The 144179-nt window shown below is 40.9% G+C and overlaps 7 protein-coding genes across 12 annotated transcripts in view; 4 read left to right on the forward strand and 3 right to left on the reverse strand.

Annotated features, from left to right (window-relative positions):
• The window catches only part of LOC124327471 (cytochrome P450 302a1, mitochondrial-like), a 2359-nt gene extending 527 nt beyond the window's left edge, over positions 1–1832 (reverse strand). The window contains exons 1-7 of one of the 4 annotated variants that reach the window (XM_046786405.1): positions 1741–1832; positions 1444–1657; positions 1000–1237; positions 739–929; positions 473–674; positions 253–418; positions 1–186 (exon numbers count right to left, since the gene is read on the reverse strand). The exon at positions 1–186 is cut by the window's left edge and continues 63 nt beyond it. In XM_046786405.1, the coding sequence (XP_046642361.1) occupies positions 1–186; positions 253–418; positions 473–674; positions 739–929; positions 1000–1237; positions 1444–1516 (1056 nt within the window). In that variant the 5' untranslated portion in view covers positions 1517–1657; positions 1741–1832. Of the gene's footprint in view, positions 187–252; positions 419–472; positions 675–738; positions 930–999; positions 1238–1443 lie in introns of all 4 variants that reach the window. The other 3 variants (XM_046786406.1, XM_046786404.1, XM_046786407.1) reach the window with 3 other exon arrangements.
• Positions 1833–2347: 515 nt separating this feature from the next.
• Positions 2348–10357, forward strand: LOC124327469. Of its 2 annotated transcripts, XM_046786401.1 has the most exons (18): positions 2454–2605; positions 2670–2711; positions 2777–2940; positions 3005–3201; positions 3264–3378; positions 3442–3633; positions 3704–4104; positions 4174–4450; positions 4650–5202; positions 5280–5489; positions 5621–5746; positions 5914–6240; positions 6313–6446; positions 6524–6623; positions 6689–6829; positions 6891–8166; positions 8756–8861; positions 8946–10357. In XM_046786401.1, exons 1-18 carry the CDS (start codon positions 2584–2586, stop codon positions 10125–10127), a joined length of 5565 nt encoding a protein of 1854 aa, XP_046642357.1. In that variant the 5' UTR covers positions 2454–2583; the 3' UTR covers positions 10128–10357. The 2 variants fall into 2 exon arrangements, with proteins under 2 accessions (XP_046642358.1, XP_046642357.1); XM_046786402.1 differs by lacking the exon at positions 5621–5746 and having other exon boundaries at positions 2348–2605.
• A 44861-nt stretch (positions 10358–55218) lies between these two features.
• Positions 55219–60521, forward strand: LOC124327872 (toll-like receptor Tollo). Its single transcript, XM_046786897.1, has 2 exons — positions 55219–57933; positions 58030–60521. The coding sequence occupies exons 1-2, from the start codon at positions 55703–55705 to the stop codon at positions 59873–59875; spliced, it is 4077 nt and encodes a 1358-aa protein (XP_046642853.1). The 5' UTR covers positions 55219–55702; the 3' UTR covers positions 59876–60521.
• A 17162-nt stretch (positions 60522–77683) lies between these two features.
• LOC124325959 (serine/threonine-protein kinase 32C-like) lies at positions 77684–81493 on the forward strand. 2 transcript variants are annotated; one of them, XM_046784538.1, is made up of 10 exons: positions 77684–78140; positions 78246–78507; positions 78570–78944; positions 79028–79138; positions 79216–79433; positions 79501–80305; positions 80442–80552; positions 80616–80834; positions 80919–80981; positions 81047–81493. In XM_046784538.1, exons 3-10 carry the CDS (start codon positions 78831–78833, stop codon positions 81269–81271), a joined length of 1866 nt encoding a protein of 621 aa, XP_046640494.1. In that variant the 5' UTR covers positions 77684–78140; positions 78246–78507; positions 78570–78830; the 3' UTR covers positions 81272–81493. The 2 variants fall into 2 exon arrangements, with proteins under 2 accessions (XP_046640494.1, XP_046640495.1); XM_046784539.1 differs by having other exon boundaries at positions 77686–78140; positions 80919–81191.
• A 34-nt stretch (positions 81494–81527) lies between these two features.
• LOC124325960 (protein IQ-DOMAIN 14-like) lies at positions 81528–82662 on the reverse strand. Its single transcript, XM_046784540.1, has 3 exons — positions 82010–82662; positions 81764–81919; positions 81528–81655 (listed from the first exon to the last, which is right to left on the reverse strand). The coding sequence occupies exons 1-3, from the start codon at positions 82629–82631 to the stop codon at positions 81648–81650; spliced, it is 786 nt and encodes a 261-aa protein (XP_046640496.1). The 5' UTR covers positions 82632–82662; the 3' UTR covers positions 81528–81647.
• A 6078-nt stretch (positions 82663–88740) lies between these two features.
• On the reverse strand, positions 88741–89626 carry LOC124327877 (cobalamin trafficking protein CblD-like). Its single transcript, XM_046786903.1, has 3 exons — positions 89501–89626; positions 89199–89352; positions 88741–89138 (listed from the first exon to the last, which is right to left on the reverse strand). The coding sequence occupies exons 1-3, from the start codon at positions 89510–89512 to the stop codon at positions 88756–88758; spliced, it is 549 nt and encodes a 182-aa protein (XP_046642859.1). The 5' UTR covers positions 89513–89626; the 3' UTR covers positions 88741–88755.
• A 2608-nt stretch (positions 89627–92234) lies between these two features.
• On the forward strand, positions 92235–108551 carry LOC124327692 (ankyrin-1-like). Its single transcript, XM_046786691.1, has 2 exons — positions 92235–92837; positions 108411–108551. Exons 1-2 carry the CDS (start codon positions 92235–92237, stop codon positions 108549–108551), a joined length of 744 nt encoding a protein of 247 aa, XP_046642647.1.
• The last annotated feature ends 35628 nt before the right edge of the window (positions 108552–144179 follow it).

Consider the following 144179-nt stretch of genomic DNA (forward strand, 5'->3'; position numbering starts at 1 on the left):
CGATATTGGATTCAATCTAAAGGATTCTTTTACAGCAGCTTTGAGATATTTTAATTCCGCAAGAATATCTTGTGTTACAGGACTAGTGGAATTGGGAACGAAGCGATTCACTTCCTGATACACTTTTTCTTGTTTTAGTGGGTTTCTGGCTAAGTGATACAATATAAAGCTCATTGTATAAGAACTCTAAGAAAGGGAAAGCAATCAAAAACATTTCTGAATTTTAGACCAATTTATATGTTTAGTTGCTACCGTATCAATTCCCGCAAGAAGCATGTCGGAAACCATAGTGACCACATCTTTGACATCCAGGTCCTTGGATGTTAAATAAACTTCAAGCAATGTTTTCTGAGATTGATCCTGATCATTCCTGCTACGTAATTCAGCATTTTTTGCATTGACAAATTCTGATGCAACCCTATTATTATTTTTTTTAATTAGCAAGAAAATGTTTAATTATTTTCCAGAATACCTTTCAAAGTATTCTTGGGAACGCGTAATTCTTTTATAAGCCGGTGTGTTCCATTTCCGCCAGAACTGAAGACCGTTGTCCGTGCGGAGTATTTCACTATTGGTGTCGCTTGCAGCCTGAATAAGCTTATTCGGACAGGAATCGCCCGGTAAATCTGTACGCAACGATCCTAATCGCGTATCAAACGTCACCAAACCAATAACTTTTGACAAAGAGTATGTGAATTAAATAGAGAATTTCACAGTAAAAAATATTACAAATCATACATTCCAAAAAGACTTTGGAAAGATCTTCCAAAAAATCTGGCGACGTTTTGTTCTTCTTAATTGAGATGGCAATTTGTTCTGCAAATTCGGATGAAATGTTATCAATACCGGGAATATATTGACGGATATTCTCCATCATATTTATTGGACGTTGAAGGGCTTGTCGTAAGCGATACCACTCGGGTCCATTCCTGTTAATAAAAAAAAGAAACTAAAAATGAACTGCAATATTGTTTTGAATGACAAGGAAATTCATTTTACGTTGGAAGCAGACCCCCACTATTGTAGATGTGGGGTCTTTGGAGTCTATAGAATTCGAGAGCCGTATGACTTCGTCGTGATGGATAACGACCCTCCACCTGGTACATCCGCTCAATGTCCTCCGGCCGATAAAGCAATAAAAGATTTACGCCAGGTAAAATTTCCTCTCGTACGATAGGGCCGAATTGCAGATACTTTTTCAATCCAGTAACATGCAGTTGGTCAAATGAATACTGTCCTGACCGTCAGAACCGCATATTAATTCAATCATTATTTCCAAGTGTGTACGCATTAGTATACGTAATTAAATTGTGTGAACTATAATAGCAAAGTAATGACATCCACCCAAATTCGCACAATAATATTTTCATTTTCTTTATTAATTCAAAAAATTTCATGTATTTTGTATTCATACTACAACTCCATACAATTTTCTCGTCTCACCTATGGCGTAACGCCAGATGTTTCCAACAACTGGAAGCGGTTTAGGACCCGGTATTGAACCAAAAGGTTTCATTTCCTTAGTCGAATCGGAAGTTGGGAATTGATGCGGACAGTTGTGGATGCATGTTGTTTGGTTAAAATAGTAAACTTGTTTGTCAACACATTTTTGCCCACCGCAAAGTCGACTTGGAAGACATTGAGTCCAGGGTATTTGCTTAGAAAACATTTTAAATTTATCAATAACAGTTGAAATAGTTGTGACACTCTGAGAAAACTGACAAGTCTAGTCTGGAATACTTTCTATTCTGTGACAGGAAAACAGATCCATTGCCTTCTGTCAAATTTCCAAGGTCGTTCAATGGGGAGGGTCATCTGCGGACTAATACGCCTTCAAGCAATTGGCAACACAGCTGAACGGCAAAAGTTCATTCAAAATGATTAAATACTCTGTTGAATGTTGATAAGTAAACAATTCATTTTGATACCTCGAGACTTAATCGAATTATTCCATATGGCGACAATGAAACACGGGGAATGTAACAACACAATATAAATCGTAAAGCACTGATGGACAGTTGTGATGACGACTGTGCTTGCACAAATTGATTTGATTTATTTCGTTTATCTACTAAGCTAGTGTGAATTTGTGAATTGTAAATCCTTATCTTAAATTTCTAATCATTCCAAGTTAACCCTATCTTTTCCATAACAAGTTAACAACAACGGCTTCCAGCTTCCTCTGACCAGTCACTAGGACTAGGGAAAGCTGCTTCGCCAGCCAATCTATATGCTTGTCCCGGCTGTCTATAAGAGTGTCGCAGTGTTTACTGGTTTCTAGTACACAGCGCCATTTTTATGCGGTGAGCAACAGCAAAAATGGTCACTGACTCATCGCTGCTGTAGTCTGCAAACGAAAAGAAGAAGCCAAAGCCCTAGGAGATGATTTGTGTGTGTTGATATGATTTCTTCATTTTAATTGATGCATTTGAAATTATTCAGTTTTACTCAGTACAATGTCTTAGATGTAGGGCTAAACAATTCACCAAGGAACTAGATTAAACTTTGTCCTTCATGCAGTTGTTGTCATAGTGATACTTGATGATTAATTACTCCTTCATCAAAACACAACTTAAGTGAAAAATGACAGCCTATTATGTCAATGGTAATTATAAGTGAATGTTTTTTTATGTGAGGCCTACTGCCATAATTCTCTTTAATTAAAACAGTTGCCGAATGGAGTCCTGAACAGGTTGCTGACTGGATGCGAGGTATGATACAGTCTTATTACCATGTACATGGCCATTCTAGATCGCAGCATCTTAAATTTTTACAGGCTTGGATGATACACTTGTTCCGTACATACACTTCATGCTCAAACAGGAAATCAATGGCCATAGACTCCTCTCCACGACAGTTGAAGATTTGCCTGTATTTCATATAGACAAACTTGGCCACCAAGAAATCTTCATGGGAGCAGTTGATCTTTTGAGAGATTTTGTAAGATGGACTTTAATCAAATAGTAGTTGATAAACATTTTCTATATTCATGTATTTGCATTAGCACTACAACTTAGATCGAGAAAATCTTCAGTATTTGGCCATGCAATTGGGCTGCAAAGCTAGAAGCCTTTACAATGAGCTAAGAATTATTTATCAGTCATTTGATAATGGGAAAACTGAGCAAGTGACAACTGCAACTCTTGCTGCAGTAGCTGATATCATAGATCAAGTTAAAGATCTTTTATCCTGGCTTGATCGGTGAGCATTTATATTTTTACTTTTAGTTTGCTTTCACCATTTAAATTTTTTCTGACATTTAGGACACCTTTTGACGGCCATGAACCATATTTAGAAGTTAAGGGCAATTTGCTTAAAATATGCCTTGAACTTGCCACAAATGCACAAAGGGATTTGTTTGCTGAACACCCAGTTCAGGTAGAAAACATTCAATAAAATTTCCTTATTGATGTTTAATGGAGCACTATGTCTGATAACTAGGTTATTCGAGAAGGCTGCATCTCTTTAGTCGGAATTACCGATAGAATTATCTGCGAATTTCTGGATCCTTTGGTATTACAACCAGCCTCTCTAGATGTGGCCACTATAAAGAAGAAACCGGAGGAAGATGTCGTGGTTATTAGTTCTCATTCAATTTCTAATAGTTTCGATGGAATTGATCTGTGGTTACAGGTGATTTCTTGAAAAGAAAGATTTATTTGAACAATTTGTGTTCTAATGTTTATAATTTTTATTCTTGCAGGGCATGCTTATTCAGACATCGTATAAAGGCGTTCATGTTATTGGGGCTGTTAAATTCCAAAGTCCAGCCCATCAATGCGGGAAAATAGAAGTAGGTGATGAAGTGGTACAAGTCAACTACCAAACAGTTGTTGGTTGGCAGCAGAAAAAGCTAAAAGCTGCTATGTTGGAGAATCCGGCTAAAGTGATCCTGACCCTTAAAAAGCGGCCTCGTCATTCGAACAATTTTGGACAAATCTACGTGAAGCCTTACAGGCTGCCAAGTAAGAAACGAGAGTCCTACCACTTTCGATGGCATCTAGGTGGTGACGGTCAAACCAAACCGGAGCTTACTTCTTCTTCCAAGGCCATCGACTCGATGTCTATTAGTTCTGTTCCAGTTGTGCATATTGCCCCTCCAGTGTAAGCATTATTATTCTTTTATCTAGTTCTGCTTAGTTGACTTAACTGAATCATGTATTTCGTGAACAGAATGGCTGAGGTGACGGCTGCTGAACTCCCCTCAGAAGTGGAGAGCGACGATACTGACGACGACAGTTTCTTGCCAGATAATCACGATCCCGTCGCGGCCGCCGCTGCAGCTGCAGCAGTTGCTGCTGCCACGGGTTCGGATGCAGTGGGAGGCGCAACCGCTTCACCCGCTAGTGTCCGTCTCATTTTGCCGAAGAATAGATTGAGTATTCAGCGAAGGGCGACAGTAACGGGCGCAAGTCCTACTTCATCCCGCCCTGCTCTCAATATCGAGCAGGTAAATTTAAAACATGACACATCTAGTCTTTTTATCTTATCATAAGTCACCTTTATCATTAAACCTTCTACATTTTTTAATGCTTCCTTTACAACAGCAGGAATAAGGACGGTAAAGATGTAGATTTTTTGTGAAAGTTTTGATTTTTGTAGTTTTTGAAAATTGCTTGCTGAATTTTTTTATTTTTTTTTTTCCCCAGTTTTGGAAAGAGTTGAAAGAAGGTCAGCAAAGTAAATCACCAGAGCTGCTCGACCTTCTTCGTCAACAGCAACAGCAGCCCGAGCAACGACCACACAGCAGTGTCGGCCACTACGACGGCCAAATTCGTCGACCACACATGAAAGAATCAAATATCAGTCGACAGTCAGAAACTTCTGCGTCCGATAAATCAGAGCTGCTGTTATTGCGAGAAAAGGAGAAGGTCAATGTTATTTCTTCAATGTTGATAGCCGACAAGATCAGTGAGGAACCGAGTGACCTATGTGTAGGGATCGACCAGTTTCAAAAAGACAACAAACAATGTGATGAAAATGAAGTAGAAATTCGGTCGCCGTCGAGAAAAGTATCCCAGGATCGACCGAGATTGGATAAGAGTCAAAGTACACCGACTTACGAATCAGTGTCAGGTGATATGACTTCTTTCGAAGAAAAGCTGCGCGATATCCGTCTTCGCAAACAAATCCGAGAAGAAGAAGCGCCTAATCCCATTTCAGAAAGTTTAAATCATAGCTCTTCTCCCCCTCCCATTTCCAGTAAGTTCAAGTGGTTTCATTAGGAAATGCCGTGAAGTGTCGTATCCTAATGATTTTCTTTTTTTTTCTTACTGAAGTTGCCCCACCTCTGTCACCAAAACCGGCATTGCCTCCACGAAACAAAGTTCGACCCCAAGCAGATGAGGATGCTGAACTAGCCTCAGTTAATTCGTTAACTTCCGCTTCCTTCACGACATCTCCAGATTCCACGTCGAATGCACTCATCAGCCCCACCTATTCGCCCATCCCGGCGGTGGATAATATGTCGACTCAAGAAATGAGCGCAGGTAAATAAGATTTTTATTCTCCGTTTGTGTGGATGCATTTGCTTGATGTTTTGTAGCTTTTGAACCTTATCGTCAAATGTGGCTTATTGTTTCTGTTGTTGTCGTCGAATGTTGTCCGTTGCAACTGATAGGTTTGAGTTCTGTCTTGTCAAATCCAACATCGCATGAACTGTCGCATTTGGGTTTACGTCCGCACGAAATCCGCGACCTGATCCGTCGCGGACTTTGGCCTCGTCATCCCACCGATGAAGATCGAGGTACATTTTCACTACACAAATATCTAATACTTTGTCCCCATTGACTTATTAGTATCTTGAAACTAACTCTTTTATGATTTTTTTCCTGTCGTGTTGTTGTTTATTCACTTGTTCGTGTTGCGTGCGGATGCGACACGTTGTATTCTATGTGTTACTTGGAAAAGTAGCGCTGCCTGCTTTGACTCGAGTAACCCGTCTGGACTCCAATTTCGATCCCGTTCCGGGTAGCACCGTCCCACGGATCGCCCCTTCCCTCTTGGTAACATACGCACATCACGACGAGGAAGTTCACGTGGCTCTTCCTCCAGTAAAAACCAATAACAGCCACAGCAATAGCAGCCATTACGGTGTCATTAATCCAGCTGGTCGAACCCAATATCAACATATCAGTCAGCGCCCAGCACATTACCAACAACAGCAGCCACAGCAACAACAATCTGATAACGAGAGATCGTCATCTGATGGATTACGACGTCGTGGTGTTCCGTGCCGAGGTATAAATCATAAATTTGCAGAATTTGCATTTCTTTCGTTCGATTATAAATGTATTATTTACAAAACGACAGAACTTGGAGAAGGGGATTGCCAAGGTTGGCTCTTTCGGCGTCGCCAGACGCGAGGATTCTTTGCCGGACCACGATGGACGCGACGCTTTTTTGTTCTAAAGCGTCATACTTTGTATGGTTATCGTGATCCTGAGGTAAATGAGAAACTTGACGATGAATTTTCCATAATTTATTTAATTAAACCAAAATATTTTGTTTTGGTACTTGATAGGATCAAAAGGCAGAAAGCTTAATATGTTTGCCTGGATTTAGTTCATCCGTGGCCGCTGAAGTAAAATCGAAAAAGTTTGCATTTAGGATTTTCAATCCTGGTAATTATTAGTGTCAAAACTGTTGCAACTTTCTAAACTTCACTAATTTACTATCACATTGTTAGGCACAATGTTTTACTTCGCTTGCGAGAGTAAAGAAGAATTAAACAAATGGCTCAACACGGTAAAGCAATCGGCCACGGCACCTTATGGGAATTCTAGTGAGGGTTCTAGTATTCACAAGGACCCATCGTTTATCACTAAAGGTTTGCCATTTTAGAATATTACAACCCTGAAACTTGTGCTTACGTGACATTTATGATTTAGGAGCTTATTACAGTGAAACAGAAGATGAATCACTCGACGAAGCAGAAAACCATAAAATTGGTTTGGCCTCCACTCTAGGTCGTAGAAAAGGGAAGATCCCGCCTGCATTGCCCCAGCCGAATTCGCACAAAAATGTTCCGTTTGGAGGGACAGCGACTTTAGGTCGAATTAAAAAGAGTCCTGAAAATCCCTATGTCTATACAGAGGAGAAGAGTCCTCAGTCTCCTTCGAAGGCCAATAACCGGAGTCCGATGGCAGCCAGTTTAGATCGAAAGTACTTGCGTTTCTTGCGCGTTGCCCCCGAGAAACAGCCAGTACCAACACCCCAATTTCGCAGCTACCGTAAACCTTGCCCTTCGCCGTCACCAACTGCCACTTCTGCGCCGACCGCATTACCTCCTTCCCCTTACTGGATGGACGGATCCAAACCTCCACCACGGCCTCCTAATGAGTCGAAACCGGCTTCGCCATTCAAACCGCAACCGTCGCCAACAGTGATGAAAGACAATGTGGAATCAAACGGATCTTCATTTGATTTCTCATCACCGATCCAACCAAAGCATGCCCAAGCTAGTCGCCATTCGGCCGAACGTGCTGCCCCGCGGACGAACCATTCTGATGCCATCAACGCCTTCCGAAAAAGCATCAGCACGTCAAAGTTGCCCAATACGCCTCATTTGCAGCAGACCAACCTGAATACCACAGCAGAAATATCGTTGACGGAAATGAAAGAACGTCCTGGCTCTGCAACGGTCTTTCCACGCCGTCCCAGCCGACGACACAGTATTGAAATTATCGATACGAAATCTCCCAAATCTCCCGTTAAGCCTCAGTTGGCTCCGAAACCTAGCAGCGCCCGAATCATGGGTCGAAACGCTGGATTAGATTCTTCTACTGACGTTACGCCTAGCGACGGAGTCCAACGTCGAGCCATGTATGGCTCATTGAATCGTTCCAGCTGTGGTGACACAGACATCTATGGCAGTTTGGAATCCGGTTACGCCAAAATCAAGCCGCGTAATTCTAGCAGTGCCAGCGACTATTACCGAAGTGGCAGCACTGGAAGTTCTGCCACTCTAAGTCCCCACAAGTTGGAATCTGTGGGTCGCCGTTCCAGTGTGAGCTCTTCGAGGCGGTCAAGCACCGATTGTGGTTCCACCGTCAAGTCTGGAGGAGTCAGCAGCAGCCTTTCTAAACTGCCCTCACCTGGTGCTTCCCTCTCACCCGCTTCACCTAGCCGAGGAGTGTTTGATTTCAACAATGTGGATCCTTTTGGGTATGAATTGAACTTGTCTGAAACTAGCTCTTATGTCAGGAGGCATCGCTCTAAGACTCTTGAACTTTAGAATCTACCTCAAGTTCCTTTCTGGTTATAGTTGTGCATCACTATGTGATGTGTGGACCACCTCCGTCTGCAATTTCGCGCACTATATGGCCCGTAAATTGTTCGTTAGGGCTTTTTCTTTTTTCGGAAGTGGGACTATTGTACAGACACTATTCAGTAAAGGCAGTCAATAAAGTACATTGTGCTGACTTTGCCCCCCTTTGCTCTGACTAACGAGCCCCGTCGTTATAGTTGGCTCACTAAGCGGGGATTTCTTTTGAAGCCCCCCTTCTCATTAGGCTGAATAGAGTGTGGGGTGGAGATTCCAGAATACAGTGTGACGACACTCCTGATACACCATTGTTAGTGCGTGTAGTGAAGAAAAGTAAACTATATTTTCACTAATGAGCATCTAGTCCGTTTTGATTCCATTATATTTAATGGAAAATCTCTTTGGAAGCAGCATATAGATAGGGAAAAATAACCTTTTGCATCAAATGTATATGGATACTAAGTTTGGTTTTTATGTTTCTCCAAATAGGAAAAGTTATCGTCAAGGTCCGCCAGATCAATTATGGATCAATTCTTTACGCAATGGAATGACCACTAGTCCAGGAAAGCATGGCTGTAGCCCCGATCGTCCAAAGGTAATCAAACGCACTTAATTGTTTCCTTGTGTATCATTTTCACGAGAGATTGTTACTCATTATTCTGAATTTCACCCAAACCAGAACTCGAGCGCCAGGCTCAAAAGTACATCCTGTTATCAGCCAATGAATTTCCCGCTCAGTCCCAAAGACGACGCCAAAATGAGAGCTGCTTTTGAAATGAATTTGGACGTCACGTCTCCTGCGACGCCAGATCCTGACATTCACAAAAGCACCGGAGCTGCCGCTGATGCGAAGCAGTTCTTTAAAATGTTGGTTTCGCCTAAATTCGGACGCAAAACGACGTCGTCCTCGCCAACCATTCCAGCCAAAAACAAAGTTATTGAAGCGTCTTCACCCCCGTTCACGACTGCCACGACACCGTCACCCCGTCTGCAGAAGACACTTTTGGGGTCACCGCGGCTCCATCGGGCTATTTTCGGCAACTCTAGAGATAAACGTAAGAAGCTGTTGGAAAGTGGCGAGCCCCACTTGCGTCCGTTTGTTGCGGAAGAGTCGGCCACGAATTTCGATGAGCGTACGGAAGCAGACGAATCTCAATCGAGTTTTAATTCGTCCGTCTCGAGCGAGTTTTCTCCTCGTTACTCACCGGCGTCGACCATCCATCATCGTTCACTCCATCGACCGCCCCCGTTGATCAGCCCGTTACAAAGTCCGTCGGTTTCCAGCAACAGCGGAGTGCTCGTCATGTCGCCTTTCGAAGATAGCAGCGGCAGTTGCCCGGGAACGCCGAAAACTCCGCTGCTCAAGCCGGCCATGGGCGTGTCGATGATCGGCAAGCAACGACGAACTCCTTTGGGTCCCGATTCGCCGTTCGGTCCGCCGTTGAGTCCAGCCTTTTCAACTGGGGGTGGAGGTTCTTTGCGCCACCATTCCTCGACGACTCAATTTCCGTACACGCTAACCCCCAAAGAATCGTCTCCCGCTCCAGCACCGCCATTGATTCCGTCTAGTGGAGAACTCGAGTACCCGCCCGTCTTCGAGCCGGGCACCTACAGTCTGTCTGAGAAGAATGTGGAAATGCATCTGACGTCGACTCGATCTTCTTTGACTTCCTCTTCAATGCCGCCCGTCCCAGCACCTCGCACTAAATTTCTATCGTCGACCACTAGCCGCCTGTCACATTCGCCGTCGATGGAATCCACTTCGAGTTCCAGGGAATCCACTTCCAACGTTTGCCAGCAACACCGCGTTCACGTGCGTCTGGAAACGGGTCGCTCCATCGACGAGTCATCCAATGCTTGAATTTAGATTGAATTGCGTGTTCTTCTTTTTTTTCTTTTTTACTTGTTGTCTTTATTTGAAGTGTACGTGGTGTTTTCGTCGGATCTGTGATGTAATGACGTTCTTTTGTTTCGAACCCGCTGCCAGTTTGCAGTTTTCGTCTTCCAAATTCACCGACCGTTTGCAATTTCATTTCGGTTTCTACACAATTTTTCTTGAGCCAAAAATATAACCGCTTTTTTCTCGTTTCAGCGCTGTTCTTGTGTGCTGCTGCCCTCACATCTAGATTGGCATTGGATGTAGTTGGTTGACTTGCCGACGTTGCGTATAATTTCATTTGGTAAACCACGAAAGAGCACCGCCAAAGAACGTCCGTGGAATATCTGCATCTCATTGTGAGGCCGCTTCCCTGTTTAGGTATTCCGTCTCGGTCGTCAAACAAGTCACTGAGAGAGAGAGGGAGAGAGGGCATATATCCTCAAACATCAAAAGAAAGAAAGAAAAAATCACTACCCAATAATCAAGTTTGCTGTTCGGACTTGACTGAATCTGCGCTCTCTGACCAAAAGTTTGGAGATAGCAAACAGCAGGAGATGTTGAATCACCATATATCCAGATCGCGATTCATGTCTAGTAGTTCATGCGCCAAGAAGAAGATGAAGTCTGGGTATTTTTTTTTCTTTTTCCCCCCTCTCTTTTCAATTAAAAATGCAATTGCGGGAACTTCCAAGTTTCGCAACTCAAGTTGTTTATCACGCTTGGCCGTCGGTGAAAGACCCCAAGGTTATTTTCCAGTTGTGTTTGCCTTGTCAAAAGCTGTACATATCCCGACGAAACTTGTCTCTCGCAGAGTAGAACACTGCGAGAATGGGGAAAGAAAAGCTCAATTTCATGTCAGGTTTGTTTTGGGGGTTGTTTTATCTTTCTTTTCAGAAATTAAATAATTGTCTACCGTGAACAACCCAACATGTACCGTGAGTTTTATTTTTTCAAGTCCACTGTGTATGATGAGTAAGTATTTTCTTTTTTCTTAGAGCTTCAGACTTTACCCCTCGACTTTGCTGTGCTGGTTTGTGCAACGTGAGATGCGTGAAATGAAATGATTGTTATCTATACAAACTGTGATGGGAGATAAAAGGGTGGAGAGAATAATAACGAGGCACGAACTGAAACAGAGAAAATGAGATCGAAAGAAAAGGGGGAAAAACAAAAACAACCCAAAACTTTTGACAAAAGGTGATGAATATAATAACAATAATATAATAATACAAGGTGTCAGTGTGACATTACATAGCGACTTAACAGTTGTGAGCATGGCCGGGCTGTTGGATGAAAGAGACCATCAACGGTCAGGAACTCTTTTTTTTTTAAGAAAAAGACTCAAATCCATTTTCTATCGAAATCCGTGACGCGCGTGAGAACTTGCGTCGCGGTCCGTCGCCTTTTTCCAAGTGTCTCTCAGACCCGTTTTTTTTTTCTTCTTCCTCTTCCTCGAGTGGCTGTTGTGTTGTGATTCCCCGAGTTTATTATACAACAGCAATTTCGAAAAAGAAGAGGGAAAAAGAAAAATGAGCGTGAAAATAGTTTGCGCGCGCGGACACCTGCTGGCTGTGACAAAAGCTCTCGGCCGCTCACGTTTGTACGCCTCGTTCGTGTATTGCATAAACGGTCGTTTAGAGGAGAAAAGGAAAGAAGAAGAAAAAGGAAAAAAAAACTCGATGGGTTTCTTCCTGCTTATCACGTCGTCTTGTGTATGCCACAGGGACGCCAGCCAAAGGTGTGGGCCGGCACAGGATATCAGCAATTCAACAGTCGAATTGCTGTGGCAATACAGTCACGCCGCGTCGTCGACGTTTTCTTTCTCTACCTTTTCCGTTCACGTAATAACAATCGAGACAACAACCAAAAAATAACAGACGGGGAGAAATCCATCGACCACAGCTGTTTTGTGTATCTACAGTTCTAGACGTCGAAGGCGTCAGAAGACTTTGTTCACCCTCATCTGCTCATAAAGAGCGATGAATATTCAAATGCCAGTCCCGAGAGATGGCCCATATAGTCGAGAAACCCACGTGGGGCTTTTCCCAGCAGCAGCAGCATCGGCAGGAGCAGCCACTTTTTTTATTTTTTGTCTTTTTTTCTCGGCGTTCGGCGTGAGCCACGATTTGACCCACCCCGTTATAACAAGGCGGTCGTTGTTTTTGATTCACGGCCCGAAAGGAGGTGGTGATGGCCGCATCGCATCAATGCATCGCTTGTAACAATCATCAAAACGAGCTTCATTTTTTTTCTTCTTTCTTTCTTTCTTTCATCCCCGCCGTTGAAGTGTACAGCTAAGAGGGAGGTTACATCGGGAGTGCAACAGCTGCCAAATTGACCGTAAATCAATCAACTCTTTGGCGTTCAGCTCTTTTTCTTTTTTTTTCTTTTCTTGTGGGTAGAGAGAAAGAAAAAACTTTGACGCGCTCGGCTGCCGTTATTTGATGTGTTGCTTGTGGATGTTCGGTTGCTGCCGCGTGTCTGCTACTTCCCCTTTGATGATGGTGATCATTATTCTTTTAAGGAGAGAGAGAGAGAGAGAGAGAGAGAAGAGGGGAGAAAAAAAAAGATGCCAGTTGTGCTGTAATATTTAAATGAGTTTCCATGCGATGATGAATATTCCCCGGCTTGAAAAAAATAAGTCCCGTATAGCGTCAGCAGAGAGCGACCCCGCGAGCGGTGGTTGGTTCGCAGAAATGGCAGAAGAAAAAGCCGCCCAACTTTTGATGGCCTGAAAGTGGAGCGTTATTTGCATAAAGGTGGTTATATAGTATACACCTTGTCTACTCAAAGAAATAGAAAATGGAGGGCTCGTCGGTTAGAGCTGTGCACGTTCGCTCAGCCAATCTGCAAGTGCTTATAGCACCCATAGGAGAGCGAGCGGCCCGAAAGGAAATCACCACGGGCGCACGCAAATGTGTGTAGACGCTAAAGTTGAAAGGAAATGTATAACCAGACGGCGGCGGGGGGCAACCCGAAAAGTTCCTATTCATTTTGACACGATTTTTTTATTTTATTTTAAATTTTATTATTTTTTGAAAAGCAGCTGGAAAAATCAAGAAAAAAAAAAGGTGTGGGCGTGGGCATGGAGTGCGCGTACACCGCACTGCCGTTTCCTGTTTTCCGTCTGCCGCGTCAACTGTCGGTGATTAGCTCACTTGGCAAAGTGGAAAATGAGGGGGCCCCAGAACCCGCCGCAAACGTTGACGTCGTTGGCGTTCTTCCCCCTGAAACGACCTGTAAAGGGCCGCGCCGAAAACGACTCGCTGGAACATTGATGGCCACATTAGTCTCCAACTCTCATGCATTTAGATATATTATATTTTATATATATCCGTACATGCGCAACTGCATTCTTCTTCTTTTTATTTTATTTATTTATTTTAAGGCTAAAAACCGTGAAAGGATAATTCATTTCCAACTGAAAAGTAATAGACCATCATAAAAAAGAAAAAAAAGAGTTTCGAAATGTTTGGATGATCCTGAAAAAATAACAAAAATTCCGACAGTACGAAAGAATAAAAAAAGGTAACCGTTATAGTATACCTTTTGGAGAGCAGATGCATAAGTCGAACTCATAGCTGTCAATGAGGCTATATTTTCTTCACTTGCTGGGCTCAGGGTATAGTATAGTATCTAACGGGTCACGATTCACGAAAGGAATCTTTATTAGACCGCGAGGCTGCCATAGAGCCGAGACTGGCTAATACGCAACACGGAAACGAATCGTGGAGCCCATCAAAAGAAAAGAAGAGAAAAGAACCAGCTTTTGTTTTGTTTTGTTTTTCAAAAAGAATCATCCGACACGGTAGTCGCTGAACGAAAAGTTTTCCCGACGTCTGAAAAGAGGCTTATACAGCCGGTAGAATTCCATCCGAAAATACAATCAAATTAAACGGATAATCACGGTAGTAAAAATAGAAGCCAAAAGAAGGGACTAGATGGTGTGTGTGTAATAACTTGGAAAGAAAAAAAGGATCTATCCTTTGCAATATTCCTGCTGCTAGCGTGATTCTTTCATCGGCGCATCCATATAGTGCGGATATTCATTTCGATGCCTATAATACGATTGGAGCTTATATTATTTAAAAAAGAAAAAACCCGCCATATCTCTCTACGTCGTATAATTCATTGGAGGTGAAATTATTGAATGGATCAACAACAGTGTAAACTATAGCCGCGCGCGCGGTGCTGAGTCGGCTGTATTATATTCGACGTCAATTGAGCGCCGCCGCCGCCGCCGATCCGCCGTGCCTGGCGTTTCTCCGGGGCCATGAATACATAACGAAGCCCCTCGTAACGGACGGACGGAGCCGCGGCGCGTCTCTATCGTAAAACATGTTACCCGTATCGTTCTCGTCGTGTTACTCGGGGTGTGTGTAAGTTATACTACTATATATATAATATGTGCAGCTATAGCTAGCTATACGCTTTAACCGGTTTTGGGAGATATTATATAATATATCTGGTTATAGATGTGTATCGCCTATAAGTTTGAACGCGCGCTCTTTTCTCTTCAGCCATAGAGGAACCCAAAAGAAAGAAAGAAAAAGAAAGAAATACATCTATATAGATGCCCGCTTCTGATAGCTGTAATAAAATAGGAAAACACAAGCTGGCTCGTTAATGATCCAGCAGCGCTCGCGTTACCACATATTGTTAACAGAGAGCCTACACACAGCGCTCGCGCGTTCGACTCGTGTCTCGAACCAACACCCTTCATAAAAACAGATAGTCAGCGCAGCAGCCGCCTATACGTAGAAGAAGAAGAAGAGTTGCTGGAATCGCATGACACAATAGACAACACACACACACACAGATTTTTGATTAGATCCCAACACACACACAGATGCGCTTCTATACCTTTTAACATAAATATAATGAGGGGAAAGTTCCGGGAGCCAATTTAGAAAAAAAAAAGAATTCTGTTTTGCATTTATTTCCCCTTCATTATTTCATTTGTAAACGAGATGTTTTGATTAAGTATATAGTGGGCTAAGGCCAGACGTCTAATGTATTCTTACAAAACGGAAAACTTTTTCCTTTCAGCTCGTGTGGTGTAGTTTGTTTTTTTTTAGTCCCCACGTCGAACTTTTGTGTGTTGAATATATCGCACACACCGGATTATTATACGATGGATATATACCTAGAATCTGTATAATTGCTCTTTTCCTGCGGGGCCGACACGTCTACGTTGCAGCTGGCCAGTGTTTACTTATTAGACATAAAAGAGCTACTGGGAGAGCAGCGGCTATGCTTTTCAATAAGACGATAATAGCCGGCCCTCTATACTTAACGAATCAGCTGGTCTCTCGTTTAGCCTTACAACTTTTGGGCGAATATTTTACCCCAAAAAAAGAAAAAGAGAAAAAAGGGGAAAATAGGAAAGCGTCCAAAAAAAGGGAAAGTCTGAATAGTATGAAGCGCAGAAAAAGGTATATAGCAGCCGAGTGGATGTCCGGTCTTCCAAGTTGACTCGTCTGGTATAATTGAGAAAGCGACTGCGGACATGTCTAAATTGTACGATGAAGCGAAACGAAAAGCCTAGAGAGAGGAAATGAGTAACAAGGGCCCCAGCCCACGTATATACGTGTGTCCTTTATCCTTCCGGTTCTCTGGCTTGTCTGAACTGTCGTTCTCAGCTGCCGTTTGAACCCCTGGCCGTGGCGCTCTGCTTGCCCACTTTCTAGGAAATTCTGCTGCAGCCGGACATGAATGCGGAGGAATCGGCCAAATAGAACTTGAGCTAGCTAGTCGAGATTACCCCTTAGAGGCACAAACAGACTATAAGTGTACATATATACTGTAGACTCTCTTATTCAAAAAAAGTCCCTTTTTTTCTTTTCTTTTCTTTCTCATCCATTATATATCCAGCTATAGCGCCGCTGTGTGTGTTGTTTGACTTGGGCAGGCCGCCGCCACCGCAGCCGAGAGAAGCGCTCTGCAGCTGATTACGAGCTGCGTGTTGTCTGCTGTGTTTGTTTGTGTATAGCAGAGAGAGCGAGTCGACCCTTCATTAGCTCCGGCTTGTTTGTCCCGATTCAATATTTGACTACCTCCCGCTTTTGCCTGTCCTAAAGCTATTACTATAGATCCCGTTTCGTGCGCCCGGCCGTCGCTATTTATCAGACGAAAATAGACGGCAAGCGCCAAATTCTTGTAAATATAAATCAGAAAAAAAGAAAAGAAGTCGAGAGATAATAAGAAATCAGGCCAATAGAGCGATCGTTATAGACTCACAATGTTCGCGTGTGCGGAAAGCGTATAGACACACTCAAGAATGGGCAGCATTCCGAGCTGGATCTGTGTGCTGGGCTTTCATCGCGCTCTGCTTATTATATGGCGATATACAATGTAAACAATATTGATGCCAAATGTCAGAATCGGAATGAATGACTTGTGTGTACATATACATGTCTGTGTATACCTGCTGCGCGATGGGGTCTGGAGAGAAAATGCCCCGCAGTTGATCAAGTTTGGAAATGAGTCTGTCCGTCTCTTATATTCCCACTCCTCCCCTCATCTTATGAAAAACCATTTTTTTCTTTTTCTTTTTTCTTTTTCTTTTTCCTTTGGCTAAATTGACTGACTTGACTGACTGCTGTTCCACTATGCACACAGACACACACCAACTTCCAATTCATTCGAGTGTAATGGACCTTCCTCCCATCTGAACCTCCCCAAACTACATTGTGAACGTCAAACAACAACCCAAAAATAAATAGTTCAGAGAAACTCTTGGATATTATTATATCTACATACCTAGCAGCCAAAACCAACAAACAAATAAAGAAACAAATAAATAGAAAAAATAGAAGAAAAAAACAGGAATTCGTTTTTGAGAGAGGGGGAATGGGGGGGATGGCTGGAACTTTTCCACAGCGGAATGCAATTGATATTGAGGCCGGGCGCATTTCGATTCTTTAATGGAAAAATGCCGAGTTGAAACTATCGTTTTTGATGCTGTTGTTCGGCATTTTGCGTGATCATTGTGCGGAAAGAGACGTGTAATAATCCAACCACGGAAATCACATTCGTTAATTGCTCATCCGGATGGATATATTATTATAGCTACAATAGAGAGAATCGATGACTTTGTTATAATAAGAGAGCGTCAATCTCTTGCACGTCATGTTCTTTTCCGTTTCTGATTTTTCACGCAATAAATAGAAGAGAGCCGCCGCCGCCGCTGCTGCTGTTACTGCTGTCTGATGTATCGTGATCGTGCAGCGCAGCAGTCGACCACTCTCGGTGCTGGTGTGGGAATCCGGCTCGTTATACGTGTGTGCACGCGGCACGTCTCTCTCTCTCTTAGCTGCACACACAGCCCAGCAACATCTCTCGCCGTTATAGACGATAGATCTGCGCGGCGTGCAGACATGAAAAGGATATACTGGAACACAGAACAACAACAACAACAACAACCGAAATTTTCAGGGGGGAAAAATGATGGCGTGCCTGGTTGATTATTCAATTAAGTCGGCCGACTGATTGACGATGGGAACTTTGTTATTTCCCCCCTAAGGTGAAACAAAATCTAAAGCAAAAAAAATAAAATTTAACGAAGAAGAAGAAACGGTGAGGTTCTGTTTTTTTTGTTTGTAATTTTTTTTTATGTTCTGAAAAAGAGTCCGGGATCTTTTGTTTGGTCCGGGAAATAATTCGGCTAAATGCCTATAGCCGCGCTCCGTTTGCTACCTACTTGGGCGCGTCTATATAGGCCCCCACGTCTTCTCTCTCTCTACAAACGCCCGGTGTGTGTGTGTGTGTATGTTGTATACACAAGAAAGAAGAGAGAAGAAAAAACAACAAAAGAGGACGAGGCCTCCTTCAAGTGGCGAACCCCAGGAGTTGGTGGTAGAGAAGAATATGTGCCACTATAAATACTTGGCAGTACAGGAAAGTCACTGGGAAGAAAAAGAAGAAGGGGATCCTTTTGTTTTCCATATCCGCCCTTTTTTTTACCCACCCAAAAATACAAAAACCCCGAAAGAAAAAGAAACGAAACAAAAGGAGAAGGCAGAAGATGAAAGGAAACTTGAAATAATAATAACAGAAATAGTCCACTTTTTTTCTGTGGCTTTTGTTTGTTAATATCTTTGTGTGGAAATGAGTCTCTGCTGCTGCATGCACCAGGTATTATCTATCTGGTGGTAAGGGTCGTGGTGGTGCCCGTCAGATGAAGGCCAGCCGAGGAGGAGGAGGCCGGCCGTCTAGCGGCCGTTGACACTTGACACTCTCCGCAAGGTGATTCTTACGATTCTCTTGCTGCCCAGCAGCATCCGTTTGGGGTCTAAAAACATCCAACATTCCGTTTGTGAATGATCAGCGACGACGGCTGGGAATTTACACATTAATGCGGAAATTACGCCGGGCTTCCTTATTTATTCTCTCTTTGTTTTCTGACTTTTCTCTCTATCCGTCGTTTTATTTGCCTTTCTGGAAGAAAATAAAACAAAAACGGGAGAATAAAGAGAGAGAGAAAAAAAAAAGTCGATGATTCATCGCACGATATGTCGGGACGGACGTGACCAATCAATATTGATGGGTGGTTCATCGGTTCGTCATGTTCTATTACCGTGCAGATTTATGGTGGCCCGGAATTATATTTTTTCTTATTTAGTTTTGACGTACAAGTTGCGGCTGAGAGACTGTGCTCGGTCATGAGGCGCAGCCAGCCAGCAGCCGGCCCGCTTGAAATGATGGGCGGATCCGCCCTCAGTATTTTTCGCGTGACTCCCCTGTCTGGAATGATTATTGTTTTTCACATTTTTTATTATTATTTTCTTCTACCTCTTTTGGGCGCTGCTGTCGATCCATTTTCGCCCTAGATATCCATATTCGGCCGCCGCGGTATTCAATATATATATTCGATGCCGAGATATCGTCGCCCAGCACAAACTCACGAATCATTTCTGCTCCTAATTGGGCTCGCACGTCTCCTAGAAGTTTTTTAAAGTTTGGTTTGGTTTTTCCTGGCGGTGGCAACCGACTTTTCCAGGTCAATCGTTTCTATATGCCTCCCTCCAAAAGAGTTGGATGAAAAAGTCTAAGGACGAGATCACGAGATGTCTCTTTTTGATTTCCAGCAGGCCTATGTGTCTCTTCCCATATGTCCATGCGAGTCAACTCATCTGCCGTGTAAGGTCAAAAAACAAAAATAAATATTTTTTTTCTTTATTTCATTTTTTTGTTGTTTTTTTGTTTTTGTTGTTTTCCTGGATATATTTTCGTCATTCTCCAGGGTTGCTCTTTCAGTGGCGTGCTCAAACTTTGAATTATTCAAGAGGTTTGGTGGTGGTGGCCGCTGGTGATGGTGGTGGTGGTGGCGGCGGTCCCTTTTCCGGCATTGAAATTTTTTCTTTTTCTTTTTCTTTTTTTAAAAAAAACTTTTCCCTTTTTTTGGTATTCCTCCACCAGAGTCACATACCAAAAAAGCTGAGTGGAAGAAGAAGAAGAAGAAGAAGAAGAAGGAGAAGACGGATAGGAAGGAGGGGAGAGAAAAAAAAGAGAAATGGATTCAATGCTCGTAAAATGTTTCTCTTCTTCTTCTTCTTCTTCTAAAAAAAAATAGAAATAAATAAAAATGGACGACGTGAGAGGCCTCATGCTGAGGTCAGTGCACACACGCTGCGTTTCCAATATCGTGATCGTGCGCCTTTTTTCTCTCCCATAGCCTTACCCCCCTCTATCGACTGTTTTCTGACCTGGTTCGTTTTTTCTTCTTCTTCTTCCTCTTGTTATTGACCAGAGAGAGGAGAGAGACTATCTTGGAATATTATTTTTTCTTTTTCTTCTTCTTTTTTTAAAAGGAAAAACGAATATAATATAAAGAATGAGAGGGAATCTAAACAGCCGAACCCGCGCCGCGCTCATTTGTCACACTGTTTTTATTGACTTTGTGTGTAAAGTGGATGCGCGCATGCTGCTGCTGGCCCTGTTTTCTCGACTCTTTTTTTCTTCTTCTTTTTTCTTTTTTTGGCGTAATGGAATTTCTCCTTTTCTTCTTCTTCACGGCGACTGGCCAAGAGAAAAAAATTCCGCATAGTATTATTATAGCGCAGTATCTTGTGCACACAGCGTTAGATATATACGCGGGTCCAGTGACCCTTCATCAGCCAACGCTTGTGTTGTTGTGTTAGGGTTCTCTAGACGAGCGCATTAGCAACGTGTAAAATAATGAACAATTTTTTTATCCCAAATGGTTGGGAATCTATTTGGGGAGAAATAAGAAAAGGGCGCGCACAGCAGTCCGATAAGGACGTTGATTTCATTCTCACGTCACGTGAGAGAGGGTTGTTGGTAACCCAGCGTGCTTGGCTTGGTGTGTCTGTTATAAAAAAAGAAGAAGAAATAAGGAGAAGAGAGGGTTAATTCATTTCACAGCGTGTGGCCTGGCTGCTTTGTTTCTTTTTTCAAACTTTTTATGACGTTAGACCAAAGGGCTGAGTTGGACACCACCAGGAAGAAAAAAAATAAAATGTTTGACGAAAAAATAGATAAAAGTCATGACTTGTGTTAAACTGTGAAGAGTGTTGAACCCGCGTGCACATGGAGATTCCTGGTTGGTCTTTGGCTGGTCCGTCTTTTGTTTCGTATATGTAGCCGGAATAATAAAGATTGCGCACCTGTCGGGAAAAATCAGTAGGTGTACCGTTGGCTGACCCTGTTTCGCCAACGCCGTGTGTAATGACCACCGAAATGGCCAAGGCAAGAAAAAGAAAAAGAAAAAAAATAGAAACTCGGAAGAATAATATAAAAAGATGAGTCCTAATATATCCTGTAGCATTTGCATTGAGCGGCACAGAAACGGCCAAAAAATATATTCCGCGCGGCCCGTTCGACTTTTGCCAGACGATTGGTGTTTTTTTCTTGTATATTATTATGATTATTATTCGGCTATTGAGGCTCGCCAAAGTGATCGTCATTTGGTTGCGCTGATGGATCAAAATGGCACACAAACTCGTCTGCGTTTACGACGCTGTTACCGGCGGTGTGGTCGATTGATTTATCGCCAGCTTAACCTCTCAGCTGAATCCCTAATAAATTGAATGAATAGATATGCAGAAGAGTCTGGAGGAGGCGGTTTACGAGCGTCGTTTGCCGTCTGTCTGTGTATAGGAAACACTCGGAGAAAAAGAAAGAAAAGAAAAGAAGAAAAACGAAAATAAATATAAAAATGCAAAATAAACAAAAAAAGTGGGTCGTCACAGAGATATGCGCACCTCGTCGGATATTCGTCAAGTTGTCGCAAAGGAAATTTAAGGCTCCTGCTGACGCTGGACCCGGGTTACAATATACCTGCCTATTTATTTAACTACGACCAAATGATTTTAAGTCGAGGCTTTTTTTCTTATACGCACCAGAGCGTGACGTTTTCCAGTAACCCAATACCCAGGCGGGAGACAACGGCAGACAGGCCACCGTTTTGACGAATGGAAACCTGGTGCTGGTGGTACAACACGACGGTTGGAAAGTTCACGAACTTTAGTTAAATTTTTACTGCGTATATGTAGAGCTCGTTTAATGTCTTTTTTTAACGTTCTTTTCAAACTGAAAAAATCTGGAGAAAAATGTCGGTTTTTATTCGTTTTCAAACAAGCCCCGAAAAGTCTACAATATTAGTTGCTTGGAGGACAACAACATGAACCCACCTAGATGTATAATTTTTCTTTAGAAATATACTCTGACGGTCGGCAAAGGCGAACATGACCATCTACTTTAAGGACCCACCATGTTTGTCGATGATCGATTGATTGCATGGGGCTATAGGAACCGACGGCCGAGACTACCACCAAACGATGATGACGCCGAAGAATTTTTTTCCCCCCAGTGCTCGACCTTTCTGGAATGCCCAAATCATCGATACAATCAGATAAATATACCTAGTAGTATAGTAAATTATATAAAATGGGTAGATATTAGACGCTGCACATCTCCTATAGAGCGTCTAACGTGTATTGATGGATTTTGTTTGATCCCGATGTACATATTCCTTTCCGAATAGACAGCGCGCGGTATAGAGGAGAGAGCCCTGGACGGGTGGCGATTTGTCCACGTCCAAAGAGACCGTCCGCCCGCCCGCCCGCCTCTCCCTTTCTGCTCTGCGCTGCCAAACTCGTTTGTGACCTATTCCGACCACTTGTTCGATTCGATTTCGTCATTAGTCTTCTTTTTTTTTTCCTTTTTCTTTCTTTGTTCGTCGTATAGGTTTTCCGTTTTCTCTTTCTGAAGAGACTCGTCGCTGCTCCTTCGCGTCTCCGTTTTCCAAATTCAAGAAAAGAAAAAAAAAAGAAAATATTTGTGACAGCCGTCTCGGGTCAAAAAAGAAAAAGTTTCAGGTTACTGTTTCTTGACTCAACAACTGTGTGTTGTTCCTTTTTTTCTATATTCTCCGGACCCCGAGCGCGCATTTGCTTGTCAGCCCAGCAACCCGTGGAACCGTCGGTCCCATTTATCCGTGTCCACTGTGTAACAATCACTTAGTATCTGTCCAAAACCATCAGACCCTGTATACATACTGTTGGGCTGGGATTTCATTACATCGCACAGGCAGCAGCAGCAGCAGCAGTTCAGGTATAATATTAACGTTGGGGTTGGCCACGTCTCCCCCTGTTTGTTGACCCGGTGGTTGAGTGTGCATATCCAAACGAAATAAATAAATAAATAAATAAATAAATAAAAAATCTGTCGATATTCCAGGGAATAAAATACAAAAAGAAACGAAAAAAAAAAGTTGATCTCACGAATAAGACGGACGACTATTTGGGAAAACAAGAAGATGCACAGTTGACCAATCATGGCCTTTTTTTTGGGGAGCTGTGATGACAGCATATCCCTGATCGTGAATAAATTATTCCAATTTGTGAGAGCAAGTTCAAGCCCCCGACTTGGGATTTGAATTTCCACAAGGGGAATGACATCTTTTCTCCATTTACTCATCATGCGGCGGCTTCGGCTGATGCCAGACGGTCACAACAAAATCCATTGGACGCGACGTCGAACGTCATTCAGAAATTCAATACATGTTTCCCGGCTCAATGTTTATTGGATTTTATACCCAGGCTCCTAATAATTTATGGTCATGGAACTCGTTTTTTTTGTTTTTTTGTTGGGGCTCGACAAGAAAGGAACTCTCAGGTAAATGTCAACTGGGAAAAGAAATGTGAAATTAAAACGGTCCGGTTTTGGGGCTCATTAAACAACAAATTAAACAATGGCATTTGGGGGGAAACAAAATTATTTCTCCTTTTTTAAATGACCAATAGATTGCTGAACATTATTTATAGCCGTGCCAATAAAAGGTTTCTCACGCATTCCGTTCAAATCAAGATTTTGAGAACTGAATAAAAATTCGTTGAAGAATATATAACCATGAAAATGTCGTTTTTCTTTTCTCCTTCCGCGTTTTTTTTTATTATTCGGCCATCATCAAGAAATATATATAAAAATTGAGAGCACAGCACAGCTGGGCCCTATAATGTGGTGATACGGGCCGGTCGTTAGACAGCAGCAGCGAGCAGCAGCCAATGACTTTGATGATGATTTATAACCTGATTATATTACCCGCCGCCATGGGTTCGCCATTTCTTTCTGCGCGCTATTTGGGCCATAGGGTTGGTGGTAGAGGAGATTCTGCACATGCCAAATAAGTAACATGTCATTTCCCCCCTACATAGTAAAACAATTTTAAAAGTTTTTCCCCCCATCAATATAGCCTTCCCTTTTTCTTTTTATTATTATTAGCATTGTGAAAAAAAGAGAGAACAGTCGTTTTGAAAAAGAGGAGACAGCATGTGTGTCTACTCGGCACTTTGGCAGTCGCGGAGAGGCCGTGACATATTGGCACGATCCGCTTTTTCTTCTTCTTTTTCTCTTTTTTTACGACGGTCATGTGAGTCCTTTTCTTGTCTTCTCCAGGTGAAACGACACTGCCTTTTTCCCCTCTTTACGACGGAACAGTAATAGAGAGGATATGATTCTGTAGGGAAATTCAGGCCCGACGAAACACTGTGCAGCAGCAAAAATGCGCAGACGTTGTCGATGGCCTCTGCCGATAAATGCTGCGCGCTCCTTTATATTTCTCTCTCTCTTCCTCGTATGGTAGCTTATCGGCTTTTTGCAGCAGCAGAGGCGAACCCGTGTATATATACGAGGAAAGCATCAAACACACACACGCACACACACACAAAAAAAAACAATGTTTCGGCGGCTTAGATTCTTTTTTCTTCTTCGCCCCTTTTGCTTTATTGCTGCCGAGATGACTATCTAGAAGACGACATATCCTCTCTCCCTCCGACTTTCTTGTGTTCCATTTTTTTCTTTCTTTCTGTTGGGTGCGTGTCGAGATGTTTATTCCAGCTTTCAAAATGGCCATTTTATGCAGTTGAAACTATGGAGGCGCAGCTAGCAGTCGAGCTGAAAAGGGAAAGAGAAGAAGAAAAAACTGAGCGGCTGCGGTTCATCTCCCGCACAAGTCATTCGCACTCTTACGACTTGATGTCGGAAACTGGCTGATGGCGTCTAGAGATTATTATTCAAGCAGCGACGAATTGGGATGGAGACTATAGATGGAGGTGTCAGCTGAACTTGAGAGCCCCGGCCGTTGTCGGCTGGTTGAGGGTTACGGATATATTCCACCTATTATCTCTCTCTCTTTCTCTCCCACGACTGTGTAGAAGTATATAGATGCCCCAGCGCAATAACATATCGGCCCCCAACTGCAGACTGGCAATCCCGTATTATATTAGACATAACAATCTAGCACGTACGACTTAACACAGAGAACGAATTGCGCTGGGCTGACGCGCGCACCATTTCACTCCGGGCCGCCAGATGCTACTCATCCGTCCGCTCGAGACACATTCAAATGCCGCCGTTTCTTTCTTTCTTTTTTTTTTCCGGCTTGAAGAAAATGTATTCAATCCGCATGTGAGAAAGCCCCGCATCTTCGTGCCTACGTCTAATAAAATAGACAAGAAAGTCGGTTATTTCCACATGCGACATGAAGGTTAACATCTTTTTTCGGTTTAACCCGGCGACGCTTTTTTTTAAAAAACGGATGAGGTAGACGACGACTCTGGTTGGTTGACGGCCAAAATGGAAGCCGACAGGCTCGACGATATACATACCTAACGTCTATGTGCATTTCAGATAATTAGATGCACAGCACGGCAGAAAAAAGTGTAGAGGATATATTTCTTTGACCCACGCGACATAGTCGTCTGCCCAGAGTTTTTTCCGTCCCCAGAGTGTTGTTGCGCGACCATCTCTTGATTCCTTAATGAAAACTTTTTTCTTCTTTTTTATATATATATTTCGCAGCCTGGACATATTTATTTTTGTGTCCGGCGCACTTGGAAAAGGATATGACCCTCCGGAGAGTAGATATGGTCATTCATCCGCCAATGCCAACAGACACAACGACAGCAGCGACCCTTTTTCATTTGGAGTTTTATTGGGGGCCTCTTGTGAGCACTTATCATATGCATATCGGCACAAGATATGTACATCTATAACTGCTGGGCCGGACACTGTGTCTCCACCGCTCTCACATTTGATATAAGAAAAACGGCCTCCCTGGGAATAGCTACATCAGACGAGAGAAGAAAAAAGGGAACCGCTAATTCAATATGGAAAAGGATTTTTATATTTTTTGGGTTTCAATTAAAAATTTCCAAGCCGAGTGACTCGTCGTCCTCTTCATGTCTTTCTTCGTCTGACAACGGGGGGAGACATCAGCTGCTGCTGCTGCTGTGTAACTTGCACGGCCGACATGTTATTTCAAGTCTGCAGCACACACGTGTCTTATTTGGCCCGTCTTCTTCTTTTTGACACGCCTTATCTCGTGTGTTTCTTGAGGCCCTGTCACAATACAAACGAGTGCCAATGACAAACGAGACGTTCGTCTCTGACCCAACATCAACTGTCTCAATGGGTTTCTCTCGGCCAGCGACTTGAAACTCTCATCGATACACTTAATCTCTCGCATTGTTACTTTATTATATAGTATGCCGTACGTCTATAACATCGTGAAGCATGTGTCGAGTCTTATCATATATCGTCCAGTACAGCCGATGGAATCAAAAAGGAAAAATAAAACCGGTTCCCCGGAGAAGGGCCATATCCCCTTGGATGTGAGTGACTGTCGATCACTCTATGATTGTTATTTCGTCTATCAAAATATCTTGTATTTCTGTTTTTTTTTAGCCCCACTCAAGATAGACGCCACTCTACAGCGATTGGATGATGGACGATGGTTTTTTTTTAACATTGAAAAATTGTATGTACGAAGGCAGTGCGCATTCAATTGCTTTCAATTTGGAGATTTAATGACGACATGGGGGAAGATGTTTATGATTATTTGCCCAAATGTCTTTTAAATGTGGGTTTTTTAAGAGAGGAGAGAGACCGGGTGGCATGTACGACCTCGGGCTCCTTGTAACAGACTCGCCAATTAAGACAACTCGTAAAGCTGAACAGTGCTGTGTGTGGGACGGAAAAAGAAACTGCTGGAGCTTCTGCCGGAAGTCGAGAATGTGTAATATCCCCCTTTGGAAAAAAGAAGAAGACACGTGCTGGCAACATTTTGGGAAATGTGCTGGTTGAGTTGCAATCTTAACGTGCCATGTGTAGTCGTAGTATAACAGCGTTCTTATTCCCAATCATTTTCAAATAGCCCCCCTCTCAGAAAATGGTGTGGGGCCGCCTATTATAGGCCGCTGGATGCATTCTGTGTATAGAGGCATTCCTGGTTTATTTATAGAAAATGAATGGCTTGAACTGAACTTCCTCCAACATGAATCTCCTGGTCGACACGCTGGTCACAAGGACAAAAAAAAGTCCAGCCTGGAAAATAAAACATGTATATATGAATAAAGCACACACACACAATTCAAACAACAATGGGGTGCAATAGAATGGGAATTTGCTTTTGGGAGTTCCATTTCGGTGTACATACGCACATATGGAATCATCCGGCTCTATAGGCCTATATATATATAGTATAGACTAGTGTTAAACTCTCGTCGTCTCTATTCTTCTCCTATCTATTGAAATGGGGTCTTCTTCTTTGACCATATAGTAAACCTATACCTTTATTCTTCTCAGAGTTGTTTTTATTGGACCCCCCTAAACCTCCCCCCAAACACACACACACACACACCCCCATCTCTTCTTCTTCTTTTGAGACTTCATTGGGAAAAGAAGAAGAAGAAGAAAACATTTTGTGTTGGGTGAGAAAAGAAGCTGTGGGTTGCGAGCATAGGGCCCATATAGGCCTAACACATTCTTCACCCGTGTAGAGGCTCTCACCGATTCTCTGCTGCTGGGCTGTTGGCCCAACTTTCACGGCAGGGGTTCTCAACCGAAATGCCCTAGGAAGAGAAAAAAGGGCCAGCCTTTTTTTCGATGGTGTTTCTGTGTGAGTTTAGAGTAGAAAGGGAAGAAAAAAGGTGCCTGGCACGAGGGGGTTTCTTTCGGGAAAACACAAAGATTATATGGATATATAGCCGGGTTTTTCGGTCGTTCTACATGGGCGTTTTGGGACTAGCTTGTCTCTATATCCCTTTATGTACGCTCGAGTGTAAAGTTTTCGGGGGTCCAACAGGAAACGGAGAGGCCGTCCCAATATTTATGTACATACATCGGTGGGAGGGATATAATAATGAATAGAATCGACTATATGAGCCCCTTTTGATCATTCAGAGTCAGCAGTGGCTAGCTTAAGAAGAAGAAAAACATGTGGGCCTCGTTTCCAATAACCGGCAAACCCGAAATGTCCTGAACTTTTTTTGTTATCAAGACCCGTTGTGTAGTGTGCGCGAGGAGGATCGAATCGATCTCTGGCAATTTGTTGTCAAACATGTCGGCCACAATTGCTCTGCTGGGGCTCCTTCAAAGGGACTCGACTCGACGGTCTGGTTTTCAAATGCCCATTAAAGTTGCGGTGTATATAAGAGCCACCGCGTGACACGTCGTCACGAAAGTGAATTCATATGCCAAATCTGCTGACACGTATGGATGTGATGCATCTCGTTTGATCGTTGGGCGGGTGCTGATGCTGGACCTGCCCATGCGGAAGGAGATAACAATCTCAATTCTCTCGAACTGGAACGTGAGCAACTGAGCATCGTCGGTTGGAACAATATCACTAAAAACCCGAGTAAAAACCGGAATATTCCCGACGAGCCACAGTTGGTGGCGAATGCTTTCAAGTTGAACCTTTCCAAATGCTTGAATGCCTTTTCCGAAACAGTGCAGAACAAATCGATCAACTCGCGGCTCTCCTCCGTTTTCCTCTTATATACAACGCGAGCTACAAGTCTGTGCTGGAACAAACGGATAGGCAGTTGCAACGCATCAAGGAATCACCGTGGAATTGATGTTCATTGTTCCAAGTTAATGGCTCCCATTTCGGGTTCATTCCCTTGGATTATTCAATGCAACCGGATTCGAGATTTTTTTTTGTTTTATTTTTGTACAGAAGGTGAGAGAGATTTATTGAGAACGAAGATGAAAAGCGCTGGGCGCAAAAAAATAAAATAAAATACAACACAGCGGGATGTACTGTATCCATTTCTTGTTTCCCATCAACTTTCTCTCTTTTATCTCTCTCCCCGTTTTCATTGTCGACTGCGAGGTGAGAATCAAATTACAGAATGAAAAGCCCAGTCAAGGATAGAGTCCGATATCTATAGAAAGTCGTTGTTGGAGTTGATTCAATCTTTTCCACAGCAGCAGGGCTCAGTTCGGCATTCAACTATAGAGTCATTTGTGCCAATCCGGTTGCGTAACTATTCCAGTAATTTGGAGGTGATAGGTTGATAGATTGGCCACTTATCAAATTCAACATTTATTTTACTGAACGAGAGGCGGATTCAGTCTTGTAATATTTCCATTTGGAAAGTTTTTTGATTCTTTTGTCTCTAACGAGTAGAAATAGAAGCAATGCATTTTGAGCGAGGCCATCAACCATTTTTTCCCCCACTTACCCTACATGGTTGTAACTAATTTGCGTGGAATGAAACACCAGGGAAAGTTGCTGGTGATCGAGTACAGCAAAAAAATAAAAGGACCCCGTAGTAATTTAGGACGAATATTTGGCACTCGTCCTTATACCACCTTATTAACCATTTTTGTGAAGTCTTTTAGAGATGAAAATAAAATTTAACAGAGACCCAGGAGAATGTGTCTAGCAAGCTACCTGATATACGGTCCCATTTATTAATGACTTGAGCTGAATCACCGATTTTATTTCGAATTTTTCTCTTGACTGCTGGTGAAGTTTTATAGCTTTAATGGAGCGTCAATACAGTGTAGCATCAGGATGGAAGGTTATTTTATCGGTGCCAGTAGCCTAACACGAGTTTCCTCTCAAGTCTAGTTAGGTGCTGGGACTATTGGAGAGAGAGAGAGAGGGGGGGGGGGATAACCGGTAAGCAGCGAGAAGGCGGACAAGTTGGTTCTCTGATCATCTGATTTGAATCGACGTATTTCTATCCCGTGGGCATGACGCATTATCGCCGTCATCCTGGTCTCTCCTATCGTCTCCTATACAACGTAGTCTGCTGATAGCAGCAGCAGCCAGAGTGCATAGCTAAAGGTTAATCAACCGTCAACTGACTGACGCTGCATGGTGAGCAGAGGAGAGACGAGGCTTTCAAAGTCTCCTGTTTCATCCACACACACGCAGCGCCTTATATTGTGATGCTCTTGGCAATGAAGCTCGGAAGAAAGAAAGAAAGAAAGAAAGAAGAAAAAGGTATAAGAAACTATCCAGCCATTCCGCTTGCCCGCACGGACAGAGCTGGGAATTATCGTCAACATCGCCAAGCAGAAAATATAAATAACAAAAAAGTAACAAAAATAACTGAAAGCAACAAACCAAAAAATGATCGGTAATCTTGGAATGCCAAAAAAGAAAATACCAACAAAAATTGTGAGTTCAACGGGAACGCAATTTTGGTTAAAAAATGAGAAATATTTGTCTTGATATGGCCATTTTTATCCGGGTTTTTGCAACTATTTTTGCTGGAAAAAAATAGCGCCGGTTGAAATATCTCGCCGTGTTCGAGTGTGACAGTTGATTCTTTATAAAAGACGAGACCGCTTGGACAAGAAAAAGAAAAAAAAAGGAAAATGAATTTGATATGGAGACACACACACACACAAAAAAGAGACGATCTTTGGTCAGATGAGTCACCCAAAGTTGATCCGGCAACTTTTCATCCAGCAAGCGTGTTTATTTCTATTTCATCCTTTTTGAACGGTACATGTAGAGAGAGAATTGATGCTGCGAGCAACAAACTTGGTTATCCGAGACGGGTGTATTTTATATTATATAAGTTTGCGATAGGGGCAGCAGCAGCAGCAGTACCAACTGTACAAGCGTCTATACATAATAATATAACCGAATTTGTGATGTGGAGAGAGAGATAGCGGATATATCTAAGGTTGCGCTGAATGCGATTCAAAAGTTCCAGCCGCTGGCCAAGAGTTTGCAGCTATGGCGCAAACATTACAAAAGGGGCTTGCACACAGCAGAACAGTATCGTACACGGCGAATGTCTAAAAGGGACCTCTAAAAATGAAATAGATAGTCAATAGCGAGCGACCAGAGCGCAGCAGCAGCAGCAGCAGCTCACAAAAAAAGAAGAAAGATTCTGAATGTCATTGTGTCGACCAGCAGATAAGAAGATTTCTATAAGGAACAGCTGTTTCGTTGTTCCGTCTTCGTTCATTCTTTATATATCTTGAAAAAAGTATTTCACTTTTCTCTCTCTTTCTTGTCGCATGATAATAACACGGAACATAAAGCAATTTGTGCGCTGTTGGCTCTTTTTACTTGTGGGCAAAACGGGACCGTGTATGACGGAAAATCAGGACGTCGATCGGAGAGAAAAAAAAATAAAAAGAACAGGATGTATAATCGATAGAGATTCATGCACGTGATATTTAACTGATGCAGCTTTAAAAAAAAATGAACAACTAACAGAAAAAAAATAAGCCCGAGGCCAGCACTTTTCAATGGAACATATATAGTACTATAGATGGTATGTATGGGAGGTCTCTCACACAAAAAGCTACAACCTAATCTCGCCCGACATTTCACATAGCATTATATCCGAGAGAGATCGAGAGAATTTTGTCTGCAAAATCTATTCAAAAGATCTGGACAAACAACATTCAAACGTTTCCGATTAAATCACCAACAACAAAATGCGCATATAACGGACCCCTTTTTCTCTTATTTAAATTATTTTTTTTTGGCTGAGTAAAAAACCAAAAATTGCAACGCAACAAAAATGTTGGAAAAGTTCGTAGTCATTAAAAAACGAACAAATAAGTATCTCAGGTCATTGAGTATAGTACATATTTTCCAACGCTTTTTGTTCGAGTTTTTTCCAAAAATTAAATAAATAAAAAAATCACCGTGAACTTGAGTTCGTGCGACTTTGTTTTATTTTTCCTCGTCTTGTTTGAAAATAAAATCAGAAAAATACTTACAAGGGTCGTTGAATTTTTTGGGCGCCAGGGCCCCTCGCCTCGGTCGGCCGCCGCCACCGCCCGTGAGTTTTGTGTGTGGAGAAATCGAGAAATCCCGCTGTGTCATCTAATTGTAATCTTCTCTATTCTCCCCTCCTTCCCCTTCTAGTCCCCCCCCCCCCCCTTGTGTATATTCCCTCTGCCTGTTGGTCTCAATGTGGTGGTGGAGGATGTGAAAATGATGAATCAAATATTGGTTTAGGGCGCCGTACCTTTAGCCCATAGTCGACTCGATTAGTTTTTTTTCGTATTTGCTTCGTCAGGCTCACTTCTCTCGGCTCCTGACGCTCCTGATGGCTGCTGCTTGCACACACACACATATATAGGTGAGCTCCTCGAGTGTGCAATCATCATCTGTGAAAAACGCCGCACGCATATTCAATTTCCATTATAGACGGGAGCTGGGGGAAAAAGAAAAATTCATTGGAAAAATCATCGTCCCATAATATATTGAAAGCGATGAACGATTCGATGGGCTCCCAATGATTTTCCAAGATCTCAAACTTTTGCTGGCTGATGGGGCTGCTGACTTCTGGGTGTATTCGATTTTGTTTTCCAAATGAAACAATCAGTCAAATGAATTACAGATTCCCAAAAAGAGATACGGCTCTCGGATGGCAGGTCTCTGCTGCTGCTCCTGCCTACTACCTCCTACGTACACAAGTTGCTTTATCAGGAATAAGAATTGAAATGAAAAAAAGAAAGGGAGAACTTCTGTATTATATGTGGAATAAGTTTTGGAGGGAAAGCCTGGGCTGGAAATGTATATAAAATAGTTAACGCCTCTCTTCTTTCTGCTCCATCAATCAATTAACTGGGAGTATAACGTCATTAGCGAGCAGTTGCCAAGACCAAGGCAACTGATACATATTAGAAATCCATCGATTTCTCATTTCACTCTCCTGGCACTAGATGTAAGTCTGCCTCTAACTAGGGCATTGGCACCAGCATCACTGCAACATAAGAATTATAAATCAGCGATTAACCCACTTTGAAAGTATAACGTTAGATATAGAGTTAAGTTAATTGTGAATACGCATTTTTCAAATGTTGGCTGTCTACTATATACGTACATTTCTGAAAGTGAATAACAAAAAAAGGCCCGACCGTGCATGTATATAGATTTGCAACTGAAAAGAATGTCTATTTCGCCTGACAAGCTGACTATGGGGTCTCTTGTTATTGTATCTTGATGGATGCAAAATATGCCGACTGCTGTGTACTACAACATCAGTTGTGGCGCGGGGTCTCGGGGTCTCTCTCTAAGCTTCAATCACAACAAAGAGCAGCGACGTTGTAGGCCACTATATACTCGCATGCCTGCCGTCCAGCCAACTTTGACTCCGGATGAACCTCAAACGCTCGCGCTATACGAGATGAAAAAGAGTTGAGCCTTATAACAGTGTGCAGCAGTTCATGTATGTATACTGAAACATAAACAGAGAAGGGTTCTGATAGTCTAGGCCCCCAGCAAAAGGATTATATCAGTTGGAAAAAGGGGAAAAAGTGGGGGGGTCGCTTTTGTGGTGGTGGCCAGTTTTGACCTTTATTTTTCAGCTGGATATATATTATTTGACCTGACTATAGGCTGGGCAACCCCGCTGTCTTCGACACGTTTTCCTTTTCTTTCTTTTTTTGATTTTCCACAAGAGTGTGTGAAATATTTCCCTTGCAGATCTATCTGCGTGTGTGTAGCTAGCTATACACAAAAGAAGAATTCGTGGAATGAAAAGATTCCGTCAAGCCGATTGTCGCAGCGTGTGAAAGACGGTTAAGTGGTGCTGGACCGGAGGTATTTTAGTATTTTGTTTTTTCTTCATCCCTTTGACGGGCACGATTTCGCGGGCGGAGCTGCTGCTCTAGCTGCTGCTGGGCTGTCATAAAAACAAAAAGAAAAGGGATGAGCTCAAATAGTGAACAAGTGATTCTCTCTCTGTCGATCCGCTTTGCGAATCACTTCCCAAGTAGGTCGCCCCCAGCAGCTCAGCTTTTGATCGCCCAGTTCTATAATCTCCCGAATGTTTTCCAGCATAGCCGGACAAGAAAACCTCTCAATCTCCCATACAGTCGAGCGCATGCAACAGTAATGCCAAGTACGACAAAAAGCCCCTGCCCGGCCCTGCCTGCTCTCGAAAATCAGAAAAGAAATATACAAGAAGAAGAAGTTTTTAGAAAGCTACTATTACGGGAGTCGGCAGACTTATTGCTGCTGCTGGGATAAAAGCCAAGATGGCCAACACGGCGGTTACATCAAATGGACCGCGAGCGACAAGCGACAGACGTGAAAAAAAGCAAAGTGCGCGCTTAAGACTTGTAACTATTAAAAGGTACCGCACACGTCATCATCAATAATTTTTAAAAAAAGAAGCCGAAATATACTTTTAATAGATTTTCTTAATGGCTATTATTTTTCGGTAGGGGGGTCAATAACTGCCCAGCATCGCGCAAGGAGCGAAAACGGGAGATTATAGGGCACTATAGGGAGGACTCAAATGAAGAGAAAGAGAGGGGAATATAAAGAACAATTAAACCATCTGGGCTCTACATAGTATCAATCTGATGGTAGCAAGGGGAATTGTCGATCTGGCGCTCTGTTGGATGAAAGCAGCTCCGAGACTTTTGCCTTTGCTACACCGCCAGGGAAATGACCATCAGCCACCACCCTCTTCTTCTTCTTCTTGTCAATTTCCCTCCGTTGCGCATCTCCCCCCATTAGATGGATATAAAGAGGGGCAAAGTTAAAAGAAAGCTTATAGTCTAATGCGTTGACGCTGCGTAACGAAACTGACGCCAATGCAGAAAAAAAGAGAAAAAAAGTTATTCTCCCAAATCCTCAATGGGAGAGCGCGGCCAGACATAACGAATAGTCTCGAAAACAACAGGAAAATGATGAAAAACAAGGAGCGCCAACGTTCTCTTTTCTTTTCCCGACAGGTTGGTGAGCAAGGCGGTGGACGGGCTAGACATTCTGCCCAGCTTTGTGCTGTGGCACAAGTAGAACAATCGTACGAAATACGGACAGATTTTGTTTTTTCGAAGCTTGTGGCCCTTTTTTCTTTAATATCCATTAGAGGTCGAATGTCAAGTTTTTTTTCTGTTTTCTCCTTTTGACGTTCGAATTCATTTGATGCCATCATCTTGGGTTGTAAAGTAAGTAGCCCAACGCCGGCCAGACCGCATCCACCAAACTATTTATTGGCCCACCTCGATGACGCTCCTCTTTTCTTTTCTTCTTTTGGCTTCGAAATAGGAAAGAAAAAAACAAAAAAAAACATTTCGGGTTGTCGTCAAGAGAGTCGTCACAATCGTAAATACCGTCGTCGTCCGTCTTATCATCATCCGACGAAAGAAAAAGAAACAACAACCTCGCCCGGCCCGCTTGCTATAGCTGCTGCTGCTGGACCCCGGCGTGGGATTGTCACAGTTTTATTTTTTACTGCAGCAGCGCAGCGCACATCGCAATGAAATGTAATAATTTTATACAACAGAAAGCGTGACCAACAGATGATTGCCCGGCCATACTTGACCGGTCCTCCTCCCCTCAACAAAAAACTACTACGTACAACAACCTTTAAAAAATCTAAATTCTTAACTTCTTTGAAAAGAGAAAAATGTTGCCGTATTAGATTGATCAATCCAACTATTACACAGCGGCGCATTTCTATTCGCCCAGCTCGGCCAGCAGCAGCAGCAGCAGCAGTCATCATCACTCAACGCGGAGTGCGCGCGGTTCCACTTTTTTTTCCAGCTCACGATTTAATTTGATTCCAAGTGAAATACGCGGAAAAAAAGAGCGGAAAGATGCCGGTTCAATGACTAGACGTACACACACACATATTTAGGTACTAGTGTAGTAGTAGTATAGTACTCCCGTGTATAGTGTACCGTTAGCCTTAAAAGAGTTATCAATAGAACATTTGATTCGGTCTATAACTCAACCCGTTTGCGGCGGCAGCGGTTAAACGTCTACCAGCACCGGCTTCTACAATCAGAGAAAAATATATCACTGGCAGAGAAGAACAAAAGGGGAAGAAAAACAAATCTGATTTGAACGGCCGTTCCTGATAACCAAAAAAGCCCATGAGAGAACGAGAGGTATACTATATATAATCATTTTCCACAGCAGCAGCAGCAGCAGCAGCAGCGGCACAGCTTTTTGGGACGTGGAAACAATAAAAAAAAAAAAGCTTTTTGCATCAGTCGTAATCACCAGTTGTCGGTGGCTGATTCTTTTCCCGTAAAATAGAAAAAACGCCACGTGTTTTTTTTCTTTCCAACCCGCGATCCTGGCCGGTTAATTCCCTTTTCAAAAAAGATAATCACGCAAAAGCAAATGGCTCAGCACACACACACAGCAAACCCCCCGTCATCATGTAATACCTTTAAAAAGTCTCTTGTCTTATCGGCAAATTCGTCTAGGGGGTATAGAGATAGAGATAGACTCGACTGCTGTCGTTTTATTATAAAAGAAAAACCAACCGCGCACACACACACAAAAAAGAGAGAAGTAAAATGGGAAAAAATTGGCCGTAAAACTCACAAGCTCGGCAAGCTGTTGTGTGTATCTATTCCTCCAGTTAGTCTATACGGCTAATCAAAACTTTGTGTGTGTACCTTGTAATATGTAGACACTACACACAAGTTTTGGGAGAATAGGGAGGGGGGCCGTCTAAATGAACCAGGAAACATTTTGTATTCGTTAACAACATTTAAACAGAATGTGGCATAGTAAATATAAGGGCCCAATTTGTTGGTAATTGCAACAACTAGAAGTCTCCTATAGATAAGATATAGACCAGCTAGTCGACATGTTTTTTTTCTTCTTCTTCTTCTGCCTTGCCTCGGCATGGCGCTCTCGAGGGCCGATAACACAAATCGATAACAGCCTCTCAGTTTTTATATGAAAGATAACCCCTCTGACCACCACCACAAGTATTTTTTTTTTCTCTTTACCCGACTGTTGATCGGAGAACCTCTTCTTCTTACCCACCACCAGCAGCTTCATTCTTCACGGACTTTTTTTTCTTCTTTTTCTTCTTGGGGGGAAAATTGACTTTTTGAAAACTGCGGTAGTTATGGTCGAGAGAGAGAGACTCAGAGAGGGGCTGTCAGACAGGCCTAACGGGGGGCGTGGTTCAACTGGATAATGGATGTTTTCGTAGTGGAGGGGCAGCAGCACACAGAGAAGAAAAAAGGGGCAAGATATTCCCCCTCCCCTGACCCAGCAAAAAGCTGACCGCCCGTCTGTTTACTATTTTTTCGGTTTCTGCTCAACTAACGTAGTAGGAAATCTAATGGTTGCAAGTTATTATATCAAGAGGGGAAAAAGCGGAAGAATAATTTTCTGATGAACAAAAAACCATCTGCCTCTCATCCGTGAGTTTTCTGTGTTTTGGGTTTTTTCTGGCTGGTCATGTGTGTGTGGTTGGTTTCCACCTGGGTAGAGACCGTTTAAAGAGAGGGTAGTATATATATGCGTATATATCTGCTTCAATGGGAGAAGACGAGGGGGGCGTGTGAGCGTGTGTGATATCTTAGCTGCCCGCTCATTTGGTAAGCAAAGAAAGGCGGGTGCGGAGGTGTGCCCCTTTCCAGCAGAGAGTCTCACAACCGGCCAGAGGTATATCTACTAGACAAGCTGGATGATGACGGCCGCTTACGGGGCTATACACAGCAACCGCAAGAATATTATCTGCACCCAGCTGAAGAATGATATCACCTTTATTTTCAATATTTGGAATAAGAGAAAAAGAAAAACATCTAAAAAGCTTGTTGATCATTATCTTGATAAGGAAACTAAAACATCTGCTGCGGTGGGAAATGAAAAAAACGAATTTGTTTCAGGATCAGCTTCTCGCCTGCACTGGTAACATTTAAACCCAAAAAATCGGATGTAATATTATTACATAACGGATGAAGAGTAATGATGGCCACTAAGTTCGACAGATCGCATCGCATCGGTTGATTGGTTTTTTCCTTTTGCGGTTCGTTTTCTCTCCATTTTCTTATTTGGGTCAATTTTTTAGTTTTTTTTTTTTTTGCTTTTAGTCGACTGCCATAAACTATCGACTCCCAAATGGCTTCTCCTTTTTTTTAAATTGAAGTATGCGAACCCCAGAAGCTTTCAAGGTGCACATCGATCGACTGGTTCTTTCTCCTGTTTTTTTTTTTTTATTTTAATTGCTTTTTCTCTTGTCTTCCGATCGTGCCGAAACATTGTTAGATTCTCTCTTTCTCATCGAAGACACTTTGTGTTAGCTGTTACATGTATCCCACGCTCCTTTTTCTCGGGGTTTGGCTATTGCGTGATCATCATTCACCCTAGCTTGCTTCTCGTTTCATTGAGAAGATGCAACTTTTTCCTTTTAGTTTTTACCTTAAATGAACATAATAACCAAATATAATACAAGAGTCTATCTCACGCTGCACAGAGAGAGATGCAGGATCAACTTATTTTTTTCCCCCAAATGCATTTTTTCTATAGTGAAAGAAAGGTGGCCACAAGTCACGGAAATATCTATCTATCTCTATGGTCATGCCTTTGGAGACATGATGCTCGAATATGGTCACTTGTCAGACGCTCCAGGAAAAGAAGGAGAAGAAGAAGACAAACCCTATAGACGCTGTGCACAAGAACGGATCGTTTCTCCGCTGTCGTCTGCCCTGCTGGAAGATTCTCTACAACCGGTTCTAGAAATATTAGGTAGAAATACTATTCACGGAAATATGGTATATATATGTACGCCAGCCATTATTTCAGGCGGCCCTAGACATCTGTTATATGTATGTGTGTATACCACCATCACTTGTGTGTGTAACTCTTGATGCATATCGGGTTCGTACGGTGGTGGTGGTCGGTGGGCACACAGCTAGTGGAATGTTTCGCCGCCCGCCCGCCCGTCCCTCCGTCCAGCTCTGGCAGAACGTATTTCATTTTGCGCTGGATGTGATCAATCGAGAAATAGTTCGGTGTTTGTGTCCAACATCCGTGTTTCACCATACTACACACACACCCATGTAATACAAAATAATCTATTGGTCATGTTGTTGCTGTTGCTGTTGTTGTTGTCTTGTTGTTTCTTTTTCAGTTATCACGCCCATTTTCGCCCGGCTGCAGTCTTCTGCTTTGGCCCCGCGCAATAGATCCTATATAGACGAGGCGCTCGTTTGATGGCCAGCATCGATCACACAGTGATGGGGCCAGCCAGCCAGCCAGCCAGCCGCTCTGTTGTTGTTGCTGGCCGGGGCCCTGCCCGCGCTCGCCGCTTTTGAGTCTCTCTCTCCTTTGATACCAGCAGCACAAGTATATCCATCATCATTCTGCGAAAGAGGGAGGCACACACACACACACAGGGCCAGCCTAGAAGACGAGAAGAGAAAAAGAAAAAAGGAAAAAGAAGAAAATTCTCTAATCAAGTCCCGACGATCTCAAAGTAGAGACGGGCTGCTGGACCTGATCCAAGCCGGTCATCTCGGCTGATGGAACACCATTCACACTCCCTCTTCCGTGATGTCGCATCTCTCTCCATGTACATGTTGTGTCTTGTATTATAAACTGCCAGAGAGTCTAGTAGTTGCTGCTGCTGTACTGGCCGGCGTTGTGTATAGTCTGGGCGCTCTCTCCATTGAGAGTTGGGCGACGTGAGCGGCCCACTTTCCTGACGAGAGTTTTCGGCACGAGAGCAGACGAGAGAAGGTTTTATTCCGCTACGATTCCTAAACGGATTGGCGGCCCCCTCCGCTTTAGTCGCATCACACGAAGCAGCCCAGCAGCAGCAATTTCTCGAGTTCGACTATTCTCTTGAAACTTATAGAGTAAAGTCCCAGTCAGTCGGCGGGCCGGCTCGTTACAAGACTGATTGTTCCACATATACTGTGTAGGACTAGAGTAGAGTACTATGGACTAAATTCTGTTTTTCTGTTAGTTAGGCGAGTAGATGGATCATCGGGGTCGAGTGGAGATAAGACAAAACACCGGGCACGTCATTCTATTCTGTTCTATTCGCTGTGGACACACAGTGGTGATGGTGCTGGTGCGCTAGCTGGCCAAAGGGCTGCGCTATGCTGCTGCACTATGCTGGAGATCCATCCATCTTATGTTGGCCGGCAGATGACCAGCAGCTATCTAAATATACGCTAGAGAGCGTTTTGTATTATTTGATAGCCTCCAGTCTTCTCTATATGCGTTGTGTGGCCGTTGGCGCTACACTTTCTTCGTTAACATCTCTCATATCTTCCATAGCCATCGCGCGTTTAATAGCTTTCTCTTGTCTCAGTCTGTGCATGTACAGTATATACTACACACTGTGTGTGTAATGAACATGGACGGACCTCTGGCGAAATACGTACATTCTGGCCAGCAAATACATATAATCCTGTGTGTGTGTTTGGTGGTGGTCCGCCGCTATCTCTCTTTGATGATTTGGATTTGTTGGTTTTTATTTGTCGGCATGCGGGCGATTGTCGCACGATGTGTACCAGCGATGCTGGCCATCCACAAAAGAATGCGCCGATCGATGCTGCTGTACTGTACACAAATCGATGGCTGGATAGAGCGGAGCAGCAAGCGGTGCCGGGTCTGGCCGGCTTAATGAGGCGGACACCGTCTGATCTGGTCGCGTTGTATTATTCATGTCGTGTATACATGTACACCTTTTTTTTTTTTGCCCAGCTCTTATTTTATACATGCAACTCTTTTTTTTGTTTTGTTATCTTTAAGCCAACAACAACAACCTGGAAGGGAAGTGTACGACGGGTCAAAAGAAAATTGAACATTCAGCGGTGGCTGTTGTTGCTGCCACTTGGCTCCTTCCAACGGATGTCGGCAGTTGTGCTGGCCGTCGACGCGGATGTGAACAGAAGCCCGTTCTTTTCTTTTCTTTTCTTTTCTTTCTTTCTCTATCGCTGCTGCCCATTTCCCAATTTGGGGATGGCCATGTTCAATAGAAAAGTCGGCGAGCTTCAAACAATGCCCACACAGTCCTTCATTTTCTCTAGCTTTTAATGATAACACTCGGAGCCTCGCAAGAGTCGAGGAACAACATTTTGGGCGGTCGCCCAGTCGGTCAACCTTTTTTTTCTCCCCTATGTACACGGGCGCTGTGCTGGGTATATAATAATCTAATGGGAAAAATTTCATTCAGCAGAAAGAAGAAGAAGGAAAAAGTTAAATATACCCCGGTGCTGTTTAACCAATTAAAAGGTAACATGGTCAGCGAGTTAAACTAATTAACGAAAGAGCAGAGCCCGATATATATCTAAATAGATAAATTGACCCAAGTGGCACTTTTGGTGTTATCTTATTAAATTGCTCTATATTATTTTTTTCTTTGGAAAGAAAACGACTTCCTATGAAATACAAAAGATTACAGGAAACTGCCGATGAGTAAATTTACGAGCTGATCAGGCCAAATTGCAACCCCACTCCGTCCGGAATAAGGGGCTAAAAATAAAACAACAAAAAAGTGAACTTTTCCGGAGAGAGAGAGGAACTTGGGTTGTATAGATCCCTGTGATTATTTCACTCTTTTGTTTCTTTGTCGGCTGCTGGATAGAGTCCGCGGCACCTACGCTCCTGTCAGTCTCTTCTTCTTCTTCCCCCTTCATTTCATTCTTCTTCTTTTGATATTTCTCCGACTGTCAAGAGCTTCGTGCGCTGTGTGAATGGCACAAAACAAAAGAGAAAGAGTTTGGGATCCAAATTTCAACGCGGTAAATTGAGCAGACGGCTCCGCCGAAATTCGTAATTGTCTGCTCGTAGATATAGATAAATTTCGGGGGGTCTGCTGCTCCCCTAATTATTCTTTTGTCTGCGAGCTATATATTCCCTTTGATATCCAATTTGAATTCACACACACACACACACAAGTAAAGAAGTTGGGGGCCTCCTTTACACACATAGAGGAAAGATGGTGGCGGATAATAAGAGTCGAGAAAATGAACGTCAGTGATGTCGGCGCGTTCAATTCAAGAGTTGAATTGCGCCAGTTATAGACGTGTGCTAGCTGGTAGTCTAGTGTGTAAATGCGTCGGCGTCGGGAGAGTCGATATCTAAAGTGTTTCTCTTCTTTTCTTTTCATCTTTTGAAGTCGAACAAAAGAAAGAAGAAAAGAAGAAAAAGAAGAAGAAGAAGAGCACTGCTGTGTGCCATTCTTTTGATAAGGCTTTTAGATCGCGGGGCCCAAGTGTCACGCACGTTTCTCGCCCTTGTCGTCGTCGCCGTTGTGTGTAATTCTCTGTAGACGTCAACATCACGAACGAACGAGTGTAACGCGACAAAAGGAACATACATAGGGAATTTTGAGGCGACGGAGCGCGTGCTGTCGTGTACTGTCGCCCACCGGTTTTCTTCCGCTCCATTGGCATCGATTAGCTCACCGATTGCATTTTATTATGACGTTGCGTAATTATTATATAACGTCGTCAGGTGTGTCATCCTTTGGTCATCTACGAATGAAGACATCGCCCAGAGTGTCTTTATTATTTGGTTTAAGGATGAAATAACAGTGGACATGTGTATATGGAATTGTAGGGGGCTGAAACAGGTCAAAGCAAGAAATCATTATTATTATTATGTTGACGTCTTAGGGAGAAGAAGAAGAGAAAAATAGAAAATGATGAGAGAGAGAGAGACGAGGACATTTTCCCCACATTTCGCCTTTTCTCTCTAACCAGCCGAGGATGAGGGAGAGGGACCCTAATACGCTCTAACTAAATAGTAGATACCTATGCATCCTCCTTTCTCTCCAGCTCTTCTATATACATATGTTACTGCTGAGCAAGCTTTATTTTTTCTTTTTCTTTTTTTCTCTTTTTATATTTGACTGTGAGCTCATTGTTATTTCCTTTCTGCTGGCTATGACATTAGCGTTTGGAGCTCTCTCTTATTCCCGGGCATCCACGCCCACTTGGTTGATTGGATGTTGTTTCTATTTTCTATTTTTCTTTTTCTTTTTTTTCTTTTTTTCTTTTTTCCACCCCTTGTTTGAGGAAATAAGGGTCTTGAAATTGTCAGAAGAAGAAGAAGGAAAAAAGAAAAAACGGTTCATCCGCTTCCGCTGGAGCCGTTTTGTTTGGATCGTTCACCATATATATCCCGCGGGGGATGATATACACACACGTGTAAATAATAGACAGTCGAGCTAGAGAAGTGACTTGTGAGCGCGCACTTACTCTACTACGGTACGACGTATCAATTCATCTTCACAAGTCTAAACTAATATAAACCCCCTTGAAAATACAACTGGAGAAAGATTCTCGTTATGAACGAAAAGATGTAACGCACAGCAGAATAAGAAATAAATCTAACAAAAGCACGAAAGAGTCTAATCGCTGGCGGGGCGGTTTTGATGTCGACAAATGAAGGGGGGCCGGGGGTATAAGGTATATATTCCTTGATTATTATTTCATTTGATTCTCTTTCACCCCCCTTTTTCTTCTTTTTCTTTTATTCTTCTTCTATACCCCCTAAAGTATAGATATAAAAAGGGGGATATACAAGGACACACACGCGTCTCTCTATATATTTATTCGAAAAGTCTTCATCATTTGATTCTATTTTCTGTGAAACTTGTGTGCACTGCACTGTTGGCATTCCCTTTCGGGGTCCCGCCCTCGTCCTTTTCCTTCGTCTCTCTCTCTCTATGTTGTGTGTGCAACTGCTCCTGGGGATGATCCTGTTTCCTGCCTGTTGTGTCCGTTGTACCGTGCACACACTCTCGGCTCCCAGCAGCTCACATAGTTGATAGTTGCTGCTCCAACTTATTAGAGAGGGAGAGACTTGGCGCAATGAATATAAAGGGCGCGCACACACACACACAACAACAGCAGAGCGAAAGTAGGAGAGTAGATATATAACCCCTCCATCCAAGTTGAGATTTTCTCTATAGAAATAGACAGGGGGAGAAAAAGGGAGGATAAAAGGGGGTAGGTATATTATATTATTATAGAGAAGAGGGAAACGAAACCCCTTAACGGATATAACGAGCGCGGGACCCGGGCAGGAGCTCCACCGCCGCAGCCAGTTCGCCCAGTTCTCTATCATTAGCCCGGCACAGTGCGGGCCGGCGCGTTGTTATATAGCTGGGCCAGCAGCGCAGCCACACCCATCTAACCCCCTTGATGTTCAGTAACATCTTGTGTATATTTCCATCCGCATTGAATAGGGATGATGCGCCGAATGAGGAGGAGGAATAGAGCCGTGTGGAATGCGTGTATAGTATACTATAGTATAGTGTCCGTCCGTATATCATTGACCGCCCAAAACTTCCCAATTAGCCAAGGAAAGAGAAAAGAAGCCAAGACAAAAGTTTCTTCTTCTTCTTCTTCCTTTTCTTTTTTCCCTTTTGTTTTCGTCCAGTCGTAAATAATCGTCAAGATATAGCTATTATAACTGTGTGTGTGTCTGTCTGTGTGTGTGTGGGGTTCGTGGAAGTTTCAAACAATCTGACGGCCATACATTTTCGAACGAAGGGGGAGAAACCGAAACCAAAAAAACGTGTTCTTCTACTCTCGACGTTCGTGATGACATCCGCAATCAATTCCGACAATCCCCTACCCCCCTTTTTCACATTATTTTTTCTAAAATAGTTGACTGGCGAAAAAAGGAAAAAAAGGAGAGAAAGAGAAATTCTTTGGGGATTTCCACTTGTGTTCACACCAGTGGAAACACGAAACGGAGGAGGAGATGAAAGGAGGAACTTGTCGACTTTTTGGTGTGGTGAATATTTCTGCTGTTGGGAATCAGCAAAGGTGAAAAAAGAAAAAAAAAATAGAAAGAAAATCTAATCTTGGCGGATGAACTTTGGGTATTTTTCGTGTGTCCATTTGCGCGTTTTCTTATTTTCTCATTTTTGGGATGGGATGAATATGAAGTCGGGAGGACGAGCTTTTGTTCAACAGCAGAAACAAATGAAAATGACAACACACCGAGATGATGTCCAGGTAGATTCTCTCTCAGGAGTCTCAGGTATAAGAGAAGAAAAGAGTGAAACAAAACAGTCAAAAAAAAGGCCAGTGAGTGCTTCTCCAGTTCCAACAGTTTAGGCGAAATCGCCCCCCAGCCCAGCCCTGTCATCCCACCTGTCAACTGTCAACTGTCAAATCATTCAGAACAACAAAAAGAAAAGAAAGAAAGAAGACGAAACGCCACAAAATAAATATAATCACACGAAATAAAAGAGCCTCTTTTGGGTTGTTCTTTTATCTTCACTACAAACAAAAACCAAGTCACAAAGTGCAACTCCTCCCACTCAACTGCAGAAAGTCGCACAGTTCCGTCCGGCTGATTTTTTTCATTTTTATCCAGCGATTTCCGGAGAACCCCTCCCCCCCCCCCTCCTTTTTAAGGGGGGGGGGGAAGCTCTTGTGATCCGCTGTGCATAGCAAATCCCCTTCCAATTCAACGATTTTGTGAATAGCATTTTTGCTTTCAAAGCGGGGGATTTCCTACGATTTGATTGACATTTTTCTCATCTAGTCTATTACTACTATAGTAGCCTCTAGTATAGGCTACACTACTACTATACAAACTCTCCCGGAGGGAATCAATGGGCGGCTGGATAATAAGAAAAGAACGAACTTTTAAAAAAAGTGTCAAAAGCCGGATTGTAATCCATTCGAGACTCTGTTGGGTTGTCCGGATTAAAAATCAGCCAACGCTCTTTTGAAATAACTGTTGGAATTCTAACAAAAAAGTTTCCATTTAGTAGAAAAATCAAATGAAATCAAATGACAAAAGCCTGCTTGCCTCCTGGCTCGCTTGATCGATAGTCCATAGTACCGGACGGACCCGAAAAAGTGTCAGGCCGTCCTCACGATCCAATAAAAAACAAAAAAAGCGGAGCTGGCCGGCCGTGTCATCCGACGACGACGACGGACGAATAAGAGGCGTACGATCCGACAGGGCCGATAAAATTCTCCTGTGTGTGTGTGACTGTTGCGGCCAACGGGCGCGTCACACCCGTCAACTCGCTCATTATTACGTGACTGGGCAGCAGCAGCAGCCAGCAGCAGCCAGCAGCAGCCAGCAGCTCGTCGCGCAGAGATGACGAATGCCCACACGGCGAAAAAGACTCGAAAAGAAAATTCCCAGTTTATATGAACCCCCGACTATATATAGAAGAAGAAAAGTTTCAACCGAGTACATATTATACACTTGAGCTGATTATATTCCGGACTGCATGCGTTCATGGTGGTGGGTCTTGTCCCAGTCGGTCCGGATGCCACTCGGTGCCGAGATTCCAGCAGCAACAAGACACAGTATACGCCACGGAGAGATGGACAGAGAGATAGATACACAAACACCAGAGCGATGTGTCTAGTAGTGCTGCTGGCCGAATAAAAGAAAAGAAAAAGAAAAAAGACACTTGACACTAGAACAATGAATCATGCTGGTCTACGACGTTCATCAACTGGCCATTATTTTTGAGAGAAATATTAGATATAAAATATATAAAAAGGGAGTTCTGTTCAGTCTTGGCTGCTGGCCGGCCGTATGGTCCACATCTACACTACTACACCGCCCTTGTATCCATTTTTCTCCCCCCTCTTCTTCTTCTTCCACATTTTTCTGACTGGGAAAAAGGAGAAAAATTCGGATATTTATTGCTGCTGCCTCGGCCAACAGCCGGAATATATACTATACACTATGCAATGGCCGCTTCCAGCCATGTCCGACACACACTAGACCGAGATTGTTGTACAATATCTATCTCCCTCCCTACAAACACACACACTCGAGACACACACTGCTGGCCATGCTGGGCATGTGTATGAATTCGATTCTAACCTTTTCTTCTTCTTCTTTTACTGGGGGGGAAGCTGGGAAGAATGTTATCGGGCCGGTTTATCAGAATGTTGTACACCGAAGATGAACAAGAAGAAAAAAAGGCAGTTGTTGTTGTTGTTGTTGCTGGAAGAGATCTCTTATTCCTTCTCTGCTGGCGTGCCACATCAGAACGATTGTTGCTGGGCTATTCGCATTTTCCCATCATCCATCGTCTGGCCGTTTTTTGCTCTTGCTGGCGGGATTGTGACGGCTGAATCACGAGGAAGTTGTCGACATCATCTGTTGCTACCACGACAGAACCCAAAAAATAAATCACGCAATTGTTGGGGAGGGAAATATCAATCGACATTTTTATGTGATGATCAGTTTGGGGAAAGAAAAAATGTCATTGTTGTGGCCGGCGTGTAAAAGGTCAACACGCGAAGCGAAATTCCTAGCCGGAATAAAATAAAAAGGTGGAGAATTTGAAGAGAAAGACAACCCCAAATTTGTCTGTGATGGGAAATAAAAGAAAAGAAAAGAGAAAAGACACTGGGTGCATTCTCTATCGTCTTCTCTCCCAGTAAATCATTTGCCCAGCAGAAAAAAAAGTCAAAGAATTTCCCCCCTCTGATTTCCCTTTTTATTTTTAAAATGAAATGAAAAAAAAACGACATTGTTTGGTGGCAATCCTCCTCCTGACTTGCCCATCCACGCCAAGTGCCCACCACCACACACACTCGAGAGAGAGAGAGAGACCCTGGAACGTTATCGGTATAAGATAGAAGAAGAAGAAGAAGTAGGCAAACCACTTTTTTCTTCTTTAAAAAACTAAAATAAAATAATATTTTTTTGGGTTCTCTTGTCTTTCTTCTTCATCTTCTTCTGGGAATCCGAGGAAGAGGCAAAGTCATGGAGGAAATGCTCAGATAAAGGTCGACCAGGAGGGGGGGGGGACTGGACCCTCTGCCCAGCACGGGAGAGAGAGAAAAAAGGTATGTAGAAGATGGCCGCGCCTTTTTGGATGTTGTGGCCCCCCCAAACCCAAAAAACAAGAAAATTACAAGAAATGGGCAAAGGGGTTTTTCTTTGCTGGCTTGGTCCGGCTCTACACACACACACACACACACACATTTACTATATACATGTACACATACCGGACTTGTTCTTATCCGAGATGATGGAACCTCACGGAATACGAAATGAACACCGGGGAGCGGGCGGCTGGCCGGCTCTCGCGCGCGCGCCCATCTATCTATCTATCTATATATTTATATACAAGACACCTTTTTTTCTCTCTTTTCCCTTGTTGCCCAGCTATATACTCTCGTAAATATTTATCTCGCCCGTCACAAAGGAAAAACTCGCTGGAATGTTGACTCTTTTTTTTCTTATTCTTACCCATAACCAACGTATTTATATATTTTTATATATATTGGGAATCGAAATGATGTCTATTAGATAATACATAACTGGTCGTTGGCCAGCATGTTCGGCCATGCGCAATCTTGAAGGACCTGCCGTGATTCTATTTGACACAAGGAAAAGAAAAGAAAATACCCAAAAAATGTTGTTGTGTTGTTGTTGTTCGGGACGGACAAAGGAAAAAAAAAAAAAGACGATAGGCATCACGCCGGTTGGCGACATCTCGTCATCGTCAATGGGAGGCGGACGGTTAAGTAAATATTAAAAAAAGTGGAGCTAATAGGAGGATAAATATTTTTTTTCGCAATAGCGGATTTTCTCTCGTCTCATCCATCGCTGGAGTTTGTCTTTCCTTGGACGACAAAAAAGTGCCAAAACGTAGCGTCACTCTGGCCGTCAGCCGGGCAGTCAGGTGGAACAACACGCCAACATTTCCTCTTCTTCTTTCTTTCTTTAAAGAAAAAGAAGGACGAAACCCAAAAGTCAAAAGAAGAAGAAGAATAAGAGGAAGAAGAAGAGAGATGGAGGGGGTTGATACTTGTTGGTTTTTGTGTGTGTTGGGGGCTGGATATAATCAGCGGTGCGCGCCAGCACGTTGATGCCGGCCGGGGCTGTGCATGTGCGGCCCAGGAGCTCGCTATACGTTGATATGGCCCCGTTGGGTTGTTGGGAATCACAGCCAGCAGGGTTGTTGTTGTTGTTGTTGTTGCTGTTGTCGTTGTTTCTTTAGAAATATTTTCCCTTTTTTTCCTTTCTCACCATTTCTCCGTTTCTTTTCTTTTCTTTCATTTTTCTTTTATTTTATTCCGGCCTCTTGACTTTTGTCGTGGTACAACAACAACAAGAAAAACAATAGTCTTTTTTTTTTTTTTTGGATGATTATTTTCTTTCTTTCCTTCCTTCCTTTCGTTGTTGTTTGCCGCGATCCACACACACACGGCCCATCCATCACGCAGCAAATTTCACGCACATCATCCCATCGCAACAGATCGTCGGCGTTGTTGTTGTAGTTGTTGTTGCTTGGGTTGTTGTTTTCTTTTTCCCATCCAGCCCAGTATATAGCGACCGGGGCTAGCTAGCTAGCTGCTGCTCACACATACACATATATACATGATCGCCCAGTCCACACCCTCTTTTGTTGTTTTCCCTGGCGCATGGGTTGGCCCTTTTTTGATTTGCCCGTCTCTCTTTGCTTTGCCGATTGTTTTTCATAAACCACCTCCCTCCTCCTATATATACATACCACCCCCACCGGCCCTCCCGCCGCAATTAGACACACACACACACACACGTAAGGGAGAAGGCAAGGCTCTCCATCCATAGTTAATAATATATGGACGGGCAACCAAGAGGTTGCAGCATTGAACAAATAAAAACGCGATAATAGCCCAAATGGTTTTTTTTCTTTTTTCCACTTTCTTTTCTTTTTCCTACATTTTCTGGTGTTGTTGTTTTTTGAGGGGTTGTTTGTTTGTTTGGTTGGACGGGAGGAAGTTGGTTGGGGGGGGGGGGGGCAAACAGGTTTCACGGGGCGATGACATAGGCGAGAATTTCAAGCAGCAAAGAAGAAGGTGGAGGAGGATGACTGTCGAGAGACGACAATTGTAATACAACAACAGCAAACAGCGTCTAACCAAATAACTGAATAGTTTACATAACCATTTTTTTTATTTCTATCGCCAGCCCCTTCGAGGTCTATAATAAGCAGCGAAATGACGAGCAACATTTCTATAGACACACAATACAAACCCCCTCCAAAAAATAGATGGGAGAAGAAATATTATAACCGTCATCGAAAGGAAGAAGAAGAAAATATACAAAAAATAGATGCGGATGATCTTCTTCTCCGTTTTCCCCCCTCGTTATACAACAAACACAATAGATTGACACCCCCTCCAGCACATGCTAATCATGCCGGTCTATCTCTCGACATTATATTATAGTATAAAAGGACATATGAGCTTATCCCGATAGTCTACCAGAGAAAAATATATAATTGGACAAGAAAAAGAAATAATAAACGGTGAGATATATTCTATTTGAATGTTGATGGGTATTATATACACTGGCAGGGGCTCAACTTATATTCCCTTTTGTTACATGTGTGCAAGAATAAGGGAAGTTATAATCAACTTCCTCCCACCACCAACTCGCGCCGGTTTGACAGAGAGACTCTCTGCTGCTGCTGTTGCAGTTGCGTCGTTCCTTTTTGGTGGTGTCGGCCCGTCTCTCAACAATTACAGACTGATTGTTTGGCAGTCTGGTCTCCGGTGATGCATGAATTCTCTGGCTGCTGGAAAAGAAAAAAAAAACAAGAAATAGACGAATGAGAAGAGAGAGAAACTGGCAGCCCCCAGCTGTCACCACCACCGCTGCCTTGTTAGATATTGCGACGACAGGGACTTTGTGCGTGTGTCGTTTGACTCGTTAGACCGACGTGTATATATACGGCGCTGCTGGTCGTGGCCAGCCAACAGCTTCACATATATGTGCAGAGAAAAAGAAAAAGAGTCTGCAATACACGTCACTCAACGCCATCATCTTATACAAGTGACTCTCTTTGGTATTATCAAAGAAAGAGAGAAAGAGAGAAAAGAAAGTCTGGTACGTAATAAGGACTGGAGATTCAGTGCCTTGATGAGACTTTTGGGTGTCATTTAAATATATTGAGACAAACGGATTATTATTATTACGAGAGACTCTGGCGCGCTGGATATTATATTACTGTATATCTCTGCATTCCAGCACTCTATGGACGTCGCTGGGTGGGTGGAAGAAGGACAAAAAGTTGAGCGCTTCTTTTGTCATACCTTACAAAATATAATGCAATAAATTTACGTAACAGACTGGGGAAAAAAAGTTGTGCAGTATTATTGCTGGGCCGATGCCGACGCAGCGTAGTTGTATGGCTGTCTTGGGATTATATACCTCGACATTAGTTTGTATTAGACGGGCTGAGCCGCTGCTGGAAAACAACAAAAAAAAAGTTTGGGATTTTCTCTGTGATTTTGTTTTTTGTTTGCCCGGCGAGACTTTGGATCAACTTCTTGTGATGGTGGTGGTATACAGCGCACACACACGGGTCTGGGCGCCATCTCATCCAGCCCGAGTCGTCATAAAATACGGAAATATGATTATTATATAATAATCATAATGCAATATAAGCAACTTCCCGCGAGGAGAGATACGCGCGCAGAGAGCCAACCGCGCTAGACGTGCCATCTGCATCTGGTGATGACTTTTTGAAATGTGCCCAGCTGCTCTTGCGACTCTCTGTTGTTCGTATGTATATATTTCTCTATACCGCTGGGCTCTAGCTCTAGCTCTAGCTCTAGCTAGCCGATCGCGCAGTTTCATCTCTGATGTACAACTGCGAGTCGTATTTATTTATTTCTTTTTTTCCTGATAAAAAGTCTAGTTGTATATTATTTTCTACATGAAAAAAGCAGAAGAAAAAGAAGAATGACGTGTATACGAGAGGATGATGAAGCCGGAATAATACCACCATTTCGAGTGGATCGGGGTCAGTGACTACGAGTTTTATTATTTGGTCGTTGTTGCTTGTTGTATGTTTTTTTCGTCTTCTTCTTCTTCCACCGCCCCGGCCACCACCACCACCACTACCACGTTATATCCAGAGCTATAGTTCAACGAAAATGGCCAGTCGTGAGTCTGACATTATCCATGCCAACATCTTAAATAATAAAGAAGAGAAAGCCAAGAGGAGAAGAAGGAAAAAAACATCCCCAGCTGTGCGCTACAGCTCCTCCCCGACCCAACTTTTGGCGTTCTGGTCTATTTTTCTTTGGATATTAGATATTTATATTCACAGACGGCTATATAGTATGTATGCGTTAAATGAAGTAGATGAGGAAAGAAAAAATAAATTTATTTCTATATGTATATAGATTTTGGTTTCTTCTTTTCTTTTCTAATGCAACTGGGAGGAGAACGAATTGGCGAAGAATGATCGTCTTCTTTTTTCTTTTGGTTAGACCAAAAGGGAAAAGCAAACCAAAGGAAAATATATAATATAATACCCTGTGGAATGTGTATCTATTGTTCGAAGCTTGCAACAATTTCGCCACGCATTTACCTACTTAATAATATTTTCCCTACTACCTGCTGATGGATTGGCAGCTGTGGGGGGAAAAACAAATGCTGTTCACTTTTGAATGACTAACAAGTTTCCGAGCGCAACATATTGAGATGTCGAATAGCTCTGAAACATTTTGACCCCGACCAATAAGAGATGAGGCCCAACTTTTCTTTTAACCTCCACGCCAAAATAAAGTCAAATTTTTCTCATCTGACGACTTTTAGGCCGCGCAACTCTCCGGCCACAAAAATATCTAATCCATCAGGAGGTGCCTATGCAGTGCCCAGCCAACAACTTTTTTTTTCTTTTATTTATATTTTTTCTTTATTCCAGAGGAGGAGCCGATTTAGCCCCAGAGCTCGGGGCGACAGGTTCATGGCAGGAGCCTTGTTACGAGAGAGGGCTCTTTGCGAGCTACCCCACGGCTATATCCGCCGTGCAATGAGATTCAACCTTGACTTATCCATTAAAGAATAAAAACTGCTGCTGCTGCTGCTGCTCTTCTCTCTCTGTGTGTGTATATATTCTGGCCATTGTGTGTGTATTATAAATGCCAGACAGTCGGCAGTCTGTGTCACAACAACCCAGCAGCATTTTGGCCTTCCTTAGATTATTTTTTCGACGATTTTTCCGTCTTCTTCTTCTTCTTCTTATTGTATAGGCGCATTATCCCGTACACATACAACACACTGTTTATTTCAATTGTGTATTATATATCGCTGCTGGCCGGTTGCTGCTGCTCCTGCGCTTCAGCCGAGCGAGCAGGACGGACACAATAGCCAGGCTGGACGGAATATAGGCTCTTTTCTTATATATTTCGTCCAGCAGCTATAGCCTAACTCCTTGGATAGCCTTGCCTTGTGCATAGGAAAGATGAAATGGCTACCTCATTCTTGCCTTTTTCTCTCTCCTGTTATATTCAATTCAAAATGTCTCACGACTTGAGCCGAGTTGTTTCCAGTTGGGAAACTTTTGTGAGGGGGAGAGATGGGCGCACACGCAAATGTCGGTCGTTCTCCAAAACTTCTTGACTGTGGATTGCTATGGAATAGACAAGAAAAAAACCCGTCAAATGCCCTTCTTTTTTGTTTGTTTATATTTGCATAATGTCCGATCGTATATGGCCAAGATATTTCGTGACGAAATCGAGTCTATCTCCTTTCGCTTTTTCTCATATCTTCCTACGCGACGCGATGATGTTGATGGCGTCAATATAAAAATATCCAATCGTTATTGGGCGATGTAGTCGCACGAGAAAATATATACCAGTCCGCCAGCACCTGGTCGTGCTGGCCAATAATAAACAGCCAGTGCTGGAATGTCCATTTTTTTTTTCATTCAAGCTGCGCTGCACCAAAACCCTCCCAAAAAACGGTTTTTGATTCAATCTCTCTTTTTATATAAAGTCACAGCGGGATGAAGATGTAAGGATTCTGACCTATCCGCTTGATTCGTTACAAAGATAAGTCGACCGGAAAAACTCGCAGAAGCTTTTCAAGGCAAAAATTGAAATTCCAGTGAAATTTCAATATTTCACGGGGTCCCATTTTTTTGTGTATCCGATCAAAAACATTTCACGGATCTGTACGATATGCAAATGACCGTTTCCTCGAGTCATGCCAACTGACGGACAGCTGGCCAAAGACAAATCCCAAAGAGTTTTCCTAGATAAAGGAAATCTATAAATCAAAAAATTGAATCAATGAAACCGAACAACACCAAAAAATAACAAAAGTCGCGATTCATTCTCAAAAAACTTTTCGACAAGGATCTCGAACGAAAAAAAAACGCTCCCATCGGGCAGCACCTCCTTAATCCATTTCCAGGAAAAAAATAAAATAAAAAAAAAATGTTTAAAACATTCGTCTCTTTTTTTGTTTCTTTTATTTGTATTTTTTTATTGGCTCATCAAGAATTGAGGTCGACGCAATCGTTTCAGCGCTGTGGCCACAGTCTAAATAGACTGTTACGACTTGTTGAGAAGACGAAATTAGACACACAATTGATATACACCAACAAGAAAAAAGAAAAGGTGAAATTCCTTTGGGCTGGTGGATGGAAAAGAAAAGAAAAGAAAAGAAAGAGAAAAAAGTCAAATGAATTGTCCGAGAAAAGATGACGGACTTGTGTATATTATTGCGTGCCCGTCAAGGAAAAATAAGAATAAGAATAAAGAAGGCCATCATCCTTGGTCGACACTCTATATCTATATGGAGAGAGCTGCTCTGTCATCATCTTCATCCAACCGTGAACCCGTCAAACATTTCCAAGTTCTAATATTATTATCATTTTTTGGGGGTTGGTTAGTTGGTTGGTGGTTAGTAGTGGCAGTGGCCCGGTTGTCTCTTCATTTTCCCGCGTGATTATTTGATCAAAAAAGAGACGAATAAAAAAACAAAAAAATAAAAATTGATCCAATTGTCCGACTGAGAACTGTGTGTTAGGTATCGAGGGGCGGTGTCTCCGGTTTAAAAAGATAATCATATTGTGTGAATCAGCAGGGTCGTCTCTTTCTCTCTCTCCCAGCTGATTGCCAACTCGGAGCCTCAACAAGTGAACGGCCACAAAAAAAGAGAAAAAAAGAAAAAAGGAGCAGCACCTTCACTTTATTAGACCAGCAACAACAACAACAACAACAACAACAACAACCGGTTTCCCGTCTCTGTCTTTCTCGTTTCTCTCCTTTTTGGTTCCTCCTTCTTCTACCTCATCCCCCCCCCTCCACCCACCTCCTCACCCAAACGTCTACCTGGTATTTATGCGCATTAAAATAAACATGTAGATACGCTGGCGAGCGAGGGGCCCGGAGCTACTCCCCTCAGGGTTCACACAGGTATGACAAATCATGGCAGGTAAAGGGGGGTGGAGACTTGCCTCAGAAGAAATCAGAAGAAGAAGAAGAAGAAGAAGAAGAAGAGAAAAGAGAAGACGGATGAAACCACAGAAGAAAGAAGAATCCGCTGGACCCCTCTTTCTTCTTCTCTCTTTCTGGATAGAAAAAGAAGCCGGCGACCGACCCAATGGGAAGAGAAGAATAAAAAGAGCTGCGCCAAGCAATTCTAGCTCTCCTCTCGAGTCTCGACTAGTTCGCCCTCCCAAGCTCCACGGCAAAAGCCCCGTCGGCCAAATAGCCAAGTTCCTTATTTCTCCGCTAGAGGCGCACCCATCCGACACTGGCCCAAGTGCCCAAGTGCCGAGCGAATGGGAATGCTGGCGAGTCGGCCATCGTCCTTCAGTCGTCGCCCAACTGTCGTTCCACACAGTCGTGTTTCTATTTACGCTCGTGGTGTTTTTTTTGAAATTTCAACATTTTTCGAGTGCCATTCGGATTAATCGTTTTTCGGTTTGATTATTGTGCGCACCTTATCTGACGATATTATTTGATCATTTCAAAGAAAGGCCTAACAGTGTGGGAGCCAGTGACAAGTTCAACAAGTTCAACGTTTCATTTGTTTCACGTGATATTTTTGGGTTCGAATGAACTGCGTGCGAAAAGGGCAAATGAATTGATGGCCCGGAAATCGCCGTTAACTCGACATGATTTTCGTTGTGTTCGTTTGACATCTGCCCATTGATTCTTCACTCCTCTCTCTCTCTCTCTGCGTGTGTGGTGTGTGTGGGTGTGTGTGTGGCATTTTTTGAACAAAACACCTCGTGTCGGGTCTCTTTTTATATTTCATTTGGGTTGACCTGCATTGAAAAGGGGCAAAAGAAAAGTCAATGTCGCTGGTGTCGTCCAGCCGGCCGATGAATTTGGTACATTCGACGGAAAAGGAATCCGTCACGGTCGCCCGTCACAAAACCCCTCCAACGTCCAGCTGGATGCCTTTTGCCAGTTGTTGGTCAGTGCATAGAGACCGGCGGAAAATGCCTAGCCCCAGCTCCCCTACTCCTCTCCACCACCATCGCGGAATTGTCCGTCTCCTGATTGTCTTGACCGTGACCGTCTGCTGTTTGTTCCGCCCGACCACCGGCCTCGTCGTCTCGCCAGCCGCCGACGGATGTCAAATCAGTGAAACCAATGCGGAGGGCACATCCAGCAGCCTTCACTGTCGCTTCCGGGCCTTCAATCCCGACTGGACCAGTGGCTCCCTGGGCCGCGGCCTGGAACAGCAGTCGACCAAAGGATTGTGGGTCGAGTGCGCCGACTCGACGGCCTATCCAGTCATCTTGCCCACCTCGGCCTTTGCCGCCTTCCCTCACCTGGAATGGCTCCACTTGGACTCGTGTCGGCTCTCCGATCTGCCGGCCAAGTCGCTCCAGGGACTGGCCAAACTCCGCCAGCTCCGCATCCAGACCAGGAACGCCGACTGGCCCGGAACGTCGCTCACCATTTCCGATCAATTGCTCAACGACGTCCGATCGTTGGAGTCGCTCGATCTGGCCCTCAACGACATCCGCTCACTGCCCCGCCCGTCTCTCTGCGCCCTGGACAAGCTCGTCCAACTCAATCTGACGGGCAATCGATTGAGCGATCTACTCTGGACAAGGCCGGAAGCCAACCGCGGCGGATGTCTCCAGTCCCTCAAAGTGCTGGACATGTCCTACAATCGCTTAGTCACTCTGCCCGTCCGATCGCTGGCCAACTGGACACAACTGGAGGAGCTCCACCTCCAGGGCAACGGCCTGGTCAGTGTTGACGACAACAGTCTCATCGGCCTGACTTCACTCCGGCTCATCAATCTGGCCGGCAATCAGTTGACCTCACTGCCGCCGGGCCTCCTCTCGTCCAGCGCCGAGCACTTGGCCGAGCTCTACGTCAGCGCCAACGGCCTCACCGTTTTGGCGCCCGGATTGTTGAGCGGATTGAGCAAATTGCTGGTGCTGGACCTGTCGGAAAATCAACTGACGGCCTCCTCGTTCGATCCGACGACCCTGAGCGGCCTCTTCCGCCTGGCCGTCCTTAGTCTTCACAACAACCGCATCTCCCGACTGGACTCGACTCTTTTCTCCGATTTGACCAACTTGCAAATCCTCCGCCTGGACGGCAACATGCTGGAAAGTCTGCCGGAAGGCATTTTCGGCTCCCTGCCTCATCTGCACACGCTCATCTTGTCGCGTAACCGTTTGACGAGGCTGGACGGCCAGCTGATGGCCAATCTCAACTCGCTGTCCATCCTGGCGCTGGACAACAATTTAATCGAGCGGATCGATCCGGAAGCCCTGGCTAATACGACCCAGCTGCAGGATTTGAACCTGAGCGGCAACAACCTGCCTTCGGTGCCCGTCGCCCTGGCCAGTCTCACTCGACTCCAGTCACTGGACCTTGGCGAGAATCGACTGGTCGGCTTCGACTACGCCGTTCTCAACGGTATGAAGGAGCTGTCCAGCTTGAGGCTGCTGGACAATCAGATCGGCAACGTCAGCCGGGCGACGTTCGCCAGTCTGCCCAGCTTGCGGATCCTCAACTTGTCCAAGAATCAAATCGCCGCCGTGGAGGAGGGAGCCTTCAGTCAGAATCCGCTGCTGCAGGCCGTCCGGCTGGACGCCAACGAGCTGACCGACCTGACTGGGCTGTTCCACTCTCTGCCCAACTTGGTGTGGCTCAACGTCAGCGACAACCGGTTGGCCCATTTCGACTACGCCCTCATCCCCAAGTCGCTGCAGTGGCTGGACATGCACTTGAACCACATCCCCGAGCTGGGCAACTATTTCCAGCTGGACGACCAGCTCTCGCTGCAGACGCTGGACGCCAGTTTCAACCGACTGACGGAGCTGACGGCCAGCATGCTGCCCGACAGTCTGCAGGTGCTCTCGCTCAACGACAACCTGATTTCCTCCGTCCAGCCGTACACCTTCTTCCGCAAGGATAACCTGACCCGCGTCGATCTCTACGCCAACCACATCGCCGATCTCGACCAGAACGCCCTCCGCATCTCGCCCACCTCTGACGGCCGTCCTTTACCCGAATTCTACATCGGCGGCAACCCGTTCCAGTGCGATTGCAACATGTAAGTCCAGCAAACCAAAAAATGAAATCTTTATTTTGTCCGTCCAGGTTATTTATTTTTTCTTGGAATTTTTCTTTTCTTTTTTGGGATGTCCAGGGAGTGGCTGCAGCGAATCAACACGCCCGACCACCTGCGCCAGCATCCGCGCGTCATGGACCTGGAAGGCATCTACTGCCGTCTGCTGCACAGCAGCCGGCCTCAGCGCTCCTATGTGCCGCTGGTGGAGGCGACCCCGTCCAACTTCCTGTGCACCTACGAGACGCACTGCTTCGCCCTGTGCCACTGCTGCGACTTTGACGCCTGTGACTGCGAGATGACCTGCCCGACCAACTGCACCTGCTACCACGACCAGTCCTGGTCGGCCAACATCGTCGACTGCTCCGGCGGATCTCACCCCAACCTGCCCGAGAGGATCCCCATGGACGTGACGGAATTGTACCTGGACGGGGCCCAGCTCCGCGCTCTCTCCTCCCACAAGTTCATCGGGCGCAAGAACCTGCGTCTGCTCTTCCTCAACTCCAGTGGAGTCGAGATCATCCACAACCGGACCTTCAACGGACTGCGCGGCCTCTACGTCCTCCACCTGGAAGACAATCGCATCCGCACGCTGGAAGGGTTCGAGTTTAGCGACCTGGAGTCGCTGCGGGAGCTCTACCTGCACAACAACGCCATCACTTCCATCCAGAACCGGACGTTTTCGGCCCTGAAACACCTGCAGGTGCTCAGGCTGGACGGTAATCGGCTGGTCGATTTCCCCGTCTGGAATCTCCTCTCCAACGCACCGGAGCTCAACGCCCTGACGCTCAACGACAATCCGTGGAGCTGCGACTGCCTTTTCCTGGCCGAATTGCGGACGGCCCTGCACACGGCCGGCCCCAAAGTCTCCGACGCCAGCCAGTTGATTTGCGTGACCAACGAGCGCGATTCCGTCGTCTCCAGTCTGCCCGTCCTGATGCCGGAAGTGCTGGAGGGAGGCTCCAACCGCAGCTCCAACCGCAGCCTGGGCCTCTGCGTCAGTCCGACTCCGTCGGCCACGACCATCGTCCAGCAGCGCGTCATCCAGGACTATCTGCCGCTGTTGGTGACGACTCTGGTGGCCTTCATCGCCGTCACGCTCATCATCCTGTTCGTCTTCATCTACCGGCAGCCAGTGCGCGTCTGGTGTCACGCCCGCTACGGCCTGCGCCTCTGGGCGTCCGGCAGTGGCAGCGGCGGCTCGGCGGCCACGCCCGACAGCAAACTCTTCGACGCTTTCCTCTCGTACAGCGCCAAAGACGACGCTTTCGTCCAGCAGATGCTGGCCACCAATTTGGAGTACGGCTCGCCGACCTACAAGCTCTGCCTGCAGCACCGCGACTGCCCGTCTGGCGGCGGGGCTTACGGACTGTCGGAGACCATCAGCCAGGCCGTCGACTCGTCGCGCCGCACCGTCATGATCATCTCGCCCAACTTCATCAAGGCCGAGTGGTGCCGCTTCGAGTACAAGTCGGCCCTGCACCAGCTCTTTGGCACGTCGCGCCACTGCCAGCAGCAGCAGACGAAAAGCGCCAAGCAGACCAAACGGCTCATCGTCATCCTCATTGGCGACGTGACCCACAAGGACCTGGACGCCGACTTGAAACTTTATCTCAAGACCAACACCTACCTGCAGTGGGGCGAGGACGGATTCTGGGATAAACTCCGGTTCGCTCTGCCCGATCCCGTCCAGCAGCCCAGCCGGGCCCAGCAGCAGCAGCAGGCGCAACACCAGCAGACGACGCACAAATCTGTGCGTCCTTGCGGTGGCGGTCCCATGATCAACACGATGACTGCGGCCCCGATGGCCGCCACTTCGGCGGCCATGGCGGCCCACCAGATGCACCTGCACCAGCAGCGCAGCGCTTCCCGGCCTTGCAACGTCACCATTCCGCCGAGAACCGTCACGCTCAACATGAGCGGCTGAACAGACTGGTCCGGCTGGTATTAATATATTTTCTTGCACGTCATTGTGATATTGAATTCCCCCATCCCCCCTCCCTTTCTCCTATATACACGATTCGTATCGCCATTAAATAAAAAAGAAAGAAGAAGAAGGAAAATGAAATTTCATTTTTCGTATCAACATTCAAATTCGTTAAAATCCGATTAACGATCTTGTGATATTTCCCCCACCCCCACCCCTTGTGCATATAATCCCCTTCCTTCTCGTGTATCATTTTCTCTCCAAGTCTTGTCCATAATTTTTTGTTTTTTTTTAGATTGTGTGTCGATGGATTTTTTTCTACAGTAAAAAACAAACAAACAAATTCTATTATTATTTTACAAAGTTTGAGTCAAATGTTTTCGATGAAACGTTATTTTAAAAACATAACTTTTCGCGCCCCATCACGTCTTATCGAGTGTTTTGTCAGTACAGTCTGTTGAGTTGGAGTTATATGTATTTGTTCGTGTTGTCCAGTATATAATTCCGTTTCGTGCATTCGATTCAACTTTTGATGTGTAAATTGAATATATCGCTCTATTTAAAGCAACTACAAAATTACCATCCGCTAGAAACGATCCTTATCAGATAGTTTCCTATCCCGAAATAAAAAAAAGAAAATCATGAATTACAATTTCATTTTTTATTTTATTTTTCAAAAATATTTAGAGATTTGGTTTCTTTGTTTCTATATGCCTTTGTCGACGGACTGCTTGACTTATACTTGGAAACACAACAAGGAGGGACCCAGAGATTTACTCAAATTGTCTTTTAACCTATTAGAAGCTCGAGAGAGAGAGAGAAAAAAGAAGAAAAGAAGAGGGGAGATATAAGAAACCCAGAACTTGAAATCGTTACGGCAATTTGATTTAATTTAATTTTTTTTTTCTCTTTCCAAGGGAAGTGAGAAGCCGTTAAGGTCTTTTGAACCGGAGGACCAGCATTGCAATAGCCTGGAGAGTATAGACCGAGAAGTAGAAGAAGAAGAAAAAAGAGAGGGGTCTGTGTATACACACATAGTATATAGTAGGATAGGCCTTATGAGTTACAATAGACAGAGTCTCTCTCTCTCTCTCTTGATTTCTCTGTGTGTAGTATAGTATCTCGAGGGCTTGAAGTGATCATCTCGCCCATTTCTAAAAACGAAAATAGGGTGAGAACGAGAGCCTACGGCTAACTCTCAAACCTCGCGTCTATGCGAGGGAAAGAAATAATAAAACCTTAGACCTTTTTTTCTCTTCCCGTAGAGGCTTTTTTAGATTCTTTATTTTTTATATGGCCGAGGAAATCAGAAGGAAAAACTATCGAATTCCTGATTCCAAATGTATCAAATTGTATTTGAATTTTCCATCGAAATACCAGCAGTCTAACTCTCAATCTGCTGGGCGGAGAATGAAGCGAGTGTGTCGTGCTGCTGCTGGCCAGCGTCCGTCGCTTCAGCTGTAACAATCTCTTATATAACATCGAAAACGATTTACATGGGGGGGTAGGATGATTATTGCCGCCCAACTCGTGATCGGCCCGCTTGACGGACGACACTAAGTGTGTTGTTGCAGTTTCGTCTTGAACGGCGGACGGAAGTCCCGCTCTTCGTCACGCCATCGCTTCGTGACTGGGCGACATTGAACCAATGTTTTCCTTTTCCATTTAAACTACTACTACTACTTTTTTTCAATTTCTCCTTAGACTGTCTATTCTCTCACTATATACTGCGTAACGCCATTTTCTTATTTTTGTTATTTTTTTTTCACGCCGTCATCTTATTCTCCGGAATATTTCCAACCGTTAGCCGCTGGAATGAATGCAGACACAGAGAGAGAAGCTAAAGAGGGAAGCAAATGTTTTGACTGAGTCCTGGCGTCTGTGTGATGCTCTTTTCAATGTGTTTCTACAGCGATAAGAAATATCCGTTTTTCCCAGTAAAGAGAGAGGAATAACGTCAGCAGCAGCAGCAGCAGAGCCCCGTTCGCCAATTCCATACAAGGATTTCAATAGAGAGAGCATCAGAGGGCGCATTAAAGCCAAGATATAAAACGACAGACGAGATATACCGTCGTACTTTGTGATGCTGGCTCTGTGTGTATAACGACGGAGCGCCGTGAGACTCTAAATAAATCTCATTCCAACGCAGTCTAAACCATTCAAAAAAGAATTTACTTTTTTTATTAAAAAAAGAGAACGTTTATAGATTACATTAATTATTCAAATTTGTTTTTTTTTTCTCTTTTTCTTCCTGTTGGGGAATAGACGTCAAGGAGGACGAGATGAGAGACACTCGTCGTGCGAAAAAGACCCGCCGACGGCCAAATCATCAGACTATATACTAGCTGAACTGGGCAGCCAATCAAAAAAGTTCGTGTATACCCCCAACTCTTTCGGCTGCTGTCCTTCAACAAATATTGGGCGCTAGACAGATCATCAATTTGAGAAAAAAGCTCTTTTCGTTACACATTTTGGCCGCAGTCGTGAATCGTGATTCAAAGTTCAGATTTCTTGTTTATTTGACTGTTTCCCCGGGTCGTATATAGTGTTTCTATTGATAAAAAAGAAGATGCCCAGCACTATCGGTGCATATATCGTAGAATTTTGCCTTTTTTGTTTTTAAATGTAACGTCTTATAACATATTATAGACGAGAAAAAAAGAATAAGACAAGGAATATCGCTGAAAAAGTCCTTACACTTTCCAGGAAAAGACGAAATAGTTGCGAGTGAGAAACGATGCGACGAGATATATACCCGGGCCGGAATATTTCAAACATTCTCCAGTCAAATTGTCTGTATAAATCTAATACATATCTCAAAGTATATATGCCCAAAAAACTTTTATTTCTTGTTATGTTTTTTCTTCTCCACAAACCAGAGAGGCCAGCTCTTTTATCCTATGATATCTGCCGGGCCAAATCTATAGACAATTTGTTGGTTGCATGGGAAAAAGCTTTTCCCATAGCGTGTGTGTGATATTGCTGCAGCAGTGTACGGGAGAGAGAGAGATCTTAACGGTGTAGCTACATGTACGTGTGTGTGTGACACGCTAAAAGCCATTATCATCCTATCACGCGGTCGCCATCACGACCCCGGCATCTCTCTAATATATTCCACCTGATAATTGACGGTATATATACGTATACGTATATAAAGAATCTTCCTCGACACACAAAGTTTATACAATCATGTGTAATAGCAGACACAATATAACAATGCAGCTGAATATGGTATATAGACATCTCTCTCTCTATCATACGCGCCGTTAAATGGTAATCTGCCAAATTGCGGAAGGAGCTCCTGGTAATTCCTGCTGTGTATGTGTGTCTACTCTTTCAATATTTGGAAACCCGATATTATATCGATAAAATGCCACCACTTTTCCATTTATCCTCTATAGAAGCCCCTTTCAATGGATCTAATACGCAGCAGCAGCAGGAGCCATCCTTCGTTGGAGAGGTTCCAAAGGTCTCCTTAGCGCAAAGCAAAACAGTGCGCGTTTGGAAATCTAATACAATTTTAAATGCGCCTTAAGAGGATTGGAGATCATTTTCAAATTATACCTACTACTTTTTTTTCTTTTTTCTTTTCTTTTCTCTCATGATGGCGCGGGATGGCCATTTTGTCGAGAAGGGGCAAAACGTAACTAGCTCTTCGTGGAAACTTGATATCTAGCGAGCTAGAGTTGTTTGTGTGCCGTGTGCAAGCAGCAGCAGCAGCTTCAAAACTCGTCGGCTCGTTAATAATGAAAAACCTTGGATTGTATAAATATGTTTTTTTTTGTTGTTGTTTGTGTGTGTGTGTGTGGGGTTCTTCTTCTTATTTTCTGCTTTTTAAAACCACATTTTCAATGAGGGGGTATTCTGGTCTCATTATCCAGACTCGGTTGGCTGGCGGGAGCGGGACTGGTGGGCAGATAACCACCTCGAGCTCGTCTTCTTCTTCTTCTCAATTGGAATTGTTGTTCTATAAAGAAGAGAAACAAGAAACAAGAAAGTGTGTATGGGTGACGAGAGTCTCCTTTGCTTCATTATTTATCAGCTGCTGCCCCGTTAAAAACCAAATGGCTCACGGCGTAGACAGCCGAAATAACGCAATTGCTTGGCTTTAATATTTCGTATCATAGATTTCTCCCAGTCGTGAAATGGCGGCGGAAGGCGGATCTTTTAGTCTCAAGCCAGCACGAAGCCCACCGTGCCAATTATATATGTTCTACCGAGTACCGACGAGCGTGTGGTTATTTCAAACAAGAGCGTTATATATATTTCCTCGACTTATTATTACTATAAGCAGTTGGACTTCTTCTTCTTCTTCGTGTTTTGGCTTTGGCATTTAAAAATTTGGCCAACCGAAACCAAATTTGTTTCCAGTTTCACTGCGGTTACACACAACATACTACCCCACAGTTTCGTATATAGACGAATTTGTTATTGAAGCACACACACACACACAAATGTGTGTGTAAAAGCCCATCGGGCCGTTATATAGTATCTAGTTCCATAAAACAGATGGCTTGTTGCGGTTTTCTCTTAAATTTTTCTTATTTTTTTTCTCGCAAAGCAATTAATGATTTACGCCGGTCGTTTTTTCCGACATTCTTTTTTATTTGGATGTCTCTATCGACCGGTAAACATATATTACGTATCATTCCTTTTCTTGTGTGTGTGTAACTTTTCTTGTTTTTTTTTTTTGTTTTTTTTTTTCAACCAATGATGAATTGGATGTAACAGTTTTGGCTGGAATAAATTACTTCATCCGCATGTCACTCGGTTCCAAGTGTCGGATACGAATTATGGCGTTGACTTCATCCGCCCGTGAAATGTAATACAAGTAACTTCTATACACAAGAGTGCTGCTCTGCTCTTCCAATTATCTAATGCTCGATTCCGGCAGTTCCATAATTAGGTGTATAGTTGTTTATTTTCAGACTTAATGAAGAGTTGGCATTGTGTATAGCTAGAGCTAGATAGATAGTCTTATTCTCTAGTCTCTATTAGCTGCTGCTGCTGCTTTTTTTTCTTTCCATTTCCGACTAATCAACATTTCTAATTCAAAATGCCATTCGATGATGAATGGCTCCCTCATACAATACCCTAATAAATCCGTCCGCACGTTCACGGCTAAGTTCTTAATTGCCCCCAAGACCGACCCCGCGCGCTAGATGATAGGTTGTGACGTCATGATTCATACGACAGGAGCTATCAGAGCGCTGTGTATAGTTGCTGCTGCACTGCTGCCTGTTGTCATCCAACACTCATTCTTTTTCCATTTTGTTTTCTTGTTTTTTGTTTTGTTTTCCGATGCGTGGAAAATATGTAAAAGAAATATGCCTCAAAGGGATCTTTGGATTTTTACATTTTTGAAAGGCTCAGGACTTAACAAACGACCTACAATCGTAATAGTAATAATATTCTATACAGAGTTTTTTCTTCTTGTTATTTTATTTTATTTTTTTTTTACGATGGCACTATCATGGGCAATGATCTTCTAAATGTATGTTTAGATATGCTGCTGCCAATGCTTTGAGCTAAATAAAGGCCCAAGGAGAAAATATCTGGACACACTTTAACGCATCTCATCCGGCTGTCATGCCGCGGCGTTCCGAGTTTTTTTTTCTTTTTTCAGACACCAAATTGGTCGCGGAACTAAAACGCTGGTGGTAAGTGCCCCCAGGAGGCTGGGATATTGTGTATAGCAACGTCTACTACGTGGGAGGACACAAAAGTGAAAATATAAGGAAATATCAAATTGTTTATTCACCATCGAATTGACCTTGTAGTCGATTTATTTTTTTGAAATAGAATCTAAAGAGAAAGAATAGACAATGCTCGGTTCATTCACGCCAACATTTCTTTTTCTTTTCAGGACGTCAAATTGAAACTGAAACCAAATGGCTCCAGCAACCTTCATCCAGGAGAGTGTCACACGGCCGAGTCAAGTGTGGGAGTTCATACTACAGGCTACACGGTGTACTTGGAAAAATCATCAGAAGCACTTTCCTTTATTTTATGGCAAGTTAAATTCGGAATTACCCGTCAAGTTTTTAGAACGTAAATTTAATAATTTGCCACGTTAGGTCTAAAAATGTTATCACTTCCTTTATCTTCTCACACTTGAATCTCGGAAATGTGAAAAATAAAAAATAGTTTGGAAGTCGTAAAATGAGAATTACGAACTCCTAGGTAGAGTTACACCTTTGTTTTAATGCGTACAGAACTTTCTCTAGGCCTATAGGTCGACGTAATTTTTTGAACTTCTTCTTCTTCTCAGTATTTAAACAGAATCAAGTAAAGACTGATGAAGGCTCTCCTGTTGCTTTGTGCTGAGGAGGATATTGTTCTGGATGACTCTTTCCAAAGTTTTCATAAGGGCTTGAATAGCTGTAATGTGATTGGGCGATCCGTGGGCAACTTTCATTTATACCGATAGTTATTATCTCGTTAAAGATGAATATTTTGGCCTGTTTTTTTTTTCAAAAATGAAAGGAATCTAAGCCTTATTAGGCCTTTTCTTTCCTTTGTAAAAGGGAAAGAATTTACACAAATAACGGGGTTCTTTCATAATTTACTGCGCAGTTAAAAATAATTATTCATACCAATAATTCTATTCATTGACGTTTTCATGAACGCGCATTCATGAGGTACGCACGAGGTGGTGCAGCACTGTTGGCCAGCTGTTTGGAGCGTTTTCTCATTCTGTGACCACACCAGTATATTTCCATGTTGACGGTTTGTTCACAAACAAGTCAACTAATTTCTAATTCTAATATGCGAGCTGCATAATACGGCGATGGGAAAATTAGCGCCACACTCCCAGGAAATTATGAAACACGCGCCATCTAGTTACTGCACTAGATCGTTGGTTCGCACTAAAGAATCGATGATTTCATTTCAATAAAAGATATATTATTATACTTGTTTAGAATTTTTAAAATATCAGGCACTCACCGATTTAAATCAAAATGAATTTGCTAGTTCTGATTTTGTGTGTACACTAATATAATAAACTAGTAATAAACTCTTGAATAAACTCCGACCGAAAAAAAAAGATGTTTGTTTGCACAAGCAACGCGATAACATTATTTCCCTTTTAAAACATATTCACAATTATAAAACTAATAGAGATAGTAATTAATAATTGACCGGCCTCCCGTGGTGTAGGGTGTGTTTTCTTTAGATGAGAGGAGAAGAGGCGTTTTGATGATGGCAAAACCCCAGCATCTCGAAACTCATCAACTGATCAAATATGATTTATTCTCCCAGGGAAATAACAAAAAAGATTGAAGCTGAAGCCAACGAGAGAGAGAGAGAGAGAAAAAGGTCGACGAAGAAGGCAAAACGATGAATGGTTTTGTGATGAAAGAAAAAAGGCAAAAAAAGAAAAAGAAGAGAGCCAGAACATGATAGGGGAGGAGTTGCTGCGGCGCAGCACCACTATATACGTACGTCCGGCCTGGAATCGACAAGAAGAAGAATTTTCCCTCCGGTTAATCTGGCTTTCTTCTTCTTCCTTTTTTTCTTTTCTTTCATTTTTGTTTTGTTTTTTACGGTTAAACGAGACGAACATTTTCCCTCGGAAAAGATTTTCAGGTTTCCCCATCAACTTGCGCATTTTTTAATTGTTGATTGAACTTCACTTTCTGTTAGAAATTTAATTTGGACATTCGACTTTATGCATGGGAAACATTTGCATAATGAAGTATTTTAACCATATAAAAGTCGTCGCTAGATTTCCATTTCGTCTCCGCTTATATTCACAATGAAATTTGAGAAATAGTGAGAAGTGCAAGTGAATTAATTTCTCTTGTAGCCAAGCCATGGCCAAGCTTTCATCAGAGTCGGACGTGAATTCACCTTTTTTATTCGTCAAAACGTATTGTAGATGTATATGCATTCTTCTCGCTTTCTTTGGAATTTCTCTCTTCACTTTTGGTTGTGACTTGTTCATACTTCCTCGTGAGCACCGGCCGAGTTGTTGTGTTCATTAAAAGCCATTCAATGTTGGTGCGTATATCGCAGACGATGTGTACGACTGTGTAACATATAATACCCTGAGAAAAAAACCTCGACAATTTACAATGGAGTATATCTGTTCGAGTAATAAAGATAGATAAATGTATTGTGTGCACAATGGCTGGAAAGTCTCGTCGTCTCATCTCCGATGTCAGAGACGCCTCCCTTTTCATTCTTGTCATGCGTCTTTTTTTCTTTCTTTCTTTCCTTTTCTTTCTAGCCCGAAAACAAGATGGATGACTCCATAACCGATATTCCAGCCGCCAACTCTCTCAGAGGCTCGTTCATCCAGCAAAACTATCTTCGTTTTTCCATAATAATAATCAACACACAATGTATTGTACATAGCATGTTCTCTAACGGAGCCTACCTATATAATCAACGCGTCCAATCGTTTGAGCATAGTACATATTTCTGCCAGTCACCGTCACATCACAGCCCCAACGCATAATATATCCTTTGGGAGAAAAGAATTTTGACGAACGTTTTATTTCGTGGCGACTCAACACGGATCTTGTGTGTGTCTATTCGAGACTAATTGGTAGGATAATGGCAAATGAAGAGGAATTTGTCTGTGATGACCACGTCATCTTTTTAATCGAGCACCAGCAAAAAAAACATAACACTTTAACGCGATCAAGATGAAGACTTTGATTTCAAATAAGATGCGAGGGTTCTCCATTTGCCAATTATAGTCGAAAAAGAAAGTCTTTTGGAATGAACTAAAAGAAATGGGAATTTTGTTCATGCCAAGTTTCAAATCGAATGTAAATTTATTCTCTTTGATGAAAAAAGGGAGAAGAAATGCGATCGCATTATTCCGAGAAAATTATTCGGCAATTGAAATGTGTAAAGCATGTTTATATTAATACCTGTATTAATATATTTCTCTATACGAAAACTGGTTTAATATTCCCAGAGCTCAACTAATGTTGTAATAAGATACAGCGTCGGCATCCTCTCAAGTGTGCTGGCATCTCTTGAAATCGGATTGATAATGGAATAACAAGACATTTTAATTAGATTTGGTTAGTGATTATTTTATTGATCTGATCGATATATTCCATTTCCTACATATCTACAAATGAGTAGCGTAAATATTAGAAAGGGAGATCGATGTCAGGCTGATTGGATCAAACGAACGAAAGGTATAGAGATACCTATACGAAGGTTTTGCCTATACTTAGACTTCTTCATGCATAGTAAATGAGACTGAATCTATTACGCGCGTGTGCAGCGCTGTGCACACAAAATTTCCCCTCATTCTGGAATATCAATTCAACTATTTCACTATTTACACAAAATTGGCGCGGTAATCACAGAACCCGTAGAAATTCAAACCCAAGAGCAGAATTAATTTAATATTTTTTTTTTAAAGTTTATTATCAATATTTTATTGGCTCGTTTCGTCTAAAAACCAAACAAATTCAGCAATGAAATCCAATAATGTTGATGGATAATCATTTTAAATCTGGTTAAAAATTTTATAACTCAGGTCATTTTTCCAAGATTTATAACATTTTTTCTCCAACAGGAGATTGTCGTTTCACTTTCTATTTAAAATAAACATACAAAAGAATACGTTGAAAAATATGACAGGTGAAACTCGTCGACTTCTTCCTCAACTGATAGCGTTGACGAAGGGTTTATAGTGCGCGGTGTCGCTTGTGGGAAAGCATTTTTCAATGGGGCGGGTGAATAAATAAAAGTACAGCACCCAGACGACCAAGTAGATATAAGTTATACGTATAGTGCACGATGAGGAGGAGAGCGCCGTCTAAAGGTTGGGGTCGATTCGAAAAAAAAACAACAAAAAATCTGGCCAGGATTTTTGTTTGCCAAAGGTACACACATATATATAAGATAGTCTTCATCCATAAGGCCCATCCATCACGGTCGCTACACGGCAAATACACAGTTCCATTCCCGGTGCATAATTTGGTCTCAAGACCTGTACTACACACTCTGGAGCGGCCGGGGTCAAGTTGATCAACGAGCCGCCACGGGCACAACACGTAAGGAGAAATGTGCATGCCACTCAAAAAGAAGAAGAAGAAAAAAAAAAAGAAAAACTCTGCTGCTTAGTTTTCCCAGGCATCCAGCAACAACCCTGCGCTGCAATAGAACTTCTATTGTCAATATTACACAACACACACACACGGGGTGGAGGGAGAAGAAATAGATTAGACCGCAACAGTTATATATGAACGTGCATGCTTTATCCAAAGAAAAAGAAAAAGAAGAAGAAAAAAAGAAGAAGGGACTCATCCATCAAACGATAGGTGACGGCGACAGCGCCGAGTAGTTGCCCCGAGCGGGAGGAAGTTGTTGCGCCATGAGGTCAACACGCTATATATCGTATACGTGTACCCTACTGCACTCGGCAGTCAGGCTCGACGTCAAAAGATCTCTATTATGGGGGTCGCAGCAGAGGACATATTCCACATGCATACGACTTTATATAATATAGGTAGACACACATTAGCTTATTTCCAACGGTATAATATAAGAAATTATCGCTAGACGAGCTGTTTAAAAAAATGGCGCTACTTTTAAACTGATTTCCGATAATTAAACGAATAATGTTGGTTTTTTCTATATTCTTATATAACAATTTTTGGCTGGATTGCTTGCCAAATCTGGCGCCATCGAATTCTATGTTATACGGTGGGGGGAAAAAATACGACAACAAAGGAATAACAGGAAGAAGGAATGAAAATCATCGATCTATACGTCTAGTTCGCGTAGAACGATCTGATCTTTTTCGATATGATATGCATCGCAAGGCAGTTTCTTTTGTGTTGGCTACAACTCGGATCAATCACGGAAGAAGCATCGATGTATATATATAGCTTGTCGGGAATATGTATAAATCTCAGACTCTCGGCATACTTGGAATATTGTTACGTTATTTTACTTCTCTAGACCTTGCGTGGACAACTTTTTCCAACTTTTTCGATGGGGCAAACTCGTTGGAAAACTTTATTTGAATAACTGTGCTGGCCCAGAAGTAAGTCACACACAAACACGGCATGTAAAATATATGCACGCTGAATATAAAAGCCAACAAAGATCTGAGGCAATCAACTGGATATATCATATATGTATAAACTACCGGTATATATACATAAGCAGCTATACACACACAGTTAGAGACCTGTCTTCCGTGTTAGATCGAGTTTTTTCTCAGATTGATTCGAGCCATCTGTGTGGAGAGAAGAGATGCTGCGGGAGTTGTTCGTGCTTTGCCTTTGATTTTCCCTGCACTGCATCAGTCACTTGGCATTCTGAATAAATACCCAAATAAGTTTTCAACCATCACCACCCTTATTATTTTTTTTTACCAAGTATAATTGGTATTTTTTTTTATAATAAAAAAAATTTGAAAAAATAACGAAAGAATTTGGCCCGAGATTTTTCCGAGCGATGGGAAATTGCAGATGAATATGCACGCGAGAAATTCCAAGTTGGGACTTTATATATATATTTTTTTGTTATTGACGTATATAACCAATGTGAACTTATATGCACATTTTTTTGTTGGTTTTCCAAGGAGACGCCATACGTTACATCCGAGTGGTTTAGGTATATCAACTATGTCTTCTGAGAAATAAATTTGCCTAGTTGAACTCTCGTGTCTTCCCCCTAGACATTTTTGAGGAATTTGATGTTCATACAGCTTGTGAGTTGTGTATAAGGATTATGTAGTAAGTTTGGTGGGTACGAAATATACGTATATATGACATATTCACTCGCAAGGCAACGTATTGGAATAAGGCAAGTCTGAAAGAGATAAAACCACGTTAACGTGGCTTATATAAAAAGTTGTTTGTGTATAGAAACCAGCCACCAGAATAAGATGAGAAGAATAAAACACCGAGTAGCGCCTCCCATTTTTGCGCATTCAACACGTTTAATGGCGCTATATTATGTTGTGCTATAAAATGGTGTTTTTCACTTAATGACCGAATCTGTTTTTCTCCAACGGATCGGGATTCTTAATCAGGCTCACATTTTTGTTGTCCTGTGCAAATAGAAATGTTGGGGGTTCATATCCTACGACTCCCATTTTTTTCAATTAAGAATTTCTGGTTTAGGGTAAAGACCGAAGATTAATTGCAATGCAAGGTAACCTTTTTAAGCCATTGGTTGATTTGCAGGAATATAAGAAATCAGAACGCCCTTCTCCTTCTAAGAAATGAAAAAAAGTATATCGGTGCACTCAATAAATTCGCTTATTCATATTTTTTGGGGGGTTAGATGCGATGAGCTGTTGCTTCGTAGTTCAGCATCAGCGATAATGGGAGTATCTAACAGAACACAGTCATTCAACATATAATAATAATAGTTTATTTCCATTTCATGCATATCATATAGACGCGGATGTTGTATCTGGCTTGTTTCCAGAAAAACGACAAGTACCGTTCACAACACAAAGGGGCTGGACTCGATATATAAATCACAGACAGTCGTGTGTGTACTTGTCCTTTGACATGGAAAATAAACGTCAATGACCACCAAAGCAGCGGGACAGCTTGCCTCTCCAAATCTTGAATGCATCTTCTTTTCTTGAAATTATTTAAGTACCGCGGTACCTGGTTTTTCGTTGAACTTTTGCCGTTTTTTTTAAAGTGATTTACATTTTTTTTTCGTTCACGTACATCTGGATTTATTATTTATGTGAAATATTAATGATGTGTGGGCTTGACATGGCATATACGCGATCATGCGGATGACAATTTATGGCAGCATATTGTTGGCGCAGAGCTGTCGTGGTGGCCGCAAGTGCGGCACGTGAAATCCTCCTAAACATAAAGGTCATTCAAAAGGCAAAATAAAAGCATTTTCTGGAAAATTGGTAAAGGCTGTGGAGATTATTTTGGCTTTCTTTACTTATAGGCCTGTCTTAAAAAAATCAAAGTTAATTTTAATAATGTGTATTGTGTCCTGCAATATGTATGGAAGTAAATATTTAAAAAATGAGTCGGAGTATTCAACTGGAATTGGAGGAAAATCTTTTCACATGTGAATAAGGATGTGCAGGAGAAGGACTACAAGAACCATTAGAGCCGAACATGATACGACTCGGAATTATTATATATATAAACTGCGAAGGATCTGGTCTACTTGGATTCTCGTTCTCATCACGTCGGTGTTTGTTTTATACAGTAGTTTTCGTTATACAGTGTCTCCCCCCAACCTCGAACCCTCCGAGATTGAATAGAGAAAAGCGCAGTCGTTGAAATCTGAGATGATGCGGATTTCCTTCAAAATGGTTGTAAATGTTAGGGAAACTCAACAAGTTATAAGTCACACGGGATACGTCAAGTTACCTCCAGTGTTAAATAGCGCCCCGCTTTTGTGTATATGTGAGACGCGATGATCTCTCCCTCCCCCCTCCACCTCCCCCATTACCTTTCCAACTTCACAAGTTCCTCTTCATCACAGGTAAATCTTTTTGGTTTAGCCCCGTCGTATATATAGTCGCCCCTCTTCCGTGTTGGTATAAACCGGTCTCAAAAGAAAAGGAAAAATACTATAACTAACATTAAATGTTGTGTGTGTGTGTGCCCCTGCTGGCTAAAAAAATACCAAAATACCAAAATCCTTCGTTTTGAAATGACATCACAGAGCAGAAGAAGAGAAAAAAATGACGAAAAACTCAGCGGGATACGTCCACAAGCCATCCACCGTCACATCTAAATAAATGGCGCTGCCATTGCAGTACGCAGCGCATCAGCATGATGGTTATCTTTTTAGAAGAGCGGGTAGCACAACAGTGCGCACACGAACACCCTTATACAGCGCGTTGTGCATTGGTGGTGGTATATACCTGCTTTTTTTTATTTTAGCAAAGTTGGCTTTTTTTCTTCTCTTTACTGAGATGCACAATCTCTGGGCGATGCTGAAAGATAAACTCACGCGATGTCTCTTCCAGAACCGTCATAAAGAGAAAAGGAAAAAAAAAAAAGACTTTTTTCTACTTTGAAAATTTCCTAGTCAGCGAATAAATGATTTGTTACTTGATCTGCACAGATTCCACTGGCATTTTCTTATTTAAAAGTTAACTTAGATTCTTTTTCGCATAGTTCGGACGCAGAAGTGCAGGATTATAGACTTTGGACCTTGTACAGAAATAAGTCCAAGTATAATAGGATAAGTATACCTTTTGTTTGCGCAAAGTATAAACTTTGTGAGAATTTATGAAATTTTAACTTGACAAGACAACCAAGTAAAATTTTTATTAAACAGCAGCGGCAAATTCCTGAATTCTGTATGATATCATCGTTGATTACCGATTGAAATAATAATTAAAAAAAAAGCTGCTTAAATCATGGGAAATGTTGTTCGTACAAGTGTTGAATCTCATCACACAGTACGCCACACTTGTACTGTTTCACTGTACCGGAGCTCCTGTATTATATACTTTGGAATTAGATGTCGCTGTTTCTTTCCTTTAACATTGCTGCACGCCATGAGAAACCATTGCAGTGCGATCTGAGGAATTTTAGACTGGTGTGATTTTCCAGGATTGAAACGTTTACATTACCTAACTGCCCTAACGACGAACTTCCTCATCCTGATGACTCCGGCTCAAGTTACTTGGTTTACTAAACGATCTAACCGAGCGCGGTTTTTTCTCCCAGGACTGAACATTAACCAGAACAAACAGTAACAAGCGTAACCTGAGACTCTCTGGTTCGTCTAGATTAGGACACAATCACTTGACGTGGTGTAATCGCCTCTCCCCCCTCCCCGCTTTTGTCTTTTCTCACGGACGGATGGTATGAAATTTCCATTCACAATTTCCTTCGAAAGAGAAAATAATGAAGGGATAAACAAACGATATAGTTTGGCTCATTGGTCCTCTTTTATTTATTAATTCATTGGACCTACTCTATTCCGACAACTTTAAATCTGGCATTATCCTTTGAATATAAATGTCGTGAGTTATTTGTTATGCAAAAGCAATGTCTCGTGGTCATTTGAAAAGCTGCCATATCGCGCATCTCTGCGTGAATTTAATCACTTCATTTTTTGTGTTTTAATGGGTAAAAATAATCGAAATGCTAATGTAAACAAATACTAAATAATATGTAACAAAATAAAAAACCCCAGTTAATAATCATTTTTAAAACAAATTATTTAAAATACATCTTAGCGCATAAATCGGCATATCAATCATTATCTTTATCAATCATTATCTAGTGTAGGGTATTCGAGTAAAAATTGTGTTCACGTTCACGTTAACGTTGGTTTAGGTTAAGGTTATCTACGAGCTCGTCCGTTAAACCACGATATTAGGAAAGGTACACTCTCGCGCTATCCCAGTCTCTTGGAAGAAACGGCGGGTGTTCAGTGAGGGGTCCCAAGATTCCCCGCTAGGTTCGCTAGGTTATAGGCCCCTCGCCTCTCGGGGGTGTAGACCTTATTAGTATCCAAAGGTATTAGTACATTTGAGTCATTTGAGTCATTTTAGCATTTTCACAAAAAAAAATTGTTAAAAGCGATTTTTTAATGAGCTTTATTTATACCAATGTTTTCTTACTCTGTGTAAAAACCCGCCCAAGAAAAAATAAAGGGATCATATTAAAAAATGTGTTTAAAAATTAACTTTTTGCTAAATGGTGTCTTTTTATTAAAAACTTTTTTTTTTAAATACAGGGTTAAAGAGAATTGCAAGATTAACATAAGTTCCAATTTTTGTTTAATTTCAATGTAATTTAGTATTTAAAAAAATTTAAATCTATTGAAAAATCGGTGAGCCGTCGAAAAATTTCTTTGCGCGTTTTAACATGGCGCTTATGGGGAAAAGAAAAGTTTTAAAATCTCTCCCATTTGTAACCTAAACGACCTAAAAATACAATCTTAGTCTCGTTTAATTCATTGTTTCTTCTTCTTCAAGTTTAAATTATTTTTTTGAAGGCGGGACCGATTTTTCTGTTAGTTATTCATGGTTTTATAAACCCCCCCCATTCACTTCGACCAATCGAAATCATTTTTGTCATGCACTCCTGTAGAGCAACCACCTCGAGCGAGCCAAATAAAAAGCGGCTGTTCACGGCACCCCTTCACACTGCAACGCGCCGCTATGGGTCGGCTTGACCCATACCTTTGGATACTAATAAGGTCTATAGCAAAAATAGGGGTTTTTTCTGTTCGTGATATACAAAACTATTTATCAATGTGTCCAGAAATGGATTTTCAAATTCATTTTTTATATTTTAAAATTCGCATTTAATATTTTAAAATAGAATAAACAAAAATAAGTGATAAAAAATACATTTGATTTGATTTTTTTGGCGCAAATTTCAAAAATTTGTGAATTTCAAGCACAAAATAAACATATAAAAAATTGCCAAATCTAGATGAATTAGGTATTTAAAGATAGAGAATTAAATAAAGCTTAAATGAAATCAATTTCTGGACCCATTGATTCGTAATTTTATATATTACGAACGAAAAACCCCTTTTTTTTACTATACCTCCGAGAGGCGAGGGGCTACTAACCTAGCGAACCTGGCGGGGTATCTTGGGACCCTTTACTAAACACTGCCGGTCTTGGGGATAGCCGAGAGTGTACTATCTTTCCTATTATATCGTGGTTAAACCGTCAACGGTTTAGTAAAAAATACCTCAAATGTCCCATCCTAGATGGTGAAGTTGTCGAGCTTTGACTGAAAAAAAAACAGGCATTGCAAAACTATTTACGATTGAATAATAATAAGCCATTCGCATATTGCACAAAGTTTATTCCCTCCACAAAATTTTACTTCAACAAGTGATTATTTTTGTACTTTGAAATAATTTTGAAATTGAAATTTTCCTTATTACAATTCCACAAAAAAAAACATGTACCCCCAACCTACCGCGTAGTCAATTTACAAAATTTTGAGAATTCAGTTCCATTTTTAGTACGTAGGTCTAAGAAGATCTCCAGGATTGCGTGACCCAACTGTCCTGCGTATATTGGTACCCGATGATCAACCAACTAACAAACGAAAGTCAAGAAAAACCGGAAATCTCCATACCTCACTAGTTTTTTCCATCAATCATCGTCCCATACGTCAGCCTGGAACGACTTTCTCTCTGTATCACATCTGACCTAGCTATAAAAGACACGGACAAAAGAAGCGTTAGAATTGCTCTTGATTTTTTCTCAAAGGAAGACGAAATAAAAAAAGGTCTAAATCGAACCCAAGATTGGTCGTGCGTGTTGGCAAACACTCTTCAACCATCAAAAGTGTCTCTTCTCTTAAGCTGGTGCGTACAACCATAGTAGATTGGGGTCACCCACGATTAATAAGCCAATTTCGAAGAAACAGTAAAAGTAAAAATTTAAAATTTAAACAGGGCTCAGCTAAGTGTTAAATATGAAGAACTAACTACCCCATAGAATAAAGAAAAATAATCGCTTGATAATATGTCTTTCTTATAGGCCTACAACTGATCAATTTTTATGCGGTTTTTGTTATAACCTTCTTTTTGATTAATTAAACCTCGGATTAAACTTAGTGAGCCAATCTTACCCCGTAATTATTGATATGAATCTAATCATAATCATAGAGCCGTATAGAGCACACCGTTTTGAAAATGTATTTATTTAGGCCTAGGAAGAAAAGAGGACACAAGTTTTATACGCCCGACATATATATAGTGCGGTTATTCTAAGGTTCTAAAAAATAAAATAAAGATGAAATCACAAAATAATACGGCACTGAATTTCCAAAAATTCACAAGAATGTTTTGAATTTATTTGAATTATCTTTTTTTAACGATAGAACTTTAACGCTTGGATATGCCAACGCTAACGTGTATTACATATAGATTATGATGAAGATAAGGTTTTGAAATGCCAACTGATATTGCGTTATCCATCGTTATCTGTTCAAATGGGGCAGTTTATTTTTTTCAATATCTTGACCAGTGATCAAAACGCATAGACTTTCTAATAACTAAATTGTGAACGTTCATCTTCATTTTTTGGCTTATAAAAAATGTCAAAACTCTGTTTTGGAGAGTTTCCATTCAATTCTTGTACAGTCAGCCTTCTCAGAAGTGACAGAAATGGCAGAATATTGAAATGGAACTTTAAGGGTAAATTTGTTGCTGTAAAGAAACTGCTTTTCAATTCGGATAGCTACAAAGATCAGCCATCTTTGAAGTCCCACTGGGAAAAGTTGGTGCAATTGCGTGACGAACATCTTATTCAATACCTACTATTATCTAACGTAAAAGAGGACGATGTGAGGTAATACTAGTTTTAGTATTAATGTAATGACTAAGAATGTAACTTTCAAGTACATTTTTTTATTTAAAAAAATTACTTTAAAGAATAATTATCATATTCACACAGATACCTCGTCCCGGTAATGGATTGGTGTGGGGGTTCAATGCTGGACTATTGCCGCGGAATCCTTGACAAAAGTTTTGCATCGCTTGTCAAATCAGCTGATGTCATGTGGCAAATAACCTGCGGTCTTGATTTTCTCCATAGCCATAAAATTGATCCTGGAAATTTAAAATCTAAAAATGTACTGTTTTGGAAAAAAAATTCGAAATCAAGACAGGTTGTTGTCAAACTAACAGAATATGGATACAGCTATCATCGGTGCGAGGTACACTACAGTTACCGTGTTAGTTTAATCAATTGGATAATCCCACAAAGAATCTATAAAAGGATAAGATTATTAACCTCGCTCCTCTGCTCGGTCGCTTGTTCTACTCTGCTGCCACCAAAGAAGAAACCGGACCCAATGGCTCCTTTACTCTTGACAGCTTGACTGAAATTGATGTTAACCACAGAGTCTTTGCGTTGGATTTAATCAGCCTTCTTATTAATAGAAGTCTTTCAAACAGTTTTGACGCGGGAACACTTCTTTGACATCCCTTTTTTACTCGTTGCACAGACGAAGGACGAATTAGGTTGACCCAGGATTTAATGGAAGATAAAGTGGATCTTATATGGAACGACACAGAAAAGCTCCAAAATTGGTTAGAGTCTTTAGATGAGAAGAAGTTTTTAGATGAAGATTTCAACGACTTTAAAGACATTGTAAGTCTGGTGATAGAATAAATAATGTGCAATTAATTATGAAGTTGAATGTGTTAAATACAAATTTTATTTTTTCTTATTAGTTTCTTGAATGGGAAACTCAAGACTCGGCCATTAGAAAAGCGTTGAAAACACCTCAGCTACTCTCCGAATACATTTGGCATACAGCAACCGAATCCGAGGGAAATTATAAAGTAAGAATTTCTTGCATTTTTTTCTTTAGTGTGCTATAGACTTAAACCAGTCTATGCTAAAATTTTCTTATTTTTAGCCAAAATCCATTAAATTAAAAAAAAAATTAGGAGAAGGAAAGTGTTGGACAGTTTTCGAATGCGAATATATTACGGATGGAAGCGTATATCTGACTGCTTGCAAGAAATGCAAGCCAGGATCCGATGAGGACTTTAACGTAGAAATTAAGACTCTTCGTAAACTGAGCCATTTGTTTGTCGTCAAATATCTAGATGTGGTCACTATGAATTCCGAGAAGTATTCCTATCATCCAGAAAATTATCTTATAACATTAGTTAGTAAGCTACATTATTTATTGAAACAGGTTTATTGTGATGGAGTTATGCGAAGGATCCTTAAAAGATTACGCCGAAGGAAACTTGAAAGAAATTCCTAAAGATTCACTGGATGAAAAAATTCTTTTAAGTCAAGTAGCTCTTGGTCTTGCCTTCATCCATGACAAAGGAATAATTCACAAAGATTTGAAATTAGACAACATTCTCCTCAAGCGTCAATCTAATCGTCTGGTTTTAGCCAAAATAGCTGATTTTGGATTCGCCAAGGAACTGAAACTTGGTAAATCCGAGTTCAGTCAAACTAAGCACGCTGGCACAGAAAATTACATGTCACCTGAACTTCTCAAAGCTAAAAACGGTGTCTATCCGGCCTCCTTTGCTAGTGATGTGTACGCTCTGGGAATAATAATTGCGCAAATAGCATTGAAGGGGGAACATCCTTTTAGTGCCCATGATTCCTGGCGAATTATATCCATGATTGAGGGTTTGACTCCACAAAATCTCCATGGACTACGCTCGGAACTGATTGACCTGATTCGAAAGTTAACCGACAAAGATCCTAAAAAACGCCCTGCGATGGTCCTAGTATTGCATCATCCTTATTTTGTCTTGACGAACGACAGAACCATAAAACGTTTCGTCAATCAGTTCTGGGATGGTTTGAAGTTAATACTTCCCAGAGGCGATCACACAAAAAGAGTTATGCCTATATTATACGAAAAAATACTCAGCAACCAAAATTTCCAAGAGTGGTATGATAGTGTTTATGATGAAATGCCAATTACTGAGAAGGAGAAAGAAGAAATGGGAAATACCCTTCGCATGTTCAAAAATGTAAGTGTCTGCCAATATAGTAATTTTTTAAAAACTTGTACAGTTTAAACTATAACCACGCCAAATGATCAGTAAAAATAACTGCATGCTGCGTTTATTACTTTACCTTATGCATAACACTATTACGAAATATTAGTTGAAGCCTGACATTACATGCGACGATCTATACCCAGACAAAGAATACGTAAACATAATTAAGGAAGGCATCTCATCTGAATACGATGGGATCAAAAATTATGTTAAAGAGGTTTGTGTAGCTTTGTATTTTTTTAAAGATTTTATGCCATTATCGTGTGTTTGGATGATGCAGATCACCTCGCTTTATCCTTCTGGCCTTTCTCGATATCGCCTGTACAAGCTGGTTAAACGAGCACCAACATTTCTTGTGCCTTACTTCTCGTCTCAATTACTCGACTTGTTCCCTATCATCAATACGCAGGCGCATAATAACCCGCTGTTAAAGACTTCAAGTCAGAGGAATAAGGATCCTGAATCGAGTAAATCAAGTGTAAAGCAACATAGACTTGAGGTATTTTATTCATTATAAGCAGATAATAGCAGCTTTGCATGTTTAATCCTCATTATTTCTTAATGATGTGTATATTTGATGAAGATTGTTTCCGAGTTAGAATGGAGCAGCACGTATTACGACGACGACGAGGAACTTATTGATGATGTTTCCAAGGGAGGGAAAACGTTACCAAGTTTATGACGGGATGCGCTTTCGCCGATCCAGATGAGCTGTGGAACATCAAATACGCAGGACACAACGAATATTCAAAAGAAACCATAAAAGAAATGATAAGAACGCTAGAAAAATGCACGGTTTCCGAGAAGATTTGGTCTGCATTGCTGAATTGGAACGAAATAGATTTCACTGAGCTGATTCTCGCAGCAGTTAATTCGCATTCTTCAAACGCCCCAAAAGTAACCGTAAATTGTAAATTAGTTCACACCAAAATGTGAGATATTACAAAAAGTGAATAAGAAAATTAGCTTGTGAAAAGAAAAATAAGCGACTAGTTTAAGTCTAAACGAAAAACATGAAACTCAAATTCCGGGTTGAATCGATATGAGTCTGCAGAGCAGTTGAAGACACACCTTGACGATTTCTTTCTGTTTAAAAAAAAAGGTTGTACAGAATTCTTACTTGTCATAGTACTGGCGTCCACGGAAAGCAACAAGATAATAGCATAGATAACAAGAATAATAGCATGGGGCTGGTTAAGACACAGAGCGAGTACATCGGGTAAATAGATAGCACATGTAATATGTCAGCATCTGAATGTCGTTAGCCTGAAACTTGCTATCATCCCAGAGAACGTGATAATGCGTCGGCCGACTAGTGCCCTGCAATAAAAAGAAAACAAAAAAACTTTATGAGAAAACTGAAACACAACCAAAACGGATAAGAGGATAAGAGGGGGGATAAGGGTTGACGTGTTTGCTGGGGCGCACCTGGTCTTTGGGCCATTCCTTGCGGAAATTGAGTCGTAGGAGCATTTGGACGCTGCTGTTGCATAGCTTGCTGACCAGGTCCGGGTTGGCGTTGCTGCTGTACATTTGGAGGACCAGCAGGACGTTGTTGCATGGCTTGGGGTCCAGCAGGACGTTGTTGCATGGCTTGGGGTCCAGCAGGACGTTGTTAAATGGCTATAGGTCCAGCAGGACGTTGTTGCATGGCTTGGGGGCCAGCAGGACGATGTTGCATGGCTTGGGGTCCAGCAGGACGATGTTGCATGGCTTGGGGTCCAGCAGGACGTTGTTGAATGGCTTGGGGTCCAGCAGGACGCTGTTGAATGGCGTGGGGTGCAGCAGGACGATGTTGAATGGCGTGGGGTCCAGCAGGACGATGTTGCATGGCTTGGGGTTCAGCAGGACGATGTTGCATGGCTTGGGGTCCAGCAGGACGATGTAACAATTCGTTAATTGTCGACCTAATTGACAAAACTTCCTTGATAGTCCAGATGAGATCTTGATGTTCATGGATATCGTCGCCACTTGCTTCCCGAAGTAGAGCTTGCAGATCTTCGGCCGGTAAGTGACGGACAAGGCTGTCCATGCACCTACCGGCTTCCAAACGCGTACTGCGTTCTTGTTTTGAAAACAGTGATTTTACAGTTGTCAATATGTCCTTGCAGATTGAGTCCCGAAGTTTGTCGCCGGCCACATTGATGATCTCTTGAAGACTATTCAGCGATGTCTCGATCATTGTTGTTTCTTCAGTCGTCTTGATCAATTTGATCAAGACGACACATTCTTTTTCCGCTGATAACAGTGGGCGGTAGGGTGCAAGTACTCCAGCTTTAAATAGCTTGACGGCCATTTTTGTGTATGCCTCCACTTTGGCTTCCTGTTTTTGTGGGGCTTCTGCAATCTCTACGTAACGATCAACTAAAAATAAAAATACATTAATTAGTTAAGTCTTTTAATTAATTAAATTTTAATATATAACTTACATGTGTTAGGTGGGAAGATTTCCAACTTGCATCTGTAACGTGGGACTGATCCTAGCGGGAATCCTACATTAGGCGTCTCCTCGCATCTCATCGCCGGTGATCGAAAAACTTTATCCAATTGCAGGACGGCAATATGTGGATGATAATTGCCAATTTCGGTCAATCCAATTTCCATTCTTTTCTTAAATTCTTCAAATCTGGTTCCTGGTTTGAATGACCTATAAATTATTCAAATATAAAAGATTAATATTTGAATAATAAACAAAAAAGAAATTTAACTTACCATGTCATGTAACGATGCGTGCAAAGATCATTTACATAACGTAATAGCACGACCTGTTCAGCATTTCCTTTTAGGACATTATGACTGTGAAATGAAGTTTCTTCACCAGAAACGGTCAAAACCGCATGATAAAGTTGATTCTCTTTGTGACATGTCGTTGTAAACGATGTGCCAACAAATCTTGTCAGAAATCCATAAAGATTTTGATGTAAGAATTTGGAAGAATACTTTCTTACAAATTCGACCTAACGAAAAAAATATAAAACAGTGACATAAAAACTTATTTAAATTATTGAAGAAATTGTTTACTTACATTTGGAGAATCGAGAAGAAACGCCCGTTTATTCTTGAGGGCTTCTATTAATGCTGCAGTAGCTTCCGGTTCGGTTTTTGACAATGTAATGATTACTTGTAGAGCCAAGTGACGCCATGAATCCTTTAACTCATTATTGGTCACCGCTTCCTTGCAAAGCAGCAGCAACGGCTGGATCTGTCGTCTAAGGATTTGTGGTGAGTTTTCAGCCAGATCCACGACGCACTTCAGCAATGTATCGTCGTCTTGTTTCTGAATACTTTCAGCAACGATTGGGATCATTCTCGCAGTTAAACCCTAGGAAGATGAGAAAATTGAATGGCAGAACTTAAACAAAATTGTAAAAAAAAATTTATCACAAAATCAGCTTTGACGTTTTCATCATTTTTGTTGAAAATGGTGAAAGCTGTAAATGATTTAACAGCTTCATATCGAATAGCCTGGTTCTCGAAGTCATCCAGCGACTTTTCCAATATATGTTTAATAACGTTGATGTAATTTGACTGTTGATTTTCCAATATCCCAGGAAAACTTCCAAAAATTTTCAACGCATTCTCTTTTAATTTAAGATGAGATTATTTTGCAACGGAAAAAATTAACCAAGGAAATGATGATGCCGTTTGTAGTTTTCGCAGCAAAGAATGAAGGAAACTGGGCTGCTGAAATAATGCAAGTATTTCTGAAACATGGAGTAATGCATGGAGTTGATCCGATTAGCGCGGTCAACAAAATAGACAGCACTCCAATTCACTACGCAGCCCAAAATGAATCAAGTTCAGGGCCCAAATTAATGAAGCTTCTTCTTGAACAAGGATGGGATCCAAATACTCCTTCAGTATGCCTCAAACTATTTACACCCGTTCACTTGGTTGCATTAAATCAAGGGAATTACGCAGCTAAAATGTTGAACTTACTACTCGACAATGGAGGTGCATGCGATGCGCTAGTTGAAGAACCAATTCATTTAACGATGATAAACAATAATGGCGAATGTGCATTGGAATTGTTGGATATACTCATAAAAAAACGAGGCGACGTAAACGTCCTCCATGAACGCACAGGAATATCGTTGATCCACTTGGCAGTGATGCTCGACAACGGAGAACGCGGACTTAATATAATAAAAAAACTTTTAGAAAAGGGGGCAGATCCCAACAGGCCTAGCGTCAAAGCATATACACCCGTTCACTTAGCTGCTATTGGCACCGGAGAAACAGCACCTGAACGCATGAAGATCCTCTAAGAAAACGACGGTAATACAAACGTAATCAGCAAAGCTGGAGCAACTCCACTTTGTTTGGCTGCTGTCAATTCAAGCGAATCAAAAATTCAAGGAACGAAAATAATTAAAATCCTGCTTGAACACGGAGCTAATCCCAACTTTACGGGTGATCGTGGATGCTTAGTGATCCAGATGGCTATTCTCAAGAACGAATCTTCTGTTGCATTAAACAATTTGCAGCTGCTACTTCAAAATGGAGGAAATCCCAATATTATCGACGAAACAGGTCGTTGTCTTGTTCACTATGCAGCTGAAAACGTCAGTGAAACAGCACCTGAAAAGATGAAGATCATCCTGGAAAATGGTGGAGACGTAAACATATGTAATAAAATTGGAGAAACGCCAATGCATTATGTCGCAATGAATTCAGGAATTCACGCAGACAAATTATTGAGAATTTTGTTTGAACACGGAGGGGACCCTAAAGCTTCGGATTATATTTTAAAACAAACACCTCTTCATCGGACCGCAATGGCCGCAATAAGAAATGAAAACCATCAAGTAAGATTTGACATCACCAGCCAATTACTTGAAAAAGGTGGAAATCCAAACGCTGCGGACTTTATTGGCTGGACACCTGTCCACTACGGCATTTCTACGGCCAAAACTATTGAAGAGTTGAAAATGTTAAAACTGTTACTAGAACATGGTGGAAACATCTTACAGGAGGACAAGTGCGGATTTACACCGTATCACATATCTATTCGTATAGGAAGCGAACATTGCCATCCTGAAGTAAAAAAGCATATTGAAAAAACGCTCCGTGAATTAATATTCCGTGCGTGCTGTGCCCATATAAATGCGACAAGTAGACACAAAAATGTCAATCAGTAAGTCCAATTCAATCTTGGTCTAATTTACTCTTTTAGAATTTAATGCTCTATTACTTCATGTAAACATTTTACTTACTGTAACTGTTTCCGCTTGAATTTGCAGTAGACTTATTGTTTGTATTTTTTTAGCAACCAACAAAACGTTTATTAGTTAATTTTTGATATGTTAGTATAGCAACGGGAAGACCGTTAATAAACTGTGAAGCATGCTGTTGATTTACCTGAAGAGAGTCGAGACCGTTAAACAAGATTATGTAATTCGTATCATGGAAAACACTGTCGCTAAGCCTGAAAGGACATAAACTTGGAAAGCAAAGAAATAAAATTTGGGGAAAACACTTTACAACAAAACAGACAAAACAATTTTTTCTTTATCATATTACAGTTAATTGTATTTCTTACAATTAATGTTTTCTGGAATGTTTGGGCAATATATCATTAAAAGATTTTGTTTTCAGTTCTTATCCCCATGACTATTAGGTACACTCCCTTTTTTCGGTGCATTCTTATGGCACTACGTGTCTTAGAAAAAATGCAAAAACTCTTGAACTGCTTGAGATACTCCAGCTCTACCCACTACACCACTCTTTATTACTTTTCAACTGTATTTGGTTCAACGGCCCTATATTAATATTAGCAGTTAAAATGATGAAAATTGAATGTCCTTGTCGTCCTCATCTATCCTGTGGACAGATAATTTGGACATCTCACAGACGTCATATTACGTCTGTCTGTTAAGCGTCTGATTTCTAGTACAAATGGATGTCCGTGATCGTATGAGAAACGTACATCTATAGTACATCTATACGAAGATAGCATAAGGCCGTAGTAAATTGAGTATCCATGTGATATCCAATTTAGGTTGTAGCTAGATAAGATTTGATTTAGACATTAAGACATCTATATGATAGACGATGGATGTGAGTGTGCTACCAGGGTATCTTCTTTGTCTGAAGTGCCAATCATTTTCTTCTATCTAGTCTTGGAACTATCCGGGTAACACAAACATTTTTTTTTGTTTTGCGAATTCGAAAGATTCGATAGGTTGCTTGTGCCTCTAATTGAGGATTTGAGTGTGGATCGAACAAGAAGAGGTGGTTCCCACCATTTAAATTGAGCCCTTTACCACCAGCCAATAGTAAAAGTAACATAATCTACTGTATAGGAAATGAAAAAAAACAAACAAACAAAACAATTTAAATCATTCAATTGTAAAAACCCTTATGACGTTACTGGTGAACCAGTGTCGTTAACATTTAAATAATCTAGAATATCTGTTCGTCTATTTGAAGGTATGATTAAAGTGATAGACAGGTTATCGAGTTAAATAGCAATGAACTCTAGATTAGCTTTCCACTAAGAGAAAATCACAATTTTTTCTTATACCGAGACTATCCCAAGCATTTTATCCAAACTGATGTATTTGAGTTTTGTGCTAATTCGATCTCTTCGGAAAACAGGCTTTTTTCATGGAAATAACTCTCGGCGCCACAATAACCCATGAATTCCTAATTGAAGCACTAATAATTAAAATATCTAAGGGATATTTAATTTTTGAAGTTAATTTCGATAAAAGTAACCTTACTATATAACTCTAGCTAGTTGTTAAGTGAACATAATACGAAATAATAAAGCTACGTTAACAAATTACAACACACTAAATACGGGGAAGTAAATAACTAAAAAACTAAAAATTTAATTACCAATTTTGTATTCATATAACAAATACCAAAATTACACATTGAAATCGGACAAAATAGATCTTCATAAAATAAAATTTTTATCAAAATCCATGACTTGGTCGCCACATCGATTGGTCGGCTTCGCGTAGATTGACCCTTTTACAACCGAAGATCTCGAGTTCGATTCCAAGAAATTCACAAAGGAAAAGAAATAGAAACAAGGGTTTATAGAAACTCTTACAGAAGCTGGGAAACACCACATCAATGAACTTGAAATTGGTATATTGATTGTTTTACTTGTTCAACTGAACCGGAAAAATGTCAGTCCAGCTGTATGCAAAGACCCATTATATGCATGATTTAGCTCAACAAACTATCCACAAAGTTAGTATGTACTAACTTATTCTGATCCATCGAATGGACGAAGAGAATCATTTCAGGGCTTTTATGGGAGTAGTTTTTGGGCTAAGAATTTACTTTTTCCTTATTTTTCTTGTTTTGCTCATGCATATTTCCTTATAGTTGTGTCTAGTATACTCTGGTCTACTTTATACATTTAAATTATATCAGATTAAAAAAAATTACAAGCCCTGATTATTAAGGACGCTGTTACACTGTTAGCTATTGCTGTGCAGGCGACAACTCGTTTGTTGTTGTAATTGACCCAACTGGAAAAAGTAAAAGATATATACTTGCATATGAATACGCCAAGATAAGAGTGTCACTGAATTGCGTGGCGTGGCGTTGTTGAGACATATTCGGACACTCCAAGACGACACACCCAAGAGATCATTTGATTTCGATTCTAAATTACTAAGTAGGAATCAACTATTTATTTTCTCAAAGCGAATTTGCTGGTATGTAGGAAGATTTAGCAATTTGATGTATTCCTACATGGATTGAACTCCTGTTAGTTCTGTGCAGAATTTTCATTAATGCTGATATACTCGCAAGTTATCTTTGCTGGATGTGTTGGTAAAGCATTTGATCCAAATAGTTGAACGCCGTTGAAGCGGAAATCGACGGCATAACATCATTTCTTCCGGTGCGAAAGTAGCTCAATTCCAGAGTAGCAGAATATGGTTGAAAACCTGTGCGTGCGAAATTCAAACTCGTCGTCTAGGAACCGAGGACGACTCAGGCTAGATTTTGCACGATGATCTTGAAACAACTGCTGATCAATCAGTTTTAAATTAGTGAATTGAATTGTTGAGTAGCATCTTCCCAATTTTGATCCATTGCTTCTTCAAAATCATCTTCAAGTTCGAAAACGTCGTCCAGGCATAGTGATCGGCTTTCGTTAAATCCCGCCATGATATTTGGTCGTCGGTTTAGAACACTGATCCACAGGAGCCGGTCCAGGCGGCTGATCCACACGAGCCGGATCACGCTGCTGAGTCACACGAGCCTCACCACGCTTATCCACACTTAGCCGCACCATGCTGCAGAACCACACGTGCCGCACCACGCTACGGAACCACCCGAGCCGCACCACGCTGCTGAGACACACGAGACGCACCACGCACTCGAGCCCCTTAGGTACGTGAGATAAAGTGTCAACTAGAGAACCCGTTGTTTCAGTTCAATTATCTTGGTATCTAAATATACTTTTGAATCTGGACACGAACCAGTCTATTTTTAACAACAAGTCCAAACTCAAAAAAGCCAGATTTGGGGGTTTTCACTTTTTGGGAAACAACGACTAGGCATCGCAGTCTCAATAAAAGTTCTTCTATTTCTCTTGAATTAAGTTCATCAAGATCTTCTTGAGCTGACTGTTTTACAACCTGATACTGCCTCTCGTAATTAGTTAATGTGGAAAACAGTTCTGTATCCTGCCATGTCTTTTTTATGCTTTGGACAGTAGCTGGTGATACAGAAGGAGAAATACGATGAGAAAATCCAACATTACCAGGCAAGGGCATTCTCAAATCTTTTGGACCTAGTAATCCTAAACTTGGATCTGGCCACACTGTTGTACCTATCATTAGAAAAAAATATAGCTGCAATATCTGGAAGAAAAGATCAGCTTTAAACTTACCATCAGCATTTTCATCTAGAAGTACAATTGCATGTGGATGGCGTTTATCACCACTTCCTTGGGATGAAAAATGTTTCCCATGAGGCTGATGCAGAGCTTTGGCATAAGATTTCAAATCTTTTCCAGAGATGATGAAATAACGCCGGGACAGTAGCTTAAGAATTAAAAAAAAAAATGTTTTTATTAATATGTGGAAAGGGCAGTGTATAAGTATAAGTAGCCATCCAACAAATTCTTGCATAGCGATAAACTGAAGAAAAACCAATTGGTTTTAATCGTCGAAATCAAAGTTTTATACTTACTCTCGAAGCCATGTTGGTAATTTGGTATGTGGAATTTTACTTTCGAAACAAACAAGTTTTTTTGTACAAAATTGTTTTCGTTCAAGCACAACATTACGTAGCACAGCTGATAAAGTGTTTTTGCTTAACGCTTATTTTGGTGATTCACGCCATCTGTTAGTAGAAAAAATAATCCATTACATTTTCGTTGATAATCATTTGTCTGCTTTTTCGTATCAACTCGCCTCAAATCTAATGTATCGGCTTATCGCCCAATTAATTGGAATGCTCTTCCCGAAGTAGAGCTTGCAGATCTTCGGCCGGCAAGTGACGGACAAGGCTGTCCATGCACCTACCGGCTTCCAAACGCGTACTGCGTTCTTGTTTTGAAAACAGTGATTTTACAGTTGTCAATATGTCCTTGCAGATTGAGTCCCGAAGTTTGTCGCCGGCCACATTGATGATCTCTTGAAGACTATTCAGCGATGTCTCGATCATTGTTGTTTCTTCAGTCGTCTTGATCAATTTGATCAAGACGACACATTCTTTTTCCGCTGATAACAGTGGGCGGTAGGGTGCAAGTACTCCAGCTTTAAATAGCTTGACGGCCATTTTTGTGTATGCCTCCACTTTGGCTTCCTGTTTTTGTGGTGCTTCTGCAATCTCTACGTAACGATCAACTAAAAATAAAAATACATTAATTAGTTAAGTCTTTTAATTAATTAAATTTTAATATATAACTTACATGTGTTAGGTGGGAAGATTTCCAACTTGCATCTGTAACGTGGGACTGATCCTAGCGGGAATCCTACATTAGGCGTCTCCTCGCATCTCATCGCCGGTGATCGAAAAACTTTATCCAATTGCAGGACGGCAATATGTGGATGATAATTGCCAATTTCGGCCAATCCAATTTCCATTCTTTTCTTAAATTCTTCAAATCTGGTTCCTGGTTTGAATGACCTATAAATTATTCAAATATAAAAGATTAATATTTGAATAATAAACAAAAAAGAAATTTAACTTACCATGTCATGTAACGATGCGTGCAAAGATCATTTACATAACGTAATAGCACGACCTGTTCAGCATTTCCTTTTAGGACATTATGACTGTGAAATGAAGTTTCTTCACCAGAAACGGTCAAAACCGCATGATAAAGTTGATTCTCTTTGTGACATGTCGTTGTAAACGATGTGCCAACAAATCTTGTCAGAAATCCATAAAGATTTTGATGTAAGAATTTGGAAGAATACTTTCTTACAAATTCGACCTAACGAAAAAAATATAAAACAGTGACATAAAAACTTATTTAAATTATTGAAGAAATTGTTTACTTACATTTGGAGAATCGAGAAGAAACGCCCGTTTATTCTTGAGGGCTTCTATTAATGCTGCAGTAGCTTCCGGTTCGGTTTTTGACAATGTAATGATTACTTGTAGAGCCAAGTGACGCCATGAATCCTTTAACTCATTATTGGTCACCGCTTCCTTGCAAAGCAGCAGCAACGGCTGGATCTGTCGTCTAAGGATTTGTGGTGAGTTTTCAGCCAGATCCACGACGCACTTCAGCAATGTATCGTCGTCTTGTTTCTGAATACTTTCAGCAACGATTGGGATCATTCTCGCAGTTAAACCCTAGGAAGATGAGAAAATTGAATGGCAGAACTTAAACAAAATTGTAAAAAAAAATTTATCACAAAATCAGCTTTGACGTTTTCATCATTTTTGTTGAAAATGGTGAAAGCTGTAAATGATTTAACAGCTTCATATCGAATAGCCTGGTTCTCGAAGTCATCCAGCGACTTTTCCAATATATGTTTAATAACGTTGATGTAATTTGACTGTTGATTTTCCAATATCCCAGGAAAACTTCCAAAAATTTTCAACGCATTCTCTTTTAATTTAAGATGAGATTATTTTGCAACGGAAAAAATTAACCAAGGAAATGATGATGCCGTTTGTAGTTTTCGCAGCAAAGAATGAAGGAAACTGGGCTGCTGAAATAATGCAAGTATTTCTGAAACATGGAGTAATGCATGGAGTTGATCCGATTAGCGCGGTCAACAAAATAGACAGCACTCCAATTCACTACGCAGCCCAAAATGAATCAAGTTCAGGGCCCAAATTAATGAAGCTTCTTCTTGAACAAGGATGGGATCCAAATACTCCTTCAGTATGCCTCAAACTATTTACACCCGTTCACTTGGTTGCATTAAATCAAGGGAATTACGCAGCTAAAATGTTGAACTTACTACTCGACAATGGAGGTGCATGCGATGCGCTAGTTGAAGAACCAATTCATTTAACGATGATAAACAATAATGGCGAATGTGCATTGGAATTGTTGGATATACTCATAAAAAAACAAGGCGACGTAAACGTCCTTCATGAACGCACAGGAATATCGTTGATCCACTTGGCAGTGATGCTCGACAACGGAGAACGCGGACTTAATATAATAAAAAAACTTTTAGAAAAGGGGGCAGATCCCAACAGGCCTAGCGTCAAAGCATATACACCCGTTCACTTAGCTGCTATTGGCACCGGAGAAACAGCACCTGAACGCATGAAGATCCTCTAAGAAAACGACGGTAATACAAACGTAATCAGCAAAGCTGGAGCAACTCCACTTTGTTTGGCTGCTGTCAATTCAAGCGAATCAAAAATTCAAGGAACGAAAATAATTAAAATCCTGCTTGAACACGGAGCTAATCCCAACTTTACGGGTGATCGTGGATGCTTAGTGATCCAGATGGCTATTCTCAAGAACGAATCTTCTGTTGCATTAAACAATTTGCAGCTGCTACTTCAAAATGGAGGAAATCCCAATATTATCGACGAAACAGGTCGTTGTCTTGTTCACTATGCAGCTGAAAACGTCAGTGAAACAGCACCTGAAAAGATGAAGATCATCCTGGAAAATGGTGGAGACGTAAACATATGTAATAAAATTGGAGAAACGCCAATGCATTATGTCGCAATGAATTCAGGAATTCACGCAGACAAATTATTGAGAATTTTGTTTGAACACGGAGGGGACCCTAAAGCTTCGGATTATATTTTAAAACAAACACCTCTTCATCGGACCGCAATGGCCGCAATAAGAAATGAAAACCATCAAGTAAGATTTGACATCACCAGCCAATTACTTGAAAAAGGTGGAAATCCAAACGCTGCGGACTTTATTGGCTGGACACCTGTCCACTACGGCATTTCTACGGCCAAAACTATTGAAGAGTTGAAAATGTTAAAACTGTTACTAGAACATGGTGGAAACATCTTACAGGAGGACAAGTGCGGATTTACACCGTATCACATATCTATTCGTATAGGAAGCGAACATTGCCATCCTGAAGTAAAAAAGCATATTGAAAAAACGCTCCGTGAATTAATATTCCGTGCGTGCTGTGCCCATATAAATGCGACAAGTAGACACAAAAATGTCAATCAGTAAGTCCAATTCAATCTTGGTCTAATTTACTCTTTTAGAATTTAATGCTCTATTACTTCATGTAAACATTTTACTTACTGTAACTGTTTCCGCTTGAATTTGCAGTAGACTTATTGTTTGTATTTTTTTAGCAACCAACAAAACGTTTATTAGTTAATTTTTGATATGTTAGTATAGCAACGGGAAGACCGTTAATAAACTGTGAAGCATGCTGTTGATTTACCTGAAGAGAGTCGAGACCGTTAAACAAGATTATGTAATTCGTATCATGGAAAACACTGTCGCTAAGCCTGAAAGGACATAAACTTGGAAAGCAAAGAAATAAAATTTGGGGAAAACACTTTACAACAAAACAGACAAAACAATTTTTTCTTTATCATATTACAGTTAATTGTATTTCTTACAATTAATGTTTTCTGGAATGTTTGGGCAATATATCATTAAAAGATTTTGTTTTCAGTTCTTATCCCCATGACTATTAGGTACACTCCCTTTTTTCGGTGCATTCTTATGGCACTACGTGTCTTAGAAAAAATGCAAAAACTCTTGAACTGCTTGAGATACTCCAGCTCTACCCACTACACCACTCTTTATTACTTTTCAACTGTATTTGGTTCAACGGCCCTATATTAATATTAGCAGTTAAAATGATGAAAATTGAATGTCCTTGTCGTCCTCATCTATCCTGTGGACAGATAATTTGGACATCTCACAGACGTCATATTACGTCTGTCTGTTAAGCGTCTGATTTCTAGTACAAATGGATGTCCGTGATCGTATGAGAAACGTACATCTATAGTACATCTATACGAAGATAGCATAAGGCCGTAGTAAATTGAGTATCCATGTGATATCCAATTTAGGTTGTAGCTAGATAAGATTTGATTTAGACATTAAGACATCTATATGATAGACGATGGATGTGAGTGTGCTACCAGGGTATCTTCTTTGTCTGAAGTGCCAATCATTTTCTTCTATCTAGTCTTGGAACTATCCGGGTAACACAAACATTTTTTTTTGTTTTGCGAATTCGAAAGATTCGATAGGTTGCTTGTGCCTCTAATTGAGGATTTGAGTGTGGATCGAACAAGAAGAGGTGGTTCCCACCATTTAAATTGAGCCCTTTACCACCAGCCAATAGTAAAAGTAACATAATCTACTGTATAGGAAATGAAAAAAAACAAACAAACAAAACAATTTAAATCATTCAATTGTAAAAACCCTTATGACGTTACTGGTGAACCAGTGTCGTTAACATTTAAATAATCTAGAATATCTGTTCGTCTATTTGAAGGTATGATTAAAGTGATAGACAGGTTATCGAGTTAAATAGCAATGAACTCTAGATTAGCTTTCCACTAAGAGAAAATCACAATTTTTTCTTATACCGAGACTATCCCAAGCATTTTATCCAAACTGATGTATTTGAGTTTTGTGCTAATTCGATCTCTTCGGAAAACAGGCTTTTTTCATGGAAATAACTCTCGGCGCCACAATAACCCATGAATTCCTAATTGAAGCACTAATAATTAAAATATCTAAGGGATATTTAATTTTTGAAGTTAATTTCGATAAAAGTAACCTTACTATATAACTCTAGCTAGTTGTTAAGTGAACATAATACGAAATAATAAAGCTACGTTAACAAATTACAACACACTAAATACGGGGAAGTAAATAACTAAAAAACTAAAAATTTAATTACCAATTTTGTATTCATATAACAAATACCAAAATTACACATTGAAATCGGACAAAATAGATCTTCATAAAATAAAATTTTTATCAAAATCCATGACTTGGTCGCCACATCGATTGGTCGGCTTCGCGTAGATTGACCCTTTTACAACCGAAGATCTCGAGTTCGATTCCAAGAAATTCACAAAGGAAAAGAAATAGAAACAAGGGTTTATAGAAACTCTTACAGAAGCTGGGAAACACCACATCAATGAACTTGAAATTGGTATATTGATTGTTTTACTTGTTCAACTGAACCGGAAAAATGTCAGTCCAGCTGTATGCAAAGACCCATTATATGCATGATTTAGCTCAACAAACTATCCACAAAGTTAGTATGTACTAACTTATTCTGATCCATCGAATGGACGAAGAGAATCATTTCAGGGCTTTTATGGGAGTAGTTTTTGGGCTAAGAATTTACTTTTTCCTTATTTTTCTTGTTTTGCTCATGCATATTTCCTTATAGTTGTGTCTAGTATACTCTGGTCTACTTTATACATTTAAATTATATCAGATTAAAAAAAATTACAAGCCCTGATTATTAAGGACGCTGTTACACTGTTAGCTATTGCTGTGCAGGCGACAACTCGTTTGTTGTTGTAATTGACCCAACTGGAAAAAGTAAAAGATATATACTTGCATATGAATACGCCAAGATAAGAGTGTCACTGAATTGCGTGGCGTGGCGTTGTTGAGACATATTCGGACACTCCAAGACGACACACCCAAGAGATCATTTGATTTCGATTCTAAATTACTAAGTAGGAATCAACTATTTATTTTCTCAAAGCGAATTTGCTGGTATGTAGGAAGATTTAGCAATTTGATGTATTCCTACATGGATTGAACTCCTGTTAGTTCTGTGCAGAATTTTCATTAATGCTGATATACTCGCAAGTTATCTTTGCTGGATGTGTTGGTAAAGCATTTGATCCAAATAGTTGAACGCCGTTGAAGCGGAAATCGACGGCATAACATCATTTCTTCCGGTGCGAAAGTAGCTCAATTCCAGAGTAGCAGAATATGGTTGAAAACCTGTGCGTGCAAAATTCAAACTCGTCGTCTAGGAACCGAGGACGACTCAGGCTAGATTTTGCACGATGATCTTGAAACAACTGCTGATCAATCAGTTTTAAATTAGTGAATTGAATTGTTGAGTAGCATCTTCCCAATTTTGATCCATTGCTTCTTCAAAATCATCTTCAAGTTCGAAAACGTCGTCCAGGCATAGTGATCGGCTTTCGTTAAATCCCGCCATGATATTTGGTCGTCGGTTTAGAACACTGATCCACAGGAGCCGGTCCAGGTGGCTGATCCACACGAGCCGGATCACGCTGCTGAGTCAAACGAGCCTCACCACGCTTATCCACACTTAGCCGCACCATGCTGCAGAACCACACGTGCCGCACCACGCTACGGAACCACCCGAGCCGCACCACGTTGCTGAGACACAAGAGACGCACCACGCACTCGAGCCCCTTAGGTACGTGAGATAAAGTGTCAACTAGAGAACCCGTTGTTTCAGTTCAATTATCTTGGTATCTAAATATACTTTTGAATCTGGACACGAACCAGTCTATTTTTAACAACAAGTCCAAACTCAAGAAAGCCAGATTTGGGGGTTTTCACTTTTTGGGAAACGACGACTAGGCATCGCAGTCAAACACATCAGTTTTCGGACGAACTAGACGGCAAAAAAAACTTATTTTATGGGATAAAAGATCTCCCCCCTCTACTGAAATCTCGTCCCGTTTTTTATCTGAGCTATATTAGCAAAGATATTCGCGGAAATGTTAGAAAATTTTACGCCATTTCTAACGATTTTCGACTTCATCCCACCTGCTACCAATCTAACGCCCGATATTGAAAAGGCATGGGTAAATTCTTCTCCCTGCTATTTATAATTATTTCAACACCAATTAGGCCTAACTAGTAATTTCCCAATGCTTTTTCAATGTATAGCAAGTCCCACTCATCCAACATACCCTCAAACAACCACTTGTAAACAACAATATCTTTCATCTGAAATATTGAAAAAATGAACAAATATTGAGGTAAACGAAATGAAAAAAAAATTAAGGATACTTAAAGGCGGGAATTTTAGAAACGGCTTGACAACTCCTCTTGTGCAGCCTCTATTGCCGGCGATGGAATTGCGGATGGATGACATCAAGGACTATCCCTATGCCAACTCCTTTAACTCCCGACAGTGTAGAAAGCCAACCACCTTCATTGGTGAAGCCCATGGCGAGCATAGTCTCCAAGGCAGCGGAGATGACATGATCTGTAAATTTAAAAACAATTAAAGAACAAATAAATTTTTTCCGCAAGAATCAACATGATAAAGTACCTGGATGAAGACGTGCCTTTTCAACAGCTCTTTCATCGAGACGAGCTGCAAAAAAAATGGAAGCCAGTACCGAAGGAGGCGGTGGAGAGCTCTAACGTTCAATTCCTATGTCGACGGTGGTCCAGTCTACAAACTCTTTTTGTTTGACTGCTGTTGGTTCAATCTGGGAAAACGGACCATCTTGGCCAGTTGCAAAACGTGGGAATCGTTGTTTGCATATTCTTCAGCCTGGGCCACAGCCTAGGTAGCTACCTGAGACGGAACCTCCTCAGCGACTTTCCAGATAGAATCTGCAACGGCCCTTTTTCGAGTAGGAACATAATTAGCGACCGCAGCCGCAGCAATGGAATTTGAAGGTGCTTGGTTATCGACTTTGGATTTAGCCTCAGCAACAGCTTGAAGAGGAGGAGGATCCATGTGATTAGGAGGATGTGAGACTTCTCGGATGTGAGGTCATTCTTGCTTGGCAGACAACAGCGAAAGGGATGCTTTTTGGCTTCAATAGTCTGAAAAGAACAATTAATTTCTGCAGGTTTGGGAGCAGCGGTAGTTAAAGTTGACACCAGCTTTGCGAAAAAAATTCAGCTTTAGCACTGGCCACTTTAACAGATCGGGCAGCGTCAAACAAGTAAGCAATAGGGTTTACATTGGCGGCATTTGCAGTGGTTTCTTCTTTCTCGATTGCCACAGGAATGATAACTTCTGTCTTCGCCTTGGCTTTCTGCTTCTCTTCTCGTTGTTGAATAAAATCCTCCGATAGAGGGGGGTCGACAATGACTTCAACTGAATCTTGTTCACCTGAAGATGCAGAAAATAAGGCGCTAGAAACAACTGGCTCTTCCAGTTGAGCCAGTAACCCAGTAGCTACTGACGATCCAGCTGCACCACCAACACAAATTGGTAGGGCGTTTCGCTCCGAATGCTTCGTTGATAAAACTTGTTCCTCCGTTAATTTTCTCAAATAAGTTCATAGGAAATTTTCCATCTGTATCTCGAATGGTACATGTAGCAGAAACTATTTTTCCCATCGCATGTTTTTAAACTTTTTCCTGTCTTCTAGTTTCCGATGAAGAGAAGCGTCTACTCCATCCAGTTTGCAGTGGTATGCTATAGAAATTTCACGTCAATGTTCTTGATTTGTTTTACATGGAATTGTTGCTAGTTTCCATAGTCTACAAATTGAACCGTTGCTCCAGAAGAAACTCCGATTTTCACATTTTTTCCGCGATACCATGTATCATCTTCTGCGTATTGACAAATGCATGGTGAGCCGACCTTCGGATTTACAAGTGAATCCTTCAAAACATCTGCTACAAAAAAATTACAATATTATTTTGTATTCATGGAAACAATATAAAGAAATATTACCGGAGTACACTGCGTTCTCTCGCTAATTTTTCTAGTTTCTCAATGGATTCAATGGTCTGAATGTAAAAAACTCGAAGGATTTTTGACGTAAACAACCTAAACTTGTTGATTTTCTGGAACATTGATTTTTTCTGGATAACTAAACAGCTGTTGGTTGGTAGATGTCAATGTACTTGAAGGCAGTGATAGAATATTTACTTCCTGGTGTTCTGGATTTGATAATTGATCACTCTCGGTAGTGAAAAAAGACACCGTATAGCCTGAACTTGTTTGTCCCTGTACCGACATCACTTGAAGAGAAGACAAAACTTGTTCCGTCAGGAACAGCTGGAAGTGTTGAAATATCTAAAAGAAATAAACCATTAAACACTATGTGATTTTAATTGAGCAAATCAAGACTCATCACTTGTCTCGTTGAAACGTTGAGAATTGTTGATCGTTACCGACGAATTTCCGTTGTTGTTACTCTTGATGTAACGGTTAACAGGAATGTTTTTGTCCGCGACATTCCTGTTACGTATTGGGAATTTTGATTTAGTTTTTTTTTTCTGATCGTCTTTCAAAATCTTAATTTTTCGGGCATTAAATAGCTTGAAATATATTTTTATGTATGCCGAAGTTCTCGCTGTTTTTTTTACAGCGATTGACTACACAGACGTGAAAATAAATAAAAAAAATGAAAAAAGTTAGTTGACATTCAGCTTAGAGCTATATAATAAACTTACTTATTCCGTCAATTTGGAGGGTAAGCTCATGCCCAAATTTATCTCCTTTTTTGAATAAAATGTTCTTCGTCGTAAGGTTATCCTTCTTTATTTATGAATCCAGGAGTGGCTGCACCACGTGCTGGTACACGCCACCTCAAGGAAAAAGAACACGGCGGATTTTTGTCTGGTAATCCTCGAATTTTTCTCCGGGAAGAAATTTCCCAATGTTGAAAGGTTCCAAGACGTTAAAGAACTAGTCAAAAGATTTCTCCTTCCCTGACGTCCGATGAATTCAGGCAAGGCCTCATCGAATTCCGAAACACTCCTCGCGTGGACTTAATTTTGCCCAGATGGTATTCGGCAATCCCCAATAACGCTCTATCATTGCTAACCGATCGACATTCGCTGACAACTGGAAAGAGAAAATGGCGGCACTTGATCGCCAGGAGGCAATCAACGATGCCGCAAAGGAACGTAACTAGTAATAATGCACCTTTTTTGTTTCTTTACCATGCAAGGCTATGGTTCGTTTTTGTGCCATATGTATTACCTCAACCCAGCACATTGGTTTTTTTCAGCGCTATTTTTTAAAGCAATCCAACCAGACCACGAGATTTTTAAATTTAGGAGTTAAAATAAGGCTTGTCAACTAAGGCTCAATTAGATTTATTCTATGATATTCTAGTCTGGTATTTTTGTGATTCAGCACTTTCATTTACGACCAATGGTTAAGGTGAAGTCAACCTGGAAAAGGACAAAAAAAAAACAGAAAAACTTAACCAAACCAACCAATTTAACAGTTTTATATACCTTGGTATTATTTTTAATTTGGCCATGAAAAGTAGGGATAGGACGTGAATCTGACCGTAAAGGAACGACACGCACTGAAGACCCCCGACATTCAGCCAGAATTTAATATACAGGGGAGGTAAAATGTGTGATGACTCTAATTCTCCACTAGTAGGTAGTCAGGTAGCTATAGCTAGAACATGTTGCTGGTTACGCACAAATGTAGTCCAGATAAGATGTGGAAACATTTTGGAAGGAAGAACAGCAATAGCATAAGAGCCGTTGATGCTGACGTCCATAAAAGAGGGAAATAGGGTCGCTTAATTCTCTATTTGATTTTTATAAATCCCAAAGTTGATAATCTTTCTTTCCTTTTCTAGTTTATCATGGACAATTCCCAGCCAAAAATCCTGGATTGGCAGAATTGGCTGCAAATTGGCGGAAAGAGAGAAGAAGTGATGATCATTTATCCTTAAAATGATCATTTGGATGAAGTTGCCGGCAACTTTGATCTATGTAGACATTAAAACATTAAAGAAAGGCAGTTCCGACTACGAAAATTAAGATTTTTTATGGCATTGGAAGATTAGCTGAGGGGACGAAACAATTCAAAGCAAAATTTGATAAGTAAAAGGGGTTTTTATAGCGCTCTTTCTGCCTTTTGTAGCCTTTGGTCTTCCTAAAATATTTAAACGGCTGCGCCATTGATGATTCCTGGACGTAGCCACAAGGGACTGAGATCCTGCTGGCTAGAGATCAATTATTTTTGCCAGGATATTTTCAGTTGCCATAACGACCCATTTCCGTTGTTCTGCTGTTTATTAGCTGTTTGAATTTGTTATATTTTTGTAATAATTATTATTTTTGCCTTAACATTTTTAACGTTTTCTAGAAAATAATTTCCAAAAGACCATAAAACCTTCATCATCAGTATTCTGGAATCCATCTTTTCAAAGCGACTGGCGAAGGAAATATTTTTTTTGGCATGAGAGAGAAGCTGAAAACGTCCCATCAAATCGTTGCAGTTGTGCGACGTTATCAAAATTAAGAAATTTCACTAGGGTTGTTGGGCCTCGGTAAATATTGGGACACATACCGAAGTGTACCAAATAATTATGGAACTGCACAATGGAATCACTAACTCCTACCCTAAAAAGGGGGTTGATCACGTAAAAATTGCCGACGATATGATTAGTTTTCAATGCACACATTTACTAGGGCCAACAGTTGTTTTCATATATTTGGTATAGACCTATAACTAATTCGTTTTAATAGGAGCAGAAATATTGAAATTCGGGAACACCCAATCTGTTAACAAAGCAATAAGAAAATTGATTAAGCTCCACCGATGAATCTGAAGGATGGAAGGAGGCAACTGAGGGGGGCCATGCAAACAATGTCACGCGTAAAAGATTTCTATTTGCCTCTCCATGAAAAGTTCCTTTTTCCTTTCGCTCCAATGTAAAGGTTCACTCCGTTTCTCCATTCTGGAATTTCTTCATGATGTTAATTTGAAAATTTGCCGCTATTACATGACGCATAAATAAACTTATGTCGTAATAAAATAACTAATAAGTAATGTCTGAAGAATGCCAACAGCAACGAAAATGTGTCCAAATTTCCAATGGCGTCGACTCCAAATCTTATTAATGCGTAACATAAATGTTGTGAAATATGTACCTAAGTCTATAACCGGATCGTCGCAAATTCCGGCGTCATCCGAGTCAGGTTTTTCGTTAATTATCTATATATATACAAGATTTTAGATCACTAATTAATCTATGGTTGAATATAAAAGTCCAACCGTAAAGAGGTCCAAGTAGTGCAACAGCCGCTCTTGAGGCCATCGCGACCTCACTTTAAAGCTATGGGAATAGTGGGACGCCGTCAGAGTTCTTGTGGGCGTTGGGCGTTACCAGTCGTACCGTGTTAAATTTCCAAGCGGAAGCGTGCTGTGGTGCTGTGACCCCCCCCCCCGTTGTCCCCGCTGCTCCGGCGGAATGAACGAAGTGAATAGAATTAAAATAAATATTCTACTTTCATGTTTTAATTCTATGCATTTATTCTAGGGACTCTTATGAACGAGAATTCCCCAGACGGAAAGGAAGCACCAGTATAATCACCACCTATGACACCACCACCATAAAACCAAACATCAAATATAGAAACGGACATAGATGGTCTTCCCTTAAATGATTCTGTTACTTATCTCGTAAAGACGGAAATCGGAGCTATCTGCGAGGCTGTTATCGAACAGATAACTGATTCCGTATCCGTAAAGTTAACCAAATCAGGAATTTAAAACGGTTTTGATGTTAAGCTAGAGCTAGAGGAGCGTTATTCTTTGTTTTTGAGAAACCTTCATTTTCCCGGGACACTGTAAAATTGAATTTTTAATCAGACTTTTCCCTACCCCAAACCAATACAAAAATACGCGAATGGTTAAAGAAATACCTGACACTTCATTGTGTTAAAGTAAAATATCAGAGAAGAGTTTGGTGTGAATTTTATACTCGAGTTGAATGTTTATTTTCTCTCCTGATGAGCATATAGGAGGTGAATTGATTAAGACTCACCAAAGACAACATTTCAATTTCACACACAGTTATTGAAACACTTCTACCCAGAACCAGAGAAAACACACAGTATATGAATAAGTTTTTCGATATCAACTTCGAGCTTCGCCCGATCCAAACGTCATCTGCCTGACGTTGTCTTGAATGTTTTTCTCAGAAATTCCAAACAATTGCGCCATCTAGTGCTGAATAAACAAACCAGAAACCTCAAAATATTGAAAACAAAATTAAAAAAAATAAGTCAAAATGAACAAAACCTGACAATTATCGGGGATTTTAATTTTTTTCCAAGATTTTTTCAATGGTTTTCACTTATTTAGAAATTCAGGAATTTTGACCGCGGCAAGGTTTGCCCGTTTTGGCGTGGAATGTCCCATCTATACCAGAAGACCGGTGTGGCGGCAGGTTCCTCTTGGTGTTATTTTTCTGTCGTCTGCTTAAAACGGCATTGAAAATGAAATAAAAAAAAGCAGACAACTTATTTTACTAGGGGGGGGGGAGGGGGAGGCCCCCACTGTAGAAAAAATCGACTTCCTATCGCCCACCCCCCCAAAAAATCGACCTCCTTCTCAACCAACCCCCCGCAAAAAAGAGCCCCTTCTCACCCACCACCCTAAAAGAAAACCAACCCCATTTCCACCCACCCCCCCAAAAAAATCGACCCCCTTCCCTCAATCCAAACCGCAAAAACGTAAAAAGCAGTTTGGTCGACAGTGCTCACGATCCACTCAACGGATCGCGATATATTTTTTGTTAACTTTTTCGTCTCATCAAGTTTGACTTGACCTACCCACCACGGACAGGATCCAAGGGAAAAAATGCAAGAAACCCGCAATTTGTCCAAAAAAAACGACGAAAACCCAGTCCTAATAACACCCCCCAAGATCCTCTTGGAAGCCAAGAGGGAATCAAATTTTACCTTCGTACTGCAATTAAATAATACCCTTAAAACATGATTTTTCCCTATACCTTCTTAAAAAATCTCGCCTGGGTGGTTAGCAGTGCGTTGCGACATTCCTGAAAAACTCGCCTCTTTTCTGCAATAGAAGCCTGCCAACCCTAAACCATATTGTAACGAAGACGCGCCCCGGTCAAAGGATGAATTGCACGAATGACAACTGGATTCAACTACAGAGTAACATGTCTACATAATCACTACACAATCACAAGATAAATGCTTCAGCTGTAAGACGACTTCATAGGAAGCCTGAGAGCAAGGCCCTGCTCTCCCGGCTCAAATAAACCCATTTTGCTAACTCAACGCTGCATTTTCCGGAATCAATTATCGTTCTATGGTCTCTAACTCCAGTCCGCTCCTACTCCAGTTTCCAATCACTGCGTCTGGCTACTCCGATGACTACTCGTTCACACGCTCTTGATGCGTGACATCCACAATAAGGCCGGGTATCGTCCCGATACAATGACAAAATTCTACGTAAAACTAAAATAATTAAAGTAAGTTTGAACAACAATACTAGTCCGAGGTGACCAAGCCGTCGTCATCCATGGTCCGTTCATGAGCAGAAAGGCGTTCCTTGAGTTCTTCCAGTTCGGCAGCAAATCCCGCGCATCTTTTGGTTGTCCACCATTGCACGGCCGTCCTGGTTGACGGCTGGGTGAACCGAGGTAAACCGCCCCCTAGCCCTTCCAGTGTGCCATCGTCGTGATGTACTCTTCTCTGGTCTGTTTTTCGTCTTTGAGGAAGATCGCAACGACACAAGCCTTATGTAAATTCTTTTTCTCGGCTTATTGGGCACAAGGTTTTCATGTCCTGTTCGCGAATACTTTCTGCTGCCGTCATTTTGACGAATGCCAACCCTACTCCTACCCGATTAAAAAATTCTTCCAGCCAAGCGAAGGATAGGCTCACCGCCTTGAATGCTGCGTCGATTTTATCTATCGTTTTCCAGTCCCACTACATCTCACGAGAAAAAGTGGAACGAGCTTGCCCAATGCTGGCCATTTATATGTCAAAGGCCACCTCAAGACGCTTTTGGGGAGCTCGAAAAGGCGCACTTACTTCGCAGGAAAGTTGAAAGGTTTGGGCCAAAAATGTTTTTAAATTCGCAGCACAGAATACAAATAAAGAACATGAAAGGATTTAACTTACTGTACTTATATTTACTGACTCTTGGAGTTTGCGACGGGAGTTTAAACATTCCCGCGCGGCCAGTGCTACGGCTGAGTGTGTCAACCGTAGAAGGAGGCCATTAAAGGCAGATGAAAGTCAAGTGAAGTCATAGAGAGGGTTGAGAATTGGACATGGTCATAAAAGAAAGTCCAAAGTTGAACACGGTTATCAAGAGCAGAAAAGTGGGACCGCAGAAGAAAGGATTACTGGGGGTGGGGCGACTGAATACACATACAGTAGTCGAAACATACACACATAGACAGCGAATAAGACTGCTTTTTACTCCACACACGTCCACCTCAGGCCATCCGTAGTATCCATGCTGGCCCGAACCTCCAACACGGTCTCTTTGATTAGTGTGGTGTGTGCCTCCAGTTCATGAACAGTGGCAGACTCATAATCTAATAGAAAACGAAAAAAATGTTTTTAAATCATTCAATTGTAAAAATATATATAATAAACGGTTTCGTTTACATTTAAATCTTCTAAAATATCTGTGCTTCTGTTTGCAGGTATGTTGCGGAGCGCAAGGTAAATTTTTTTCCGCGTAGGGTAAGGTACCCCCCGCGCATGTTAATGGACTCAACTGTTCCAGACAGGACAGTAGCATTTACGAGTTTTGGTGATGATGAACTGGGGGAAAAATACTGGGATTTTGTCAATGCCAATATCTATATGTGACCAAAAAATAATCGCGAAATTCTTAAAAATACACGATTTATTGAGGAAACAAAATAGAGGGCTGTCTTTTTGGTGTCCAGTATAATACCACATATTGATGTATAAAGAAAGCCCCCTGTCCAGTTTTCACCTCACATTTTTCCTCAACAACAATGTTACCCTTATTTTTAAAAATTCAATAATTCTAAAACTATGAAACGTATGGCAATGAAAACATTCCAAAGTTCCAATTCCAAGTTACACCAACAACGCTCTTTACAGCAATTGAATTTATTTCAGCATAATAATATGGTTATACACTGAGTTACAGACAAAACAAAGTTTTTGTTCAGTGTGACCCCACTATCCCCTAAACAGTAAATCCTACCCAGAAGGCTTTGCTAAGTGCAGATGAACAAATCTATAAATTAAAATGCATTAGTTTACTCGAGCAGAGAGAGGAAGCTCCTTTGACGTACTTAGTGGACATAACTACAATCGGAGTTTAAATTCCTGCGATCTTTTGATTTTTTGTGCGCCTAAGTAGTATACTCGAGTATATACTTCTTTTACTAGGAGCTGTAGACGTTCCATCCAAAAGTCTCTTTAGATTTTTCACCAACTAAACGATCCAACTTCTGTTAGAATAATGGCTATCTATTTTAGAAACACAGTAACAAATTTCAGGCCTACAGCAGTATAGCTTGGTTGTAGAAAGACTTTGAACGTAGAAAACAGAGAATGGGGTGGAGGTTCAATTCCCTGTTTTGAACTGGCGTGTCTGTCACGGCCAGACTTGTACTTTGATCACCAAAAACAGATAAATCCCTCGTTCATTGATCATTCCCAAAATCTGATCAATCGCTCGCTCATCGCTCACTGAAATAAAAGTGATCAATCGATCGATCAATTCGATCACTTTTCGATCACAACATTTAGAAATTTTCTGTTTACTTTTGTATTAATGTCCGAAGAAGATTTTCTTTGTTGTAGAGAACCTTGTAATGAACTTAATTTCGTACTCCCGTCGTTAAGGTAGCTATCCACTTCATCAGCCTCTAAAGAAACTCGTTTTTTTATCCATCTAGAAACCTGTTTTTTTCTTTGGCGAAGCATCCAAGCGAACCATCACCATTGTTTCTTTAAAAAAATACAACAAATTGAAAATAATGCTATATAAATCAATTACCAGTAGGCCAAGGAAATCAAATTACCCAGAGACAGGATTCAAATTGAAAGCCGTGTTACGACGAACTGTTGATTTCAACAAAGTTATCAGCTGCTCTTTCTCATTTTCATCCGCCCAAATACTTTTTGACGTTTGGGTCGGATACTGACGCAAGTCGCATGTGAACGTTCTTGAACATTTCTCCAAATCTTGTGTAAAGACCAGATATTATTGCCAGAACAAGAGTTTCACAATGTTCAATCAAAGAATCTTTTGAAAATTCTTCCATTTTTTCTTGCAGCAATCTAATGGTTGGGAGAACGCAGCCTAAAGACATTTTCTCTTCATTCTGAAGAACATCCAAGGCTTGAGTGAAAGGCTCCATGATTCTAACATATTCCAAGAGGAATTCTTCTTCGGCTTTGGTAAATGGTACAATGTTGAAATGAAGAAATAAATCTGATAACTCATCATTTTTTGTTTCGATTAACTTCGTAACGCATGCGACAGCGTCGTAAAGAGAGTTACAGCGCGTGTACAAAACAAAAAGGACTCCCAGCTTATCCTTTATATAATCTGAAGCTAAAGAGCTACGGGACTGTTTATTCCAGATCTTTTGAAGTTTCGCATCAAAACGTTTCTTCTTTTTCTTGATTGTAACGTTATTGATGTTGTTGATGTCAGTCGTGGCAATCAGATTAAGAAGATGACAGGAGCATCCTATATGTTTTGGTAAGTTGATGCGTTTCGTATGCATGGCTTGATTTGCTGCAATATTTTCGTCATCTGAAGACTCCGACGCCGTTGCTTCTTGTGCTTCACATTCTTTGGAGTATTTTTCAAAATTATCTCCGATGTCTAGGTAAACAAAATCCTCGTCGTCATCAACATCTTCTTAAAAGTCAAAGTCATGTGCGTTTTCTTCCTCGTTCGGCGCTGTGCTTGAGCTGCATGAACATACTTTGAACGCTTTAAGGAAGTTTCTCCCGTTATCTGTTATTGTGCAATTCATTTTTGAGGCAATTCCGAATTCTTTGTGCATATTCTCTATTGCTGCAGCAATAACATCGTGAGTGTGAGATCCTATGACACGCCGAACCGCCAAACAAGCACTATGTCTTTGTAGATCACTACCGATCCAGTGGACAGTCATACCAAGAAAACTTCTTCTGCCGGACGACCACATATCTACAGTGGTTGAAACATGTGTGGCTTTTTCAAGCGCCATGATCAAGATCGTTTTTGAGTTTGAATATTCTCTTTGAAGTTTCTTAGTAAAAAATTTCCTTTTTTTACTACTAACTTTCCAATGGGGCCTCCCATCAATTCGACAAATCCTTCCCTCTCCACTTCATTCAGAGGAAGAGTATCCTTTATGATATAGTTCTAGAAATATAACAGATGGGTAACCAATTGATAAAATGTATTGCTTTGCTTAAATTACCATAATTGTGTGTCCAGATCTGCTTGGGTCAAGACCTTTTTTGCAAGAGGGGGATCTTTCAGATCGTTTAAGTGTTGGTAAAGATTTGGAGTGTCTTTCCCACTGGCACCAACAGATGATTTTTTCCCAGCAGCAAATACAACATTGAAGTCGTTCAATCTGGATTTGTGAAATGTCTACAAAAACGCCAAAATATAACATCTTTACAACCAGCAATATTGTAAAGAAAAACAATGAAGACTTACAGTAATATGTCTTCGAGCATTGTTCAGGGAAGAATGAGATACTGTTGTGTGCGATTTGGATTTTGGACATCCTAGCAAGCATTCGTACACAGTGCTTTTCTCATTTGAGCTGATTTTTATAAAGAATGCTGGTGGTACAAAAACAACATATCCATCATTTGTAGATTGAGGTCGTTCCCTATTTCAATGCCTAGGTGATTCACTTGTTTCAGTTTCCATCTCATTGCTGTTGCTAAAAGAACAAAAACATAAACTCAGCACTCTTTTATTGAATTGAAATTTTAAATTAATACTTATAGGTTGCCATCATCATCGTTCGTTTCACTTTCAGCAGTATTATCAACTTCAATTACTTCAGCTTCAGCCATTATGGCATTATCTATTCAGAAATCAAATTGGCTTACAAAGCCAAAATCAAGCAGACTATTCACTATCACTGAGTCTGACTAGAATTCTCGAAAAATCTTTTCACTCAAAGCCCATCGACGGGAAGTTCTAAATTTACAAACTTATTTAGAAACTTGGTTTAAGAGTTGGCAAATCAAATATTTTTCAAAAGATCAATTTTGAACCCACATAAAATCATCACAATGTCGTATGTGTGTAGCGTAAGATTTATTTCTTTTCTCTTTCTTACAGCTCCATAATAAACCATAACGCTTAGGGACCAAAAATTTTTACAAATCTATTGCTCCCACTACCCAATTTTTTTTAAATATTTCTCACTAGAAAAGTAGTTGAATTCCCAAGTACGCGTCTTAATAATAATTAAATAAGATTTACTTACGAAGAACACTAGACGGGCAAATGATGAGCGTTTAACCGTTGGGATCGTTAATATCCGAATCAGTAGGCAGTATTATGGGCTGTATTACTTTTTGATAAGAGATTATATAAAATATACTGTTTTCCCCAGTCCCATATCGTCTGCTCAAATCCCTCTTATAAAATATAATTGATTAGGATAATTAGTTGCATTGAAATTACAAAAAAAAATCATCTTAAGGCAGCTCGGTTTCACGCCACAAGAACCAACTCAGCCCCCTACTGTTGGTAGTCATAGAGTCTGGTTTTCATAGTTTTCGGCGTTGGAGTCATTTCTTGGTAAGAGAAGACACGTGTCAGGAACGTCATTGAGTTTTGAGTCATTTGAGTGAGTTTTCTTTATTTGGCAGCTTTCTTCTACGGTCACTTTGACGTCTTTACTCTTTATTAGCTTTGGCACTAATGGTAGAATTATAAACAGCTGTAGCAGAACCAAAAGCAATGCAATCGGATTTGTTAGTCCCCCGTTTTTAAAGCAAGTAGTACCGACCAGCAGACCGGATTTTTCAGTGCAAAGGTCTGAAAACCAGAATGCACGTAAAAGAGGAAAAATATTCAAAAATAGGCTGTATCAATAGTTACTTTTAGTTTAGGTGCTTCTGAAATAGAGAACACTTGTTGAAATGATTTGCATTTTGGCATCGAAATTTAAAACAGTGGCTCATTTAGCATTTAAAGAAGTTGAAGTTCGTTGTGATCTCTGCTGTCTTGCATTCTTTTAATGAAGCTAAAATAACTTTTCCTATCGGTGTCTGTCACTGGATTGAATTTAATGATAGAAACATCCGTATTAGTCTCAAATCTTCGTTCCTTTGTTCCTGTCGGCTTCTTTAATACAGTAGGCTATGGTAAAAGAGAGGCAAATAAATTCTAAAGGGAATATGAAAAAAAGTCGTTGGGAGCCACGAGGAAAAAGTAAAGTTGAGTCCGTGTGTGTTTTTTGTGTCCTTCTATTTATTATCTGTGTTTATATTCTTGTGTTTTCTTGAGTAATGTTTTTGTCACCTGAATTATAATGGCGTCATCTGTTCAAAGGTTAAAGGTAGGCTTTTAAATAACCGAAAATTACCACAGCAATTTGTTGATTCATATAGCCGTGCTATATAAAGTGTTGCCTATTAATATCTCTCGTATACTGAACATTTAATTTGTACCATATCCCACTTAAATGTTTTTTTCCATATCCCACTTAAATGTTTTGTTAATTATATTCCAAAAGATGGCTAACTGCAACGCGGAAACGAGATGGGAGGAGTTTTTTTTAAGGGTGTAATCTAGACTACCGGATAGAGTTTTTTAGCCGAGGCTTTTTCATGTATGGTGGATGCTGCTTTGAAAAAGGATTGAATTTTGGTAAAATCTCCCCCCCCCCCCCCAAAAAAAATGGGGGGTAATAGCGTTTCTGACTATTGCCTCCCAGAAAGGCAGCACCCAATCCAGCGCAGTGGCAGCGGGGGGGAATAGCAGTCGTAGATACCGCTGGTAATAATTACACCGTGATTTTTCAAATCTTAAAAAAGTCAGATTTCTTCAATCACCCTAAAGCCTGAAGGTGGCTAACTAAAATAAGCTCTGTGTCTCTGCAACTACTAGACTTACACAACTGGTGTTAGCTAAGTAATAAAGCCCCTTTACATTTAATTGGCACCTTCGGGATTTAAAGTTAGTTTAAGTTTAAGCTTTTTTATTATTGATTGGCTCTCTAACACAGTAACACTATAAGCGAATGTTATTTTTTAAATAAACAAATAGTTATTCGATTTCAACATTGTTAGTCAAATTGTATTTTTTCCTGCAGAGTGGGGAAAAGGAGTGGCTGAAGGGTCTTAACCACGGCTTGTTTCAGTTAGCTGCTTATGATATTATTTATATAGGGTTCCAAAGAGGGTTCTAAAGTTGAAAACTTTGATCATAATTTCATTCTTCAAATTTTCGCTTATGATGACGGCAAAGACGATGGGAGGTTGGTTGAAAAATGTTTGCAATAAATATAAAAGAATGTTTATCATCAACAGATATTTTGCCTAAGAACGTTACATTTATACTTTTTGCTATAAACTAGCGTGGCATTAATCAGGGAATATCGCTTCCCAGCGAACCTTAAGTCGCTAATTTATAAAATTATCAGTGGAATCAAATATCTGCACATTAGTTTGATTATGCGCATGATGATGTAAACTACTCAATATTTTAATCACTCAACACCAGCGGATTAAAATTTCTGATTTTGGTTTGAAAATGTTTGTTATTTAAAATGTTCATTTGAGGGTCGAGCAAATACATCGTTCAACATGTCAGTATACCAACCCTGGATATAGTCAAAGGAAATATTGGTTTTTAGTGATGAATAGCGATTTAAAAAATTAATTCCGATGTCATAGCCGACAAAACAGGATATGTATATACTACAAAAGAAAAGAACGACATATTTGCTGTGGGGTGTTCCATTATTTTCTTGGTGACGAAGGGTGGTCATTAATTTGGCCATGACCTCATATCGATCGATTACAATATGAAAGACAGAAATCCAATCAATTTCAAACGTAAATTTAAAGTAAACGTTTATCATATAGTCGTATGCGTTAGGTTACATATTCAATTAGTTAAAGACATTTATTATATACATTTAACAGAACTGAACGCAAAACATGCTGAGTTGTATTTCATTGCGCAAACCAAAATCATCAAGCAACCGAAAAACAAGTTAAAGTGGTGGCGTGAAACAGTCGTTCAATTTAAAGATGCGCTTGAACGTAAATGGATAATTTATTTTTATTTTCGTCAAATAATCTTGTTATGTTAAACGGCGAAAATTAACACGAACATATTCCTTGGCGAAGGATCTTTTGGAAAAGTTTACAAAGGGATGTACAAAGGAGTTTATGTTGCTGTAAACAATTTATATTGAAAACGAATCAAGAGGAAACTTAATCGAAAAAAAGAGGGAGGATGAAAAATTGGGACACGAAAAAGTGCTGAAGTTACTATCCATATGTCCTTTGGATGACAATAAAGCTTTGTAAGGAAAGTGTTAAATTTTAAAAAAATGTTTCAAGTGAATTTCATATTTTTTTAAATTGAGACTTGGTACTTGAATTGTGCAACGAAACACTTACCAAATTAAAAAACAAATAAATACTTGTTGCCACAATATGAAAGGTTCCTTTACCAAATCACCAACAGTCTTCATTACGTACACTAGAAATATTTAGTTCATCGAGATATCAAACCAGGAAATATTTTTGTATCCATGAGGAAGCGATTCACAACTAAATTATCTTATTTTGGATTTGCTAAAAAAATCGACTTCCAAAAAGGAATTTTTCATAAAGTGAAATAAAAGGGACACAAATGTGGATGGCACCCAAAATGATCGATTTTCGGAATGATGCATCCGCTGTACTCCCACAAGGCACAACCCAAAATGACACTTTTGCTTTGGATTGAGTTTTCTTGCACGTCCTTGAGGTTGGGTTACATTTGGATCTGATTCAGTTCTGACGCGATGTCTAACACCTTGAATAAACTTCCAGTGCAACTCATTTAATGCAAGAAAGGTAAATATTTAATCGATTCATTATTATATCGTCTAAGCTTAGTCTATGCAAATAGGAAATTCATGAACTAATTTCTCTTTGTTTTCTAAAGATTTGAAACAAGGGTAACTTTTCGGTTTGCGTTATTTCCTTTATGACCTGATTTATAAAATTATTAAAAGGAAAGTAGTCAAAAGAATTCAAATGCCAGACGACATGAATGAATCAACGAAAATACTATTTGCAAATTATAAATTTATTTTCTCTGCTAAATTAAATAGTTTTTTTCTTTATAATTTCTTTTTTTTTCTTCAAAATGGGACAGTTTAATTTAAGTTCTTTTTTAATTGAATACCAGGAATGGAAATGGCGTAAGTTGTTTTCGTCAAATTTTACAGGTTCTTGCTCGTGTTTGAAAAGAGAAAATGAGTATACTAACTTCGATGATCCCTCTTGAACAGCTTCCATCCCTTTATTTTTAATTTATATAAAAACGAAATTAGCCAACTAGCTCTTAATTTCGAAGAAATTGAAAACATGAAATCGAACGTAAGTGATATTTTTTTTATAGTGAAATTATTTGTAGGACTGAAAGGAACGTGAACTGATTTGGTTATTAGTTTAATTTAATTGTTCTAAAATTTATTTAGATGGCAATTGGCCCTCATCTCCTATAGGGTTCTTTCGGATCTGTTTTCTTTAGCCGTTTTACCTGGCAACGCAGCATGGCGCCATTTCTTGGTAGCGCGAGAACGGGGAGAAGAGGGAGAATGGGAGGGAGGAGGGCGTACGAAAAAAAGGGGACCCACGTTTCCTTTTCTCCCCCATTCGGCGCCATGCTGCGTTGCCAGATAAAACGGATAAAGAAAACAGATCCGAAAGAGCCCTGTAGTGGGTGTGTTGTCATCTGTGATGAAATTGTAGATGGGAGACGTTGTCCCGTGAGGTCTAAACGATCTGTATTTACAAGTAGAATTTACACGTCGACCTTCTCTCAGAGAGAGAGAGAGCGAAAGAGACAGGGGAGATAGGTAGGAGCTTCACAGTGGTCAGCTTTTCTAGGTTAGGTCGGGATTAGTATTAACGGTTGCCAGATGGCGTCATTGAGTCATCGTGTTAAGTTACTGATGCAATGTTATGTAATGCAATGAATCAGTATTATAGAGCAAACCAACTACGCGTACCCTAGCTCTGGCAACGCAGCTTTTTCATTATTATCTATTTCTCCTGGGGTATTTTAGGCCTCCCAATTGTATAAACTAATATTAGCTATAATTTTTCTTCATTTGAAAACCATATTTTTTGCTTTTTATTCAATTTTAATTTTTCTCGTCGGCTATGTTTGTGATTATCTGGTTCCAAATTTGCTGCAAATGATTCCTCGCGAGCTGCGTTGCCATAGCTGGGGTACGCGTTGTTGGTTTGCGGTTTTTAGGCCAATCGCATCAGTGGAATTCCATCGAACCCAATGTAATCACTACTTACGATTACGTAACTGATTCTTTTTTTATGAAAAGTTTAGTGTGTAATGGTTATTGGTTAAAATAATAATATGAAATTCGACGTTTTCTATCGCGCCCCCTGTGTTCCCTTAAACAAAGATTCTTTAAGATTTTCTTTTTCTTCCAGGGAGGAGAGAAAAGCAGTATTTTTTTCTAAATTGCGTTGTTGACAAAAAAATTATCAATCCCCAAAATATGTCAAGTCCCATTTGTATTGATATACAAGCCTTTGAAACATAGGAAAAAGCAAAAAAGCAAAACAGTGGACCGAAAAGGGGGTCGAAAAACAGAAATACGGCAATTGGCAACGCCAAAAACGCCTATAAAATAGGTCGAAATAGGGGTATCACAAAAATCGTGATACCTTGGACTCATCAAGGAATTATTAAAAATACTTTGGGAATATTGAAGAGGGATGAAAGGACTACATTTTTCATTAACTAGTTTTTTTTCTTAGAACCGAATATACGACTAAAAGTGATGTAGTCTGAAATGGAGACTTTAGATTTTCGTGTGGTGTGGACTTTATTTCCTTATTCTGAACATAATAGTCCTAGACCGGATTTTTAGAGTCCCCCAGATTACGATCCAAAAACTACCTCCGGAAGAAAGGGTTATTTCGGTCCGGTTGAGTGGAAGATAGCTTGTTAAATGTGGCTTTGCTAAGTGTTAAATATGAGAAACCAACTACCCCATAGAATATTTTAAAAAATAATAGCAATGGGATAGCAAGGGCATTGAAAAGGAATAAAGTAATAAGAAGTTCTCCTTTATTTATTTTACAAGCCCTTATTATCCCTAACACAGCCGCATCTGCTTTGCCACGCTGCATTCCAGATAAAACGGCCAAATAAAACGACTCCAAAGAGTCCTATTAGGTCTGTCACTTCGAAAGACCACTTTTCATGGCGCTGATTTCGCAGCGGACTCAATCGCAGATGAGTTTCAGCAACCCCAATTTTGAGATTTCCAATACTCCTCGTCATTAATAAAACATCACCTGAACGCATGAGAGTCCTTTTACAAAACGGTGGCGAACTAGTGATGCAAACACCATCGTTAAAAATGAAGCAACTTCACTTTGTTTGGCTGTTATCAGTTCAAGCGAATCGAAAATTCAAGTGACGAAAATAATAAAAATCCTGCTTGATCGGGGAATAAAATCGAAAATTCAATTGATTTTCTTACCTTTTTTAGGATGATTGTTTCAGAAGACAGCAGGTTATTTACCACATGAAATCAGTTGATTCGACAAGGGATGCAAAACTCTTGTCATAGGTTCCGCGGAAACAGTCCAGCATTGAACCCCGGCACAAGTCGGGGTAAGTAGTAATCACTAAAGAAATTAATTTACGTTTAGATTGGGATGATGAATGATGGAGGCTGCACAACAGCGGTTGCATCATAATCATCATCATAATCAAGAGATGAATCTGAGAATGACTCCTCTAGTTCATCCGCCTCATATTCTTTCTCCTCTTCTTCGTATTCTCTATCTTCATTGAGTGTCATCTCCTTTTTTGTTTCTCCTTACTTACGTTAGTTACTATGGCATAAAGCCAACCCTAACAAGAAGAGCATCATGCAACAGCTTGAAAAAAAGATAAATTAGGCCCAAGCAATACGCAGCAAATGACAGATTATAGAAAGGCCCCCTGTTCTCCGGAATATCAAGGTTAATAAAAACTATGAATAACAGTAAACCTATGAACCCTAGCACAACAACAAAAAATAAAGCGGAGACAATCCATCCACTGCGAGATAGACTTTGAGTAGTGAAATCCATGAGAATATTGACAATAAGTTGATTTAAACCCAAAACTTGAACTTTCACCAAGGCAGTGATTGGGCCATCTAAACCTGGCAGTGGTTGTTGCAGGCTGAAATAAATGCATACCGTCAATATGTTGAAAAGATCCTGGTTTCACCATGTTTGACCTACTAAAAAGTAAAAGGGATTATAATTTTATTGACACAATACGGTGAAATAAATGTATTCATATTTTGTTTCTAGTTCCGAAGATGGAGAACCTGGCTGTTCGGTGACATTACGGAAGCAAAAATATTGTTTGACTCTAAAATGTCGTAAAGGTTTTTTCCAAACTTCTTTTAAAAATGGTGAAGACAATGGTGAAATCATGGGAGGGGGAACAAAGATGGGTGATGAAATATAAGATATCATTACAGGAAGGACTAACATCCATGGGGTGGACTTGATTGTATTGCTGAGGAAATGAGGTTGGTGTGGGCTGAGAAGGAGAAGAATTAATTTTCTCTGTAGTGGCTTGGTTAATGTTGGTAGTTGGCCTGGGTATTGTTTTCCGTCAACTGTTGCAGGAAAGTCAATGCTGCCTTGGCCAAAGACTGGTAAATTGACTTCTCCAATTCCCTTTACTAGCCAAACCCCCTTTTGTATAGTTGTCATTGATGAGAAATAAGAACGCTGGTCTGACATTTGATGGCTAGCTCCTGAATAAAAAAAAAATCGTAATTGCTGCGTGCAGAAAAACATATAGATGATGAATAGAAGCCAATTTTCTTTGTATTGTTATCTCGATTCTTAAATACAACCTCATTTTTGGCATTCCTCTGTCAGCCTTCAGCTTCATGACGCAAACGAGTTCTACAATTAATCTCGATGTGGTTCGGGTTATTGCAATAGAAGCATAGTTTCTTATCTGAATTTAGGGTGTCGTATCTGCAACTTCGTTCTTGGTAGTAACCTCTTTTTCATTTGTATGCGTGATTGCCTCCTCTTCCGCCACGCTGATGGCTCTGGGCTGCAAAACCTTGTTCTGGATGAGTGGTGTCGACAGCAAAGTAGGCGACATCATTATTTCATTCTCTTTGGCCATTGTACTTTTCAAGTGTTCGGCGTTCTTCGATCATCAGTTTTGAAGGCATTAACTGTTCTTTCTTGTATTAAGACGCTGTCCCAGGCTGAGAGAAGCCGCGGTCGAAGCTTGGTGGCAAAGTTTTCAAAATAACCATCTTCAGTTGTTCTTCCAATACTTGGCCAGGCGTTCCAAAAAGCTCATCATTCATTCTTTTCAAAGTAGCAATGTGACCAGAAATTGTGTGACTTGGATTATTCTTGTACTGGAAGAAATTTTCTAGGCTCATGCGTGATCAGGTGCCATCAGGGAGTACTCCATGTTGAGTTGATCCCAAATTTCCATAGCAGTTCTACCTCCTCTAATAGAGACTTGCTGATTTTCATCGACGTTGAACAATATCATGACTCTTGCGTTAATTTATCTCTGTTCCCATTAATTGATGGCTGCTTGGTTCAATGCCAAGGCTTGAGCTTCTGGGGGATGGGTAGGATGGGCTGGTTGACCATCCACCGGTAAATTTACCTGAGTTTTATCATGCTGCACTGCCGTGAATACCTGCAGAACAAAATAGAATCTTGAGTTATTGAGGTTGCTACTATGCTCGAAAAAGTGGAACACTTGAGATGCCACACAAGATAAACCAAAAATAGTCATGAGGTTCCAGTTGTATATCTGTACATGAATACATTTATTTTTTTTTGGCTTTTGTCACATCACCATCAGGTGGAATAACATATCAACAGATCTTGATCGATCAAGCTCAAATTCTGTACCACGTATGTGGGTTTACCGTTCACCCCATTAAAAAACAACATAGATTTTGCATATTAAGTTGATCAACAGACACTATGGGTTTGACCACATCATGTTTACAAGATTATACAAGAGCCTGCACAATTAAGTCTTAAATAACAATTTTATTACCGATTCATGCTTTACACCAATCTTCTTAACAATCTTGTGCATTTTTCCTTTCTGCTCGAGCAAAACTAGCATGTTGGTCTGCCATGATGAAAAATTTGCGGTTAAGCTTTGGAAAATTTCTATCCTCGTGAGTTGTTGTAATGGATGCCAACATAATTCTTTTACTTTCAGGATTTGAAAGCAACCTGTGCCCTTAATCTGATAAAGATAATGAGATGCAGACGAGAGGCAGACTTTATTTTGGCACACAGAGATAGCAAGAATTTACACGATACGCTAGTTTCACGCGTCACACTTTATGGAGACGTCGGCGAACTGGCGATGCAAACGCCATCGTTAAAAATGAAGCAACTTCACTTTGTTTGGCTGTTATCAGTTCAAGCGAATCGAAAATTCAAGGGACGAAAATAATAAAAATCCTGCTTGAACACGGAGGGAATCTGAACTATGTGGAATATCTAGAAGGCTTATTGGTCAAGGTGTCTTTCTTGAAGAACGAATCTGCTGCGATCTTCTGTTGTATTAACAAATTTGGAATCGCTACTTCAAAATGGGAAAAATCCAAATATTACCGACAAAACAGATTTGTTCACTATGCAGGACAAAAAAAGCGTCAGTGAAACAGCACCTGAAAAAATGAAGATGGACATGTAAACATAAATGATGCAACCGGAATCACGCCAATGCATTATGTCGTATGGGAGGACAGCGCCAGTCCACTACGGCGTTTCTACGGCTAAAACTTTTGGAAAGTTGAATGTGTTAAAACTGCTATTAGAACATAGTGGAAACATATAACAAGAAGACAAGTTCGGATTGACACTGTGTCGCATAGCTATTCATATAGGAAGCGAACAATGCCATCCTGAAGTAAAAAAAAAACATATCGAAAAAAACGCTCCGTGAACTAATATTCCGTTGATGCTGTGCCCATAAAAATTCTAAAAGTAGACACAAAAATGTCAATTAGTAAGTCAGATTGGATTCCGGTCTAATTTACTGGTTAAGAGTTTACTTCCCTACTTCATAAACATTATAAAAATGCGCCTCTGTTACTGAAACAGTTTTCTCTTAAATTTGTAGTGCCCACATCTTGCTGCCTTTTCATTTTGTTTTAGCAAAAAAAAAACGTGTAATAGTTAATTGTTGATATGTTAGTGTAGTAACGGGGAGACCATCAAGAAACTGTGAAGCATGCTAATGATTTCTTTGAAGAGTAACGAGATCGTTAAAAAAGTTAATGTTATTCTTATAATGGAAAACACTGTCACTTAGTCACGGTACGAATGAAATAAAATTTGGAAAAACACTATACAACAAAACAACACATAAAACAATTTTTTCCTTTTTCAAATTACAGCAAAATTTTGTGTCTTACAATTAATGTTTTGGCAATATATTATTCATTGATTTTGTCGTCAGTTCTCATCCCACTGTATGTGTGCCACAATGAAAAATATAAGCCATCCGACGAGAATGATAAAAGTGGCAAGTGATTAAAATGATGGCAATCCCTTTAGCCAGCTTAGATGACTTTTTTAAAATTCAGACGAATCTTTAACGAAAATTAAGATGTAACGACAAAAAATCCGTTGATTTTATACAGGTTCTGGTAAACCTCCTTTATCTGTCTTAAGCCACGGAGTTGCAAAAAAATGATTTACAATACGTCAAGTGTTGTTGTTAACTGAAACCGTATAAGGTCGACAGTGAAACCCAGACGAAACTATTTTCATACAAAAGTTCTATGAGGCATCATGACTTGTTGAAGTGTAATGACGCAGTTTTTTCGATCATTTTTAGAATATCTTCGAAACTTAACATCGCGTTGGCTTTTTCTTTTTCCCTTTGACGATAGGCGAATCTGGGCACAAACCAGTCTATTTTATCAACAAGTCCACCACTCAAGGAGGCAATATTTGGGGGGTTTTGAGAGTTTTAACTTTTTGGGAAACAACGACTTGGCATTTCAGCCAGTTACCGAATAAACCATTTCATTTCGAACTTTTCCGAAAATCGAATAGTGGAATATTAATTTATGGTGGGAATATTTAATTAGGGTATGGCGACCATAGGGTGTTTCACTTCCGCAGTATTTTGGAAATTAACATCGGCGTATAGACATCGAGGTGTCTTTTGACTTAAATTGTTTACTGATTTTTTTTTAATTTTTAAATAATGTTTAAGGGTTGCCGTTAAAAAAACCCGAGATTTTGAACCTTTTTTCTCTTTTAATTTAATATATATTTTTTTATTAATAGAATTTAATTACGGCATTTTCAGGAGTTACTAAGAAGAATAAGACCCAGGTAGCACACAGACTCTGTTTCAGGTCTGTTACAGATCTGTTTTTGAGAATCTGTAAATTGTTTGGAGTGAAACACTTTTACAGACTGTCATACAGGTCTGTGACAGATCCGTAAAACGGGATCACCATTTACAGACCAAAAACAGATTTTCAAGAAAAAAAAGAATTGCCTCCCTCTGGTATCGAACCATTAACCACTGAGTTCATAAGCCAGTACGCTAGCCACTACACCGTAATTCGATATAACTATATACATATATTTCATAATGATCTATATTTCACAGTTTTACACTTGTACATTCAACAAACAGTCTGACATGTCTCTCTCACGAAACTGATAGCTTTATATGACTACCACTGGTCTCTTCCGATAGTAACAAGACCAAGATTGGCCACACACCAATTACAAGTATTTATTATACCTATTTAGGTGATACTTCTCCGTCCGGTGGATAAACAACTATTGTTGTTGTTCGAGTAGGCCTACTGAACTAAACTCATAGCCATTAGCCCTGCATTGACTATTAGAGTAAAACTTCTAACTGCATGGTATTGCAGTGATATTACACATATAAGAAAACGTTTAATTCAGTTTTCCATTGGGAATCCAAACATGTCCCATACTTGGGATACAGACACAGATAAGATGATTACTGACTTATAGGTGTTACAAGGGAAATACAGACTCGTACATAACTGGGGCACAAACACAGAACAGATAATCACTGAACTAAGTTTTACATAGAAAATACAGACCTGTACCATACCTGGGGTACAGACTCAGAACAGATTATTACTGACTTATGTCTTACAAGGGAAATACAGACCCGTACCAGACCTGGAGTACAGACACAGTACAGAAACATATTGTACTCGGTAATACAGAGTAAAAACATGCATGTGACATACCTGTATTACAGAAGAAAAACAGAATGTCTTTCTACAGAGTAAAAACAGACAATTGACAAACATGGGAAACAGAGCTAAATCAGAAACAATTTTCTCAAGTAAAAAACAGATCTGTAACAGGTCTGTAGTACAGTTAAAAACCAGATTTATGTATTACAGAAAGATAACAGATCTGTTACAGATCTGTGAAACAAACTTTAACCAAATCCTGTAAAACAGAGCAATTCCAGACAAATTTCCTGTAAAACAGAGATGTAACAAGCCTGATACGGATCTGTTTCACAAGTATGTGAAACAGATCGGTTACAGGAGTCTGTAACAGCTCTGTGTGCTACCTGGGGAAGAACTTAAGTTTAAAATTTGAAAACTATCGGACTTAGTTTAAGGGTCACCGTGATTAAAATAACAATTTGAAACGTTTTTTTCTGTCTTTTCGCGCCTAATTTTCTGACACGTGACGTGACTTCGAGAGAGATGTTCACTCAGATCAGTTCCCATTTCCGAGGTCAGCTACGGTTACTCAAGGTCAGAGGATCTCAAAAATGATTTTGAGAAAAAATTGTTGGTTAATCGGCCAAAGTGATAGTGAAAGTTTGTCTCGTTAAATTCGACTTCCTACCAACAAAGCTGTTTTGGCGAGATAGGTCCACTTACGTTCAAAGTTTTCAACTGCAACTACAAGACAAATGTTCAAAAATATTTTCATCGAGATGAGAATTGTATGGGAAAAAGCAGGTGTACCTCTCAAAGCAGATCGAATGTGCGTTGAAAAGTTATTGTGCTTATTCAAACATTGGGAAAATGTTTAAAAATTGGATAAGAAAGATCGTACCATGGAAAATGGAACATCGATGTCAAAGATTGATAAGTTTGAAGAAGAACTGAATCAAGACTGTGACATCTCTGCTAAGGATGCATATGAGAAGCTTTCTTAATCACGTCGCCCGTATTGGAAAGAAGACTATTCTTTTTTGGAAAATCAGAGAGGAAGTAGAACCTTTTATATGACCCAACACGACAGGAATGTTTCTGGGTTTGTTCAACGACAACTTTTAAGGAAATCCAAATATCAGTCACAGAAACAAAGAGCCTCTGAATGTCAATCATCTATATCTCCTTTGGCCAATGATGAAAATCGAGAACAACTTTCAGAAGTAAGCGAGGATGAACTGGAAGACTCGGAAAGGTTTACTTCCTTGAATCAAAAGAGGAGAAGAACAGCAGAAACGGTTTCTCTCGAAATACCATCTCAGCGATTATCGGAGGTCGTGGCATCAGCAGCTGATCGCAGTGGGTAATCTATTCGTCAACAATTCTTCATACAGTCTACTATTGTAACCAGCAACGGCGGTTCTTTGGATGATATGTCAATGTCGGTTTCATCTGTCTTTTGTCAAAGGAGAGCAGCGCGTGAAAAAACTGTTGCGGCCATAAAAGAAAAATGGTTGTCGACGAAACCAAAGTTTTGTGTACTTCATTGGGATTCAAAGCTTATTACTCTTATTTCTGGTCGAAAATAAGAGCGAGTTGCAGTACTAGTCAGTGGCTCAGTTGAAGGGTAAAATAAATTGTTTTGTACAATTTCACCTAATACGAACATAACACCTTTTTTGTTTAAAGGCCAAAGCTTATTGGTATACCACCAATGGAAAACTCTACTGGACTGAATCAATCTCAAGCCGCCCTTCAAATGGCGAAAGAATGGCAAATAGAAGATAATATTATTGGAGTCTGTTTTGACACGACTGCTAGTAATACTCGTGCTAGACAAGGCGCTGCTATTTTAATCGAATATGAACTTAAAATAGCACTCCTGTATTTAGCTTGTCGTCACCATCACTGAAAACTGCACATCAAACACGCATTCACTGCTCTTAGAGGCGAGCGTGATCGGCCAGATGAACCAATATTCAAGAGGTTTCAAAGTGATTACTCCAGTTTCGACATCGATTATTCAAACTTGACTTTATTTGAATGGCCAGCAAACCAACTATCTTGTGTCTGGATTCAAGCAAAATCTGTCTTAACTTGGGAAGAACAATGCTTGAAAGACAATACCTTCCCCAGAGAAGATTATCGAGAGTTGGTACAGTTGATAGTAGTATACCTTGGGGGAAAGGCGACGTTTTCGATTCCGTAAACCAGGTGGGGTTCATCACGCCCGGTTCATGTCACAGTCGATATATATTTTGAAAATTGAGCTGCTGTTCCATTTGTTCCATATGTTGCCGGAAGAAAGACGAATTGTACATAGAATGGCTGACTTCATTGCATTGTTTTATGCCAATTTGTTTCTTCGTTCAAGAATATCTGTTTTCGCCCCAAACGATGACTTTCACTTCTTAGCTTCGATGTTATGGTATCAAGAAGAAGATGATCAAATCGCAACCACAGTCCTCGCTTCAATCTAGAGGCATCTGTGGTATCTCACAGATAAGTCTGGTGCTTTTCAAATTTTAAACATAATTTACATCATTTCTGAAAATGCCGTAATTAAATTCTTTTAATAAAAAAAAATATTAAATTAAGTGAGAAAAAAGGTTCAAAAGCTCGGTTTTTTTAAAACGGTGTCTAAACATTATTTAAGAAATAAAAAAAAATTCAGTAAACAATTTAAGTCAAAAGACACCTCGAATTCTATACGCCGATATTAATTTCCAAAAAACTGCGGAAGTGAAACACCCTAGGCGACCAACAATCGACGGTGGTAGTGTTCCTAGGTATTTTGAAGGCTTACAACTCTTCTTTCTGGTCACAAGCTCTCCTATACAAAGCCGTCAATCTAGGTATTACTGGTCTCATCCTCTCCTGGATCAAAGATTTCTTCAAAGGCCGTACTATGTGCGTCAGAGTTGGCGAAAAATTGTCACAACAGCCAGGACGGATAATGGCGTCAACGTGATGCTTACCGACTCTTCCACCCCACCCCCTCCGAACAAAATCTTGCCTCTATGCTGACGATATCTCCCTCTAAACGATAAGCCAAAATCCAGCCGACACCGAAGTAACGCTCCAAACTGCACTAAACAAGATCTATCGGTCGAGAATAAAATGTCACGTTTAATTTTCACGAGAAAAACCAGCCATACAGTTGTCTTCGCTATATAACACAATCCCGGACCAGAACCAATGATCTTCATCAATGGCAATCTCATATACCCAGCAAACCTACTTTTGGATTCCTCAGAGTCTGAATTGACCAAAAACTCCTCTGGAGGACCCCCATAGAGCAGATCGATCGAGAAACAAGCAGGCGGAAACGGGAACAAGAAACCTAGGGGGCTGGGAAACGTCATAACGATAAGGTCATAAGTTAATTTTGTATGAATGCGCTCATAACGGGGAGGGGGGGAGGGGGGAGAGGGAAGTTTTTCGAGATTTTATCGGATAATTAATGAGGTGCGCTACCTTCCCAGCGCACTGCGGATTAAAAATTAAAAATTACGATTTTCCCTTAAACGAAGGAGAAGTAAATATCTGATTGTTACTACAAGTACTTAGGCAGCAAAATCTCTGTTCCGTGTGGCATTGGCAGAAGAAGCAACGTCGGTAGTTTGAATAAAAGAATATGACACTACTTCAAATATAATTTTTGGCTTCAGCCTTCCTTTGTGTTCTAACGGTAGCCAACAAACAACGTTTTTATTTAAAGCATTAACGTAGCTCATTTCTGTTTTTATTTCCCACGTCTTCCAGAAATAAACTTTCCAGAGCCTTGAATGCAGAATATATAGTTGAAATGTTTTGCAATTATGAGCGGGCTTCATCTATTATGATGATCATGGCACAACCTTTGCACGTAAACGCCCAGCCCGTCTTTTTTGGATGGGTTTGAGGGCCTTGTGGCTTAAACAACAGTAAAACACAATATTATAATTATTTGCATACAACCTTGATTGATGATCTCAATTAGAAGGGACAATAACACAATTAAAAGTGGGATTTAAACGCGAGGGGTAGCCAGCTGGACGGCAGGGCTCCCTCTTAAACTTTCTGTCCGGTGGGATCACGTGGCTCGACTCAACTGTTCTCTCTGGCTTGAGAGACAGGTGAGCTCGCCGGTGTACATGTGCCATACTACATACGGCCAGTACGCAACACGTCCGCATTTGTTACTTGGCTGTTATAACAACAAATTTACAACATCAGATGTCAAAAATCAGATCGCTTATGTAACATTAAAACTGAGAAGAAATGGTATCTGCGTAGATACCTATTCGGCGGATGGCGATCAAAGAAAATAAAAAATGATTTTTCGTACGAAATTCAAGCGTCTTCGTACTCTTAACTTTGGAACTTGCCCTCTATTTAATAGAATAAGAAGTGAAAATGACTCAAATTTCGTCAGAAGCGACAATTCTAAATAGTTGATTAATATTTAGAAACAACATTAATCCAGCCGGAGAACCCTCTATTCTACTTGAATAAAAAATGGCCCTGGTTAAGTTTTGACAGAAAAAATTCACGTCCAAGACACTATTCATCATGGTGCAAAACGTGGGGTGCGTTTTCTGAAGAGAAAAAGGGGAAATAAATACCGAGATTTTAAGTGTTGGGGGCAGGGGGAGAAAAATGATAGGCTTATCGCTATAACCCTTTTTAAATCTCGGTATTTGTAAAATTGGCAACTACGGAGGGGGAAACAAAGGCGTTCTAGGCGTCTTTTATTGGATGGAGTTGGACCACTTCCGTGCTAAATTCCGCCTGTATTTTTCTACCTGTTGGTCATTCGACAACAACATTTGAGATGGGAAGAATTTAACTTACTATTTACCTCAAAGGGCTTTAATCTCTTTTTATTAGTAATGCAAGAAGTTCCTTCAAAATAATATTGTCATATTAAGGTATTACTTCCATTACTTCCTTATTCCATATTAGCCTCTTCCAGTCATTGATCTAAAAGTTTTCTCTTTTAAACCACTCTGAACACCAATTCAATTTAACCATTGTGATCTTAATGTATGAGTAACATGGAAGTTAGTGATAACTAATTCACTTAGTTGTCTTTGAATTATTACCACAAATTATTAAGTCACAGACACAAGACATAACCATTTCTTTTATTCACAATAATGTAAGCTAAGAAAGTCTGAATGGAGTTACGTAACAAAGGCGAGAAATACAGAATATTTATTTAAAAAATATATTTGCATTAATTTCAAAATATTCTTTTATTTCTTTAGATTTCATTTCGGAATTTTCAACTTTAATATTGTTTCAAATTTTTTTGATGCTAGAAGTGTAGTTTGCGATCTAAGCGCTAGATTCGCCCCCTCCCAGTTAGGTTCATCGGGAGGAGATGGGTGGAAAAAGCTATACTATGGAGGAATAGCTCGAAGACCGGCCTGGGGTTAAGTAGGCCAAGGAACTGGCCGCACGTATAGTCCCGGGATCAAGCGATAGGGGGACACCGGCGAGTTCACCTGTCTTTCAAGCCAAACCAGGGGTTCGTTAAGTGACAACACAAATCAGCGCAGCACCATTTTCAGGGTTGCCATACTTTTATTTTTTCAATGTATGAGAATTCACTGTAAGACCAACAAAAAAGTGGGAAAGACTTTCACTCTCCTTTGTTAGAGTACTGCAGTGTATGGCGTCTTTATCTTTTCATTTAAGACATCACACATGGGAGGTGGAGTTGCCAATTTGTTTTATTTAAAAATGGATAACAAACCCCCAATTGAAGAGCCAAGTAAAGAATCAAACCATCCACTAACTAACGATGAAGATTTTGGGGTCCACTGTAAGCATCATCCATCATCCATGCCCTTGGGGTGGTAAGGAACAGGAAGGTCCACTCTTCCGGCTCCGTCTATATTGCTGCAGGGTCGTCATTTACGCGGTAATCTTCCGTTCCTTCCGGTGGAATTGGAGCCTAAGTTTGTCCCTTCTTCTCTGGTACGGAGCGAACTTTCTGCACGTCAAACTCAGGCGGCTTCTCTTCATGCGGTATTTCCGAGCGCACGAGCCTCCGCTCTTCGTGTTGGCCAGGCGGTGCAGCCGCTGGTGGGAAACCGATAGCTCCGTGGAATGGTTCACTCGGTCTGCCCCGAGCCGCAGTCATACGTGGTTCACCTGGAGGGCAATTAACGTCGACAAAGGAACTGTGTGTCATCGTCCTCCAGCCGGCTACCCCGTATCGCACTCAATTGCACATGATGCTCAGTCTGTGTCGTTGTCTGCACGATCCGCGCAGTCTTGCCCAACGTTGGCCGTGTCGAACAGTTGCTCAGAAATAATTATGTCCCCGAGTTCCGGTGGTTCTTGTTCCAGATCGGCTTGTCATGTCCAGTCATTCTTGTTTTTCTTTCGCCCTGTTTTCGGTCCCGATTGCTTGATTGGGTAATGGGTTGATTTGTTCACTCATTGCTTGGTGTATCCATTCCGTGTGTCTCGTTTGGTCATTCTCGTTTCATTGTCATTGTCACTTTCATTCAAAATTTCATTATCGCATCGCTCATGATCATTTCAGTTTGATATAGTTTTTTCGCTATCTCATTTGTTATTTAGAGGAAAGGGAGATGTTGTAATGTGTTATACTTAGGCGATTACTCACCAGATGTGGCTACATATTGGTGCTTCGACAGGAAGGGTGATAGCCAACACGGAAGTCATTACACGGCACTATAGTTGTAGCTCTAGACACTACAACAACTTATAACTGCCCAGTTTCAAGAAAAGCTTATCAGTGAAAAGTACAAAATAAATTATTTCAATACTCTATCTCTTCGTAGGCTACGTCTCGCTCTTCTTCTTCAGCGGACGAGCAGTCTGGGCTCCCATCGTTTTCATCTGATGAACTAGACGAGCAGCAGATATCATCATACACTTTCAACCTCTGAAAGGGTGGAAAAGTTAAAACTAACCTAATATTGGGTTAGTTTCAAGCCAACGTCATGCGCAAACGACCAGCAGTGGCAAACCACATACTGAAAAAAAAAATTTCTACGCAATCGTCCATTCGTCCCATTCATCATCAATATTCCCGTTTGGGCAATAATTTTTTCCTTTGCTGACTCACTCCTTCCTGCGGTGTAAGAAAACCTCCGCAACTATCATTTTCTTTTCTCTATTGGAAAACATTTAAATAATATGAACTATTTTAAAACCTTGCTGGAGTTTTTTTTTCATTTATCTTGTTAACATGTTTAATTACGTCAGAATATGCAGATATCACATAATCTCTAAACAATGAAGACGCGTCGTACCTTAAATGAGGAAAGCATCAAGTTTCAGAATTAAATCATCATTGTGTTTTACACTGTACAACTTTTCCAAATTACTGATGAGTGAGAGCCATCTTAGCAACTTGAAATTTCCATCCAAATGGATGGCTAAGGGAAGTTTTCGACAAGCAGTATATAAGAGAATCTTGACGTTTCTCAAAGAACTTGGGTCACCATCACTCTCCTCTGCCATTCACAGAGTAAGTTTAACAATGTCCTCTTGACATTTGTGTTTCAGGAATTCGTATTTCTTACTTGCACGACCAAAGTTAGTCCGATTGATAACACCATTCTGTAAAAATTTAATCGTAATAAGCCGATGTGATCAATCCACCACTTACAAATTTTTAGTTGACCCCCCCCCCTCTGATTTTACTAGGAATCTCCAAAGTCGTTCTGAACTAACTGTATTTCAGACGTTCCCGGGGTTTCGTGTTTGAGGATATTCCGAAATTCAATTAGTTCAATATTGAAATAACTTTATATGGAACTCGTTGTACTAGGTAAATATCTCAATTCGATAAAATTTTCATGTGTGGCTTCGCGAACGTTACCAAACGACGAATAAAAAATATTTCTGTGATGTTCTAGCTATCAGCGTAAAAGAGGGTTCTGTGTTTAGTGAAAGCAGTGAGATATGTTTTCTTTTTATAGTACCCCATCCTGCACAAACATCTTCGGTTCGTTTTGCACAAGTTTTATCGGATGATGTTTTTGTCAAAATTCAATAGAATCATTTTAAATCTTTCCTTCTTCTTGCATTCTTTTAGTTCTCTCTTTGAGCATCTCCAGTCATTCCAGACAGAAACAAGTGTTTTAGTTTTTGGTATAACAGAAGTCATATCATCATAACACTTACTTGTTGCTTCCTCATGGCAATACATTTGACAATGAATTCAACCTTAAAAATGTCAAATCCTTTTGCCCTAATAGCAGCATATGTCCTAAATCGTCTCTTCTCCCTCTGTCGTTCTTTTTTCTGATATTTCAGGTCTTTCTGGAGTTGTTTTTCATTTCTTAGTTATCCATTGGTCCTCACTGGAATAATAACTATGAGAATACCATCAGTAAATAATTACTAATTTAGGAAGGATACGCAGCTGACGAACTTTTTTTTATGTCAACAAACGTGTTTCACGGCTTTGGTCGTCGGTCCCCCACCCGCTAGACCTAGATAGTAGGGTACACCTAGATAGTATCGACTGCGCTAGACTTTGACACCATCAGACGGATCTAGAAGCATCTTTCCAAGTTGAAAAATGAGATTTCCAAGGCTGATTTTACGGCTAATCGTCGTTCTTCTTTTCTCGGAGTGTTTGTGTTCCCCGTATCTCAATAATATGTGTTCGGAAAGGCAACCTCTCCGTAAAAATCGCCCCTCCCCAATGACCACCAAGTCCTTTGGTGATAATGGAGATAAATTCGTAAGTGATCTAGAATATCTGGGAACTGATAACATGAGATCCCTCAAGTCGATAAAAATATTTTAACCAAAATGCAAGAAAAAATTGTAAAAATAGACAGCAAATAAAAGACTTTGAAAAGAATGGAACACCTACTAAACAATTCAATGCAATGTACGCGGACTATGTGTTTAACAAAACTAATCTTATCCAATATGTAAGAAAAAACCTGTGCTTTTGTGTATGCTTACCAAAAAATTGGACAAAATGCAGTCTTTTCCTTGAGCTTTTTTTTCTTTTTCTTGTGTTGGCAACTTTACTGGGAAACCAGCATATTGACGTAGACAAAAACGTTTTTAAATGCTGAAGTCGTCCAAAATCTTAATTTGGTCATCGATTTTATCGTGTTTGATCACCATGCCGCGATGAAAATGTATTTTTTCATCGTTGCTCATTTTCTAGATAGTAAACAATCACACTTAGGTTTTACATAATTTCAAAACGCAATATAAGTTCAAATAACGGTTACTACCTTCCAAACTTTCTGTAGTCGTGAAATCATGGGGTTTAGGAAACATCGTTTTTATTGCTTCTTTTCATACATTTTAGTCATGTTCTGCACGAAAGTCTCAAATGCAGTTTTTTTCGACGCAATGTCGCCCAACGACGTGTCAGTAACTCGGAAACTGTTAGATCCTCTTTTTTTTTCAAAATTTTTTTTTAAAGGTCTGTAAAGTTGAAAAAAATTAAAAGCGAAGTACATCTATGACATCTATGACGAGCCGAGGATCATAACTATATGATGTATGGTAAAACAAGGGGGCTCAAGTTAAAGTCCATTTCTCAAGTTTCTCCTTGCGAGTGTGTTGTTAACATTTATTTCCAAGCGAGTGTTCTGGTGAAGGTCAAGCAGAATGACCAGACCCTTAAAAAACTAGCCAACTGCTCTTAAAAATGTGTTAGTGGTAATGCAGCACATTTACAGTATCTCACAAATTGAAAGAAAAAAATGGTTAACTCGTTGTATTTCAAATTTTACATGTTACAGTCGTATTGCTTAAATTGTCTCATTTCAATTTCTCTGCATTGAGTATGAGTTTATGATCTACGTTGTTCAAATGCAAACTTGCCAACTCCCCCCCCCCCCCAAAAAAAAAATCCAAATTAAGCCAATGGAAAACATTCCGTGCAGGTTATCCAAGGTAATATTACTTAACTGGTATTTAATAATAATTTAATTAAACAAGATTTTGATTTGGTAAATCAACCATTTTCTACTATATCTTCTGATGTGCAGTATCTTGCAAGTGCTGCTGATGTTGTAACCAACTTCGAGCCTTATACAGCTGCTGACACCCAGCAACATCTTGATACTTTTGATCCTTTGTTGCATCAAGCAGCTTTAATTCTGTTACAGCTGCTGACTCCCGGCATCTTGATATTTGTGATTGTTTACCACCAATTGTCATAGTGCTGCCCATCAGCTTATTTAAGCCCGTTTCTCATCTAGAATGTGATGCAGGAATTTTACTCGTGCTCAGGAATAAGTTTTACCTGTCTTTTGAGGTATTACTCTACGTCTCTGATGCCATCCACATTTCTTACCAAGAAAGTGTTCAAACAATCCATGTAAATATTTTCTTTTCTTTATTACCATTAAATGGTGGTTGTTAATTGTAAAGTACATGTGTTACAGAATAAGCTAATGACGGCTAAAGAGGATAAATAGCTTTAGGATAACTAATGGGCGGCCGGGGCTGGGCCGGGGGTTAATCGGCAGGGCCAACAGGGTAATCGCCTTAATCATTCAGTCTTCAGTCCCACAAAAAATTAAATTAATTGGAATTTAATTAAATTAAACTTTATCCTACCTGGAACTGCTGGATCAGCTGGTGCTGGTTGGAACTGCAGGGGCAACAGGTAAATGTTAGAGTTAGAGTAGTACTCTCTTCTATGCAAGAAGATGATGACAACTGAACTGGCTCTCTATTTTTTTAAGAAAAATGTATAAATTATTGTCATTTCATGTTGATCAAATGGCCTTCCTGGACCTCCTGGACCGACCGGCACGGCAGGTATGTTTTGGTTTTTGATTATTTCAATCTTTAATATGGTTTGTTTTTTATTTTGTTCTTTTTAGCCATCGTGAGTTCTTTATTTTAAAATAAGGTAATACCAATATCTTTGTATGTTAGGTTCTGCGAGATATACAAGTTCACCCCCCTCCCGGGGTCGGTGGCTCCACTGCTTCGGCGTTTTCATGCTATAGATAGGAGGAAAAGTTGGCACAGCGGAGACCATGTTGACTTCGACCATGCACAATCAGCCACTACAATGTTTAGTAACGATTCCAGCTCTGCAATCAAAGCTGTAACATCTCCCAACCCATCCGAAAACGAAGATACGTAAACTAACCGACAGCCTCAATGCTAGTGGCACACAAACAACCCTAGCATAAATACCCAACCACACGGAAATTGACAGAAATGAAGAAAGCTGACCAAGTAGTGTATCGGACCAAGGCACGAAACGATTGAGCATCAAACTGCAAATATGCCTCTCCCCAAGCGAAAAATTATATCTACTTAGAAAAGAACGGTAGCGCATCTACCGAAAATCATTTAAAACTTGCCAAAAGAAATGCATACAATTGAAAACATCCCTCCAACAACTACGATGGCACCACTACAAAAAAAAGGATGTCTCAGTATGCCTCCAAAACTACAAGCCGGCCAATACTACCTCAACTTATTTATCCACAGGATTGACCAGGATACTGATCCCAGCTGCCGTATCGGCTGCGAGACCATCGAGAACCCCCAATACATACTGGAAACATGCCCCAAGAATGAACCATTTTGCATAAAAATACAACAGTTCTTTGCAGATAAAAAACCTCACCCCAACTACGAAACGCTACTAGGATTCATCAACACAGCGATTGGCATCCGCACGCAGTTCAAAATCAGAAACCTAACTGCAAAAATCCTCCTCCAATCTGCGCTAACGGATATCGTATAGACTAGCAACAACGAACTCGCATGCACGGGGAATGATATCAACCATGTGCACGAACACCACACGATCATACTGGAGACCATACTCTTTTTGAGTTGTGGGGCCTTAACTAGACCGGACAGGGTGGATTTGTCCCACCATTATCTCTAGTTGCTTCAAAAATTGTGAAAATATGACTCTGAAAGCTTCAACTCTGCTAGCAATTTTACGTTGCCAGAGTCGCGTCAAAAGTACAAAAAAGTTAGTTCAGTTAGTTTTCTTTTACCTTTAGACAGATGAGTTAGGTAGCGAGAGCCTCATTATTACAAAAACTTTGCAAACTAGGATAAAAGAATCAAAAATTATTTAAATGAGCTTTTTGTTTGTCATTTCTTTTGTGTTTTTTTTCTCTTTTGTTATGCTACCTAACCTACCCTGCCTTTTTTTTTTCTCTTTGGTTAACTTGGAAATGGGTGTTTCATAGTTGCCAGTCAGTTGGAAACCAAATTTCACCACGCTACGATGTCTACGAAAGCTGTAAGAATAAGTATTGATGGCGTTTTCCGTACTTTTAATTTGACGACGGTTGAAATTAATCGTTTATTAAATGGTGAGTTGTGTAATCGCATTATATTTGTATGTACAAAAGTAGTGAAAAAATTTTTTATTTCTTGTGCTACAATGTGTTTTATAGACAGAAGTTTTGCTGCAGAGTTAGTGGAAAGATCCAGAAACGATGCCGTCCCTACTGATAGCTCTTCCATTGTTGCAGCTGGAAAGTCAACAATTTCGGACTTAAATTCAACGACTGTTTCTGCAGAAAACTCAAATTTGAAGTGTGGCCAAGGAGAGCATACTGGACTACATGGTCACAACGGAAATAATGTTGGACGCGATCGCGGTTATGGAGGAGATCGCGGAGGATCTATCGTAAAGGCGGGGAGCGAATATTTGACGTGGCCGTTGCGCTACGGATCTTCTGCTTGTTCTGAACGGAAATGATACCGGTGTCCACGGTGGGAAAAAGTAGACGTGTCCGTGTCGTAACCATATCATCAGCCTCTAGGTCTACTTGCGAAAGGAATGCAGGTAAAATTTATATCATTTTAAGTAAAGAGAATATGTATAAAGATTCGAATGCTAGTCTAGCAAACGTCAGAGTTTTTAGTCTCCAATCAATCACTTTTTACCTAGTGTTCTTTTTGCCCTACATTCTCGCCTGTGGTCTCTTTTTGTTGACTGAAAACCCGTGATCTCGGTGTAACAGGGCAAAAATTTTTCTGTTGATTGTAAAATTCAGTGTGTTTGATCTTGCTGTCCCAGCCACCAACATGAGTCAGGTCGACAGTGGCGACATCTCTGAGCCTGGCTCGGCAACTTCGGCAACTTCTGCCATAACTTGTGGCTTTTGCCATAAATCGTTCAAAGGAAAGAAAAGTCGAAAGTTCTGCTCCACGAACTGCTTTCAAGATTTCCAAAAAGCAAACAGCAAGCAGTCAACCAATGCCGCAAAATTTCTCCCTTTCCCTAGCCAATAGTGACCAGGAAGTTTACTCAACTCCAAATACAGTCTCCAAGCCTAAACGTCTGTTGTCTGCAGATTCCAGCCCAGATGTATCCATGTCAGATCCTAAGAAAATTCGTTAAGAAGACTACAGCAGCCTCACCGACGACTCCGAGCTATCTCACCTTGATGCCCTCACCAGAGAAGATATTTGCAAGAAATTAATGGCGGCTATTGACTTTATGAAGACCCAGCATGAACGTATCTCCAAGCTGGAATCCAACCTGGTGGATGTAAAGCTCGCCTTCGTGGATGCGATGACTCTTCGATTCGTCGACCAGCGTGCTTCCTTGACTTCTCAACCTGCCGTTCCGGTTCACTCGGGCAAACCTCTGTACTCACAAGCCGTCCGCGGCCAGCAAGCTCCCGTCCTCGTAGCAAGTTATTCATCCAGCGCCATGCCTCCTGACCAAATCTCTCTGGCTAGATTGGAGAAGCTCCTTGATTCCGGCGCTGGTGGCCCGGTTCCAGCGTCAGTCAGGCAAAATGACAACAACATTTTCGTCCGGCTTAACGACCCAGCTGACCTTGATCGTGCCAAATCTATTCTGGAATCCAAGGCTGAACCTGACATTGTAAATATTTTTAATTCTGTATCTCGTCCTACCAAACTGTACCCTGCTATTGCCTTGTTTGTTGATTTGAGCTACCTGCCAAGTTTGAAAGATGAGTTAATGTTGAGGAACTTTGGGTTGAAGGGTAAAATCGATTCGGTGTCACAATTGTTTGCTAAGCCGAACTCTTCCAAGGGCCATGTCAAAGTTCTTTTCAACTGTAAAGAGACCCGGGATCTTGCCATCCTTAACGGTGTGGTTGATTTTTTCAACACCACCGCTCGTATCGTTGAAATTTTTTTAGACCGAGAGGTCCGCCGATGCTTTAAATGTCAAGGATATGGCCATGTTTTGGCGACATGTCGTGATCCTAAGCCCAGCTGTGGTAAATGCGCTGGTCCACATCTTACTAGAGACTGCTCTAGCAAGGTATGGAAATGTGTGAATTGCAAAGGTGATCATCAAGCTGCTGATCGACATTGTCCCTCCCAAATGAATGCCGTGGCAAGATACAGGATTAGGATGGAGCGTGCTTAATTCCTGACAATACTGTCAATCCTAATCGCCTTTTCAGATGTTTGCAAGTAAATCTTTGTCATTCAAAAGTTGCATGTGCCTCCTTAGCGGAGGTGATTTTAGAAAACAAATTTGATGTAATCCTTATTCAAGAACCTTATGCTAAGAACAGTAATTCTCCCACAGTTTCAAATATTCCTCCTGGCTATATATCTTTCCACTCTCTCTCCAAAGATCATGCATATGGGTCGACTGTTCTTGTCAGGCTCTCTCTTGCCACTACCTTCCGGGCAGTTTGTCTCAGCCAGTCTAACCACATTGCGGGCGTTGATTTTCACACTCCACTTGGTACCTTCCATTTTATTTCAGCCTATCTTCGTCCATCTATCAATGACGTAGTGACTCAGTTTATCTCTGGCATCGGTGGCATTCTTACCAAGCTGTCGATTTTCGCAGTCGATTCTAATGCCTTGAACAAAATCTGGAACAGCAAATGTACCAACGCTAGAGGGACTGAATTGGAATCTGTAATTTCAGATAACTGCCTGCAAATCTGAAATCAGCCTTTAGACCAAATTTCATTCTTTCCTGCTGGCACCTCATTTCTCGATCTTACGCTTGCTGGGAGCTCTGTCAAAAGCTCTCGTTGGTTTTTTCCATCTATTCCTTCCATGTCTGACCATCCCTACATTTACTTTGAGATAGATTAACGGTCAACTTCCTCTAGCCCTTTCAATTCCGTAAGGATTAAGGTCCGTACTCCTCATATATCCCGTATCAATGTGGAACAATTTCGTGGCAAGGTCTCTGCTGCTATCAAGCTTCTTTCAATGCAATCCTGTGAAACGACTCAAACCATCGACTTATCAATTGAAGAGTTATGCGCGCTCATTTCTTCTGCTGATTGTTCCTCCAGAACAAGCAAATTGTTTGAGCCTGGTGCTCGTAATATGCCATGGTGGTCCAAAGAACTGTGTGATCTGTGATCAAAACACGTCAGGCTTTTAAGTTGTGGTCAGCACAGCGTACAGAAGTGAATAAAAATACCTTCAAAGTCCTTAAAGCTTCTTACCAGCGTGAGGTTCGTAAGGCTAAACAAGGTGCTTGGAAGCTCCTCTGTAATTCCAATCCAGGGAGTAGTGACCTGTTCTCTGCCCTGAATGCTGCCTCTGGGAAGTTATCTTGTATTGGTCTCCCTACCGTGATCTGTATTGATGGCATTAAGATATCAGAACCGCTGGCAATTTTGGAAAAATGTGCCCAACATTTCTTTCCCGAACCTCCCCCGTCTAAAGACGCTCATCTCCCTGCCGAGAAACTTGCAGAGTCGTATTCTTTTTCATCTCATTCCCCCTCATTCATCTTCCCTCCAATAACATCTGAAGAACTGGCATCGGCAGTCACATCTATGAATGGTAAGTCTTCTCCTGGACTTGATGGTCTCTCCACTGATCACCGACCATCTTTTAAAAATTATGAATGCTTGTTTTTTCCTCTCCTACTTTCCGACTTGCTGGAAAGCTGCTAAAGTTGTCGTCATTGGCAAACCCAACAAGCCTGCCTACGACTCTTTAAACAGTTTTCGCCCAATAAGTGTTGCTAATACCTTAGCGAAAGTTCTGGAAAAATTGATCTTGAGACGAGTCAGGTGGCTATCAGGTGGGTATCTACCTGTCAGTGGCAGATACCAGGTGGGTATCTACCTGTCAGTGGCTAAGTCCTAGTCAACACGGCTTTATTCAGGGTAGATCTACTGAATCTGCAGCACACTCCCTGATCTCTTTTTGTGAATCTTCCAACATAACCAAGTGTACTACAGCCTGTGCCTTTTTAGATATAAAAAGTGCATTTAATGCGGCGTGGCATCCTGCCATTATTTCAGCCCTTGATAGTCGTCATTGTCCACGTTATCTGACCCAATTAATCATGAGCTTTCTCTCAGACCGCACAGCGCTTTTCTCTCTGAACGACTCTTCTCTGACTGTAAATGTTGGCCTCGGCTGTCCTCAAGGTGGCGTTCTGTCACCCTTTTTTTGGTCGGTTTTAATTGATGATGTGCTGCGTCTCTGCTTTCTCCTCCTTTCTTTTACTGTGGGGTTTGCTGATGATCTTACTGTGGCTATGGCCCACAAAGATCCCAACATAGCTACTCGCAACTTGCAGATCATGTGTGATCAGGTAAACAATTGGTGCTTGAGCAAAAAAATGTCACTTAATGCTAGTAAAACTGTTTTCATGCTGGTAAACAAAAAAATTAATAAACTGCTCGCACCTCAGCTTGACAATCAATGGGTTGTCCATATGCCCTTCCACTGAGACCACCTTTCTTGGCCTCACAGTTGACTGTCGCCTTTAGTGGTTAGTTCACGTTAATCGTAAAATTGCGGCGGCCAAACGTGTTTATTTTTCTCTAAGAGCGGCACTGAAATCAACGTGGGGCTATGACAAATATAGACTGAAATTTTATACTATTCTGTTGTTGAACCGTTCCTGCTGTATGGCTGTTCCGTTTGGGCTCCTATGCTCTCTTCTAAGAAAAACATAAAGCTACTCCGCTCGTTTCAGCGTTCTGTTACCCTTCCGCTTTCCAGTGCCTTCAAATCTGTCTCGACAGAGAGTTGTCTTGCTCTCTCCAATATCCTTCCGATCGATTTGAGAGTGCTTGAAACCACTTACATGCGTTATTGCTCTAACTCCACCGGCTACTTCTCTCTTGCGTCCTCGAAGTGGTTAACAAGCCGTTTGCCTGGCCTTACCACGTCCGCCAAATATGATTTGCCCATGCTGCACTCTCACCCATTACTGCCTCCCTGGGAGCCTTTTTCACAACCTTCACTCCTTGTCGAGGGGTGCGAATTGCTAGGCCCAAATGACAAATCGGTTTGCATCTTTGTTGCTGCTACAGCAGTGTCACGCGGATCGTATGGTGGTTGTTACGTGGCGACTAGCCATGCTGAAATCACAGATTTAGTAAATGGACCTGTTCCTTCAACCTGCGCTTTTCTTGCTTTACAGCTTACGGTTTTTAGTGCCATCACGATGGCTTCCCGTGTAGTAGAAGAAGGTCTCAGTGTCGATATAATTGCAATCGACCCTTCTGCCTTTACGTTCACTCGCTATTTCTCTAAACTTTCTGCAATTCAAAGACTTTGTCTAGACATGCTTGTCCCCTCCCGAGACAAGATACGATTGTTTATTTGCCAACTCTCAAAGTCTCTAGGCCTTCAGCTTGCCTTCACCGGCTGTCAACTTCCTGGTGACAGTCTTGATAACCTTCCCAGATTACTTCCTTCTAAATCTTCAGCTCGACTCACGATTAAAAATATAGCCGAGGAATTGTGGGATTCGGAACGGCGGAGCTGCTCAAATGGAAAAAAAGACTAGGGAATTTTTCCCAACGATTGAGTCCGTCAGACATATTTCTTCTCGCCAGCTCTGCCATCATCCCAAGTCCTTACCTGCAATTCTCTCCTTAAAGAACATCAGTTCCGTTTTAAATTTGCAACTCTCCGGTCTGCACCTATGGCAGTCCTACGGAGTCAGTGGAGCATTTTATTTTCACTGTCCGCTCTTTTCCAAGCAAACGTCTTCCTTTTGCTGCGACTTGCATCTTTATTGATGGTTATTGGCCTAGGCCATTGCATTCCTTTCCATCAAATCCCATTTTATGGGAAGCCTTTCGGTAGTTTGTACGCTCAACTAATCGCCTGATGTGGAAAGAGGTGTAGGGTGTTACCCGTTAATTGCTTGAATATTGGCTCTGGCCTCTATTCTCCTCCCTTCTTGTACCTTACCGCTCTCGATGTTCACTCTTGGCCCTAAGATTTACTTAGGTTGCCCAGGAGGTCATCTCGCGGTTCTTATCTTGTGTAAATTGCGGCTCTGCTCCCCTACTGGTTAGGAGAGTGTGAGTCCTTGCGATTTAATTGTACATATTGATGTTATGCCCAATCTCTAACTTCAAGCTAGCCAAAGATTTTCCCGCTCTAACTGTGTTCACCGCTCTCTGCTTGGTGGAGGCTGTACCGGTGGCCGTCGGCTGACGGTCTTGAAGGTGCAACCAAACCGGGTAGACTCCAAAAAGCCAAGAAGAGCTCGCGGATGATCGCCCGCCCAGTTTCAGTAAATAGGCCCAGTTTCCCTTTTCGTGTTGTCTTATTCGTGTATTATTTTTCGCCAAGCACAATGTTCCCTGTAAATTGCCCTTATCCTGGACTCTAATACCTCCCATATACCTCTAGTTCCAACACCATCCGCGATTGGCGCCACGGGAACGAAGAAATGTACATATGTGTTGTATCTATATTGCCATGAAACTGTACAATACATTCGAGCAACACTCCTGCAGGAGGTTACGCTCAGTTAAAAAAAAATATGTATAAAGAAAAATAATGTTTGTGCAGTGATTGAGTTAGAGGAAGAAACAGGCTGCAGCAATACAAAAAAAACATCAAGATGAAGGGGAAGAAGAAGATGACTTGACAAAGGCTGGATGGCCCGGAGATGATCCTATACCATAATAGAAAACGAGACGGATGTTGAGAGCCCAGGACTTTATTAGTTTACGAATGCCAGAACATTTTTATTATTGGAAACGTACAAGCTCTTTGAAAAGAAATTTGTGGGTGCCCGCCAGCCATTGGTTTTGTGGGGGAAAATTTATCACTTATGGAAGAAAAAGGGTCTAAGGGGATTACTGCTAGAATGTGCAAAGATAAATTTAAGAACCTCAAATCTCGGTACAAGGCCATCATTTCCCGTAGAAAAAAACACCGAGACAAAAGGAGCAAGCAATTGGTTGTTTTTTTATGCAATGAACGATCTTCTTCGCCGTGATGTAGCTGTTAATCTTACCAACATCATAGAAGCTGGAGAAAGTGGCTATAACGCCATTAAACGACGATGGGTATGATCTTGCTAATATTTTTTCAAATACGAATTTAATTATGGTGAAAATTTTTTATTCATTGTTGAACAGGAAGACAAGGAAGAGTTTGAAGATGACAAGTCTCGCAGGCCAAAACGAAAACATGTGGCGACCAATGACATCATTAAGATACTTAGTGATCAAGAGGCTGAAAGAGAAAGGTCCAATGGAAGGTTTATGGAGATTATTGGTGATTTACGCCAGCAAGGCTAGAAAAAGAACAGCTTGTTAGAAAGACTTGTCCTTTTACAAGAAGCTTAACAAAAGTAGTGCATATTTCAGTTCATTGTAATATATCAATTAAATTTAAACAAAAATAAATTTCTTAGGCATAAAGTCTTATTTAGTTTTTCCCTCCATGACTCATTAACCTAAATATCAAAAGGAAGCTCAAGCCTGACTTTTTTTTAAATGTTACTTTTTAGACCAATCTAGAAAAACAGTTACAGTATACATTCAAAATACAGTCAATACTTCCAGCTTAACACAACCTGAGCCTTATAAGGCATTTGCTATTCGGTCGCGTAAAGCAAAAGCATGTTCCTCGTTGTCTCCCTCTTCTTCAAACTCGTCGTGTTCTTCATTATTGTCTTCTTCGTCATACTCAAAATCCTCATTCAATTCTTCACGTTGTGGAGTAAACAAGCGGCAATAAGGATATGTGGGATGAGGGACAGATTTGTTACATTTAGATACTTGAGCTTACTCCATTTGCCCTTTAGAAACATAAAGGCAATCTCGATAAAACATCGCTGTTGGCTATGCAGATGATTAAAATTAATCTGCGCCTATAAATATATATCAAAGAGATTAGAATTTGAAATAGATGTATACACAAAATATATTTAAAATACTTGATTTAAAAAGCCATTATTTCTGTAAGGCTTCATAAGACGAACTCCAAGGCCATATGCTGAATCTCCAATTATGTAATAGTTCGTTCCACCTAATCTTTCGTGTATAACACGAGAGAGCGACGACATTGTTATATATCCTCGCATCGTGCATGGAGCCAGGCCAACCAACACTCCCATCCAAAAACATTTTTCTTGAATCGTATACGGCTTGTATTTTAACAAATGTTGTAGATTTTCAATCAGTATACGCTGCAAGATGTCTTAAAGGCTGTTTAATTAATACGCTTGTGCTATCAATCATACCTGAAATAAAAGAATTTATACTTGAAATAAGACAACGGGGACCAACATGCTATAAAAATTACAGAAAGAGTAAGACTTATTCCTAATTTCAACTTCAAGCAGTACCTATTGTGGTTGGAAGCGTGTGTCTTGCTGCGAATCCGTCCATTTCGTCAGCCGTCGGCCACTTTATGAATTCGGTAGCACTTTCTCCCAAAACTTTAAGTGTCCATCGCACAATATGATGTGCATTTCCTAATTGTAATAAAATCTGTTATAACGCATGCATTACATCAACAAAAAAAATTTTATATCATGTTTAATGTATACCTCGAGTGGTTGAAAATCTATCTGCTATTTGACGAAAGGTTTCTTGGTTCCCAAGCCACCGTTGCGCGTGACATTCTAAAATGTTCGTGAAATTGAATGTCAGGGTACCTGGGTATTGTGCAATGGAGGAAATTCACAATACCAATTCTCTTTTCTCTTAAAATACATTGTAACCATATTCTCTTTTTTCTTAACCACACATGTAATGGCGATGTTCGATTAAGCCACATGTGAATTGCTACCAAGGCTACATCTGTCACAGTCATCAAACAAGAGGAAATTTAGGACACCATCCATCGTTTCAGTGTTTATCTGTTTTTTTTTTGCAGACGGCAGGTATAATAGTCGCTTGTTTCTAAGTATGTTTGGCAACGCCACAATATTTAATCAAAGACAAGAAGAAAAATATTTAAAATCCATTTTTAATATTCAACTGATAGGAAGCTAGGAATTCATGGAAATTAGCTGTCTAAAGGTTCATCTAGGCTACCCAAACCTAACTTTTTTGTTATTTGGACGCGACCCAGTATAGACTGTATAAGTCCTTTCTGGACGGGGGGATATCCGACATCCCATCAGTATTTCCTAAAAACGTACGCGGGACATCCAAATGACATGCCATAGTATAACCCAATGTAGACAGACAATGGCCGTCACCAAACGGACATTGTTGGAATTCTTGGAACATGCAATTTCGAGGGTAAAGGTAAATGAGAGAAAAGGGCCACCCATGGAACCACTACTTCTAATATCGCTTCACTTATTCCTATACGGCACAACGTGATCTGTAGTGGAATGATTCCTTATCTATTACAAAACATAGTTTTAACAAGCCGTCCAATCACCTAGCTATTGTAGTTTGGGAGATATTGTAAAAAAACTGGGTGTAACCGAAATTTAGATTTTTTCGGTTTTTGTGCAGCAAGTTTTCTCGTCAATGAGTGTGCATGTGCATGGATAAGGGATTCCTTTTTAAGAAATATCATTAGAATCAGTTTTTCACGCTGATTCTCATCGTATTTTTTTTATTTTTAAAATAGTAATTTACCTCCTTAATCTCACTTCAAATTTGAGATAAGCTCCCCTACTTTAAAACGGACCCCACGCAATTTTTGGTGGGCGGTCCATTAAATGTAATTAATTTTTCTCTTTTTCCCCCGTTTCACTCTTTTCGTCTTTCGCCTTTAGGCCCTAAGGACAAAAGAGGGAGTATAGGAAGCAAGAAAAGGGTGATTTGGATGAAGGTACAGTACGCAACTTCAGTTGTTATTTTTTTAGCAACCTAGTTACTGTAGTGTTAAGATTTTCGGGGAGGGGGGTCACTACAAAACTGTTAACATTAAAAAAAAATACGCCCCCCCCCTTTTATGTACATTTCCCTACCCCCTGGAATTGGCGCCATGCGTAACCGCTTCGCTTAGCGAAACTTTGGGCAGTTGCCGTGCTTTTCTTATGGCGCTACCAAAAAAGGGCCCTGTTTTAAAAAAATCATTAAAAATAACCGCTATACTTACGCACTTCTAGCTTTTACTAAAAGATGAAGAATAAGCCAATCTTCATTTTAAGTAATTCGATTAATTTTTTGTTAAAGTTTAGGGGTGTAAAAAAAGAAAAAGAAAAAAACGGCAAAATTTCCCCCGAATGATGAGTCTCTCTAGTGGTAGGCATAGCAACTTCTTGTTCAGAGACGAGAAATTTTGCACTTTTTTTTCTTTTTATTTTTGGAGGATACTTTCTAGGTACCACACAGGGCTTTGATCTTTTTGTATTAGTTATATAGCAAGTTTCTTCAAAGTATTCTTGGCAGATGAAGGTATTATCATAGCTTCTTCCAGTCATTTATCTAAAAGTTTTCTCTTTAAAATCACTCTGAACACCAATTAAATTTAACCATTGCGATCCTAATGTAGAATCAGATGGAATTTGATGATAACTACTTCCCTTAGTTTTCTTTGATCTCTTGCAACAAGTTATTATGTCCCACACAAGACCTAACCATTTCTTTATTCAAAATAATGTAATGTAAGAAAATTACGAAGTTACGTAAGCTTTGTCTGCTTGTGAAGTCAACTGTTTAGCTAAGTGACGATAAATACAGTATATTTATTTAAACAATGTATTTGCATTAAGTTCAAAATATCATTTTATTTTTTTCATATTTCATTTGGGATTTTTCAAATTAAATATTGTTTCAATTTGTTTTTTAACTACAAGGAATATAGTTTGCGATCTGAGCGCTAGATGTGCCACTTCTCAGTTAGGTTGATCGGGAGGGGATGAGTAGAAAAGGCTATACTATGGAGGAATAGCTCGAAGACCGGCCTGGGGTTAAGTAGGCCAAGGGACTGGCCGCAAGTATAGTCCCGGGATCGAGCGATAGGGGGACGCCGGCGAGCTCAACTGTCTTTCAAGCCAAGCCAGGGAGTTTAGCTGCGTTAATGAAACGGATTGGGTCTCACATTCAGATCCTTCGGTTAAGTTGGCAATTCAATATTTGATTTGCTTGCCTGCGTCAAGGGCCATATCTAAAAAACAATAATATGAAGTCACACATAAAAAATAACACAATTA

The sequence above is a fragment of the Daphnia pulicaria genome, chromosome 2, assembly GCF_021234035.1.
Source record: "Daphnia pulicaria isolate SC F1-1A chromosome 2, SC_F0-13Bv2, whole genome shotgun sequence".
In the NCBI taxonomy this organism is placed as follows: domain Eukaryota; kingdom Metazoa; phylum Arthropoda; class Branchiopoda; order Diplostraca; family Daphniidae; genus Daphnia; species Daphnia pulicaria.

Excerpts from the sequence above, each read along its gene's own strand:
- LOC124327469 (XM_046786401.1), top strand. The coding sequence starts at position 2,584 with ATGACAGCCTATTATGTCAATG. Across the intron at positions 5,203-5,279 it reads TTCTCCCCCTCCCATTTCCA|TTGCCCCACCTCTGTCACCA; the intron begins GTAAGTTCAAGT and ends TTCTTACTGAAG. Across the intron at positions 6,241-6,312 it reads TCGTGGTGTTCCGTGCCGAG|AACTTGGAGAAGGGGATTGC; the intron begins GTATAAATCATA and ends ACAAAACGACAG.
- LOC124327872 (XM_046786897.1), top strand. The coding sequence starts at position 55,703 with ATGTCGCTGGTGTCGTCCAGCCGGCCGATGAATTTGGTACATTCGACG. Across the intron at positions 57,934-58,029 it reads TTCCAGTGCGATTGCAACAT|GGAGTGGCTGCAGCGAATCA; the intron begins GTAAGTCCAGCA and ends TGGGATGTCCAG.
- LOC124325959 (XM_046784538.1), top strand. The coding sequence starts at position 78,831 with ATGGAAGATAAAGTGGATCTTATATGGAACGACACAGAAAAGCTCCAA. Across the intron at positions 80,553-80,615 it reads TCAAAAATTATGTTAAAGAG|ATCACCTCGCTTTATCCTTC; the intron begins GTTTGTGTAGCT and ends TGGATGATGCAG. Across the intron at positions 80,982-81,046 it reads ACGAGGAACTTATTGATGAT|CTGTGGAACATCAAATACGC; the intron begins GTTTCCAAGGGA and ends GATCCAGATGAG.
- LOC124325960 (XM_046784540.1), bottom strand. The coding sequence starts at position 82,631 with ATGGCCGTCAAGCTATTTAAAGCTGGAGTACTTGCACCCTACCGCCCA. Across the intron at positions 81,920-82,009 it reads TGGACCCCAAGCCATGCAAC|AACGTCCTGCTGGACCCCAA; the intron begins ATCGTCCTGCTG and ends AAGCCATGCAAC.
- LOC124327877 (XM_046786903.1), bottom strand. Across the intron at positions 89,139-89,198 it reads TCTAGATGAAAATGCTGATG|GTACAACAGTGTGGCCAGAT; the intron begins GTAAGTTTAAAG and ends TTCTAATGATAG.
- LOC124327692 (XM_046786691.1), top strand. The coding sequence starts at position 92,235 with ATGGCTATTCTCAAGAACGAATCTTCTGTTGCATTAAACAATTTGCAG. Across the intron at positions 92,838-108,410 it reads GCGAACATTGCCATCCTGAA|GTTGCCATCATCATCGTTCG; the intron begins GTAAAAAAGCAT and ends TAATACTTATAG.